This window comes from Myxine glutinosa, chromosome 4 (genome assembly GCF_964187855.1).
Source record: "Myxine glutinosa chromosome 4, kmMyxGlut1.1, whole genome shotgun sequence".
In the NCBI taxonomy this organism is placed as follows: Eukaryota; Metazoa; Chordata; class Myxini; order Myxiniformes; family Myxinidae; genus Myxine; species Myxine glutinosa.
This window is the reverse complement of record NC_136264.1, coordinates 55,877,254-56,013,020: the sequence shown is the minus strand read 5'-3', so window position 1 is coordinate 56,013,020 and position 135,767 is coordinate 55,877,254. Positions and strand designations below refer to the sequence as shown.

The following is a 135,767-nucleotide window of genomic DNA, read 5'->3' as shown; positions in this document are numbered from 1 at the left end:
CGGCTGTTGGCGAGCCATGGCCGGCTCTCTGAACAAATTCCTTCCTTAACTATCGCTCGGAAAGCAATGGCAAACCACCCAGTTCAACCCTTGCACCAAAAATCTCCCTTGGCAGCACTGACTCTGCAAGAGTCGCGAGTATATTGTGAATCGGAATCAGAAAATATCAAATGATGCCCCGAATGTTTGAAATAAAATGATCATATTTATTATTGTCACATGACGCACGTCATGTGGAGATTAAATGTTTTTGTATCTTCAGTCAAGACATACATGTTGTTTAAACAGACCACAGAGATAAAGATAATTATTTCAGGTTCAATGGGAAAGAAAATGTTGAAAAGTTATTTAAAAAAAGAAAAAAAGCCATTTCCCACAGTATACACCGATCCATCACGTGGGATCAGCCGAATGGGATCACGCGCAGATGGGAAAAGTCAGCACATGGGGAAAGCGATTGTAGTGGGTTGTTTTTATTAATCTCCGTGTCTGATTCAATAACATAAGGGGTGCATAAACTGCTTATGAATATAAATACATGGGGGTCATTAATTACCACGGACGAGATGCGTCGCGTTTTATTATATAGTATCAGTATCAGATATGTAGTAGTATCAGATATACAGCATCAATATCAGATATATAGCATCAATATCAGATATATAGCATCAATATCAGATATATAGCATCAATTTCAGATATAGAGCATCAATATCAGATTTATAGCATCAATTTCAGATATATAGCATCAATATCAGATATATAGCATCAATTTCAGATATATAGCATCAATATCAGATATATAGCATCAATGTCAGATATATAGTATCAATATCAGATATATAGTATCAGTGTGAGACATATCTATCTATAATTCCACTAATCTCTGTGTGTATGTTTGTTTGTATGTTTGTATGTTTGTCTGTGACCGCTGTTTCTCGACAACTACCGGTCCGATATACTTGAAACTTGCCAGGTATATTGCTGGGGACCCGAGGATGTGCCTTTTCAAGGTTTTAAATTAATCGCAGAAGTAGTTACCGAGCTATGTCCAAAAAACGATTCAACCAATCAGAGAGCAGCGAGCTATCACGTGTGCCGAACGTGGCGAACAGACTCTGCCTCGGATGGCACATTTGAGAGCGTATTCATTTATTTCCCGTCGGCAAACTATGTTGCCGTTAAACTATGTTTTAAAACTAATAAAAACTAATTTGCGATTCATCGTATTCATCGCTTCACATTTGCGACAGTGAAGACTTCACTTCCGGCAGCCAATCACAGAACGCGTTGTTGCGAGCCCGAGAGCCTGCGCCATTACGGTTCGTAATTCGATTTCTTCCGGAGAAAATAATAATTTCTCGATTTCTTATGCGCATTATTTCTCCCAATTCAGTCAGAGCGAAGGGCGGAAGCGAAGAGCGTTGTTTTTTTTGTTTACGGGCGTACGGGCGGGGTAGAGCGTACGGGTAGCGTTTTTTTTTTTTTTTGGCAAGGAACGGGCACCCACGTACGGGCATGCCCTAGTACAATCAATATCAGATATATAGCATCAATATCAGATATATAGCATCAATATCAGATATATAGCATCAATATCAGATATATAGCATCAATATCAGATATATAGCATCAATATCAGATATATAGCATCAATATCAGATATATAGCATCAATATCAGATATATATATAGCATCAATATCAGATATATATCATCAATATCAGATATATAGCATCAATATCGTATATATAGCATCAATATCAGATATATCGCATCAATATCACATATATAGCATCAATATCACATATATAGCATCAATATCACATTTATAGCAACAATATCAGAAATATAGCAGCAATATCAGATATTAGTAAGGGAAACATATGAAAATCTGTTAACTAAATTGTTACCAAAAAATTTCTTCACCAATATGTTTGGAAAGGTGTGTAATAACATGTGTTAAAATGTTGAAGGTCAACTCCCGTGGGAAACCCAGAAAAAAAGCTGTTGAATTCGGGTACCGAAAAATTATTTTCGAGAATTTTTATTTTTTTTAATCGGCCCTTAAGTAACTTATGAGGGGTCAAATAAGGGTTTTTCATGATTCTGAGTTGATTGTTAACATTTATATTTCACCACAGACACTCCTTTGTGGAAAAATAATTTCTAAATATATCTCATTTTCTACTTTGCAGGACATGGAGTCTTGCAATATGGATGAAGACGTTATGGACGAATATGGCTCACCGAGCGGCTTACCAAGCGGCTTGCTGAGCAGTTCCGTCCCGGCGAAGTTAGTCTGTACGCTTCCGGCAGCGGACGAGTTTACCCGCCTCCTCGCCAGTTTCCCGGCGCTCACGCCGTCCACCTTTTCAGCGGTGGCCGTCAAACACGGGGTGGAGCACCATATCCCTACCGTCGGACCACCGGTCTATGCCCGGGCGCGCCGCCTCAACCCCACGAAGCTCGCCGTGGCAAAAGCGGAGTTCGCCACGCTGGAGCGGCTGGGCATCGTACGGCGCTCCAACAGCGCATGGGCCTCTCCTCTGCACATTGTGCCCAAGCCCGGCGGCGGATGGCGGCCGTGTGCGGTGACTACCGCCGGCTCAACGATGCCACCACCCCCGACCGCTACCCGGTCCCGCATATTCAGGACTTTTCCCCCCCCGGTTGGCGAAAACGACCATTTTCTCCAAGGTGGACCTCATCCGGGGCTACCACCAGGTCCCCGTACAACCGGACGATGTACCAAAGACGGCCGTCATCACACCTTTCGGCCTCTTTGAGTTGTTGCGGATGCCCTTTGGGTTGAAAAATGCGGCCCAGGCGTTCCAGCGGCTCATGGACAGTGTCTTGCGCGACTTGTCCTTCATCTTCGTCTACCTGGACGACATCCTAGTCACGAGCACGTCCTGGGAGGAGCACCTGCTCCACCTCCGCACGCTCTTCGAATGCCTGGGCCAGCATGGCCTGATAATCAACCCCGCGAAGTGCCGTTTCGGCGTCACCGCCATCGACTTTTGGGGCACCGCATCACGAGGCACAGGGCCATCCCTTTACCGGCCAAGGTGGAGGCGGTCAGGAGTTTCCCGCGCCCCTGCACGATCAAGGGGCTCCAGGAATTCCTGGGCATGGTGAATTTTTATCACCGTTTCGTACCCCGCGTCGCCCAGCTCCTGCGCCCCCAGCACGAGGCCCTCAGGGGGAAGCCGGGCAAAGGTGACATCGCCTGGACGGAGCAAATGGCCGCGGCGTTTGCGGGCGCAAAGCTGGCCTTGGCCAATGCCACCATGCTGGTGCACCCGGCGCCCGATGCACCAATCGCCCTCACCACCGACGCATCGGACTACACGGTGGGCACGGTGCACGAGCAGTGGGTGAGTGGTGCTTGGCAGCCGCTGGCGTTTTTTAGCCGGCAGCTCCGCCCACACGAACGCCGGTACAGCACCTTCGACCGCGAGCTGCTCGGGCTCCACCTGGCGGTCTGACACTTCCGCCATCTGCTCGAGGGCCGCCCGTTCACGGCCTTCGTCGATCACAAGCCCCTTGTTTTCGCGATGGCCAAGGTCGCCGAGCCATGGTCGGCCCGGCAGCAACGTCACCTCTCTGCCGTGTCCGAGTACACGATGGACATCTGTCACGTCGCGGGTAAGGACAACCCGGTGGCGAATTGCCTTTCCCGGTCCGTCGCACACGCGGTCCACCTTGGGATCGACTAAGCCCGGATGGCGGCGGACCAGACCACCGACCCCGACGTCCAGGCCTTGCGGACCGCCATCACGGGCCTCCGTGTCACCGAGGTGCCGTTCGACGTCGCGGGCACTGCCCTCTTGTGCGACGTCTCCCTCGGCCGGCCTCGCCCCATCGTGCCCGCTGGCACGCACGGTTTTTGACGCCATCCACGGCCTGTCCCACCCGGGCACGAAGGCCTCCCAGAAGCTCGTCGCGGCGAAGTTCGTCTGGCATGGCCTCAGGAAGAATGTCCGTGACTGGGCCAGGACGTGCCTCGCGTACCAGCGCGCGAAAGTCCACCGCCACACCCAAGCCCCGTTGGCCCCGTTTACGGTGCCCGAACGTCGGTTCGACCACGTCCACATCGACTTGGTGGGACCTCTGCCCCCCTCGCGGGGTTTCACCCACCTCCTCACCATGGTGGACCGCATCACCCGGTGGCCGGAGGCCGTGCCATTGGCAGCGACGGCTGCGGCTGACGTCGCGCAAGCCTTCATCGCCACATGGGTTGCTCGGTTCGGCACCCCCTCGGACATCTCGTCCGACCGCGGCCCCCAGTTCACCTTGGAGCTCTGGGGAGCAGTGGCGCAAGGGCTCGGCGTCAAGCTGCACCGCACCACGGCTTACCACCCCCAGGCCAACGGCCTGTTCGAGCACTTCCATCGCTCAATGAAGGCCGCGCTCCGGGCCAGCCTCCACGACGGCAGCTGGGCCGACAGGTTCCCCTGGGTCCTGCTGGGCCTCAGGACGGCGCCCAAGGACGACCTGCGCACGTCCTCGGCGGAGCTGGTTTTCGGGCAACCACTGCGGGTACCGGGCGAATTTATCCCCGACTCCACGGCCCCTTGGTCCGTGGCGCAACAGCGCTCCACCCTTCAGGAGACCGCCAGGAGGTTGGCCCCGGTGCCGACGGCACACCACGGTTGCCCGTCCTCCCACGTCGCCCCGGAGCTTTGCACCGCGGAGTAAGTTTTTGTCAGGCACGACGCCCCCCGGGCGCCGCTGCGGCCCCCGTACAACGGGCCCTTCCGCGTGCTGGAGACCGGGGACAAGCATTTCACCGTGGACATCGGCGGTACTCCGGATCGTATCTCCGTGGACCGCCTCAAGCCGGCCCACCTCGATCTGGACCACCCCCCGCAAGCAGCTCTGCCTCCGCGTCGAGGCCGCCCCCCGGCGGTCAGACCCCCGGCACCCCCCAGCCACGCCGTCCCGCTACCCCCCAGCTCTGCACGCATCGCCAAGGGGCGTTTCGGCCGGGTCATCCGGCTTCCCCGCAAGCTCACCCTTCAGGTGCGCGGGAATTCTGGGGGGGGGGCGCGTGTGGCGGACACAGTGTCAGTGGGCAATAATTCCGCGCACCAGTGGGTGGCGCGAGTGTCCGGGCGTGGAAGCGCAGCTCGGGCCACGCCCGGAGCAAAGGCGTCACGAGGCACAGGGTGGAACTGAGATACACGCCCCGCCTTTCGGCCGACCGGCCATTCCAGGGGGCAAGGCGTGGCCTCGGGATATATATGCGGGCTCGAAAGTCGAGCCCGCCCAGTGCTTACGTGCGAGCTGTTATTAAAGTGTTTCAGTTTGTACAAAGTGTTGTGGCCTACCTTCTTGGCAAACGAATTGTGTGTGCACAGCACCACAATATAGACATAGACACAACATAGACACATATAGACATATAGACATGGACACAACAACGAGGTGATGTTTTAACGTTTTGCTCACGTCGTACAAAGTTAAAAATATATAAAATAATCAGTTTACATTTACATTTTGATAATCAAATTCAGAGGTCTTCCTGCTTTAGGTACGACAGTACTTCACTATGTGTGTGTGTTTGTGTGTGTGTGTGTGACAGTGTGTGTGTGACAGTGTGTGTGTTTGTTGTTGTTCACAGTTCACCATCAGGTTTTAATTGTTTTGATGTTGGCGCATTATTATTTTTTAAATTTATGTGTGAGTATTAAAAGTTTGACATTTGGTTACAAGATGGAAGCTCATTGAAGAGTGAGGTGACAGGGTAGAAATGCAACGTTACTGACTGACAGTGGAGTTGTAAGGCCATAGGTGGACATAACAGGCATGAATAGGAGAGAGAAAGATTTCGGGAAAGGTACCCTGTAAGAGAGTTGGGTTAGACAGGGTTAATGAGGGTAGAAAAGATTTCAGGTAGTGATGGGAGATGACATGAGACGGTAACGCTATGCCTGCTTGAAGCCCGGAAGGGAAGAGTGGAATTGACCACCTCTGGAAGGCAGTTCTACAACTCGGAGAAAAGAGGAATAAAAGAGTTGATGTGTGAGCACAGACTGCACTTTAGGAGTTTTACCAGGAGGAGGTTTGATTATTACATTATTTCAGAAATTAAGTTTGACAGTGACGTGCAGGGCCAGGTTGCGCTGCAGTCAAACACACTACGTTTAAATACATAGCCATATGTAATCCCATAGTAAGGGAAACATATGAAAATCTGTTAACTAAATTGTTACCAAAAAATTTCTTCACCAATATGTTTGTAAAGGTGTGTAATAACATGTGTTAAAATGTTGAAGGTCAACTCCCGTGGGAAACCCAGAAAAAAAGCTGTTGAATTCGGGTACCGAAAAATTATTTTCGAGAATTTTTATTTTTTTTAATCGGCCCTTAAGTAACTTATGAGGGGTCAAATAAGGGTTTTTCATGATTCTGAGTTGATTGTTAACATTTATATTTCACCACAGACACTCCTTTGTGGAAAAATAATTTCTAAATATATCTCATTTTCTACTTTGCAGGACATGGAGTCTAGCAATATGGATGAAGACGTTACTCCACCTGTGCTCAATTGCTTCATCTGTGCACGCTCGAATACACCAGCTGAAAGGCTCATACAGGCAACACCAAAGGGATACTCAACTTTATTGAAACAAGCAGAAACTGTCGAAAATGTTACTGTTGTGGAACGTATGAAGGAGGCTCAAAAGGAAGGAAAACTGAGGTACCACCAGAAGTGTAAAAATGATCTGTACAACAACTTTGTTGCAACCACCAATAAGTCAGCTCAAGCATCAAAGGCAGAGAAAGAGTCATCAAAGTTGAAGAGAAGACGCACTACTTGTGAGTTCAGTTCATCAACTGGCTGCAGTTATAGAAGATCACAGTCAGTTGACCTCCTGTATAAGGATGTATGCATTCTTTGCAACCAACCAGCCCAGCTCTACAAAAATAATCCAGCACAAGCTAGAAAGAAATACAGAGTGCCAGATAATTTCACTGCAGATACACTGAAGGCAAGCTTGCTGAAGACAGCACGGAGTCGCGGGGATGACTGGGGCACTGAAGTCACTGGACGCCTGGAAGGGATCAACGACTTGGTAGCAGAAGAAACACTGTACCATTTGCGATGCAAACTTATGTTTGCGAGAGGTGACAGTTTGTCCAAGACTGATGAGGAAGGAAAAAGGAAGAGAGGACAGAGGAGTATTGATGAGGAGCGAGAGGCAGTTTTTATTGAATTCTGCGAATGGTTAGACTCAGAATTAGAGCATGGGGTAATGAACATGGACCAAGTCCATGAAAAGCTGCAGGAGTTTGATCAGTCACCAGAGAAGAGCCTTTCTTATTCAAAGCATTGGCTAAAGATAAAACTTCTAGAGAAATACGAAGACACCTTGTATTTCACAACACAGGAAAGAAGGGCAGATGTACTCTGTCTCAAAGATGGCACCGACAATATTCTGCGAGTGCATCATGCTAATCTTGACCATGGAGATGAGAAGACTCAGATCATAAAGACGGCACTCAAGTTCATATCCAATGATATTGCCTTGATTGATTTAGGTCCAAAGTCATACCCCACCACACACAGTATGACTGACATCGATAGTCAGCTGACACTTGTTCCTGCAAGCCTTCAGATGTTCTTGAGACCGATTGTCAAGACAGACGAAAGAGTTGCCGTTTGGGGGCAGAATTTTATTAAGGCCTGTCGACCTCGGTCTGGAGTATTGCCACACCAAATGGGGCTTGCCATACAACTTGATCATAGATTTGGGTCAAAATGGATGCTCAACAAGTTCCACCGGCTGGGATACACTGAGTCTTACACGGAGACACAAAACTACAAATACTGCTTCCTTAATAGTAGGAGTGGAGATGATGTTCCAGATACTTCTGGCACTCTTGACACCATTGTGGAGGAAACCGATGTACAGATCAATGATGAGGTTGCGGTTGATGCTGCGCTTGAGGATCAATCAGTGATGACAGCCAAAGTGCCAGCCAGTGAAAGTGAATTGTCAAGTAATGATCAGGTGGTCTTTATGGAGGTTGGGGAAACAAACAATGCAGTCACTCAGTTTGTTGGAGACAATATAGATTTAAACATTGTCTCTATTCACGGAAACACTCCCTTTCACTCAATGGGTTGGATCGAAGTCACCTCTCCGGCACCACCTTTGCCAGATCCACAGACAACAGCAGCTTTCCCCCGGGTGAAGTTGAAGGCACTCGACAAAGCTAAGATCCTGAGAGGAACTGAAGTAAAGATTATTCCATTTACGAACAGGAAACAGATAGGAACGAACGCGATCATGTTTCTCCCCCTCGCTGAGCTTTCCTCCTCCCTGGCTCATGATCAGCCACTCCTCACTCCAGGTGACACACTCTGGGCAGCGGGGTGGGTGATCAAAGCCAACGATCCTGAGTTCCCACACTCCAACTGGAATGGCTGGATGAAGAGAATCCATGCTAATGATGCAAAGCAGAGCACACAGATCGAGTTCCTCCCAGTTATTGAAGGAGACCCTAATGACCTCAACACCATCTTCATCACTCTGAAAGAGTGCATACGGCGTGCTGGGGTCGCTATAGTGACCTTTGATCTTCCGATTTGGCTGAAGGCTGTGAATATAATAAAGCAAGCAAATCTACCCATCATTCCAAGGTTGGGTGGTTTTCACCTGCTGAAGTCTTATCTTGGATCAATGGGTAACATCATGGAAGATTCTGGACTACTAGATGTGATCCAGTTGATCTATCCTGGAAGTACGACAGCCAACCACATCATGGATGGAGGATGTTTTGACAAGGCAATCCGTGTTCACCTCCTCATCGATGCAGCCATCTATCAACACATCATGAAACTTGCCTTCACTGAGGAGGAGCGTGGTGACATGAAGACCTTCATGGAGAAGGTGGCTGATGGGAAGATGGGAGCCAGACACTCAGACCCAGTAGTGCCAGTGTTTGAGCAAAGGTTTGAAGAAACCTTCAAACGACTCGCAAAAGGAGGAAGAACACCTGCACTCTGGGTGGAGTACCACCACATGGTAGATGTGATCAAGGTCTTTATCAGAACCGAGCGACTTGCAGACCACAATGGGCATCTGTCCTGCATTGTAAGCAAGATGCTTCACATCTTTGCCGCTGCAGGCCATCATCAGTATGCCAAGGGCGCACGGCTGTACTGTCAACTCATGAAGGAACTAGAAACTTTGCCTGCTTACAAAGACACCTTAGAACGTCTCACTGCCCACGGGAACCACGTTGTCCGTTACTCAAGTCATGAGTGGTCCGGCACATGGTGTGACGTTTGCATTGAGCAGACATTAATAAAGGCAGCCAAGTCACAAGGTGGACTGAGCAGAGGAAGAATGAGAAACAGTTTTTCTGGCCACAAATGCTGGGTGCTCACCCTCAGTCACCTGTCTGATGTCAACCGGCGGATGGAGGAGGACGTCAGTAAACATGTTCCAGTCCACAGAGCCCCAGTGACTATGGATGGACAATAGTCGTGCATGGGTATGAGCCAGTTCCAACACTGGACCCCACGGCTCCTGAGGAGCTATTGCAGTTCACGAGCTGTAATTGTCATGGAGATTGCAGCAACCGGCGATGCAGCTGCAAGAAGAATGGGGTCATGTGCATCTCGGCCTGTGGAGTCTGTAATGGCATTACATGCAGAAACTGCAGCCATGATGTTGTTGAGTCTGAAGAAGACATAGACAATGACTGTTGAAACTTCTGACATTGTGAATGCGAAATAACTCTTGAGTATTATATATGTATGTGAAATAAAAGCTACTTTGTGTGTAAATGTAAAAGTGAAAATATAAATGTTAACAATCAACTCAGAATCATGAAAAACCCTTATTTGACCCCTCATAAGTGACTTAAGGGCCGATTAAAAAAAATAAAAATTCTCGAAAATAATTTTTCGCTACCCGAATTCAACAGCTTTTTTTCTGGGTTTCCCACGGGAGTTGAACTTCAACATTTTAACACATGTTATTACACACCTTTACAAACATATTGGTGAAGAAATTTTTTGGTAACAATTTAGTTAACAGATTTGTGAAATATCTCATAAAATGCCCTTACTATATATGGCATCAATACCAGATATATAGCATCAATATCAGATATATCGTATCAGTGTGAGATATATAGCATCAATATCAGATATATGGCATCAATATCAGATATACAGCATCAATATCAGATATACAGTATCAGTGTGAGATATATAGCATCAATATCAGATATACAGCATCAATATCAGATATATAGCATCAAATTCAGATATATAGCATCAATATCAGATATATAGCATCAATGTCAGATATATAGCATCAATATCAGATATATAGTATCAGTGTGAGACATACAGAATCAATATCAGATATATAGCATCAATATCAGATATATAGCATCAATATCAGATATATAGCACCAATATCAGATATATAGCATCAATATCAGATATATAGCATCAATATCAGATATATAGCATCAATATCAGATATATAGCATCAATATCAGATATATATAGCATCAATATCAGATATATAGCATCAATATCAGATATATAGCATCAATATCAGATATATAGCATCAATATCAGATATATCGCATCAATATCACATATATAGCATCAATATCACATTTATAGCAACAATATCACATATACCATCAATATCACATATGTAGCATCAATATCAGAAATATAGCAGCAATATCAGATATATAGCATCAATACCAGATATATAGCATCAATATCAGATATATAGCATCAATATCAGATATATATCATCAATATCAGACATATAGCATCAATATCAGATATATAGCATCAATATCAGATATATAGCATCAATATCAGATATACAGCATCAATATCAGATATACAGTATCAGTGTAAGATATATAGCATCAATATCAGGTATATCGCTTCAATATCAGAACTATAGCATCAATATCAGATATATCGTATCAGTGTGAGATATATAGCATCAATATCAGATATATGGCATCAATATCAGATATATAGCATCAATATCAGATGTACAGCATCAATATCAGACATACAGTATCAGTGTGAGATATATAGCATCAATATCAGATATATAGCATCAATATCAGATATATAGCATCAAAATCAGATATATAGCATCAATTTCAGATATATAGCATCAATATCAGATATATAGCATCAATGACAGATATATAGCATCAATATCAGATATATATAGTATCAGTGTGAGACATATAGAATCAATATCAGATATATAGCATCAATATCAGATATATAGCATCAATATCAGATATATAGCATCAATATCAGATATATGGCATCAATATCAGATATATAGCATCAATATCAGATATATAGCATCAATATCAGATATATATAGCATCAATATCAGATATATATCATCAATATAAGATATATAGCATCAATATCAGATATATAGCATCAATATCAGATATATAGCATCAATATCAGATATATAATATCAATATCAGATATATCGCATCAATATCACATATATAGCATCAATATCACATTTATAGCAACAATATCAGAAATATAGCAGCAATATCAGATATATAGCATCAATACCAGATATATAGCATCAATATCAGATATATCGTATCAGTGTGAGATATATAGCATCAATATCAGATATATGGCATAAATATCAGATATACAGCATCAATATCAGATATACAGTATCAGTGTGAGATATATAGCATCAATATCAGATATATAGCATCAATATCAGATATATAGCATCAAAATCAGATATATAGCATCAATTTCAGATATATAGCATCAATATCAGATATATAGCATCAATATCAGATATATATCATCAATATCAGACATATAGCATCAATATCAGATATATAGCATCAATATCAGATATATAGCATCAATATCAGATATATAGCATCAATATCAGATATATAGCATCAATATCAGATATACGTATAGTATCGGTGTGAGACATATAGCATCAATATCAGATACTTAGCATTACTATCAGATATATAGCATCAATATCAGATATATCGCATCAATATCACATATATAGCATCAATTTCACATTTATAGCAACAATATCACATACATAGCATCAATATCACATATATAGCATCAATATCAGATATATAGCAGCAATATCAGTATATAGCATCAATATCAGATATATAGCATCAATATCAGATATATAGCATCAATATCAGATATATAGCATCAATATTAGTTATATAGCATCAATATCAGATATATCGTATCAGTGTGAGATATATAGCATCAATATCAGATATATGGCATAAATATCAGATATACAGCATCAATATCAGATATACAGTATCAGTGTGAGATATATCGCATCTATATCAGATATATAGCATCAATATCAGATATATAGCATCAAAATCAGATATATAGCATCAATTTCAGATATATAGCATCAATATCAGATATATAGCATCAATATCAGATATATATCATCAATATCAGACATATAGCATCAATATCAGATATATAGCATCAATATCAGATATATAGCATCAATATCAGATATATATAGCATCAATATCAGATATACAGCATCAATATCAGATATACAGTATCAGTTTGAGATATATAGCATCAATATCAGGTATATAGCTTCAATATCAGAACTATAGCATCAATATCAGATATACAGTGTCAGTGTGAGATATATAGCATCAATATCAGATATATAGGATCAATATCAGATATATAGCATCAATATCAGATATATAGCATCAATTTCAGATATATAGCATCAATATCAGATATATAGCATCAATATCAGATATAGCATCAATATCAGATATATAACATCAATATCAGATATATAGCATCAATATCAGATATATAGCATCAACATCAGATATAGCATCAATATCAGATATATAACATCAATATCAGATATATAGCATCAATTTCAGATATATAGCATCAATATCAGATATATAGCATTGCATCAATATCAGATATTTGGCATCGCATCAATATCAGATATATAGCATCAATATCAGATATATAGCATCAATATCAGATATATAGCATCAATATCAGATATATAGCATCACATCAATATCAGATATATAGCATCAATATCAGACATATAGCATCAATATCAGATATATAGCATCAATATCAGATATATAGCATTAATATCAGATATATAGCATCAATATCAGATATATAGCATCAATATCAGATATATAGCATCAATATCAGATATATAGCATCAATATCAGATATATAGCATCAATATCAGATATATAGCATCAATATCAGATATATAGCATTAATATCAGATATATAGCATCAATATGAGATATATAGCATCAATATCAGATATATAGCATCAATATCAGATATACGTATAGTATCGGTGTGAGACATATAGCATCAATATCAGATACTTAGCATTACTATTAGTGGGGCGGCTTAGCCCAAATATTCAAAAGAATTGTGCATTTTGTGAAACAAGCACCAAATTTGGCACAAATGTACATTAATATGTTGCGAACATTTTCAGATATTGGGCCACTTGAAATTCCGTAATTTTTTTTTTCAAATTTTTTCAAATTTCGTAATTTCAAATTTTTCGGGTGACACCGTCACAATTTCGGTCTTCGAGGCCGGCCGATAGGCAAAGTGTGACCGGAAGGGACGAGGTTCTCCTGACCACGTGGCCCTCGATCTGGGAAGCGAGAGGCGTTCCATTAGTGGACGCGCCCCTCACGCCCGACTTTTGGGCGGCCCCGGCAGGCCGTTTGTTTTGACGTTCCGTGACAGGCCCCGCACCCCCACCTCCGGGCCGACCGGAAGCTTGTGCTGAGTACATCATACCTGAACAACTCAGTGAGGCAGAACACAGCAGTGCACACCAGGGTGACCCCTTCAGTGCATAAACCAATTAACCTGTCCACTGCAGGGCATATAGAAATGAAGTTATTTTCTGCATATAATAATAATATAAGTTCAGTTCTATATAACAATTTCTGTTATCACCACTACCACTACAACTACCACTACTACAAGCTTTGTCTGGAATTTTGTGGACTAACAGACAAACAGACATACAGACAAGCTGGGATCAAAACATTACCTCCTTCCACCATTGAGTGTAGAGGTAAACATCATGGAAATTATATCATGCCCTAGATTTAATTCATGCTTACCCGTGTATTTGCTTCACTGGTTCACAAGGTCTTTTGCATACATGTAATTCAGACTCTCGTCTTCATTGCTGACCACACAATGTTCGCAACATATTAATGTACATTTGTGCCAAATTTGGTGCTTGTATCACAAAATGCACAATTCTTTTGAATATTTGGGCTAAGCCGCCCCACTATATCGGCCGGCCTCGAAGACCGAAATTGTGACGGTGTCACCCGAAAAATTTGAAATTACGAAATTTGAAAAAATTTGAAAAAAAAAATTACGGAATTTCAAGTGGCCCAATATCTGAAAATGTTCGCAACATATTAATGTACATTTGTGCCAAATTTGGTGCTTGTATCACAAAATGCACAACAGGTTTGCTATGCTGCTACACTATATCAGATATATAGCATCAATATCAGATATATCGCATCAATATCACATATATAGCATCAATTTCACATTTATAGCAACAATATCACATACATAGCATCAATATCACATATATAGCATCAATATCAGATATATAGCAGCAATATCAGTATATAGCATCAATATCAGATATATAGCATCAATATCAGATATATAGCATCAATATCAGATATATAGCATCAATATCAGATATATAGCATCAATATTAGTTATATAGCATCAATATCAGATATATCGTATCAGTGTGAGATATATAGCATCAATATCAGATATATGGCATAAATATCAGATATACAGCATCAATATCAGATATACAGTATCAGTGTGAGATATATAGCATCTATATCAGATATATAGCATCAATATCAGATATATAGCATCAAAATCAGATATATAGCATCAATTTCAGATATATAGCATCGATATCAGATATATAGCATCAATATCAGATATATATCATCAATATCAGACATATAGCATCAATATCAGATATATAGCATCAATATCAGATATATAGCATCAATATCAGATATATAGCATCAATATCAGATATACAGCATCAATATCAGATATACAGTATCAGTTTGAGATATATAGCATCAATATCAGGTATATAGCTTCAATATCAGAACTATAGCATCAATATCAGATATACAGTGTCAGTGTGAGATATATAGCATCAATATCAGATATATAGGATCAATATCAGATATATAGGATCAATATCAGATATATAGGATCAATATCAGATATATAGCATCAATATCAGATATATAGCATCAATATCAGATATATAGCATCAATATCAGATATAGCATCAATATCAGATATAGCATCAATATCAGATATATAACATCAATATCAGATATATAGCATCAATATCAGATATATAGCATCAACATCAGATATAGCATCAATATCAGATATATAACATCAATATCAGATATATAGCATCAATATCAGATATATAGCATCAATATCAGATATACGTATAGTATCGGTGTGAGACATATAGCATCAATATCAGATACTTAGCATTACTATCAGATATATAGCATCAATATCAGATATATCGCATCAATATCACATATATACCATCAATTTCACATTTATAGCAACAATATCACATACATAGCATCAATATCACATATATAGCATTAATATCAGATATATAGCATCAATATCAGATATATAGCATCAATATCAGATATATAGCATCAATATCAGATATATAGCATCAATATCAGATATATAGCATCAATATCAGATATATAGCATTAATATCAGATATATAGCATCAATATGAGATATATAGCATCAATATGAGATATATAGCATCAATATCAGATATATAGCATCAATATCAGATATATAGCATCAATATCAGATATATAGCATCAATATCAGATATACGTATAGTATCGGTGTGAGATATATAGCATCAATATCAGATACTTAGCATTACTATCAGATATATAGCATCAATATCAGATATATCGCATCAATATCACATATATAGCATCAATTTCACATTTATAGCAACAATATCACATACATAGCATCAATATCACATATATAGCATCAATATCAGATATATAGCAGCAATATCAGTATATAGCATCAATATCAGATATATAGCATCAATATCAGATATATAGCATCAATATCAGATATATAGCATCAATATTAGTTATATAGCATCAAAATCAGATATATAGTATCAGTATGAGATATATAGTAGTATCAGATATGTATCATCAATATCAGATATATAGCATCAATATCAGACCTATAGCATCCATATCAGATATATAGCATCAAAATCATATATATCACATAAATATCAGATATACAACATCAATATCAGATATATAGCATCAATATCAGATATATCACATCAATATCAGGTATATAGCTTCAATATCAGATATATAGCATCAATATCAGATATATGGCATCAATATCAGATATATAGCATCAATAGCAGATATATAGCATCAATATCAGATATATAGCATCAATATCAGATATATAGCATCAATATCAGATATATAGCATCAATATCAGACATATAGCATCAATATCAGATATATAGCATCAATATCAGATATATAGCATCAATATCAGATATACAACATCAATATCAGATATATAGCATCAATATCAGATATATCACATCAATATCAGGTATATAGCTTCAATATCAGATATATAGCATCAATATCAGATATATGGCATCAATATCAGATATATAGCATCAATATCAGATATATAGCATCAATAGCAGATATATAGCATCAATATCAGATATAGCATCAATATCAGATATATAACATCAATATCAGATATATAGCATCAATATCAGATATATAGCATCAACATCAGATATAGCATCAATATCAGATATATAACATCAATATCAGATAGATAGCATCAATATCAGATATATAGCATCAATATCAGATATATAGCATCAATATCAGATATAGCATCAATTTCAGATATATAGCATCAATATCAGATATATAGCATCAATATCAGATATATAGTATCAACATCAATGTAGCATCAATATCAGGTATATAACATCAATATCAGATATATAGCATCAATATCAGATATATAACATCAATATCAGATATATAGAATCGCATCAATATCAGATATATAGCATCAATATCACATTTATAGCAACAATATCACATATATATCATCAATATCACATATATAGCATCAATATCAGATATATAGCAGCAATATCAGATGTATAGCATCAATATCAGATATTTCGCATCAATATCAGATCTATAGCATCAATATCAGATATATAGCATCAATATCAGATATATAGCATCAATATCAGATATATAGCATCAATATCAGATATATTATCAGTATGAGATATGTAGTAGTATCAGATATATGGTTTCAGATATATTCAGTGCATTCAGAAAGGGTTCAGACCCCTTCACTTTTTTCACATTTTGTTATGTTGCAGCCTTGTGCTAAAATCGTTTAAATTCATTTTTTCCCTCATCAATCTACACGCAATACCCATAATGACAAAGAGAGAACAGGATTTTAGAAAGTTTTGCAAATTTATTAAAAAGAAAAAAACTGAAATATCACATTGACATAAGTATTCAGACTCTTAACTCAGTACTTAGTTGAAGCATCTTTGGCAGCGATTACAGCCTCGAGTCTTCTTGGGTATGACACGACAAACTTTGCACACCTGGATTTGGGGATTTTCTGCCATTCTTCTCTGCAGATCCTCTCAAGCTCTGCCAGGTTGGATGGGGACCGTTGGTGGACAGCCATTTTCACGTCTCTCCAGAGATCTTCGATTGGGTTCAAGTCAAGGCTCTGGCTGGGCCACTCAAGGACCTTCACAGAGTTGTCCCAAAGCTACTGCTGCGTTGTCTTGGCTGTGTGCTTCGGTCATTGTCCTGTTGGAAGGTGAACTTTCGGCCCAGTCTGAGGTCCTGAGTGCTCTGTTTCAGGTTTTCATTGAGGATATCTCTGTACTTTGCTCCATTCATTGTTGCCTCAACCCTGACCAGTTCCCCAGTCCCTGCTGCTGAAAAACACTCCCACAGCATGATTCTGCCACCACCATGCTTCACCGTTGGGATGGTATTGGGCAGGTAATGAGCGGTGCCTGGTTTCCTCCAGAAATGACGCTTCGAATTGAGGCCAAACAGTTCAATCTTGGTTTCATCAGACCACAGAATCTTGTTTCTCGCAGTCTGAGAGTCCTTTAGGTGTTTTTTTGCAAACTCCAAGCAGGCTCTCATGTGTCTTTCACTGAGGAGAAGCTTCCGTCTGGCCACTCTGCCATAAATCCCAGATCGGTTGAGTGTTGCAGTGATGGTTGTCCTTCTGAAAGTTTCTCCCATCTCCACACAGGATCTCTGGAGCTCAGCCAGAGTGACCATCGGGTTCTTGGTCACCTCTCTTACCAAGGCCCATCTCCCCCAATTGCTCAGTTTGGCCAGATGGCCAGCTCGAGGAAGATTCCTGGTTGTTCCAAACTTCTTCCATTTAAAAATTATGGAGGCCACTGTGCTCTTGGGAATCTTCAATGCAGCAGAGATTTTTAGCCGCGTCGCAGACGCTGCTCATAGAGTGCCCTCTGCTGTTGTTCTAGTTCTTGTTCTTGTTCTTGTTGTTCTTGCAGAGAAGACAAAACCTCAAAGCTCCACCCATTCTGGGAACCATAGCTCCACCCATTCTGGGAGAGGCTTCATATAAACAAATATCCACCATTTTATTAACTCGCATAGCTTTGAGGCCTGTTTTGTAGGCCCGTGGTGTCTTGCTCTCTCACACAGTTTTATTTCAAATCAAATTCGATATATCATTTCATTTTTCACAGTCGCTAACATAGTTTTAGACTCGGTTGAAAAAAAACGGGAAGAAAATCTGATGAAAGTTGCCCTTTATAGAACGAAATGAATTCTCAAAGGCCTGTAACTTCAAGTCCATTGAGATATATTTTTTTAAAATCGCGGCATGGTCAGTCATACACCGCCCGAAATAACAGATGGGAAAATGCCGAGATATATATATTTTGTTTAAATCGCGGCATGGTCAGTCATACACCGCCTGAAATAACAGACGGGAAAATGCCGAGATATATTAAAAATTCGTCCATTTGATGACAATCGTCACGATGAAATATTTAATTTATACGTCGTCACAATAATGTGGAGAGAGGAGCATAGCTTCGTTCACGTGTCGCTACACACGGGAAATTGCCGAGATATATATTTTTTATATCGCGGCATGGTCAGTCATACACCGCCTGAAATAACAGATGGGAAAAGGGGGTTCGCACGCCCCTGCGCCACCCCCCTAAATCCACCACTGCAGACAGACAGATAGACAGATTGATAAATGGAGTGGGATGAGAATGGGGAGGGAGGTGTGGCAACCATGACTTTGTGGCCACTGTCACGACTGTGTGCACATGATCGCGTAGAAATAGGTCACAATGAGTGACAGGCAGGCAGTTTGACTATTTTTTTTTTAGATACGCGTAGCTACGTCAATTAGGCCACCTATGATTGCTCTCATCTGTACTATGTTACAGATCTGTGTTTCTTTCTTCAATATGATGCTCCGTTATAGTAACAGTTTTGCTCCATTTTTTCTGTTACCTTTCTTAAATTATACTTCTATGCATATATATTATCTTCTTACATTTTCATAAAAAAATATTGATTATATAAAAAGTTATTCTTCATAAACCTCAATTTTACTATCAGTTATGCTCAAAAATTCCACTCTAACTCCAATTTCACTTTGTTGTGAACTTAATGCGATTATGATGTCATAGAGTTATTTTGTGGGACATGACGTGATTTACACATGCCTTCACATCATTTATAATGTACTGGATGGAGGCTTATCTAAATCACGTCACTTTGCACAAAAATAACATCAAGTAATCGAATCAATAGGAATGTCCTGTGCCTATAACATCGACGTTATAGGCACAGCTGCATCTAGGCATTGTGTAACATCGACGCGGCTTTTGTTTTAATTAAAACTTGTTTTTCTCTGCTTCTCCAGATCTGTGCCTCGACACAATCCTGTCTCTGAGCTCTGCAGGCAGTTCCTTCGTCCTCATGGCTTGGTTTTTGCTCTGATTTGCATTGTCAACTGTGAGACCTTATACCAACTGAGACAGGTGTGTACCTTTCCAAATCATGTCCAATCAATTTATTGAATTTACCACAGGTGGACTCCCATCAAGGTGTAGAAACATCTCAAAGATGAGCAAGAGAAATGGGAGGCACCTGAGCTAAATTTCAAGTGTCATAGCAAAGGGTATGAATACTTATGTAAATGTGATATTTCAGTTTTTTCTTTTTAATAAATTTGCAAAACTTTCTAAAATCCTGTTTTCTCTTTGTCATTATGGGGTATTGAGTGCAGATTGATGAGGGAAAAAATGAATTTCAGCATAAGGCTGCAACATAACAAAATGTGAAAAAAGTGAAGGGGTCTGAATACTTTCTGAATGCACTGTAGCATCATTATCAGATATATAGTATCAGTATGAGATATATCGTATCACTATCAGATATGTGTTATCAGATATACAGAGTCAGATATATGGTATCAGATATATAGTATGAGATATATGGTATCAGATATATAGTATCAGATATATGGTATCAGATATATAGTATCAGATATATGGTATCAGATATACAGTATCAGATATATGGTATCAGATATATAGTATCAGATATATGGTATCAGATATATGGTATCAGATATATAGTATCAGATATATGGTGTCAGATATATGATATCAGATATATGGTATCAGATATATGGTGTCAGATATATGGTATCAGATATATGGTATCAGATATATGGTATCAGATATATAGTATCAGATATATGGTGTCAGATATATGGTATCAGATATATGGTATCAGATATATGGTATCAGATATACAGTATCAGATATATGGTATCAGATATATATATTATCAGATATATGGTATCAGATATATGGTATCAGATATATGGTATCAGATATATGGTATCAGATATATGGTATCAGATATATGGTATCAGATATATGGTATCAGATATATGGTATCAGATATATGGTATCAGATATACAGTATCAGATATATGGTATCAGATATATATATAATCAGATATATGGTATCAGATATATGGTATCAGATAAATGGTATCAGATATATGGTATCAGATATATATATTATCAGATATATGGTATCAGATATATGGTATCAGATATATGGTATCAAAAATAGTAAGTCAGTTTTTCTTCTATCAATAGAAAAGTTCGTTGTGCTTCCTCAATCAATCAATGAGGAGGCTTTGCCAAATTGAAATGTATTTATTTACATAACTGAACAATCGCCCTTTAATAATGTTCCACTTCCACATTAGGCTAAAGACTTTTTGTTCAACCCTGATGGAATGGCCTGCTATTACGACTATTACTACTACTACTACTACAACAACTAGTACTACTACTATCAGTGGTTGTAGGTCTACTACTATACTTACTTCTAGGACTGTAGTATTCTGCCAGCCCTTACTAATACAACTATTACTACTACTACTACTACTACTACTACTACTACTACTACTACTACTACTACTACTACTGAGACTTGTAGGGATGAGGAAGTCGAGCGACATTAAACAGGAAACTTGTGTTTGCCTTAGCTTTCCTGAACTTTGAGCGCAAATCTCTAAAGTCTTTCCAACAATAGCACTACTACTACTACTACTACTACTACTACCACTACTACCACTACTACTACTACTTCTACTACTACTACTACTACTCCTAATTTAACTGTTCAAATTATTCCCAACTGCTTGTTGTGTTACGGGCAACGTTTTTTGGATCCATCTTCACGAATTGGCTGGCCAGGCCTCGCGTTCGGCTGAAGGTGAAGGGGATTGGAATTTGGCCAGGGTGCCAGCGACAACCCAACTACTCCTCATAAATCGATGGACCCATCGTGGGATATTGAACATCCAGCACCTAATACTAGCAGGTGGGACGCCCAGCTTATAACGTATTTTCGTCCGTCCTTCCATGCATTGCCTAGCCCTGCCTGAGAAACACCAGGGTGGCAGTTTAGAGCTGGGTCGGAATTCAAACCTAGGTTAGACATCTCAGGCGCAAGTGGGCATACGTCTAGGCCTCTTGGGTATACCGCCAGCCCTCAACCCTGCTGGAATGTCACAATAAATAAACCATACTGATATACACAGCATCAATAGAGCTGATGTGAAAAGGTATCAGAATGTAAAAAGTTTGCAAAAATGTAAAAGCTTCTGAATTAAACAGTAACCAAGACATGAAATTGTAAATTGTGATATTTTTATACATAAAAGCCACTCATTAAAAAAACTTTAAATTCAGCAAAGTATCAGCTGTTTATCAAATGCGGTTTAATATTTTCCGAGTAAGCGGTGGAGATTGAGACAAGTTCACCAAGAGTGATCTTAAACCACTTGGAAGCACATGTGACATCTATCGCCGAGGACGTGACCAGGAAACGAGGGGAGATTACACTGGACGTTTGTAAAAATACACATTCAGTTCCTGCGCGCGTTGTTCTGTTTTCACTTTTCATTGCACAAAATATTTGCCACCCTCTAACTTTTAGCCGCACCAAGTCATAACGTTCACCTTGTTGACATTAACCTCCTCTCTGCCTCCCACACTCACCAACTACCCCCCACAGGGAAACCCCACCTCCGAGTATGGTGCTGTGAGTCTTGGTGGAAACTCCATTATAACAAGTCCAGCAGGCACAGCGAGGGCAGAACGTCTGTGGCTTGGACAACGAACTTACTCCGCAACGAAATAAAAGTGCATCACTCTATTGGATGCTCTGCTTCACAGTTTGTCTGCTCCTGGCGAACAAGTTTTCTGCTGCATCTCATCTCAACTTCGTACCTATTTCCATCTTCGCACCTAATACTGCATCGAGACGTCCGCATCCAAAATGCTGTTTACATCGTCTTTCTGGATTGTTGTGGTCATTTGCACAACGCTTACCTCCACGACAGTTCACAGCTACTCCATCAACACTCTGAACCATGGTAAGATGTTCGGGCAAATGGCTTTTCATTTGCGCCAATGCAGATGCAGACTCATTCGAACACATTTGGTCTTGTTTGTCTGTTCATTATTCATTTTATCCCGTTAAATGCAATGTTTATTGTTATCTGTCTTAATACGAGCTTACAATCATGAAATAACAGTCGGTTCCATGAATCAACTTTTTATTTTCAAAAATTTCGAATTTTGTTTGTTTAAAACACGACCCAGCACTCACTGATTAACCTCTTAAAATTTGATGAAGATCCGTTCAGCCATCTGAGAAAAATTGCGACACACACACACACACAGAGACACACACACACACACACACACACACACACACACACACACACACACACACACACACACACACACACACACACACACACACACACACACACACACACACACACACACACAGACATACAGACAACGGCCCATATATATGTATAATTATATTATATATTATATATATTTATATATTATTTATATATTATTTTTATTTATATATTATTTATATATTATTATTTATTATAATGATATTTAATTTAGAATAATAATTTATATATTTATATTATTAATATAAATATAATATATTTATAATCTATCTATATAAAGCAGTAAAGTATGTTTGTTTGTTTGTTTGTTTTTGTCCTCTTATAACTCGAGAACTACTCATCGAGAACTACTCATATAACTCGAGAACTCGAGAACTACTCATCTGACCTATGAGCAAAACCAAAGGCATATTCGGAATCAGTTCGTCTCAGAGCAACTACAGCACACCTTAAAATTAAAAAAACTTCGCGTTTTAAAATTATGACGTCATCAGCGTTTTTCGGAACGTTAATTTTTCAACTTCATATTCGGAATCAGTACGTCCCAGAGAAACTACAGCACACCTTAAATGTTTAAAAAACCTTCGGGTTTTAAAATTATGACCTCATCAGCGTATTTCGGAACGTTAATTTTTCAACTTCATCCGATTGACATGGGACCAACGGCATGTGACAGAGAGTGAAACATACACTTCCGACTTCCGGGTTCGGAATGCGGGACCAATGCCATTTGACAGGGAATAAAAAATAAATGCGACATTCAATTGACGACAATGACTTCCGACTTGACTCCCCCCTCCCCCTCCCCTCCCCTCTCCTCCCCCCTCCACCCTACCCCTTCCCCTTCTCCCCTCCCCCTCCCCCTCCCCCCTCCCCTCCCTTTTCCCCCTCCCCCTTCCCCCTTCTCCCTCCCCCTCCCCCTCCCCTCACCCTCCCCCTTCCCCTTCCCCCCTCCCCCCTCCCCCCTCCGCCCTCCCCCTCCCCCCTCTCCCCTCTCCCCTCCCCCCACCCCCCCTTCCTCCCCCCTCACCCCTCCCCCATCCCCTCCTCCCCTCCCCCCCCTCCTCCCCTCCCCCCCTCCCCCTCCTCCCCCCCTCCCCCCCTACATATATATATATATGTATAATTCCATTCTCTGACCTATGATGAACGCCGTGATAACAGACAAATGCATTTTCATCAAGACTTACACCTGCTTATTGCAAGAGGAGAGGACAGGTAGTCTCTCAGTGTCACATGTTGGCTTTGTCAATCCCCCTCTTCGGGTGGTTCACCTGAAGTTTGAGTTGGTGTCAGAACCTGTTACTGTAGGCTTATAGTGTACTCTTCCCATAAGAGTTTATATTATTTTCAGAAATGACTTAGCAGGTTTTAGAGTCTCGATTAACCCTCAGTTAGTTGAAAATCTAAATGCTGAGTGAAGAGCAGTTCAGTTAGTGCAGGAGATTCCTGATATTTTTTCCGTCATGTGTCGTGACTCGTTCCTTGTCTAGGAAGTGCGCTGAAGCGAGTAGAGTGAAAAAGGATTTTGACTTCAAACTCATTGACACCTTAGTTTAGAGAATACCTTCATGGGTCAGGTCAGTGAACTAGCAATAGTCTTATTCTTGGACCAGAAGACAAATCTTGTAGCCAATCTGAAAAGTCTGGGAAATAGTTAAAATGGCCTGATCTCACACGAGCGAGACCTATAGAGGAGCAATTGGAAGATGCCAAGCTCAAAGCTCCGGCTAATGGAGTCATCACGGAGGATGATGTTACCAAAGTTCCAGTTTATTACCTTAAGATAGTGTCTTAATGAGGAAATGGAGACCACCTGATGTACCATTTGATGATGAATGGAAAGTATATCATCAAATTGTGGTTCCGCAACTGCAACGTAATGACATCTTGAGTATGGCACACAAGACACCATTGGCAGGTCATCTTTGGGTGAACAAAACATGTGACCAATTTTTGACACACTTTCTTTGGCCAGATTTGTTTTGTAATCCTGTCACTTGTACCAGATGGTAAGGAAACCCAATCAAAAGATTCCTTCAGCGCCGTTAAAAGCCATTCCGGCTTTTCATGAACCCTTCAGTGGGGGTATCATTGATTGTGTAGGTCCCTTACCCAAGACTAAGGCAGGTAATCAATGCATCTTGATTATTATGTGTGCTTCCACAAGGTTCCCATGGGCGATACCTCTCAGAAAAATTGCGGCCCCAAACATTGCTAATGCTTTAGTTAAGTTTTTCGCCCTTGTTGGTCTACCTAAGGTCATACAGTCTGATCAGGGATCAAATTTCATGTCAAAACTTTTTCAACCAGTTCTGCACCAGTGCAGTGTCATGAGCTGACTTATCCAATCCTTCGGATTGATGACTGCATGGACAGGATTGGTCAAGGGAAGTTCGTGAGCAAGTTTGAATTTTATTGAAGGGGTTGGTACTGGTAGATTCCTCTTACTGAACGAGCAAAGAAAATCTCGGCCTTTGTGACACTGAATGGATTTTACCAGTTTTAAGTTCTTCCTTTCAGCCTCAAGAATGACCCGCTACATTTCAACGTCTCATAAATGATCTTACGATGGATATTGAGGGGGTAGAGGCGTACGTTGACGATGTCATCATCCTTTCAAAGACTTGGGACGATCATCTGAAGATAATACGTGATTTATTTTACCTGACTTACTGATGCCAAACTGACCGTAAATCTGGTAAAATTTGAATTTCCTAAAGCACAGGTTGTGTGTTCTTAGGTCCTGTTGTGGGTCAAAGTCAAGTACTGCCAGTAAAAGCGAAAGTGGAAGCAATTGATAGCTTGACAGCACCTAACGGTGAATAGGAGCTCATGAGATTCCTGGATATGGCTGGATTGTATCACAGACTTTGCAAAAATGTATATGATGCTGTTGTACCTTTGACTAATCTGCTCAAGAAAAAGATGAAATTTGTATGGGATGTCAAATGTCAGGCAGCATTCAACAAAGTAAAAGCCATACTTAAGAGTTCTCCAGTTTTTGTGACACCAAATTTTCAGAAAAACTTCAAATTAGCAGTAGATGCTAGCGATGAGGGAGCTGGACTGTGTTGTTGCAGGAAGATTTTGCAGGCATAAATAACCCTGTATGCTATTATTGAAAGAAATTTGACAAACACCAAAATTACTATTTGACAATAGAAAAAAGAGACTGTTGCCCTTCTGCTAGCTTTGCAACAGTTTGAGGTATAGTTAGGTACAACTACCTTTCCAGTTGTAGTTTTCACAGATCACAATACTTTAACTTTCATTCATAAAATAAAAAAAGAAAGATCAGAGATTGATGAGATGGAGCTTGTCTTTACAGGAATTCAGTCTGGAAATTACTCTCATTAAAGGGAAAGACAATATAATTGCAGATGCTATCAAGATCTGAGCAACTTGGGGATTACTCCTGTAGTCTGTTGGGAAGTATTACCTAAGATCGTCTGTTTTTTGTTTTATGACTTAAAACAGACTAGCATAGTCTGTTTTTTATTTTGTATTTCCAGATGTTGCTCCTAGCTGTGAAAATGTTTTCTTTGTTGTGTGTGTTTTATGTGAAAGGTAAGAAAGTTCTGCCTCTGTTCAAACTTTCTTAGCTGTGAAAGTTCTGCTGCTCTTAGCTGTGAAAATGTTTTCTTTGTTGTGTGTGTTTTATGTAAAAGGTACGAAAGTTCTGCCTCTGTTCAAACTTTCTTCCTTGAAGGGGGAGAGTGTTACGAACTAGTATATTCATTTTGTGAATGTTATGTTTCTGAATAAAGGGAGTGACAACAACAACAACAACAACAACAACAACAGCAGCAACATGGTTAAGGGGGAGGGAGGAAAGGGAGGGGAGGGAGAAGAACAAGTTGGAGGAAGGCCAATGGCAAAGGCCGATTGAGAAAACAGACTTCTCTTGAGCTGCCATGCTCTGTTTAGAGGGGTGCATATCATTTTAAAACTGACATACACAGTGATGCATGAATCGGCGTCTTCTGTATGCGAACCTATGAATGTTTAGTGACTAATCCATTCCCCAGCCACGGTGGCTCAACTTTAACTCACTGTACAGATTTGTGGAGGCGATTCAGCTTATCTTTGTACATCAACCCTTAGAGGTATTCATCTCTACTGAACTCCCTCGACTGTTCGTTAGGACATTGCACTTCACTTCTTTTCGCCATTTTGGGTGATTGACGGGCCATTTTGGGAAGGCATTTGGCATGTTGACCGGTGCATGCCCTCAAAGCTCTTCCAACCTCTCCTATCCATCAACCACATCATCCTTTTCAGCTTTGAGTTCCCATCTTCATTATCTGTGGTGCAGCCTTAATGGTTAACCCGGGTTCTTCTCCATGCTTCAGTGATTCACCTTCTGAGAACTTGTTTAATGTGATGTGCTGACTGCCTGTGTCAGCTTCACCATTTATACGCAGCCTCCATATGTTGAACATCCCAACTAGGCTCACCGCCACCTTTCATCCATTTATCACCACCACTTGAAAACTTGCTGGTGTTTAATGTGTGAACTTCTTGATTAAGCGGAGTTGCCACGTTGAGAGTCATGAGTTAACGTCTAGCTGTGTTTCTGTATGCAACGTTTGTACTTATTTAATTTGTGCATTATTGGTAATTAAGTCATTGATTCTTACATGTAATTAATATTATTGTGCTTCAGGTAGACATTTGGGATTCATAAATATTTATTATAGCCGGCGAAGCCGGTGTTGTGAATGAACGCGTACGTATTATGTTGAAAAGCCAGATTTTGCTGGATCCCTTGAGAATTTCGAAGCTTTGACGCACCAAATCGCTCAATGGAGGCTGCCATCTTGCGGATGTGGAAGTATGCATAAAAAATTGAAAAACGTTCAATAGGACTTTGTTTCACCCGTCTTTTTTGATTCACAATCTTATGCACCTCTAATTTGTAATTAAAATACTTTAAGACCAACCTCGGCCCGCACGGGCCTGGTTATCTTCAACGAAAATCGTCACCAAACACCGGAACCAATGAGATTCGAGCATTTGAAAAAATATTTCAAAAACCAAATCACTCAATGGAGGCCGCCATCTTCCGGATGTGGAAGTATGCATACAAAAATTGCAAAAACGTTCAATAGGAGTTTGTTTCACCCGTCTTTGTTTGATTCACAATCTTATACACCTCTAATTTGTAATTAAAATACTTTAAGACCAACCTCGTTCCCCGGGCCCACACGGACCCTGGTTATCTTCAACGAAAATCGTCACCAAACACCGCAACCAATGAGATTCGAGCATTCGAAAAAATATTTCAAAAAAGCTTTTTACCATGTTTCGGACGCTGAAAACGGCGTCAAATATTCTAAAACTGACGAAGAATTATTTTTTAGAAATCCCGTGGCCGTAGGGATTAGTTTTTCACGGCCGGAAATATCCGAAGTTGAGACGGAATTCACCGAATTAATAAAGAAGGAAATTTTATAAATTTTAATCTCATCCAGAATGCAAATGGTGTCATTTTGAACTAGGTACAGTACCTACTACACCTACCTACTACCAACTACCTAACCTACTGATGCCATAGTGATGGGTAAAATAGTGGCAAGAGGCTTTGGCTTCGCCGGCTCATTGCGGCTTTGCAGTCGGGTACTAGTAACATAGACAGATCAACAGAGGTGAAAACATAAATTTCAACAACCGTCGGAGGGGGAGGTAATTATTGCAAACATGATACTCGGATAATTGTTTCTCCTGAAGGCTTGTGTACTTAAAATTGCACTTGTTTATTGCAAAGTTCCCCACAGCATCCCGCCAGAGTGTCAGTTTTATAAGGACTAGTACACCCGCTCACTAAAGGAGCGACAGGAAGGGTCATTCCTCTTTGGGTTATATAGATTACAGTCGATCTATGGTCGGATCTCAAGAACATTGGGTGTGTGTTCATTTACCAAGTTTCTTGTGGAGAGATCGCCAAGTGGTTTAAGCATTCGAGTAAGCACTCCATTCAAAACCGTTAAGGAACGGCTGGCTTGGCAAGCACTAGCTATATGCTTGGCAAATGAGCACAACCCGGTCTTCCTCCCTTTCAGTTTCATGTTAAACAGCAGGAGCGAGTTTCAAAAGGCCGCCACAAAAAAAGCCTCGGTAGCGGCAGGAAGGGTCATGTTATTAACCCAACCTTTGTGGGTTATAGAGAGTACAGGAGATCTTTGCTCAGTTCTGGAAGTAAAACTTACCTCACGGATGTTGGGATTCCTCCAAATTTCTTTGTTTAGTGTTTTAAACAGCATTAGCGACTTTAAAAAGCTAATCATACGTGTTTGTGGTTTATAATATTTTTACTTCTGGTGGAGGCCATTGGGCCGTTGCTCCCACAAAAACGCCATGATGAGCTATTTATAAATTTTGACTCGACGTTTGTTCAAGGAAGAAAAACCTATTGGGGAGGTGGGATATTATTGGTATTAATATTGTTTTGTAATAACATTAATATTGTGAAAACCCTGGTGTTGGCTTAGTGGTTAGGATGCTGGCTTGGGATCCTAGGGTCCTGGGTTCGAATGCCGGTCAATCACTGAATTCACGCCAGGGGGGTTAGACTCAGCCTGTTCATCCTTCTGAGGTTGGCAAATTGAGTACCAGCTTGCTGGGATGAATGATCCCGGTGTGTACCCTGGTTTAGAATAGGTACACTGTATCCCTGCACATCGTAAGATGTGACGAAGGGTTGGTGTCAGGAAGGGCATCTGGCCATAAAAATCAGGAAGGGCATCTGGCCATAAAAACATTGCCTCAAACAGGGAACCAGGATTGTCATGGGGCCTGCAAGGCTAACCCCTGCTCTAGTGGGGAAAAATGGCCTTGAAACGATCATTCATTCATTCAATAACATTAATATTGTGCTATTATCGTTAGTTTTGTTATTAGATGCGGCCTTGGAAAAACGCCGTGATAAAGCTAATTTAACATGGATATACATCTCAACATGCAACCCATTGATGGCAATTGTGGGGAAAACCCGCTTGGGGGAGAAAATCCCCTTGGGGAGGGGGGGCAAATGAATGTGCTACACCCTTCATTGTGTAACTCTTGGTCATCCTGTCAAGTTTGGTTGAGATTGGATAAGTAAGGAAGGAATGGTCAAAAAGTCATCAGACAGACAGACAAACAGACAGAAGCCAAATTGTGTATTTTAGTATGATGATGGAGCTTAAAAATACCCAAGTTTACTTTCATCTTACTATAATTCACCAAATGTCCGTCTGTCTGTCCATTCCCAGGTACCGCAGAAACGGCTGAACCGATCACAACGATATTTTGGGTGGATAATCCTGGGACCCCCTGGAGTAAAATAGGCTATATTGTTTTCCCAATTTTCCAATTTTTCCAATTTCCAATTTCCCAGTTCCTCCAAACACGATGGAATAATATTTACCGATATGAACAGTGATGCGTCTTTTATTGAAATTCTACAAATACTGTTTAGATTTTGTTGATTAGCATGTGATATGATTTAACGGATGTTTATATAAATCGTTTAAAATAAAAAAGCCTTCAATTTCTGATATTTTGCCTTTTCATTCGGGCCTCACAATTGAAGCCCCGCCCATAGGGTGGGTACCGTTGCTAGTGTTATTAATACGAGTTCCCTTGCAGTGAACTTCGATGCAGGAGGAGGCAATTAGGGTGATCAAAGTCTGTGCAATAGTTGCCAACTTATGGTTGTCTGTGTTGCCAACCAAAAAACCCATCTCCCTCTGAAAATGAAAACTTGAAGATGCCCTTGTCGATCCAAGAGTGGAGTTGAGTCTGTTAAGGTTTTAGAAGAGGTGGAGAAGCATTAGTTGGAAAAAAGCAACAACTTGGCATTGAGTTTGAATGATCCAAGTCCCTCGTCGTTTATGTGCCAAGCAATTTCTAGCATCTTCGGTATGACTGGCGGTTTCTGAACTGCCAACCTCCCAAACTCAAAGCTACACCACCGAGTCTGGAATATTATGTTCTCAATAAATAATCAGTTGTGCAGAGTATCAATTCACTTTGAACTCAATTCTTACAACGGTGTTTCAATTGGTATCGCTGGTTGCGAAAGGGTTCTTTGGAAATGCAAGGGCAAAATTCCTGTGTGACATAGGAGGGAAGAACAGTCACAACCTCAGTCGCAAAACTTTCAGGGCGAGTTCACCGGTCATGAACTCTGTGTGCTGGAACGAACTCTGGGGCTCCAATCTCCCCATGGAGTCAAGATTATTACAGCCATGGTTTTGTCCCTGTTACCTCCTTGTACAAGTGATACTTCATTGAACAAAAGGGTTTCACCTCCTCCTGTAACACAAGGCCTAAAGTTACTGGCCTCATGTGTCTTAAAACGTCCAGAAACATTTCCCTTCAGTTCTGGCCCATAATCCTTTGATGTGAAAAGTCCAAAGAGCAAAGCCTTCTTTGTGGCCTTAGACACTACAGTGTGTAGGTTCAGGTCATAATCTTTAAAGAAAGGGCTTTGAATGTTGATTTGCTTGAACCCGAACAAGGGAAAAAACTGTTCCAATGGTTGCAGAAAAGGGGCACCAGTTTGCAACATCTGGAGTAGATATCGGTTTGAAAATCAAAGGTGGCGCTAAACAGCTCAAGGCAGCTGCACATTTATCCACAATAAGAATCTATGGCATTACAGGCAAATGCCCTCGGCCTTTTACAGGCCTTTTCCATATCCCAGGCGTCTCGCCTGAGTCTGAGAACGCAATGTTGACGTGCCATTGGCCATGTTTGAGATTTGCTTTATAATTCATTTCACTTGTGGCGTGTTCCTGGATATTATAGAGCCATGTGCGCATTTTTTTGGTCGCATAGCAATGTGGAATATGAGGGCGAATGTGGGCAGGAGGCTGAAACCGTCCCAAAGCGGCTTACAAGAAAATCCACATGCACATGGGGAACATGAACCAACATAAGGAAGAATGGCCATTTTGAAAAAGTCACAAATTGCCTCGCCTTTTGCTTTGAACACATACAATCTTTGATGCATAAAGAACCATAATGCAAGAATTTGGTGCCGGGAATGTAGAGAGAAACAAATGTGCACAAAATGCGACGGAATGCAGCTCCCATTGATGTCTTGTTTGCTTGACGTGTGAGATGCGTGATATTTACCTCCGCCACCAAAGGTGGAGGGAGCTTGTTTGCACCCATGTCCCTTTGTCTGTCTGTTTGTCTGTGAGCAGGATACCTCAAAGTTGTGGACGGATTTGGCGAAACTTGATGGACACTTTGGGTGTGTGACATGGACTAATTGATTTCATTTTGATGAAGATAAGGATTCAGATGCGGATCTGAGAATTTTTGAAATGATTCTTCACCATTGAGAGATGTTGTCAGAAAGGAAATCTCAAAAAACAAGATATGGACGGATTCGGACAAAACCTGGTAGACAGGTTGGGTGTGTGACAAGGCCAAATTGATTCGCTTTTGGTGAAGATCTGGAACCGGATATGAGATTTTAAAATAGATTTGAGTGCCTTTTGACCATTGAGAGGAGGGTCAAAAACTATACATAGCATGATATCTCAAAGAATTGTGGACGAGTTAAGACAAAACTTGTTGGTTGAGCTGGTTATGTGACGAGAACAAGCGGATTCTATTTTGGTTCAGGTCCGAATTCATATCTGGCCTATCAGTGAGATAAAACGCAAACTGTTCAGCCAGGCAGATGTCTAAATATACATAGACAGACAAACAGACAGACAGGCAAATATGGGCGAAAGAATAACCTCCGTCCACCTTTGGTGGCAGAGCTAAAAAAAAACAAAAAAAAAACGAAAAAAACAAAGAAGAGTTCACAAACAAATAAAATAAACTCTGGAATGTATCAGACTCAGCATAGATGACATATGACTATATAACATCTATATAATAATAGCGTAAGGACTCGACTTTGTTATCCCTTTTACGCCGCACCCAGTCACCCGATGCCCACGGCACTAATGGATTTACGATCTACGAACCGCGCTCTTTGTTTATCACGTACAGCCATACTCGAAAAATCTGAATTAGCCGACGTTGGGGCCCAAAAGCATCCGATTAACTGCCGATACTACGCCATCTTACGACGCCATCGTATTGGCGTCTGCTGGGCGAAGGCAAGCAAGCCGTCCGCTGATTGGACAATCCAGAGCATGCATTTGTGCCGGTGTCGGCGATCGTTGTTCATATATGCACTCTTCATTCTCATCTTTCTTCCTAACTCTTACTCGGACAAGCAAATCCCCTATGCCATCCATAATGGTACACTCTATCCATACACCACATCCTCCCTTCCGTGGATGTTCCACGGGTTTCGGCTGGTCTCCAATATTACAGCTTTTCTCCAAACGGATATCCCAACAGCCTTTACGACAGAGACAATATTCTTTCTCATCCCATGAGGATGAAGTTAAACATTCCAATTTACGTGACGTCAAAGTCATTGCTGACGGCTGCAACATTCTGCGAATGATTATCCAGCCTAAACAGTCTGAAAACTGTCATCTTTTCCCCTGAAGGCTACTTAGTGCTGGGTGTTGCTTATGTGACATAAGTGGGCTGCAGGCAGGCACAATGAGTTACCATGTGGACAACAAATTATATTTCCTGAAGTCTCCTCAAGCTCTCCATATTCTAAGGGATGTACCTGCATCAGTAACTGTAAAATGCTCGAACTTTACCATGGTCATAGCATGTAGTACTTTACTGTACATTTTTCATCCTTGTGTAACACTGCATTAGCAACTAGAACGGCACTCAATGGAGAGCATACATACCTCCACCTGGTGAACAGTTTACGTTTTGTATCCCACTGATAGGCCGGATCTGGATTCGGACCTGAACCATAATCTCATCGGCTTTTTATTGTCACCAAACCAACTCGTCCACCAAGTTTGTTCATAACTCGTCCATAACTTTTTTAAATGTCACGTGATATATCGCTTCTCACCCGATCTCTCAAGGTGAAGAATCACGTAGAAATTAAATACTTATTGTAGCCGTATCCATATACACATCTTCACCAAAATAGAATCGATTAGTCCTTGTAACACACCCAACCGGTCCACCAAATTTCGTCCAAATCTGTCCTTAACTTTTTGAAATATCCTGCTATATATCATTTTTGGCCATATCACTCAATAGTGAAGAATCACTTAACAAATTATACTACCTGGATCCGGATCCGGATCTTTACCAAAATCGAATCGATTAGTCCTTGTCACACACACAACCTGTCCAACAAGTTTCGTCCAAATCCATCGAAAACTTTTGAGTTATCCTGCTGTGTATCGTTTTTGGGCCGATCTCCCAATGGTGAAGAATCACTTAAACATTTAAATAATTCTCATATCAGAATCCATATTCAGATCTACACTAAAATTGAATCTGTTTGTCCTCGTCAGACACCCAACCGGTTCACCAAGTTTCGTCCAGATCCGTCCACAACTTTTTGAGATATCTTGCTATGTATCGTTTTTGGCCCGATCTCCCAATGGTGAAAAATCACTTTTAAAATTATAGTAGCCGGATCCGAATTCGGATCTTCACCAAAATCGAATCATTTCATCCTTGTCACACATGCGACATCTTTGCCAAATTTCGTCCGAATCCGTCTACAATTTTTGGAAATATCTTGTTCACAAACGGACAGACAGACAGCGGTGAAAACCTAACCTGCATCCACAAAAAGTATTTAAGTTTTCATTTAGGTTAAATTCAAATCCAAACCAAAATACCCAAACTCCCTTGTGTTGGCCATTATTACGTTAAAAAAAAACCCCAATATTAAAGCCATCTGACGGAATTTGACAATGGTGGAATTATAAGGAATAATTTGGGCAAATTACTGACCCAAAAGTCGAGTTTTGATAATGAGGGGAAAAAAAAAACTTTTTAGTTCAATAACTTCATCCTGAAAGAACATCTGTTTAATTCATCCGCTGCGCAGCACCATCGACTCGACATTCACGTTAATAATAATAATAATATGAGTTCTCTTACAAGGAACTTCAATGCAGGAGGCAGGAGGAGACCATTAGACCCATCAAAGCCTATGCTATGATTGCCAACATATTGTCAGTACCCTGTCCTGTTTAAATGCTGACTCCAAGCAAGGGAAGCAACATTGTAAAAGTTGTTGATATGACTTGTCCGGGATTTGAACCACCGACCTCCCAGACTCAGAACGGACCCTCCAAGTATTTCTCCACCAAGTCTGGTAGAACATGGAGCTCCTTTTTGCTTCACAGGATAATGTGTTTTTTAATTAATAAATGGTGCATGATGGAACGCTGTAATTATTTGTGCTTTGGACAATGTGGGCTGCTTCATTCGGCCCGTGGCTTGGAGAGGGTTTACAAAGAACATGGGGGAAATCACTCAAACTGTGTCATTTCTGACCAATCAGTTGGTTGCTGTTCACCTCTTGGCATCGGATTGACCATCCTGACCAAGAAACTCTTTTGTCTCAATCCAAGCTCAGTCATCTTGCTTTCGGGTGAGAGAATCTGATAGTTCCAAAGTAGTTGAACTCAAAACATAAGGAACTTGGTCATTCAAACTCAATGCCAAGTTGTTGTTGTTTTTTTCCAACTAATGCTTTTCCACCTCTTCAAAAACTTCCTTTACAGACTCAACTCCACTCTTGGCTCTTGGATAGACAAGAGGCATCTCCAATTAAGTTTTCATTTTCAGAGGCAGATAGGTTTTTTGGTAAACTTCTTTACAAACAGTTTTGCCAGAATGAGTGAATTGATAGGACTGAATTCTGCATCAATGTATTGAAGTTGAAAAGTTTCAATATTTGATTCACATCGATGAAAAATTCGAGTGCAATGTTTTTCTGTTGTAGATGATAATTAAAAAGGTAAATGTATACATCTTACTATAATTCACCAAATGTCCGTCCGTCTGTCCATCCGTTCGAAGGTACCGCAATAACGGCTGAACCGATCACAACAATATTTTGGGTGGGTAATCCTGGGATCTCCTGGAGTAAAATAGGCCATATTGTTTTTCCAATTTCAGCTTTGGCCTCCAGCATTTTCAGTTTGGACTCCCGCATAACGTTATTTTCCCGGGTTCCGCACAAACGGCTGCATCGATCGCTGCACAGCTGCACAGCTGCACCGATCAGCTGCACCGATCGGACTCGGTGACCTCGGAGAAAGACCTTTTATAAGGACATGGGGTGAATCCCTGCTTGAGAGAATGCCAACCCTCCTCCCCGCCATCACGGTCGTCTCTCCAACTCACAATCCCACGAGATATGCGGAAAGGATGACCCAAAACCAATTATCTTCTTTTTGATTCGTATATAAACATCATTAAAAGTGAATAATGACCTCGGCCAAAGTTCAAACGACGTGGGTTTAATCGCTACATGAGAGAATTCCACATAGCTATTTGATAGGTGTATAAGCCAACAGATCGCTGTCTCCATCGATCTTGCCAAGGCCGTAACACCTGTCGGCTCAAAATCCTTTTAACTGTTGACTTGGTAGTTTTTACAACAAAGGAAACATTAACAATGTTGTTAAAAGTTTATTTTGTGATTAATTTGTGATTGGAGTTATGTTGTTTGGAATGAAAAAAGAGATATCGAGTTCAAGTAAATGACGACATGCCGTGATGGTTCCTACTTTCATACCGCAGTGCAGCTCATAGAGGCTGCATTGGGAGGGAGAGGTGTACACTAATTGATTCATTAATTGTATAATTACAATCAACAAAAGATTATCACAAAATATTTTTTTAATCAATTGGCTAATAGCATAACTAAACCACAAGTGCTTCATCCGAAGATGTATCTTTTAGAAATTTAATTAAATAACTCATTAATAAATAATTAAATAATTAATTGATTAATCAATAAATAATTAATCCGTCCACAACTTTTTGAGATATCCTGCTATGTATCGTTTTTGGCCCGTTCTCCCAAAGGTGAAGAATCACTTTTAAAATTCTAGTATCCGGATCCGGATCCGGATCTTCAACAAAATCTAATAACGTTTCCCTTGTCACATACATTACATCTCTGCCAAATTTCGTCCAAATCCGTGCACAATTTTTTGAGATCTTATTGTTCACAAACAAATGGACAGACAAACAGACAGGGGTGAAAACATAACCTCCATCCACCTTTGGTGGCGGAGGTACAAATTATTAGCCCCCGTTGAACTTAGTCCGAAACTGGGGCTTATGGATGGGGCATGTCGTCCATGCGTGTGTGCGTGCGTCCGCAGCCATATCTCGGAGATGTATGGACCGATTTTGTTCATACTTGGCAAAAAGACAATACATGACGGTATACATATGCACATCATTTTGTTTCATGATGCAATCAAAGATAGCCGACTGGCGGCCATTTAGTTGTAAAAACCCGATGTTGAATGCGTTCTCAACCATTTCTCGGACATGCATTTACTGATCTTGTTAAAACTTGGAAAACAGATAATGAACGAACGCTTACATACGCACGTCTTTTTTTGAGATCAGATCCAACATGGCAGACTGGCGGCCATTTTGTAGCTTAAACGTGTCCCCAATCATTTCCTGAACATGCGTGGTCCGATTTTGTTCATACTAGGCACAAAGACAAAACATGGAAGGATACATATGCGGAAGATTTTGTTTTGTAATCCGAAGAAGATGGCCCACTGGCGGTCTTTAACTCCGTACAGCAAAATTACTAAAACCACCACGGCTACGGGTCCATGGCATTTTATGTCTTTTTCTCCTTTTGAGAACTATGTTGTCGTCGTCGTTTCGTGTGCAGTTTGTAGCTGCTGGTTGCATCATTTCTGGAAGTGCGACTGTGCCGCTGATGCAGTGCCCCGTTTTCATTAAGCTGCTATTGAAGGAGCTGCGCTCCAACGCGAGTCGAAAGAATTGACGCGACCGAAGACGGAATTCGTCCGAGTTGCTTTATTGAAACAAAACAGCTCAGGTATTCTGACAAGCCCGTTTATCGGGCAGCAATATATATACACATTTATGCCGGGGCGTTTGCCCGGGAAAACCGAGACCGGGTGTCAAGGGCGAGTCCTGGAAAGGTGAGTCTGGACATGCCCGGGCGTCCTGGACGCGGCCTGGCAAGTCGAGGCTGGGTGTGCCCGGGCGCTCTGGGCGAGCCCTGGAAAGGCGAGAGCGGGCATGCCCGGGAAAGACGACACCGGGCGTGCCCGGGAGGTTCGGGCGTGCCCGGGAACAGTGAGTCCGGGCATGCCCAGGAGAGGCGCGTCTGGGCCCGTCCGGACGAGCCCGGCATGGTGATCGCGCCCTGGCCGCGTCCTGGCAGGTGCAAGGCGATTGTGTACATTCAGCGGGAACCGCTACACACGCCCCTCCAGAATCGACCTGCACCGGCAGGGTCAACTTAAGGGGGGTCCGGATGACCCGGTCGAAGCGACCCCTGGAGGGTCGTGGGGGGGGGGGGTCCGATCCGGTGGTGGGTGGTCGAGCGGGGGGAACTGTGGACGGGGGGCGGCCTCGCCGCGGAGGAAGGGCCAACCGTGGTGGTCGGTCGACGTCCACGTGCGCCGGTTTGAGGCGGTCCACAGAGATCCGGTCCGACCGGCCGCCGACGTCGATGACGAAGGACTTGTCGCCACGTCGCAGGACCCGGAAGGGCCCGTCGTACGGCGGCCGGAGTGGCCCCCGGTGCGCGTCATGACGCACAAAGACGTACTCCGCTGTGCGAAGCGCCGGGGGGGACGTAGGACTGGGGGCCACCGTGGCGAGACGTTGGCACAGGGGCAAATCGACGGGTGGCCTCCTGGAGGTCCGAGCGCTGGTGTGCAGCGGACCAGGGACTGGTAGCGTCGGGCACGAACTCGCCCGGGACGCGGAGCGGCTGGCCGTAGACGAGCTCGGCGGCGGACGCCCGGAGGTCCTCCTTGGGGGCCGTGCGGAGGCCCAAAAGGACCCACGGCAGCCGATCAGTCCAACCGTCGTCCTGAAGGCCGGCCATGAGTGCGGCCTTCATGGAGCGGTGAAACCGCTCGCACAACCCGTTGGCTTGGGGGTGGTAGGCCGTGGTGCGGTGCAGCGTGACCCCCAACGAGCGGGCGACCGCGCCCCAAAGTTCGGACGTGAACTGTGGGCCGCGGTCGGACGAGATGTCCGCCGGTGTGCCGAAGCGCGTGACCCAGGTGGCGATGAACGCCTGCGCCATGTCGGCGGTGGAGGTGAGGGGCACGGCCTCCGGCCACCTGGTGGTCCTGTCCACCATGGTGAGCAGGTGGGTGAACCCCCGCGATGGGGGCAGGGGACCCACCAGGTCCACGTGGACGTGGTCGAAACACCGTGCAGGCACGGTGAAAGGTGCTAGCGGGGCCTGGGTGTGGCGGTGGACCTTGGCCCGCTGGCAGGCCGTGCAGGCGTTGGCCCAGTCGCGGACGTTCCGTCGAAGACCGTGCCAGACGAAACGCGCCGACACCAGCTTCTGAGAAGCTTTCCGGCCCGGGTGAGAAAGGCCGTGGATGGAGGCGAAGATGCGGCGCTGCCAGGAAACGGGCACGATGGGGCGAGGCTGGCCCTGGGAGACGTCGCAGAGCAGGACGGTGCCCGCGAAGGGGATGTCGGCCAGGCGGAGGCCCGTGTCCGCCGCCCGGAGGGCCTGCACCGAGGTGTCGGTGGTCTGGTCGGCCGCCATGAGCGCGAAGTCCATGCCGAGGTGGACCGCGTTTGCGCTGGCCCGAGAAAGACAGTCGGCCACGGCGTTGTCTTTGCCGGCAACGTGCCGGATGTCCGTGGTGAATTCCGACACGGCGGAGAGGTGGCGCTGCTGGCGGGCCGACCACGGCTCCGTGACTTTGGCCATTGCGTAGACCAACGGCTTGTGGTCGACGAAAGCCGTGAACGGGCGGCCCTCCAGGAGGTGTCGGAAATGGCGAACGGCCAGGAATAGACCGAGCAGCTCGCGGTCGAACGTGCTGTATTTTAACTCGTTCGGCCGGAGCTACCGGCTGAAAAGAGTGAGTGGCTGCCAAACCCCGGCCACCCATTGTTCATGGACGGTGCCCACCGCGTAGTTGGAGGCGTCCGTAGTGAGGGCGATGGGCGCGTTGAGCACCGGGTGAGCCAGCAGCGTTGCATCGGCGAGGGCCCGTTTTGCGCTCGCGAAGGCCGCGTCCATGGCCGCGGACCAAACGATGTCATGCTTGGCCGGCTTGCCCCGGAGGGCCTCGTAAAGGGGCCGCATGAGCTGAGCAGCGCGGGGCACGAATCGGTGATAAAAATTCACCATGCCGAGGAACTCTTGTAGGGCCTTGATGGAACGGGGACGCGGGAACGTGGTGATGGCCTCGACCTTGGTCGGCAGCGGCACGGCCCCGGTCTTGGTGTTGCGGTGGCCCAAAAAGTCAACGGTCGTTGTGCCAAAGTGGCATTTGGCCGGGTTGACAATTAAGCCGTGCTCTCTGAGGCGAGGAGGTGCTCGGCGCGGGACGTGCTGGCGACGAGGATGTCGTCCAGATAGACGAAAAGAAATGGCAGGTCACGCAGCATGCCATCCATTAAGCGCTGGAACGCCTGGGCCGCGTTCTTGAGGCCAAACGGCATCCTCAAAAATTCGAACAGGCCGAACGGCGTGATGACGGCCGTCTTCGGGATGTCGGCCGCCCGGACAGGTACCTGGTGGTATCCCCGTATCAGTTCAATTTTGGAGAATATGACCCGTCCCGCCAAACGGGCGGAAAAGTCCTGGATGTGCGGGATCGGGTACCTGTCGGGGGTGGTAGCGTCGTTGAGGCGGCGGTAGTCGCCACACGGGTGCCATCCGCCCCCCGGCTTTGGCACGATGTGCAGTGGTGAGGCCCACGCGCTATTGGAGCGCCGCACAATGCCGAGGTGCTCCAACGCGTCGAACTCGGCCTTTGCCACGGCGAGCTTGGCCAGGTCGAGGCGGCGGGCCCTGGCGTAGACCGGCGGGCCCGTAGTGGGTATGTGGTGCTCAATCCCATGCCGCACTGCGACGGCCGAAAATGTCGGCCGTGTGAGGGCCGGGAATTCCGCGAGCAGGCGAGCGAACTCGTTCGCCGTCAGGAGGGCGCACGCCAGTTCGGTCGGCGCGGAGCTGCTCATCGTGCACGCCAGGGAGCTGAAGGTCTCGGTGTTGACAAGGCGACGACGTTTGACGTCGACCAGCAGCCTGTGCGCGCAGAGGAAGTCGGCGCCCAGCAAAGCCATGGGGACGCAGGCGGTCACAAAGGTCCACTGAAAGCGCTGGCTGCCGAAGCAGAGGGTGACGTTGCGCGGGCCGAAAGTGCGTTTGGCCGAGCCATTAGCAGCGACCAAAGAGGGGCCGCAAACGGCATCCCGCCTGTCCTGCTCGGAGGCCGGTATGACGCTCAGTTGGGCGCCGGTGTCACAAAGGAAACGCCGCCCGGACGCTTTGTCCCGAATAAAAAGCAAGTTGCCCGAGTGGCCGGCGCTCATGTCTGGGAATGAACGCCGGCCCGGCCATTTCCCGACTTGCCGAAAGTGCACGGGGGTCGGCACGTCCGAGCCTTGTGTCTGAACCTGGCGTGGTAATAACACCACGCCTGGTCAGGTGGAGGCCCCGGCCATCGTGTCGGAAGCGGTCGGCGTGGCGTGGCGGCCGCCAGTTGCACCGGCAGTTCGGCCTCCAACCGCGCAGGGCGCTCGGGCGTTGTGGGCGTCGCCTCGGACGGCGGCAGGCTCCAGGTAGCCGCGCCGATGTGTTGGCTCGCCGAGGAGATCTTATCGGCTTCCCTGGCGAGGGCGCGGGGATCGGTGATCGACGTGCCAGCCAGGGTGAGGCGTACCGGGTGAGGCAGCTGGCGAAGGAACAGCTCGTGGAACAGAAAATCCGGAGAGTGCTCACCGAGCAACGAGAGCATATAGTCCATGCGCTCGGACGGGCGCGTGTCGCCGAGCTCGGGCAGGTCGAGCAGGCGCCGTGCGCGTGCCGCCGGTGAGAGGGCGAAAGGGTCGAGGAGTAGCGTCTTCAGCGCGTCATACTTGTCGGCAGCCGGGGGGTGCTCAAGGAGGCTCAGGGCGCGGGCCGCTGTGGCGGAACCGAGCGCTGCCACGACGTGGTGGAAGCGGGTGTCGTCCGCGGTGATGCCTCGCAGGGCGAAGTGGGAGTCCGCCTGGGCCAGCCAAATAGCCGCGTGAGCTTCCCAGAAGGTAGGCAGTTTAAGAGTCACTGCCGTGTCCATGTCGGTAGGTCACCAGTGAAGGAGCTGCGCTCCAACGCGAGTCGAAAGAATTGACGCGACCAAAGACGGAATTCGTCCGAGTTGCTTTATTGAAACAAAACAGCTCAGGTATTCTGACAAGCCCGTTTATCGGGCAGCAATATATATACACATTTATGCCGGGGCGTTTGCCCGGGAAAACCGAGACCGGGCATGCCCGGGTGTCAAGGGCGAGTGCTGGAAAGGCGAGTCTGGACATGCCCGGGCGTCCTGGACGCGGCCTGGCAAGTCGAGGCTGGGCGAGCCCTGGAAAGGCGAGAGCGGGCATGCCCGGACGCTCTGGGCGAGCCCTGGAAAGGCGAGTCTGGACATGCCCGGGCGTCCTGGACACGGCCTGGCAAGTCGAGGCTGGGCGTGCCCGTGCGCTCTGGGCGAGCCCTGGAAAGGCGAGAGTGGGCATGCCCGGGAAAGACGAGACCGGGCGTGCCCGGGAGGTTCGGGCGTGCCCGGGAACAGCGAGTCAGGGCATGCCCAGGAGAGGCGCGTCTGGGCCCGTCCGGACGAGCCCGGCATGGCGATCGCGCCCTGGCAGGTGCAAGGCGATTGTGTACATTCAGCGGGAACCGCTACACTATACTCATTTTGCCAACCTCGGAAGGATGACACGCTGAGTCAACCCACCAAGTGTTAATTCAACGACATGACAGTAGCTCAAACTGAAGACCCTAAGACCTCAAACCAACCAGGCTTTTTCCGGAACTCTTAAGACAGATCGACGCATGGAAATTTCTCATTACCCTTATTGTTCCTCTTCTCCTCACTCCTAATTTTTGTCCTGCAGAAGAGGTGGGTTGACCTGGTTGGGTAGCTGATAGTTGCAGGTATGCACGCTAGCCTTTGAGCTATCAATCTGGGTTTGAATCCCAGCCCATGACACACTGAGCGAATCCCAAATTTCCAGCCATGACGGAACCACATTAATGCTGGGAAGGCAACGGCAAACCACCCAGCTTAATCCTTCGCATGACTCACTCTGTAAAGATGGTACATTGATGAAGATAAGGAGGAGAAGGCACAAAATATGTATACTGAACGACAATGAGAATTGATACAATTCTTAAGTAAATGCTTTCAAATGTCATCTTCAATGAATTTGCTAAATAGGGACCAAGTTCATCATAATTGTTACAAATTGCTCCTCATGAAACTGCAACTTGTCAACCGCTTATTAAGTTTTACACATAAATGGGGACCGAGTTTATCCTGATTGCATCCTGTTTAATATTATATGTTAAATGTGGGCTGGCAGGATGGCCTAGAGGTACGCACACTCACCTGTCACCTGTAAGCTTTCTAGCCTGGGTTTGAATCCCGACCCAGCTATAAAGTGCCATCCTGGTGTCCTACAGGCTGGGTGATTCATCAATGTGTGTGCCGTCCTTTGGATGGACGTTAAACCTGGAGAACATCTGACAGTTTTAGTTAGTGGACATTATAGATCCCTCGTTGTCTTTGTGCAGAGCAAGCGACCGATCCCCGGCACCATGAACAAATTATCAATTGCTGCCCTGTTCTACAGGGGGCACTGTATCAGTAGCCCAGGTGCACCCTCAGCCAATTATGCTAACCCACAGCTTTGTGCTACAACGAAGAAGAAATGTTCAATGTATTTTGGTTTATTTTGTAAATTATTTATTTGGAAGTCTGATCTATTTTACTCATAAGTGTGAATAACTTGGTTATTCTTTTCAGCATTACTAGAGGGCCCGTTGGTCCATTGGACCAAATTTTCATTGGTCTTCACCACCTTGTGACATACCTGCCAGACTTGGGGGTCTTTTCATGTATCCTCCGTCTTTTGAGTGCTCGGGGACTTTTAGATCTTTAGAGTCTTTGGGTCCTCTGGGTATTTTGGGTCTTCGAAGACTTTTGGGTCTTCTCGGTCTTTTAGGTCTTCTGGGTCTTTTTAGGTCAAAGGGGACTTTTGGGTCCTCTGGGTCTTAAGGATCTTAGGGGTCTTCAAAGGTCCAAGGGGTCTCAGCAGTCTAAAGAGTTAAATGGTACAATTCAATAGTTCGTAATTAATTACGAGACGTACGTAATTAATAGACAATTGCACAACTCATCCATTTTTGTCGATGTAGGAATCATGATTTAACTTTTAAATAATTGCTTCAAAATAATTAAAGCTTTGACAAAATATACATACACAATACGGAAGTGGTTTCACATCATGGTATTCATTGTTTAACACTTGTACGGAATGATGTCTCATGACCTGCTCTCATGTCTCATGACGACGCTTCTATCACTGGTCCATGCAGGTCGAAACTGTCGATGTAACCGGCCGTTGTACGCCACCTCACGGCAAGTCTCGGACCTGCAGCTCCAAGGCTCCGCATTACGTTGGGACAAGATGTTCATCATGATGGAAAAAGCACATCAGCGACAAGCCAGGATGCTGTACGCACTCCAAGAACTCGCTCCGAGCATCAGAGATATTGGTGAAACCATCAAGATCAGCTTCCAGCAACTCTCTCTCCAGATCGATGCTCGTTTTACGGTGAGAGATCCGTGAACTTTGTTCTGTCCCGTTTCAACCAAATCCATTCGGTTGTAAAACGTAAAAAAAAGCTCGACAAAAAAACTCAACGACACTCGTAGAGCACAAAGTAAGCAAAAATACAATCGTTAGCTGTACGTGCTTCTTATGGTTCATATACTTGTATCATCCATGCACTTTATTACGTCACATACATTGCCATTATCCATAGCATTATTGATTACGAGCAGGAATAGCAGGCGTTGCCAGGGGGGAGAGGGTGAGGAAGGGAGTGGGTGGAGTGGAGGGGCAGGGGAGGGGAGAGGGAAGGGAAAGATATACCACATATACATCATTTTGGGGGGGGGGGGGTGCTTTGACAGGCCCCTCCATTTTGGGGGGGTGTGGGGAATGGAAGGGGGAAATAATTTCCCGTGCAAAGAGTGCATCATAACCTCAGTATTGCACAGGTAAAAAAGGAAATTGTAATACCATCTGGCATCATCACCAGGTGGTGCTACACGGTACACGGTACACATTTACATAGAGAATTTACCCACCTCTCCCAATCCCCCAAACTCCCAAATGAGGCAGCGGCCACATAGCCTATGTTACTCCCCAGACAAAGTTGTATTTGTATTTGTACCCCGAGTAAAGTATAAAAGTGTTTATAGCTGGAGTACCTGGCGTTGCTCAAGCAAAAAATAAACATTAACATATTTGAAATGAGGGCAAATATAATGGAAAAGCAATTACATCCAAATCAGAATCCATCACAAATGTCAAATCATCCTTTTACCTTTTCGTTGAATATATGCTGCTAAATGTGCCATTGGTCACGTTTCTGAGTCAAGAATAATGACGTTCAGGAAGAAGAAGAAGCCTTAACACCACTTCGACTGCTTCTGGGATTATTTTATTTTTTGTGTTCAAATGTCTGGTGATTGTTTTGTATTTATTTATGTGAATGTGTACTTTTATACAGTCACGTGCAAAAGTAAGTACACCCCATGTAAAGTTTTGACTTTTTCAACATATTTCAACATGCAGCTATTTGATCTTCATTTCAACAATATTGATAGATAAAGGTGATATAATATAACAAATATCATAAAACATTTACATTTTGTAGTCCATTGTATCTATCTATAATTCCAGTAATCTCTGTGTGTGTGTGTGTGTGTGTCTGTGTGTGTGTGTGTCTGTGTGTGTGTGTGTGTGTTTGTCTGTGACCGCTGTTTCTCGACAACTACCGGTCCGATATACTTGAAACTTGCCAGGTATATTGCTGGGGACCCGAGGATGTGCCTTTTCAAGGTTTTAAATTAATCGCAGAAGTAGTTACCGAGCTATGTCCAAAAAACGATTCAACCAATCAGAGAGCAGCGAGCTATCACGTGTGCCGAACGTGGCGAACAGACTCTGCCTCGGATGGCACATTTGAGAGCGTATTCATTTATTTCCCGTCGGCAAACTATGTTGCCGTTAAACTATGTTTTAAAACTAATTAAAACTAATTTGCGATTCATCGTAACTGCGATTTGCGACCTTCCGGACAGTGAGGACTGCACTTCCGGCAGCCAATCACAGAACGCGTTATTGCGTAGGCGTGGCCGATGTGAGAGCGAGCTGAGCCCAGCACGTGCGCCATTACGGTACGTAATTCGATTTCTTCCGGAGAAAATAATAATTTCTCGATTTCTTATGCGCATTATTTCTCCCAATTCAGTCAGAGCGAAGGGCGGAAGCGAAGAGCGTTGTTTTTTTTGTTTACGGGCGTACGGGCGGGGTAGAGCGTACGGGTAGCGTTTTTTTTTTTTTTGGCACATTTGAGAGCGTATTCATTTATTTCACGTTGGCAAACTATGTTGCCGCTATGTTGGCGTTAAACTATGTTTTAAAACTAATTAAAACTAATTTGCGATTCTTTCGCTTTCCTGCGCATTTGTGCACGCTATGGCGATTTCTTTACCAAACTCCGCAAGCCGTTAGCTTTGGACCAAACCATTTCATGTAAATAGAGGGGGGGGGGGATTGTCACCGTACTCGCAAGCCGTTAGCTTTGGACCAAACCATTGCATGTAAATAGAGGGGGGGGGGGATATACTTTTAGATATATATATAGTACGGGCATGCCCTAGTAATTTAAATAAACATAAATGCAAATTTCGCATGTGGAAAAAGTAAGTACACCCTTGGCTCTAATAGGTGGTACTGCCCCCTTTGGCAGAAACAACCTCAAGTAGGCGTTTCTTATAACTGTCTACCAGTCTCTGATATCGACTGGGAGAAATTTTTGCCCACTCCCCCATGCAGAATTCTTTCAGCGGTGCGATGTTTGAGGGGTTTCTTGCATGCACAGCTCGTTTCAAATCCCCCCACAACATCTCGACGGGATTTAGATCCGGGCTTTGACTTGGCCATTCCAGAACCCTCCATTTCTTTCTTTTCAGCCATTCCTTGGTGGATTTACTGGTATGTTTAGGATCATTGTCATGTTGCAAGGTCCACCTTTGGTTGAGCTTCAACTCTCTGACAGATGGCCTCACATTATCCTCAAGCACCCTCTGGTACAATGAAGAATTCATAGTGGATTCTATGATGGTGAGCTGCCCAGGCCCTGATGCAGCAAAGTTGCCCCAAACCATAATATTTCCACCACCATGCTTTGCAGTTGGTATCAGGTTCTTGTGGTCAAATGCTGTCATTCGTTTTCGCCAAACATGTCTTCTGGTACTGTGGCCAAATAGCTCTACCTTTGACTCATCTGTCCAGAGCACATTGTTCCAGAAGTGCTGGTCTTTGCCTCGGTGTTCATTGGCAAACTTTAGTCTTGCCTTAATGTTCTTTCTGGACAGCAAAGGTTTCCTCCTGGCACACCTCCCATGTAGATCAAATTCGTGCAGCCTCTTTCTAATGGTAGACTCGTGCACTTTGACATCAACAGTGGCAAGAGCTACCTGTAGGTCCGGTGATGATATTCTGGGGGTTCTTAGAGACTTCTTTTAGCATCTTGCAGTCTGCTCTTGGGCTGAACTTGCTGGGGCGGCCTGGCCTGAACATGTTGGCAGTTGTTTGGAATCTTCTCCACTTGTAGATGATCTTCTGGACAGTCGAATGATTGATTTCAAATAATTGTTTGGAGATCTTTTTAAATCCCTTCCCAGACTCGTAGGCATATATAACCTTCTTTCTGAAGACCCTCAGAGAGCTCTTTTGATCTAGGCATGGTGACGCCACACACTTCAACAACAAAGAGCAAACCAAACTAAATGTCTGAGGTTTAAATAAGACAGGTTCCTCCAAGATCCTCTCTAATGATGTTCTAATCATTTGCACCTGAGCTGGTGCACCTGATTCTAATTTTAGGAATTTGAAGTAGTGATAAATGTCGGGGTGTACTTACTTTTTCCACATGCGAAATTTGCATTTATGTTTATTTAAATTATACAATGGACTACAAAATGTAAATGTTTCATGATATTTGTTGTATTATATCACCTTGATCTGTCAATATTGTTGAAATGAAGATCAAATAGCTCTATGTTGAAATATGTTGAAAAAGTCAAAACTTTACATGGGGTGTACTTACTTTTTCATGTGACTGTATATCTGTCATTAATCAAAAAGGTTTAGGTACTACAGAGCGATTTTATTTAAATCCAAAAAAACGATCTTTTTTTTACCAAAACTTTTATTTTTTTGCCTAAAACACTCCCAAGCACTCACTGATGAACCTCTGAAGGTTTGACGAAGATTCGTTCAACCATTTCTGAGAAAAATGGCGACACATACACAGACACCCAAAACAACGGCACTACTATATAGTAGATTAGGATATTTAACATACACTTTTGTGCACATTGAGGCTAAATTGTGTCAATAAATACCCCATGTATAGTCCACCACCATGTCTAGCCAATCATATGTATGAAGTTTCACATCAATCTGTTAATCGGTTTGCAGAGGATATTTACCTCCGCTACCAAAGGTGGATGGTATATGTGATAAGGAAGTCATGATTTATACATAAGTAAGTCATGTTTTTACCCCTGTCTGTCTGTCTGTTTGTTTGTCTGTCCGTTTGTGAACAAAATATCTCAAAGTTGTGGACGGATTCGGACGAAATTTGGCAGAGATGTAGCGTATGTGACAAGGACGAAATTATTAGATTTTGCTGAAGATGCGGATTCTGATCCGGCTACTAGAATTTTAAAAGTGATTTTTCACCATTGGGAGATGTGGTCAAAAACGATACAAAGCAGGATATCTCAAAAAGTTGTGGACGGATTTGGACGAAACTTGGTTGACCAATTGGGTGTCTGACAAGGACGATTCGATTCGATTTTGGTGAAGATCCGGATCCGGATCCAGCCAGAAACATATTTTAAGTGATTCTTCACCATTGAGTGATATGGCCAACCAGGCGGAAGTCTGCCCTCTACTGAGTGTCGTTCTAGTTTTAAACGTTTTTATCTTCAATCCAATATGGCCACCAGACCACATGACCAATGACATCATAAATTTAATTTTTCACTCACATCGTGTCATAGATCAGATATAGGAGGTTTCATATTTTTCGGATAAGTATTTCGATTCAACCAATTATGGCTGGAATACCACTTCACCGATGACGTCATCGTTATCACCCTAATACCCCGTGGGGACTTGACGTATGCCTAGTTTCAATTTTTACATTGAGTCGTTTCAGAGAAAAAGATGTCCATTTTTTTCCCTTTAATCCAATATGGCTGCCATACCATGTGACCTATGACATCAGAGTAATCAATAAAATATTATCTCTGGGAAGTCCGTCTTCTGTTTAAGGTTTTGCATCGATCAGACAAACGATTGCACATAAAACCGTTTTTAAAGCGACAATATAAAGACACACACACAAACATTCAGACCACTCCATAAGAGGATATACCAAGCTGGAGGTGCAGGAATTTGGAATTTGTTCAGGATGCCGGTGATAACCCACCTACTCTTTGCGAAACTCACCCTGGGGTCGTTAAGATGCACAAACGACAAGAGTGCTATCAGACCGCTCATCTTGCTTAACATCATCCTGATGTGCAGCATTTACAACTCAAAGGTGAGTGTTGATACATCCAAGGCCGAAGCATGACTGCCAGTCTCGTAATTTTAAACGGCTAAATTTCTCCTCCTTAGCTGAGCCAAGTCTGTCATGTGACAGACGAACAGAAATACCGAATCAAGGGACAGCTAGCAATACATGAAAAGTTTAATGTCTTTTGTGGATATCAAGACGTTTCTTTACGTCTCTAATAACCATCTTCATACCCATTCCCTTTCTATCTCCCGCCAGCAAATCGAAACCATTGCCAAGCATCAAAAGATTCCACCCTGCTTGGACCAAGCAAGGATAGAGCGTAACAGCAGCGAGAACAGCACAACACCCAGCCATTTATAAAGCATATCCTGCCTACCATCACCAGTACCATGGTTAATGCCATAAAGAATCTCATACATACCCAGTACCATTGTTAATGCCATAAAGAATCTCATACATACCCAGTACCATGGTTAATGCCATAAAGAATCTCATACATACCCAGTACCATGGTTCATGCCATAAAGAATCTCATACATACCCAGTACCATGGTTCATGCCATAAATAATCTCATACATACCCAGTACCATGGTTAATGCCATAAAGAATCTCATACATACCCAGTACCATGGTTAATGCCATAAAGAATCTCATACATACCCAGTACCATGGTTAATGCCATAAAGAATCTCATACATACCCAGTACCATGGTTAATGCCATAAAGAATCTCATACATACCCAATACCATGGTTCATGCCATAAAGAATCTCATACATACCCAGTACCATGGTTAATGCCATAAAGAATCTCATACATACCCAGTACCATGGTTCATGCCATGAAGAATCTCATACATCACCAGTACCATGGTTAATGCCATAAAGAATCGCATACATACCCAGTACCATGGTTAATGCCATAAATAATCTCATACATACCCAGTACCATGGTTAATGCCATAAAGAATCTCATACATCACCAGTACCATGGTTAATGCCATAAAGAATCTCATACATACCCAGTACCATGGTTAATGCCATAAATAATCTCATACATCACCAGTACCATGGTTAATGCCATAAAGAATCTCATACATACCCAGTACCATGGTTAATGCCATAAATAATCTCATACATCACCAGTACCATGGTTAATGCCATAAAGAATCTCATACATACCCAGTACCATGGTTAATGCCATAAAGAATCTCATACATACCCAGTACCATGGTTCATGCCATAAAGAATCTCATACATCACCAGTACCATGGTTAATGCCATACAGAATCTCATACATACCCAGTACCATGGTTAATGCCATAAAGAATCTCATACATCACCAGTACCATGGTTAATGCCATAAAGAATCTCATACATCACCAGTACCATGGTTAATGCCATACAGAATCTCATACATACCCAGTACCATGGTTCATGCCATAAAGAATCTCATACATCACCAGTACCATGGTTAATGCCATACAGAATCTCATACATCACCAGTACCATGGTTAATGCCATAAAGAATCTCATACATACCCAGTACCATGGTTAATGCCATACAGAATCTCATACATCACCAGTACCATGGTTAATGCCATACAGAATCTCATACATACCCAGTACCATGGTTCATGCCATAAAGAATCTCATACATACCCAGTACCATGGTTAATGCCATACAGAATCTCATACATCACCAGTACCATGGTTCATGCCATAAAGAATCTCATACATACCCAGTACCATGGTTAATGCCATACAGAATCTCATACATCACCAGTACCATGGTTAATGCCATAAAGAATCTCATACATCACCAGTACCATGGTTCATGCCATAAAGAATCTCATACATATCATTTTGAATACAATTACTGCTACAATTTCATTTTAAATTAAACTGTATGGAAAAGGCCGATAAAATTAATATCGATAGAGAACAAACTCGAACCTGGTGTGGACAAACACGTTTGGTTGTTTTTACATTGTCTGAGTTATCAAATAATCTAAAATAACATGATAAGAGAAACTTTTAAAATGCTTATTTCGCAAAGTTGCAGAGTTATTGGAGCCATGTATTTATTACCGATGTAAAAAGCTGAATTTTTGACCTTTTCTAATTACAAAGTATGTACATGCATTGCATTCCTTTTGCATCCTCTCTGTTACTCCCTCTTATTCTTCCTCCACTCCCTTAAACTTCACTGTCACTCCTTTCTCTCCATAATCATCCTCCATCATCTGATTTTTCTTAATTTTCATTTTACAACAAATAGATGGCCCCGCTTATCGCTTCGCTTCATTGTACACAACGCTGACATCCACCATCCATACGACTTTTCTAAAATCCTTAAATCATCTAACTTTGTGAAAGAATAATAAATCTTACCTGAGATGGAGAACAGCATGTAATTTACAAATCTGCACATTATTGTGTCCGAGGTCATTGAAGTCAGACACACGTCACTGTCAACTACGTAGTCATACCAGTGTGCCCCTCGTTGCATGTAAGCCTTTTGCAGTCCATTGGCAACAAAACAAATGTTGCTCATTATTAAATCAGATCACGTGAAATGTCTGAAAATAAACCTGCACACGAAACAAGAAGGTGCAGTGAGAAGAGAGTACGGAGAGGCAGAATAGTTTGGAATTTGATTGGATAGAGGCAGAAACTCAGTTGGCAGAAAGTAAGGAGGACTTGATGAACATTCTGCAGATCGCGAAGAAGGAAAGTGAAAAAGCTGGTCTTTATTTAAACCTAGAAAAGACAAAATTCTTGTAAACTGAGAAGATCGACGAGTTCAGATTGGGAGAATATCAGGTGGAAATCGTGGAAAGTTTCATTTTCTTGGGTTCTAAGTTTGAAGTGAGTGAAGAATATGGAGGAGAAATTACTAGATGATCATCATTGGGGAGAACAGCAATGTTAGGATCGACAAAGATCTGGAAAGACAAAAATGTGACAAAGCAAACCAAGAGGAGGCCGATGAATGATCTGGTATTTCCAGTTGCAATAAATGGATCTGAGTCAAGGATAGTGTGCATAATTAAGGAAGTCAGAAAATTGCCAGTTTGGAATTTGATGTTGGAGACTTGTTAAAAATTCCAGGAACTGCAAGAAGAACAAACAAATCAATGTTTGAAAAAAATGACACCACCATGTACATGAGAAGTGATGATGCTAAAACTGAAACTGTCATTCTTTGGATGCATCATGCGTACAGAAAACGACAGCCTGGAGAAATCAACCATTCTGTATATGATTGAGGGAATAAGGAAGAAGCAGACCTTGTGTGTGCTTGATGGATGGGGTAAAGGATTCAACAAGCTGTCTGCCAGAACTTCAGGAAGCAGTGCAAGATAGGGATGTTTGGAGAAATCTGATCATAAATGTCATCAGAAGTCGGATATATGGGCTGGCAGGATGGCCTGGAGGTACATCCTGTAGAATTGGATGGTTGGGTATCCAAACTAGATATTGAGGGTATGGTGTGCTGGTCGGATGAAAGGGAGTCAAAATGCATTGCCCTTTCTGGATCAAAATTCTTCTGTCGTAAAGGTCATTTGGATAAGAGCCCACTAAGAGGAGTGGATAGGAAGAGGAGTTTTACTTTAATCCTATATGCTTTTTACTTTTACAGGTAAAGGAACCAGGTACGGGAGTAATGCGTTTAGCCGTGTCCGTCCGTGTGTGTGTGTGCGTATGTGTGTTCGTATGTTCATGTGTTTGTGTATTTGTGAACAAGATATCTGGAAAAGTTCTGAACGGATTTGGATGAAAGTTGGTGGGATGATTGCCCTTGGGATAAGGAAGAATTGATTCGTTTTTGGTGAAGCTCAGGATATTATTCCAGATCCAGGAATTTGTTGAAGGATTTTTTTACCATTGGAAGATAGGGCTCAGCAGCGGCCACCCACGGCGGGAGTATGCACTCTACCGAGTGCCGTTCTAGTTAGCTATTTATTAGGCTTGCCCACCAATCGCTTCGCTGGCGGATTTAATCTAAATAGAGCATGTTACATCTCACAAACATATTTCATATTTATCTGTGAGTCTCCAAAGAGGATGTAAAATAAAGTGGCCATTGGCCAATGATGAGTACCAATTACCAATGTGCCAACAATGATAATGCCAAGTGATATATGATAATGCCAATGATAATATGATAATGATAAGTGCCAACAATAATAAGTGGCCAATCAGTGGCCAAACAGGATGTCCTGTGGACGAATCTATTAAGACAGAGCGTCCAAGGATGGCAATCAAGCTTAATGAGGCGTTTCCAATTGATGGCGGACGATACGCGAGCAGGGGGGTTTGGCAGAGAATGCCGCTTACCTTCACGGCCCCGCACGCAGTCTTCACCCTGTGGAAAGTAACTCACGAATGAAAACGGAATTTATGGTACAAAAATAAATGATTTATTATTCGGAACCCGAGAACAATGGACGCGAACAATGGACGCGGGGGGTCCAGACGGAAGAACTAAACCCCTCTGATGGAGCGCTCTCACTCTGACTTCGACTACACAAGACAAATGGAAGGATAATAAAATAAACGTTTCGTTGTGTTCTGTGGTGCGTCCTATCTGTCTGGATGTCGGGTCCATTCAGCCATCTGGGTTCCGATGTTCGCGCTCCGTCAGGCCTCACTGAACACCTCACTCGCGCCGGTCTCGCCCGCTCAGTGGCAAGCCTCGCTCGTCCGTGAACGCCAGGGAGGAGAATTGACGGCGCTCCAACGTTTCCCCAACGTCTGTTGTAGCGCAAGCAATTTGCGGGTCGCAAAGGAAACTCGGGGCAGGCAGGAGGTCCAAGAACGAGAAGATGGGTCTCACCAAAGGAAAGGCAAAGGCAGAAGGGGGGTCCAGGTAGGAAGGAAGCTAAAACGAGAAGAGTGAAAATGTCCGCTCGCCCGTCGTTTTGTCAATCGCCTCTGACGTCAACTCTCTCTCTCTCTGCCAATCAGTGCGTCGCTTGCTCGTAGTTTTTCACACCTTTCTCACGTCCTTGCGCTTCTCCCCCAATGAGCGCGTCACTTGTTACTCTCGCCAGGGAGTAATGCGTTTAGCCGTGTCCGTCGGTGTGTGCGTGTGCGTATGTGTGTTCGTATCTTCATGTGTTTGTGTGTTTGTGAACAAGATATCTGGAAAAGTTCTGAACGGATTTGGATGAAAGTTGGTGGAATGATTGCCCTTGGGATAAGGAAGAATTGATTAGTTTTTGGTGAAGCTCAGGATATTATTCCAGATCCAGGAATTTTTTGAAGGATTTTTTACCATTGGAAGATAGGGCTCAGCAGCGGCCACCCATGGCGGGAGTATGCGCTCTACCGAGTGCCATTCTAGTTACACATAATATGGCACAATGTTAACCCCTCTCCCCACTATGCAGTGTATACTCCATAAATGCCTCTTTCACCATCTCAAAATTTGGTTCCAATTCCTTCCCCACATCTCCCCTTTAGGCTACCCTCCTTTCTCTCTGCTATCTTCCTTCTCTCTCAATTTATTTGATGTTATTTGTTTTTAATTGGATCCTTCACCATACATAATACATTGTTGGCCCCAAATACAAAGTACAGTAAGAACCAATTTTTCCATCCGGACTGAACCACTCAACCCAACTCAACAGAACAGCCACAGATGACCACAGCCACACCTTTACAAACCCCAACATATACTGTCCGAACGAGTGTGTAAAGGTAAAGAAAACAAGAAACAAGAGGGAGAACGTTTTTGACCCCAAATCGTTCAGAACTAGCTGGCGCCAGGCCTGACTTTCAACTGAAGATTTCACAGGAATTGGTCATTTGTTCAGAGGATGGACGTTCATTCACCTACTGCTAAAAACACAGTGGCATCCTTCAACATCGACCAACAACCATTGTTGGCAGATAAGGTGTATTGCTTAGCATCCTTTCACTGGATTGGCACCCACACTGAATTATCACATCTGCATGCGAAACACCAGGTGTCATCACGCACATGATACTTTCTGAATGGAGACCCTCAAGGCTCAATCCTCTCCCACACACTCTTTAATCTGTTTATGCGCGACATTCCACAACCACCCGAGAACATACAATTAGCCTCATGTGCCAATGACATAACTATCACCTCTACTCATAGCAACATCGACACTGCCACAGCACAACATCAACCCTTCCTCAGCACCCTACTAACCTGGCTCACCATCAACAAGATAAAAGCAGCCCCTTCAAAATCAACAGTCACTCTTCTAACAAATTACACCAATGAACATAGCGCTGCACCACACATCACACTGAACAACACCCCTATTCCCCACACACACCAAACAAAAATACTCGGCATCACTTTTAATACATCTATGTCATTCTCAGAACACATCAAAAACATCAAAAAGAACATGCACCCACAAAGACACAGCAGTGACCTCCTTCGTAACATTCTCCCAATAAACGACAGAAACTACAAAAAACATATCCAAACCCACATCACCATAAACGCAATAAACAACCTCGGCCCAAACAGTATCTTAGGCACTAAACCCCAACCCATTGATGGCACAGAGAAACTAGTCCCCAGGTTTGATCATGCTCACCTTTCACATCATCGCTGTAGATACCACCAACGACTTTTACACTACAAACATAGACTCGACGATACCACTGACGACACCTGCAACCACTGCCAGGCTGCTTCACACACAATAAAATATACCATGGAAGACTGTGGGGCCCTGACTGCACATAGGCAAGAACACAACATCTTGGATGTGAAGAATCTCTGGTTCGCTCCTGTGAGATCGATCGGCCCTGTGCCACTGGTCTGTTCAACCAGAACTGACTGGGGCAACAAAACAACAACAATGTGATGGTTAATACCTGAGTAGGGATTCAAACCCAGGCTGGACAGCTCAAAGGAAATTAGCATATGTATACCTTCAGGCTATCCTGCCAGCTCGACATTTCGGATCCTTGTATCATCATGATATGATATCCTAAGATCCTAAGACATGATCGAATCTTTATTTGGAACAATGCTGGATCTGATTTGACAAGTTCCATATAGTTACACGTGTGAATATCATGAGTCCTGTAATAACGTGGCAGCAAGAGGCAAGAATATCAATTATTAAATGTTAAAACAATATGAATCTTTGCAAGCTGCTGGGAATTTGTGAACTGAAATAATTTGTTTTTTTTATTGTGAAAGGATTCCATCTATGTAAAATGTATCCATATCTTGATAATTTATGTTTCTTTTATAATGACTTGTTTAGGATGTCATGAACAAAACGATGTCGTGAACAAGAATCACTGTGACGTGTGTTGTTGAATTTATTTGAAAACAATAGAGTTCCATTTATTTATCGAACAATATAACTATTTTAATTACTTTCATGACAATGTAATGACGTTTTTAATTTACATAGAGGAATATATATATATATATATATATATATATATACAGTCACGTGAAAAAGTAAGTGAACCCCAAAGTTTTGACTTTTTCAACACATTTCAACATACAGCTATTTGATCTTCATTTCAACAATATTGACAGTTAAAGGTGTTATAATATAACAAATATCATGAAACATTTACATTTTGTAGTCCATTGTATAATTTAAATTCTACTACATTCAAATGTAGCTACATTCAAATGTAAGGTGTGCACAGAGGGAGCTGCAGATGGAGGAAATGTTGAGTTGGATCTTGGAGACGGCGTGAAGCTGGAAGGTGTGAAAACATTTTGCTACCTCGGAGACATGCTGAATGGAGAAGGTGGATCAGATTCGGCAACGGTTGCTCGAGTGAGATATGCATGGAAGAAGTTTCGGGAACTGAGTGGCGTGCTGATGAGGAGGAGAGTGTCGCTGAAGCTGAAGGGAAAGGTGTATGCTGCATGTGTGAGAAGTGTTATGATTTATGGGAGCGAGACATGGGTAATGAACGTAGAGCAGCAACGAAGGCTGAAAAGGGTGGAAATGCGAATGGTTCGATGGATGTGCGGAGTATCGTTGAGAGAGAGGAAGACAAATGATGAATTGCGAAAGATGATGGGAATATTGCCTGTGATTGATGCTGTGAAGAGGAACAGGCTGAGATGGTTTAGTCATCTGTTGAGGAAGGATGAAAGTGACTGGTTGAGAAGAGTGATGGAAATTGATGTAGAAGGAAGTAGAGGACGGGGAAGACCGAGAAAGACTTGGCTAAAGGTGGTGGAAGAAGAAATGCGGGCAAGGGGGTTAACAAGGAGAGATGCAGAAAATAGGGCAAAATGGAGAAGATTGTCATGGGGACCGCAAGGCTAACCCCCGCTCTTGCAGGGAAAATGTCCTTAAAATGCATGTTGTTGTTGTATTGTATAACTTAAATGAACATAAATGCAAATATCGCATGTGGAAAAAGTAAGTACACCCCTACATTTATTACTACTTCAAATACCTAAAATAAGAATCAGGTGCACCAGCTCAGGTGCAAATGATTAGAACATCGTGAGAGAGGATCTTGGAGGAACGTGTCTTATTTAAACCTCAGACATTTGTTTTGGTTTGCTCTTTGTTGTTGAAGTGTGCGGTGTCACCATGCCTAGATCAAAAGAGCTCTCTGAGGCCTTCAGAAAGAAGGTTATAGATGCCTACGAGTCTGGGAAGGGATTTAAACAGATCTCCAAACATTTTGAAATCAATTATTCGACTGTCCGGAAGATCATCTACAAGTGGAGAAGATTCCAAACAACTGCCAACTTGTTCAGGCCAGGCCGCCCCAGCAAGTTCAGCCCGAGAGCAGACCGCAAGATGCTGAAAGAAGTCTCGAAGAACCCCAGAATGTCATCACGGGACCAACAGGTAGCTCTTGCCACTGTTGATGTCAAAGTGCACGAGTCTACCATGAGAAAGAGGCTGCACAAATTTGATCTACATGGGAGGTGTGCCAGGAGGAAACCTTTGCTGTCCAGAAAGAACATCAGGGCAAGACTAAAGTTTGCCAATGAACACCTCAGCAAAGACCAGCACTTCTGGAACAATGTGCTCTGGACAGATGAGTCAAAGGTAGAGCTATTTGGCCACAGCACCAGAAGACATGTTTGGCGAAAACCAAAGACAGCATTTGACCACAAGAACCTGATACCAACTGTAAAGCATGGTGGTGGAAATATTATGGTTTGGGGCAGCTTTGCTGCATCAGGGCCTGGGCAGCTCACCATCATATAATCCACTATGAATTCTTCATTGCACCAGAGGGTGCTTGAGGATAATGTGAGGCCATCTGTCGGAAGGTTGAAGCTCAACCGAAGGTGGACCTTGCAACATGACAATAACCCTAAACATACCAGTAAATCCACCAAGGAATTGCTGAAATGAAAGAAACGGAGGGTTCTGGAATGGCCAAGTCAAAGCCCGGATCTAAATCCCATCGAGATGTTGTGGGGGGATTTGAAACGAGCTGTGCATAAAATAAACCCCTCAAACTTCGCACAGCTGAAAGAATTCTGCATGGAGGAGTGGACATAAATTCATACCAGTCGATGTTAGAGACTGGTAGACAGTTATAAGAAACGCCTACTTGAGGTTGTTTCTGCCAAAGGGGGCAATACCACCTATTAGAGCCAAGGGTGTACTTACTTTTTCCACATGCAAAATTTGCATTTATGTTTATTTAAATTATACAATGGACTACAAAATGTAAATGTTTCATGATATTTGTTATATTATATCACCTTTATCTATCAATATTGTTGAAATGAAGATCAAATAGCTGTATGTTGAAATATGTTGAAAAAGTCAAAACTTTACATGGGGTGTACTTACTATTTCATGTGACTGTATATATAAGTTCAAAACACACCTGGTCACATGTGTGCCGCACTGACCGGGTCCTCATGGAGGTCCTCAGCAATATAAATAAATAAATCATGACATTATTCAGTGTAAATTTGTGTTCACTGAAAGGTGAAAAACAATGTTGTTTTTCCCCAATAAATTCTCAAAAAGGTGTGCAATGATTCATTCCAAATGCCATTTTATTTTAAAGGCCATCATTAAATATACCTGGCATGTACACAAGTCTGTAAGTAACCATAGTAACTCATGAGGGTGAACCTTTGGCCCATTTTTCAGCTGAGTTCCTCACTATTGTTATTCATCACATCCATGAATTCATCAATCAGAAGTCTTCACTTAGCGCCGACCACCTCTGAAAAAGGTGCTGTGAAGAGTTTGAAGAGAGCAAGCATGTCCACGATCTATAAAAATAGGACCGCAGGTTCTGAAGCTCACTTTGATCAGCACCAGCAGTCACTCAAGCCCCCCACAAACCACCTCGACGCTGGTTTTTCAATACTGTGAACAAACTTTGGTACATCACGGGAGATGAAGGTTGTAGTCACGTTACATTGAAATTGTGTGTGTGTAGATTTGGAGAAAAGATCAGATACCTATTTTGGGGGGACGGCGGTGGGGGGACGACAGGTCAAAACCGCCCCCCCCCCCCCCCGTATATCCCCACAATGAGCACAGATTTTGATGTGGTGAATACACCTTCGTTAGGCATCAGATATGCAGCTTGTGGCCAAGTTTCATCAAACCTCCCCCCCTTCCCATGCCTGCTCCCCCCAAGCCCTCTCCCACTCCCCCCCCCCCTTCTCTTGCCCTCTCCCTCCCACAGATCTCCCGATATCCATGTTCTCAAATGTTGTACTTGTGTGCTTCCATCTCTCTCCCCATCTTGTCTCCGGCTCCATTCCTTACATGTTTTATGTGTCAGTTTGTTTTTTGGTGATTAATGTTAACTCTTATACGAGCCTCAATCTTGCATACAACCCCCCACACCCCCCCCCCCCCCCAAAAAAAAACCGTGCATTTTGGTTCAAGCGATGATGTCTGAAGTATTTACAGACTCACTCACTCACCTACTATGTTAGCACTCACCAACTAGGTACACTATGTTAACAAATATAATTTCATTCAAAATTTCACGGAAGCCTCTCCTCAGTAAAAGACACATGAAAACCCGCTTGGAGTTTGCAAAAAAGCACCGAAAGGACACTCAGAGTGAGAAACAAGATTCTGTGGTCTGATGAAACCAAGATTGAACTGTTTGGCTTCCGTCTGGCCACTCTGCCATAAAGCCCAGATCGGTGGAGTGTTGCAGTGATGGTTGTCCTTCTGGAAGTTTCTCCCATCTCCACACAGGATCTCTGGAGCTCAGCCAGAGTGACCATCGGGTTCTTGGTCACCTCTCTTACCAAGGCCCTGCTCCACCGATTGCTCAGTTTGGCCACGCGGCCAGCTCTAGGGAGAGTCCTGGTTGTTCCAAACTTCTTCCATTTAAGAATTATGGAGGCCACTGTGCTCTTGGGAACCTTCAATGCAGCAGAATTATTATTTTTTGTCGGCTTCCCCAGATCTGTGCCTCGACACAATCCTGTCTCTGAGCTCTGCAGACAGTTCCTTCGACCTCATGGCTTGGTTTTTGCTCTGACATGCATTGTCAGCTGTGAGACCTTATATAGACAGGTGTGTGCCTTTCAAAATCATGTCCAATCAATTGAATTTACCACAGGTGGACTCCAATCAAGGTGTAGAAACATCTCAAAGATGATCAAGAGAAATGGGAGGCACCTGAGCTAAATTTCAAGTGTCATAACAAAGGGTCTGAATACTTATGTAAATGTGATATTTCAGTTTATTCTTTTTAATAAATTTGCAAAACATTCTAAAATCCTGTTTTCTCTTTGTCATTATGGGGTATTGGGTGCAGATTGATGAGGGAAAAAATGAATTTAAACGATTTCAGCATGAGGCTGCAACATAACAAAATGTGAAAAAGTGAAGGGGTCTGAATACTTTCTAAATACACTGTATGCACGTGTTCTGTTTGTTGATTCTAGCTCTGCTTTGAACTGTATTCTGCCTTCTAGGTTGTTTGACTGCCTCCACAACCTAGATGTTAATCAATCTCTGGCCCTTTGGGTCCTTGACTTCTTACAGAATAGAACTCAGGTGGTTAAAATCAATAACAGATACTCGAAACCCCTAAGTATTAGCACAGGAGCACCTCAAGGATATGCGCTGTCTCCTCTCCTGTACTATATGTATACAAATGATTGCATCTCCCATCAGGACTCCGTCAGAATGTTCAAGTTTGCAGATGACACGACAGTTGTGGGCCTCATCTCCTCTGGTGATGAATCAGCCTGCAGTGCCGAAATCTCCCTCATGGTCACCTGGTGTCACAACAACAATCTACAGCTGTATATCACAAAAACCAAAGAGATGGTTGTAGACTTCAGGAGGGACGGGATAAAGCTTTCGCCTCTGGTCATCAACGGCCAGGGGGTGGAGTCGGTGTGCAACTTTAGGTTTCTCGGCACCACCATCTCCTCCTCCCTGAAGTGGGAGGATAACACCATCGCTATCATAAAAATGGCCCACCAGAGACTACTCTTTTTTTTCTTTTTTTTCTTTTTTGTATACAAGATCGAGGCTCGAGAAAGAGCGAACATTAATCACACAGAAAGACAAACCGACACATAAAACATATAACATCGGGAGCGGTAGACAAGATGGGGAGAGAGGGGGAAGGACACAAACACAACATTTGAGAGCAGGGACCGAGAGACATGGAGACATCGAGAGATCTGTGAGAGGGAGAGGGCTTTGGGGGCGGGGCATGGGAAGGGGGGAGGGTGGGTGGGAGAGGTATAAAACATATGGACACTGCCAGGACTTCCAGGAAAGAAGTTGGAATTTCAAACAAGGTGGATCTGGGGTGAATTAGCGGGGGTAGAAAAGATCAAGGTTTTGGATGGGGGAAGATAAGAGATGGTGGTGAACAGCTGTTTTAAAGACCTGGAGGGACGAGTGGGATTGAAGAGGGTGAGGGAGTTTGGTCCGGAGGCGGGAGGAAAGAGTGAAGGTGAGCAGAGAGCCGAGATTTCGGCAGTTTAACCATCAGAGGGTTGCTGGCAGATCTTGTGCGACCTGTAGGAATATTTGGGGGACAGAGCACAGAGAGAGCTGGGGGTGCAAGGCCGGAGAGGAGTCGGTAGAAGACAGAAAGACCACCTACCTGCCTGCAGTGAGTGAGTGAAAGGCCCTCAGAGTTAGCTTCATCGCAGGAGATTCCAATAATTCTGAAAGCTTTGGTTTCAACAGCGTGAAGCCGAGCCAGGTGTGAGGCAGGAGCACCAGCCCAGAGGGGGGAACAGTATTCCATTGAGCTGTGGATGAAAGCCTTGTATGTGGTGAGGAGCTCAGGCGTGCCGAGGAAGGACTTCGCACGACGGAGGATGCCCAGTCGGCGACTGGCTTTGGAGGCCAGCTTGGAAATGTGGTTTTCCCAAGAAAGATCATGGCAGATAGTGAGACCCAAAAGCTTGAGCGACAGAACGTCTTGGAGAGGATTGTTGAGGCAACCTCTTTCTGAGGCAACTCAGGAAGTTCAGGGTGTCAAGGGAGGGCATGCTCCAGTTTTATCGCGCTGTCATTGAATCCACACTTACCTTTTCAATAACTGTTTGGTTCAGCAATATCACGGCCCAGTAAAAAAAAGGAGCTGGACAAAGTCAAACGTACAGCCTCCAAAATCATTGGAACTGACCTGCCCTCTCTCTCTCTCCTATATCCACGAGATCCGAATACAGAGGGTTGGCGTGAATATCCTTAAGGACGCTTCTCATCCAGCCAACCCCCTGTTCGAACTCATACCTTCAAGGAAAAGCCTCAGAGCCCTCAAGGTCAGAACCTCTCGGTTCAGGAATGGCACCTATGCTACTGCCATCCGCATTATGAATGCACAGTACCACTCCTATAACTATTAACTACTCATGAGCTTATAATGCACTTGGCATTTCAGCTACAGGCCATTTTAAATGCTTTTATACGAACCTTATAATGTATACTATGACCACTGAATGTTTGGATGTTTACCATGCGCCATTAATGTATGTCTTTTGTTTGTTTTTTTGTCTTTAAAAGCACACTACCTCAAATTCCTAACAACTGTCAAGTTGATGTGGTAATAAAGTATTGAATCTTGAATCTTCTTCTTCCACCAACTTTAGCCAAGTCTTTCTCAGTCTTCCCCATCCTCTACTTCCTTCTACATTCATTTCCATCACTCTTCTCAACTAGTCACTTTCATCCTTCCTCAACATATGACCAAACCATCTCAACCTGTTTCTCTTCACAGCATCCATCACAGGCTCTATTCCCATCATCTTTCGCAATTCATCATTCGTCTTCCTCTCTCTCAACGATACTCCACACATCCACCGAACCATTCGCATTTCCACCCTTCGTTGCTGCTCTACGTTCATTACCCATGTCTCACTCCCATAAATCATAACACTTCCCACACATGCAGCATACACCTTTACATTCAGCTTCAACAACGCTCCCCTCCTCGTCAACACGCCACTCAGTTCCCAAAACCACATCCATGCACATCTTACTCTTGCAACCGTTGCTGAGTCTGATCCACCTTCTCCATTCAGCATGTCTACTAGGTAGCAAAATGTTTTCACACCTTCCAGCTTCACACCGTCTCCAAGATCCATCTCAACATTTCCTCCATCTACAGCTCCCTCTGTGCACACCTTACACTTGAAAAATGTTTTCACACCTTCCAGCTTCACACCGTCTCCAAGATCCATCTCAACATTTCCTCCATCTGCAGCTCCCTCTGTGCACACCTTACACTTGAATGTAGCTGCCACACTGGTTAATGACCCTCTCAGACGACATTTTTGATGAACCCACGCTGCGCACATTGTACATTGAATGGAGTTCAGTCCGACACCCTTCCTGCACACAGCACATGGCCACTTCCCAGTTCTTTCCACCTCACCACATGCTTTACCACTTTCCATCACCTTCGTCTTTCCGATATTCACCTTCAGACCTTTTGACTCCATACATTCCGTCCACTTGTTCATCTTCTCCTTCAATCCATCCATACTCTCTCTCCAATCAACACCAGATCATCTGCATATAACTCCCACGGCAAACCCTCCTTTACGTTCCAAGCTAGCACCTCCACCACAGCTACAAATAGTAGTGGACTTAGTACCGACCCCTGATGCACTCCCACCTTCAGCTCAAACTCACCACTGTTCCCGTCCTTCGTCCTAACAGCTGTGCACGCTCTCTCGTACATTGCCATCACTACTCTGATCAACTATTCCTCCACTCCTAACGTCCTCAATGCCCACGTCACTACTTTGCATGGAACCCTATCGAATGCTTTCTCCAGATCAAGAAACCCAATAAACAACTTCTTCCTCTTCTCCATGTTTCTGGAATGAAGCAACAGATGAAAGTTTTCAAAATATATAGAATCCAACAACTATTTTATCAGCGAGTGGGTGCAGGAAGTTACTGTGAAGCTTTAGAAGGTGAATTGTTTTTACTAATGGGTACCAAGCGGACGTTATCTTCATCATCTTGAAGTTCTTATAATTGTTTGAAGTTCCTATTGTTGTTGTTCCTCACTGAATTGTGACTCCCAGCCCCTTCCAATGTATAATTGTGACTGTTCTGCGAACCGGCCCCCGGGTGAACAAATGTCCACTCCAAAGTACTTATATCGTCAGTATATGTATTTACATAAATAGCCCCATCCATGGTTTAGGGGACACGGGAAATATGCGTTGCGAGGTCTACAGAGAGATCTTCCTCTTCCTTCCTACTGATGCCCTTCCTTTTCCCTGCTCGAAGTTCTTATTCCTTCCCGTTCCAGTCCATCACCCATCCGTTCACAGCACTGTTGGTTACCATTGCACGTTAGACACAGTATCAATTCGGGTTGTCTCTCTTTTATCAGACACATTTTAGACACAGCATTTAATTTGGTTTATCTCTCCCCAAACACATTGTAGACATTAGGAAACACTGTATCAAATTCAATCCACCATTATGACTGTCTCTGCTTTACCTTTCTTTCATACACCTTTATTGATCACCACACCTCACACAAACCATATCACCACAAAGACAAAGAGCAAGAACGTTGCAGCGTTTGAACTCGCTTGGCGTGAACAGCGACAGACAGTCCAAGCAGGCAACAGTCCCCTGTGTGGGGCAAGAGCTCCAAGCTGAGACGCACGACTTTCTCTTACTCTGCCAAAATACCTCTCATACCTCTCAATTTTCTATCGAAGACTCACAAAAGGTAACACACCAGGGCCATCCCTGCTAACATTTTTTGCGTTGCCACAACGTTTCACTTTCGTTGTTGCCACGTTTTGCTCTAACGTCTTAAGAACATTGAAATGTTGAGTTTTGTTTATATTTCCACAATGTTTATCATGACGTTATGCTTTTCGTTATTATAACTTTGCAGCAACGTTTTTATAACGTTATTGCACGTACGTTTGCACAACAATGACAGTAACATTTTCACAACGTTGCTGGAACGTTCAAACGTTGAGTTTTGCTGACGATTCCACAACGTTTTATCATAACGTTGCGTTAACGTTATTATAACTTTGCAGCAACCTTAACTTTACAGAAATTTTTTTACAGGAAGAAAGAGTGTAGGTTGGTCATGGGTACTGTTAGCTAGAGTGATGGTTGATGGTATGTTTTTTGTTTTTTTTTGGAAAATTGGGATGCCTCAAAGCCCAAGGCCACCTAAGTTGAACAGAGAGATGGTGTGAGGTGTTCATGAGTATTGCTAGCTATGGTGATGGTTGATAGGGGATTGTGAGAGGATGGTGGAGGAGAGGAAAGAGTGTTGTGGGGTTGTCGTGAGTATTGTTAGCTGGAGTGACGGTTGAAGGGGGATTTTGAAGGGAGGGTGGGGGGGGGGGGGGGAGGTGTGGGGTTGTCATGGGTATTGTTAGCTCGGGTGACGGTTGAAGAGGGATTTTGAGCCGAAATTTATTTGAATGTTTTGATCGCGCATAAAAAAAGCATTATTTTTTATTATCAAAAAAAAATTTAATTAAAAAATTGGGGAAATTATATAATTGGAAATGCCTACCTACCCCAGTCCCATAATTAGAAATTATATAATTGAAAAAATTGAAAATTGGAAATTCAATAATAAAATATTTTTTTTTGGAAAAATTGGAAATTAAATAATAAAATGAAAATTTTTTGGAAAATTTGGAAAATTGATTATTTTAGTAAAATTTAGAAAATTGAAAAATGAACCATGGTGAACTATGTTGAACCACATTGAACCATGTTGAACCATCGTTGGGGCGCTGTGAGTCAGAAACAACAAAATCATACTACTCTAAGGGATCTCAGCAGTCTAAAGGGTTAAAGGCACATTTGAATAGTACGTAATTAATTAATAGACGTGAAAAAGTAGGACACACACACACACACACACACACACTGACACACACACACACACACACACACACACAACACACACAGCCACCTCCATTTATCGTAGATTAAATTCCCGTGGATTCCTTGTTCAGGCTGTTTATCCGATGCCATCATGATGTGCCGACATAACGAATCTGGAACCGAGAAACCGTGACTCGAGAAGGTTTATTGATTACGTGGTTTGCTTTTACCTTGACCCGAGACTAGAGGGATCGTGATCACGTGTCCCGTGTGCAGTGTATGGCACCGGTACCTCGCTATTATTTTATTTTCATAAATGTAACAATGACAAACAAGGCATTTCCCAAGACATGATATTTCTGCTGATATTATTTGATACCACATAACATTATCACGCATAACGCCGACACTGAGGCAAATGTGTCTAGCGACTCCGCCCCCATCAAGCTGATTGACAGTCATAGCCACGCCTACCACAGTCCCATTCTTTCACATAGGAATGTCGTTTTCCGTATATTTCGAGGAATCCTTTCAAGCTACGATAATTATAATATCAAAGGATGTTGCTGGAAGTAAAACTCTATTGAATGGTAGCAGAATCATTGCCATTGATAGAGGCAGCTCGGAAATATGCCTTCTGCAGAAGATTATCATTATTATGAACAAGAAGATTAATTCACGGGTTTGAGCGATCTCGTTATTTTGCTTTTGCCTTGGTCTGGAGAACTGAAAAGTGATCCCTACCTCGACAATCAGCTGAACAGCCCAGGTAGGCTCTCATATGTAGCCTAAGCGACTTTTTAAAGAAGATAATCCAACTTTAGTTTTGCATGTAGCAGATGGGACCGACGTTTTTTTCCGCGCCATCCCTAGAGAGTACTGGCGTATTCTCTAATACTTCTGGCCACTTTGAGTACGCGTCGATCAATTTTGGTGAAGATCCGAATGTGGGTCCAGATGCAAAAAAATTTAAGTGATTCTTCACCAATAAGTGATAGGGCTAAAACAATATACAACAGGATATCTCAAAAAGTTAGGATAGATTCGGACCAAACTTGGTATTGGGTGTATGAAAAAGACGAACTGATTCAATTTTGGTGAAGCTCCGAATATGGACCCGGATAAGAGAATTTTTTAATTTCTTTTGTCAGTCCTCACCATTGAAATATGGGGCCAAAATGATATATAGCTTGATATTTCAAAAAACTGTGGCCGAGTTATGACAAAAACTGGTGGATGAGTTGGTTAGGCGACAAGAACAAGCGATTAGATTTTGATTCAGGTCCAAATCTAGACCTGACCTGTTAGTGGGATACAAAGTGTTCAACCTGGTGGAGGTATACTCTCCAGTCATAGCCGACATTATGCATAATACATGTAACATTATCACGAAAGATATAAGCGACTAAGCAACACTTAGCATGTTGTTTTCATTTCGTGAAGAGTACCGTTCTAGTTACATGTTTTTTTCCCATCTCATTCTTGTTTTCCTCCAGCTCCATTCTTGATAAAAATACCAGGGGCATAGAAAAGGCCCCATTATATGGTATGTACCATGTGGCACACTATAGAAAAGAAGGGACATTCCATAACTTGAAGGAAATGCCAAACAATACAAAAGCGACATTCAAATAATATGAAGGGGCGCCAAATTGATTCATACAGCTGCATGAAGAAGTAAATGTATTTTATTTGCCAGATGTAGGGTGCCCCTTTATATGACCATTTCTAGAGCATTACTCAGTTCCTCCTAAGAACACAAGGGTAGTCCAGCATGCACACGATATTTTTTTGAATGTCCCTTATTTTCTATAGTGTGCCACATGACAATACCATAAAAAAGGGCTTTTCTCTGTCCTTGGCATTTTCCCCATTAATTACTACTGGAATCGACATTTTTCTATGTCCAACTTTTTGGGGATCGCCTCTATGAGCAAAGTAAAATTAGGACCGCAGGTCCTGAAGTTCACCTAAATCAAGAGCAACAGTCATTCAAACCATCCCCACAGACCACCTCCGATCCTGATATTTTTAATGCCGTGAACAAACTTTGGTACATCATGGGCGATGAAGGTTGTGATCAAGTTTCATTGAAATTGTGTGAGTAGTTTTGGAGAAGAGAGCAAATACCTCTTCTCGGGGGTCAAATCCTCCATCCCCCGTAAACGCTACAATGAACGCAGATTTTGATGCGGTCAATACACTTTCGTTAGGCATCAGATATGAAGCTTATGGCCAAGTTTCATCAAAATCGTGTTTGCAGTTTCGGAGAAGAGAGCAAATACCTATTTTGGGTGGGGTCAAACCCCCCCCCCCCCCCCCCCGCAGACCATTTTAGACCTTGATTTTTATGCCGTGGACAAACATTGGTACATCACGGGTGATGAAGGTTGTGGGCAAGTTTCATCAAAATCCTGTGTGTAGTTTCGGAGAAGAAAGCAAATATCTATTTTGGGGTGTTAAACAACACCAACCCCCTCCCCATAAAACCCTTCATGAACGCATATTTTGAGGCGGTCAATACACCTTCGTTTGGAATCAGATATGCAGCTTGTGACCACCAAGTTTCATCAACATCTTGTCTGTAGTTTCAGAGAAGAGAGCAAATACATATTTTGGGTGGTCAACCCACTCCCACCTCTCCCCCCCCCCCCCTCACCCCATAGACTCCCTTAATGAGGGCAGATTTTGATGCGTGCGGTCTAGTGTGCTTCTGTTCCCCATGAATAAGCTTGAGGAAAGTCTTTTTGGATCTGCTTGTATGGTTAGCACAGCCATGCTCACTATGCTGAAAGTATTTCAGCTCAAGGCCGACTGTTGTGGTATGAAACAGCTGTTGGATTGATGAAAATGAAAACACCTCAAATTCCATTTTTGCTTTTTGAAATCCAACAAGGGTCCTGGTGACCTCCTCAAGATTACTTGTCATCCACTTTGTTTAAACCTGAAGAGCATTGTTTTATTGTAGTTAAAACTACAACTCTCTTATGTTTATCACAAAACTTTGCGAATGTATTTACTCATTCAGGCCACAAGACCTCATGCACAGCACAAATGACTTGCAGTTTTGGAGAGTATCAGATCTATAAAGTGATGATAAATGCTTGAAATAAGAATAGAGAAATAATAACATGGGGCTGGCAGGATGGACGCTAAACTGGGCGTCCTGTCTGCCGGGAATTAGTTGGTGAATGCTAAAATATCCTTCGCGAAGAGTAGGCGAGTTATCGTTGGTACCCTGAACAAATTCCAAATTTCTGTCCCAACTACTGCTGGTAAGGCAATATTCCAGTCAAAATGTGAATGGACCCGCCACTAATTGAAAGAGAAACGAAGTAATACTTTTCTGAGACCTTGATGTCTACTAAATATCTGCCCAAAATTATACTTAAATACATTGAGTGGAACATGGTTTTTCAGGTCCTTTCCGATTTGGGAACTTTTCGGACTACCGCAATGTTTGGAAATTAATTATATGACAATATCACTCTTAATAATACACCAAATCAACTCTAAATTATTTATTTAACCATGTTTGAATACACTACCACAACTATTTGTACCCAATGTCCTTCTGTCCGTTCACAATATTTAACACGTCACTTCGTCTCTTCCATGGTCACTATCATCAGCATCCTCGAAAACGTCCACTGATTCGTCTGCATTTGCACAAATACCTCTGCACTCCCTACATACAAATGTGCAAGGCAGCCCAAGTTTCCGACAACCACAACGTTCATCACTGCAACCACCCTTGCAAGAACACCTAACCAGCTTTAGGAGATAGTCTGGTGCTGCAGCGAGGTCAGAATGCATAGGGATCATCCTGGTGTCCATGATCCTCCATCCCCAGTCAAGCGGGTTGAGTTTGTGTCCTTTCCACTCCTGAACCTGTTGGAATACCCATAGGCTGTGATATTTGGAAGCTGAGCTCGTGGGCGGAAGTACCCGTGGGTGCAACGATGTTTTGTTTGTTGTCACATTAGCATGAAATTTTGCTACCCTCAATTCGTTCAAATTGTCTGATGGTTTGCCTCCGTACACACAAACCATTGCTCTGTCTCCTGCAGCAATGACCTCATCCTGTGTTGCCTCTTTATTGCCGAAAATTAGGGCCTCTTGCTGGAACATTTCATTGTCCTTGAACAGTTTGAGTCCAGTGCCTTTGCCGATCCCAAAGACCCTTGATGTCGTGTCGCATCTCAGGTACGCATGGATGAAGAGAATGTTTTCACAGACAGTATCACCCAGAGCCTCTCTGACTTTGCCAATGTCCAAGTATTGTCTTGGATTCAATTAACCCTTTTTCGGCTCCGACATTAAGTAGAGAGTGTGCGCAGTATTCTTGCGAAAATAGTAGCACAGTAGTATCAACAAGTCAGTGTCTTCACCAACAAGAACAGTGTTGGATTTTGAAGAGCTACAAACTGCAGTTGTTGCTATGAGTAGGTCCGCATCCCCACTCGCATGAAGCACTTCACAATGAGATTCTTCCAGTTTCTTACCAAGAATGTCTATGAATTGTTGCTTGTTCTTGTTCCGAAGAAACTCTTCCTTCTTGACAGAAAGCGTCATGGTTTGAGAAAAAGATACCTTCACTGATGGTCGCTCACCCCTTTTCTGATGGGCACAGTCTTTCGTTGAGGGACCTTCACGATAGCCATCAAACACGACGATAGCATGCCCGTAATGCCTACTAACATATTTCAGGTAGCGGTCAAGAATATCCTTGTACTGTTCACCTGACTGCCACGGTATGCGCTGCAATAGGGCACTGCCATCGAGTACATATTGTATATCGGACGGTTGTGCAGTATCGGCAGGTGCCAAGGATTTGATTGCTGAGGCTAACGCTGGCTTATTGGCGGACAGCAAGGCATATTTGGTCTCGAACAAAGATTGAGGATATGTGCATAACTCACAAAGGAGTGCTTTGGATAAGTCTCCCACTTCAGTGCCAGCGATCACAAGTCTCTGGAAGAGTAACTGAGGGTCGATATTGATGTCTCCGTCTGGTGTCTTCATTGCAGACACTGAGTCCATAGTTATGGCTTGACCCTTCTTCTTGAAGCTGTATTCAAGCACACGTTTACCACTCATCTGGCCCAAGAGCCTTTCTCCCACAGTTTTCGCCTCATCAACATTCACCGTTGTCTGGGCAACTATACCAGTGAAAATGTTGTGAAGAGTATCGTCGTCTTGAAAGGGATCCCTCTCATGAAGAAACTCAAGCATTTTCTGGGTATCAGCTACATCATTCTTCTGTCTAGACTTTGATAGATCCTTGTGCTGTTCACTTGTCACATACATCACATCAGTGAGGTGTTGGAGGGCGTTGTTCACCTCTGCAAAGAAAGGACTAGCCATGACCCAGACTGAGCGTTGTGTCTCTGTCATCCCTCGTCCCCTGGTCAGACCACCTGATGTCTTCAGACTTCTCATAAGTACTTGTTCGATGACTAAATCTGTAGACAGACCAGCCCAGTATCTGTCGCTCCGTCGGACAACTTGGAATCCTTGGAGAAATTTCTGATGTACTTCTGGATGGTCCTTTGGTAACTCGGTCATCAGTTGCAGATATATGTGCAGGCACTTTGTGTAGTGTCTGTGTCCGGAAGCTGCAAGATATGGAAGCATGGCGCGCAGGATATGTAAGTGAAGCATCCAATCCCCTGTTCTTTCAGATTTCAGAAAAAACGGATAATGTCCACCATTTCCATGTATTGTAACCACAGTCTCGCTGTCCGTTGATGCCTTATTGTATCAATCACCTGATTGATTTTGTCTCCAATGACCTCCATCACCTTCGATGACTCGATGTCTGACACTGCTTGGTCACCCGACATCAGACCGTCAAACAAGTCGCCTGCATCATTGAGCTCTGCTGGAACTGTACGCTCGCTGTCTCCATCACTTGGGAGGTTCATCTGAAATACCTTCGAAGCAAGTTTTTCATTGAGTGCTGCATCAACGAGTAGATGTCCACGTATAGCTCTAGACACGGCTTTGCCACTCATCATGTGGGTTGTAGTGTTGCTGGCATATGCAACTTCCAGAAGCTCTTTGAGTCCAGTACCAGACATCAGGTGGCCAATACACCCAAGAAAACTCATGAGTGTATGGAATCCTCCTAGTCTTAGAACAATCGAGTGAAGTTTGCTGTCCGCTGGCTCGCTCTTGACTATGGTGAGAGCTTTCCACCAAAGTGGCTGATCAAATGTCAGCATTGGGGTTACACCATATCTCTGCGCATGTTCACAAACGAAATGCAGTGTGGAGTTGATGCAGTCCAAGTCACTTGGACTGAGATCAATCATGGGCAGAAACATTATTGATGCCTCACCCGGATGTTCTCCCTTGTGTACCATCTGCATCATTCCTGTCCAAGAGGGCCGAGGTGATCGAACAGTAAGCGAAACCTTCCAGAGGAGGTCAACATTTGAGCTGATTTGTCTCAAGTCGGTACAGGCTGGAAGCTTCTCGCAGAGAAAGGACTGCATTCCTCCACGTGCTGATGTGAAAGGTCATATATTGATTCGCCCCACTTGTGCGATGTCCTCTGCCGAGACAGCTCTACGGGCAATCTGAAGTGTCCGGACTGTTTTCGGGGTCACACTCGCAATAATGCCCATACCATGGAATGTGTTTCTCCCATTTAATGTGCAGATGTCATGGTCAACATTGTCCGCCACATATTGGATGAAATGTCCAGGGGTAAAACCAGGGATGTCTGTTCCACACGTGACTGCTGTGCTCATACGTTTGCACCTCCGTGTATGAACAACTATACCCATGTGCAATGAGCGTGTCTATGAGAAATCGAGAACCAAAATGGAAGTGCATTTGGATTCCAAGACCCACCAACAGTGGAGCTTGAAGGATCCTAGGCCTCGCGGCTTGCATGATCGCCTGTCCCAGTGAGCAGATTTTTAAGTCTTTTCCTTTCCCCACAAACAGCATTTCAAGCAAGAGCTTTAGTGACTCAGGTAGGAACTTGGTTGCAGCATTGACAGTGGACATATCGAGAGTAGTCGGGTAAATGTCCTTATTTTGAGATACCTCTTTTATGTCACTTCTAATGAGATCAGCAGCTGTCTTGATCAGGCGCAACTTTTCTGTTTCAGGGTCCCTTTCCTTTTGCTGACGATAGAAGTCATGAAGAATCGATGATGCCACACCCCTAAATGTCACAACATTTGATTTTCCATTAATGTCTGCAATTATGATCTTATCACCAAAGTGATTGAAAAGGTTATCCTTCATGTATGAAAAACCATATGCATCACAGCCAGTGTCTACTAGGAAGTCCTCCATTTTCCCAATTAAATCACTAATTGTGGTTAGTTCCTCATCATTTTCCTCAAGGTACTTTGCCACCTTCAGGAACGCTTCATGTCTGATCTGGTCCTTGGGTCGACCAAGCTTCTGCTTTTTTGATGAAGACGCCTCTTCCGATTGGAATTTGAGTGGTATCTGTTTCTTTGTATGAAAGTTAACACTGCACACCTTATGGTATACCGCATCTGCTGCGTGTAGATCGCCAACAAATGCCATTCTGCTCCTCACAGTACCCGACCAGTTGTCAGATCGATTTTCACAGTCAGCAGACACATGATTTTGGAAGTCGAATGTCTTAACCTGGATCAACATATGGTCCTTTTTCCTCCCCTGGTACTTGTCAGGATTACCACAGAAAAGACACTGAGTTCTGTAGTCAAACGCTGAATCCATTGAACGAAGGCACCTCCCTTTGTCTGCTTCAGACGAAACACGTTTTCGCTTCAGAGAAAGTTCAATGTCTCTCACATTGCAGAACACCCTACGACAATCTGTATGAACTGCCTGTCCTGGATGGACTTGGACTTCTTCACCACGCTCACGTCCAGCTTCTTCGATCCTCGTACAACCTTTATCCGTCAGTGTACTGGTTGGATCACTGGAGAGGGGTTTCTTACAGAAGACACAGTCCATATCACCCATGTTGCTGAAAAGAGAGGGAACTTAGGATTACATTTTATTCCCTGTGTTGTCCTACTATAAATGTATAGGTTCATAAAAATACAAAATTTGAACATGTTTATTATAAAATTAAATGTTAAAAAACTGCTTTTAAAAATAAAAATAAAACCTTAAACAATCATAAATTAAATATAATACGACTTAATTCACAATGACCACAGCGTTTAACTGTCCTCAGCACACTGATCAAATCTCTCACTGTAAGCGTCACTCCACCTCTCGTTCACGGCTCTCGTTCAATCTGAAAATAAAGTATGATCCACTCATTATAATTGAGTATAATTTTATGTATTTGTTCAGAGGATCGACAGGTTTCAGAAAAATATCATTTTTTTTCTCTTGCAATTAGTGGTGGGTTAGGGGTAAAAGTTCGCTAGAATGACTGGACTACAATGGTAAGCCACCCGGTACAATCCTTGCCAGGAAACTGCTTCAGCAGCACCGACGCTCTGCAACAGAGTATGGTACATCAGAATCAGAAGAATAATAACAAAAGTTGTTGGCATGACTATGTCTATTTTTAGGGGAAGGGGATGCATGGAACTTTGATGTAGGAGGAGGCCATTTGGCCCACCACGCCTGTGCTATATCATTCCCACATTATTTCTATCCAACAGTTTATATCGACTTAATTTCTCGGGGGAGGGTGGAGAAGGGAAGTGGTGGGGGAAACAGCAGAAGAGCACAGTGGGAAGGCACAGGGACATGTGCAGATTGGGAAAATGATAGACATAATCGGGCAAATAAGCAATACACAGAAGCATTAAACATTTATTTTATAGTTCAGACAAATTGTGCATCATGGGTAATATAGAACCAATTCCTCCCCATAATTCCCCTGGAAAGTGTACAAACCTGGATTGTCGGTATTCATTATTTCCAGCCATTCAATCTCATCCATCTGATGAATCTTGCAATCTTTGATTTTGTAGCAAATCGGTGATTTGGCAAAAATGATCTTGCCACTGCGGTTAGGAACATGAATGGCGATGACACATCTATTTTGATTATCTGGTGTCTGTTCGACATTGATGAAGTTGATTCTAATCCCCAGATTTCGCCATTTATTATCAACATGTGGCTTAATCGATCTGAGCTTGGAAGTTTCATTGTCCAGACAGCCAACGACCTTCTTTTCTTTGTCACCGACACCTATGAAAATGTACCCTCCACCTGAATTTGCAAAAGACGACACATATCGAGGTAGCATCTGTTTTGTTTTCTTAAATACCTGGTCAAATTGTTTGAACTCAACTGTTTGGCTCTCACCGAGTCCACCAAAATGTTCATCAAAGGTAACGGACTTTTTGTTGAACATGGTTTCTGCAGCTTCGTTCTGATGAGCTTTTTTCCTCTGCAAGAAATTAACAACATTGGTGTTTTCCACTTGCTTTGTCTCCGTTTCATTTCGTTCAAACATACCGAGATCGATAGTGCAGAGACGTGGATAACTGTTGTCACCAATACCACAATTCCATGCTGTCACAAAGATCAGCATCCTCGAACCATCTTCTTTAAAATCAAAAAAATCCTTCAACGTCCTGCCAGAGATGAGTTTTATCAACTCTCTATCAATGTCTAATCCATGGCCATCACGAGAGTTATAGTCTTCCATGTTGAGGATCTTTGCCACGATTACCCCTCCATGTGAATTGAGGAGTGCACATGCTGCCTTGACAATCGCCTCACATTGTTTCTTCTTCTTTTTCTTGCCCATCATTGCATCTCGTACATTCTCACCAAAAGTTACACTTTCAACAATCTCAATTGTGTCTTCAGGAAAAAAATTTAATCTCATATCTTCTGCTGTGGAACTGGGGATTATAGGGGTGGCGGAGGTGGAGAAGAGGGGGTGCGACAGGAGAGAATAAGATGATCAAATCACAACAATTAACTAATCAGTTATTTTTTCCTTCTGGCTGGATCTCTAAAATCATCCCCTCATTGTACCTTGCATAAGTACTATGAAACAGATACCCTGATAATGTCCATTTATTCTCAATGAATCACTTTCGTGTTAAACTATAGCCAACTCGATGAAAATCAAAATATTTAATTATTATTATTATTAATTTTTTTTAAACTACAAGATTGAGGCTCGTGTAAGAGCTAACATTAATCACAAAAAGACAAACTGACACATAAAACATAAGATAAAGGGAGCGGGAGACAAGATGGGGAGAGAGAGGGAAGCACGCAAGTACAACATTTGAGAGCAGGGACATCATGAGATCTGTGAGAGGGAGAGGGCTTGGGGGGAGGAGGCAAGAAAAGGGGTGAGAGGGGGTGGGAGAGGTATAAAACACACGGACACTGCTAGGACTTCCAGGAAACAAGTCGGAATTTCAAAAAAGTGGATCTGTGGTGAATTAACAGGGATTAACAGGGAAAAGATCAAGGTTTTGGATGGGGGAAGACAAAAGATGGAGGTGAACAGCTGTTTTAAAGACCTGGAGGGAGGAGTGGGATTGAATAGAGTGAGGGAGTTTGTTCTAGAGGCGGGAGAAAAGAGGAATGAAAGAGTGAAGGTGAATAGAGAGTCTTGATTTTGGCAGTTTAACCATAAGAGGGTTGCAGGCAGATTTTGTGTCACCTGTCAGAATATTTGGTGGACAGAGCACAGACAGAGCTGGGGGAGCTGGGCCGGAGAGGAATCGTTGGAAGACAGAAAGACCACCAACCTGCCTGCGGTGAGTGAGTGAAAGGTCCTCGGAGTTAGCTTCATTGCGGGAGATTCCAATGATTCTGAAAGCTTTGGTTTCAACAGCGTGAAGCCGAGCTAGGTGTGAGGAAGGAGCACCAGCCCAGAGGGGAGAACAGTATTCCATTGAGTTGCGGAAGAAAGCCTTGTATGTGGTGAGGAGCTCAGGTGTGCCAAGGAAGGACTTTGCATGACAGAGGATGCCCAGTCGGCGACTGGCTTTGGAGGCCAGCTTGGAAATGTGGTTTTCCCAGGAAAGATCATGGCAGATAGTGAGATCCAAAAGCTTGAGTGACAGAACTTCTTGGAGAGGATTGTTCAGAAAGTAGATGGGAGGGTTTTCCAGACGATCTTTTCAGAGAAACCTCGTGAGAGTGTGAGATTTGTCAGGATTGAAAGACATGTTCGACTTGGTTGATCAGTCTATGATTTTGTCCAGGTCTGCAGAGAGTAAAAAGGCTACTACCTGCAGCTCTGAGGTTTGAGATTATGGAGCGGCAGAGAGTGGAGTCATCAGCAAAGAGATAGAGAGGATTTTCCATAGAGTCGGAGAGATCATTGATGAAGACCAGAAAAAGCACAGGGCCCAGAACACTACCTTGAGGAACTCCAGCCTGAACAGGAAGGGGAGATGAGAGAAATCCATTCAGGGCCACAAGTTGACTCTGACCAGAGAGGAAGTCCGCAAGCCATCCGTGGAGATTTCCATGGATACCAAAGGAGAAGAGTTTGGAGAGCAGAGCGGGGTGCCAGACCATATCGAAGGCACGTGATATGTCAAGGGAGAGAGCTCTGATTTCCTGTTTGGCATTAAGGACCTCCATCCATTGTTGAGACAGCAGAAGCAGTAGAAGCAGTAGAATGTCCAGAGTAGAATGACCTGGTCTGAATCCAAATTGATGATCTGAGATGAAGCCATTGGAGAAGAGGAAGGATTTGATGTCAGAAGCGATGATTGATTCCTTGACCTTGCTGATTATTGGGAGTAGGCTGATTGGTCTGTAGTTGCAAGGATATGTTTTTGCACCTTTTTGTGTAAAGCGGTAACGTAGGCCGATTTCCAAGCTGATGGCAGATGACCTTGAGCAAATGAGAGGGTGAAGAGAACATAGAGAGAGTGAGATAGAGCGGCAGAGCAGGATTTTACGACCTGTGGGCTGCTGTCGTCTGGTCCAGTTGCAGAATCAGAGTCGAGGTTTGACAGAAACTTCTCCACCTTATCAGGAGAGAAGGACACAGAGTCCTGGAGCAGCTGGGTTCGACTGGGAAAGGTGGGTACAGAGAGAGATGGGTTCGGGACACAAGATTTTGAGGCAAACACTGAATTGAGGCATTCGGCTTTTTCACGTGCGGTGTCAGCTGTGTAGCCGTTTGAGGTAAGGGAGGGGATGGAGGGGAACAAACACCAGAAACAGATTTGACCAGACAACATCAAGATTTGGAGGAGGGAGACAGGTTTGAGAGTTCAGTCTTGAGAGTGGAGAGATATTGTTTCCTCGCTCTCCTGAGGGTAGACACACACTTGTTCCGAGCTTTGTGAAAGGAACTGAGATTTCCTTCAGTTGGATTAGCCCTCCATGAGGTGTAGGCAAGTTGCTTCATGGCAACTGCCTCACCACAAGCTTCAGTGTACCATGGACGGGAGGAAGGGTATGACAACTGAAGACGAGATGGGATAAAACTGTGCATGAGGGAGAGAGAGAGAGAGAGAGAGAGAGAGAGAGAGAGAGAGAGAGAGAGAGAGAGAGCAGTTTACTTTGGAAGAATTCCCAGGAAGAGTTGATGTCAGAGGCAGTAGAGATGGGAGTCCAGACCAGATGATTGATGGCTGCTTGAAGACCATGCCAGTCGGCTTGAGTGAAATGCCTGACTCAGCGACGCTGAGGAGGCTCTCTGAGAATGGCCAGAGAGATATCCACTTCAACAAGGAAATGATCAGTAGAACCGATTGGAGCAGAAGAAGAGCAGCAGACATTTGCAGGGAAGTTAGTTGGAACCAAGTCTAGAAGAGAAGATACTCCATTGACTGAGATCCGGGTCAGGAAATTGACAGATTGTGTCAGTCCCAGTGAGTCGCAGAAGTCCTTTGCTGCGGTGCCATGGCTGGTGTGAGAGGAACCCACACCCAGCCAACTGGCATGATGACAGTTGAAGTCGCCACATATGAGGAAGAGAGAGTTGGGATGAGTGGATAGAAGTTGGTCCATGTTGACAGACAGTGAAATGTAAATGGGGTCATCACTGTTTGGAGGACGGTACAGAACACATCTGAACAAAAGGTGTGAACGGAGAGGAAGCCGTAGCCAGAGGTACTCCTGGGGGTGGGGTGGAGAGAGGGCAGTGCAAGGAGAGTGAGGAAGAGAGTTTTTTTTAAAATAAAGATAGCAACCCCACCACCAGGACGAGGCTCAGGTCTATCATACCGGAGGAGGGAGTAACCAGGAAAAGATATTAAAGAATCAGAGACATCTTGAAGGAGGAAAATTTCTGTTAAGCAGATTACATCTGGTTTGTCAGAAGCAACCTGGATGGAGAGATCAGTCAGGTTTGAGCGAAGGCCCCGGATGTTTGAGGTCCATACCGTTAAGGAAGAGGGAGGGGGAGCATCAGGTACATGCAGGGGAGGGTAGGGGTAGGGTAAGATGAGGGGTGAGAGGGGGAGGTAGAGAGAGCTGTTGATTGTGTAAGGGAGAGCTGTTGATGTGATAACTTTATTTCACATAAAAAATATACATCATGATAATAATTGCAACCAAGATAGTGTCAGATGCCCCATCAACGACACTCTCATTACTCTGACAAGATTAAACATCCAAGAAATAACAAGCATTTGTGGAAATGTTGATAATTATGAATGGCCATCAATAGTGCATTAGGTATGTGCAATGTATGAAACACACCTAGTGAGAGTGTGAGAGGGTGAGAGTGTGATGAGACCTAGTGAGACCTAGTGAGAGTGTGATGTCATCATGATCAGAGATAGAACAGAAAGAGTTCAAACAGGGCATTTTGTAGCCAGATAGTAGTTAGGATGCAAAATAGTTTGTCTTGAAGGGAAGTGGATGCAAGTACAATTGACCATTTCAAAAGAGAACCAGATGTACTGGCGGGCACTCCCATTGGTAGGGCTGGAGTACCCTTCTCAGATCACATTCAGGGGGAAATGTGCTGCGGCACTGTCTTGGAAATACAATTTTTTAATTTTTGTCATTTAAAAAAATTAATTTTATGATCACAACATGTCACATTCCATATCAAAAGATAAAGGAAGATGATTTGTAATACTGGCTTAGTACCAACAAAGGTGGCGCTATTTCCGCCACATGCCAATCTTGAAGTCCCTGTGACATCCACATTTGCTCCATTATAGTAAGAGACTTACAGGCACCCCTGCCCTCCAAGCAGGTGTATCCTTCTCAGTTTGCCAGAGCTCGGGCCGGAGTACGTGCACCGGAGTAAGGCTAAAGTATCTGCTCGTCTGTTAGCCTTGGGTGGTCACCTAAGGCCAGTGTTGGGATTGGAACCAGAGGTATAACCATGTTTGGAACTTGTACAAAGGCCCAACAACTGTTAAATATCAAATTTGGAGTTTCAGTGACATTGATGTTTGCACCGTTGTAGTAACATACTGTTACGTTTGTGGGGGTAGATGATGGAATACCATAATGGAGGTAGGATCGTATAAATATAGCATGGACCGTGGATGAGTAGGAGCCATCTCGATGTATTAAGTGGGGAAACTGGAGCATAAGTTGTTTACGTGTCTTCACACGAGGGGTGAAGCTATGGTAATTACACTGCGCTCGCAAAGCAAAAAGCAGGGTTAAGCATTCAGTTACGTATGTACGTGTGCCGTGTGCCGTATGTGTCTGCATTTTAAAAATTCATTTTATCGGCAACTGTTGGTCCGATTGACATGAAATTTTCACCATAGGAGGGCCTCCGCCTATAGAATATTTTATTGATTATTATGACGTCATAGGTCACGTGGTGCAGGTGCCATCTTGGAAAACCTTCGCACCTCTATATCTCTGAAACCACTCCATGGAAAAAATTGAGATCTGGCTCATTCTCAAGTACTCCCCATGGGGAATAAGATATGTTAATGATGTCATCGATGCCTTCGTTATGACGTCATAATTCGACAAGTACAACACTTATCCGATCATTATCTTATTTTTTTCAGCAACTGTTGGTCTGCTGGACACTAAATTTTCACCATAGGAGCACCTCCTCCTTTCAAATATTTTAATGATAATCATGATGTCATAGGTCATGTAGTACAGGCGCCATCTTGGAAGAAAAAAATGTTGCACCTCGATATCTCCAAAACCGCTGCATGGAAAAAATTGAAACATGGCTCATTGTAAAGAACTCCATAAGGGGAATAGGTGCTGTTAACGATGACTTTATTGGTGCCATAATTATGACGTCATAATTCGACAGGGACAACGCTTAGTCTGATCAGTTTGAAATTTATTAAGCGTGATCTATGCAACAATTATATTAGAGAATATCAATTTATGATGTCATCGCTCACGTGGTCTGGCAGCCATATTGGATCAAAGAAAAAAATGTTCAAAACCAGAAGAGTTGTCGCAATAAGTTGACTGCGCAGGGTAAGTATTCTATGAATACCATCTAGTTTATTTTATCTTTTCCCCTGTGTGTGTGTTGTGAATCTGAGTGGAGGATCCTCAAAGTAAGAAATATAAAATTTTCCTCACCTTTCATTTTTATTCCTTGCTTTCTTTTTATGAAATCATTATTGTGGCATTCTTCATTTGTTGTGTTGTTTATTCATTATGGGTTTCGGGAATTAACCGGTGTGGCTTCATCCAGGTAAGCACTCCGTTTCCTTCATTCCCACGTGCGCCAAAAACAACCGCCATTTTTCAGGCAGTCACCTCGGAATTAAAAACCGTCGGGCTATTCATCCAAGGTTGGTGTTCATCGGCCTATGGACAGGACAATAAAATTAACTGCTGAGGTTGCCAAATTTAATGAACTAGGACGTACCCGTACGTGGGTGCCCGTTCCTTGCCAAAAAAAAAAAAAAAAATGTCTTCGCCCATGCATGCATGGGCGTGCCCATGGGCCCATGGGCGTGCCCGTAAGTGCGTGATGTGACCGTACAATTAAATGAATGTATCGTCCCGACGCCGCAGCTCGGATGGCGCTGCAGTTAATCGGGCCTGTATCGGCAGAGTTATTATAAACGTGTACTACAATCGATCGTACCTTACAGCGTCTGCTCGCCACGTTCAGCATCAGTACGTCGTCACTATGACTATCCGTAAGTCCGGAAGTGACGTCCTCATTTGACTGTCCGGAAGGTCGCATATCGCAGTTACGATGAATCGCAAATTAGTTTTAATTAGTTTTAAAACATAGTTTAACGCCAACATAGCGCCAACATAGTTTGCCAACGTGAAATAAATGAATACGCTCTCAAATGTGCCGTCCGAGGCAGAGTCTGTTCGCCACGTTCGGCACACGTGATAGCTCGCTGCTCTCTGATTGGTTGAATCGTTTTTTGGACATAGCTCGGTAACTACTTGTCCGATTAATTTCAAACCTTGAAAAGGCACATCCTCGGGTCCCCAGCAATATACCTGGCAAGTTTCAAGTATATCGGACCCGTGGTTGTCGAGAAACAGCGGTCACAGACAAACAAACAAACACACAGACACACACACACACAGAGATTACTGGAATTATAGATAGATGAAAATGGCTGAGGGAAACAGGTAGGTAAAAGTGTGCATGGAGGGGAGCCAGATTGTTATAAACCTGTGTGATTGCATATTGCTTATATGCCGATTTGAGTTTCTTAGAAAATAATGTAGATTGCATTACACAATTTGCCTTCGTGAAACAGTGTATTACTCATGTGGAGACATCAGGTAGGCTAGATGGGCAGAGCTTCCTTTTTCTGAATCTTCTTTCATTGTACATCCTTGTATAACATCTCTCAAGGGGAATTGATTAAATTTAAGAGAAAAGGTAAACAATAATAAAACAGCATGTGCCAAAAATTACATAATCTCATTTAAACTTTAATCCTAGACCTAGACAAAAACATTAACTTAAGAAAACATTAAGAAAATGCAGCTTACATTTCTTCGACCTCAATTGGTTCAGATGTATCCATATCCTCAGGTTCATTGAAAGGAAGTGGGAAGAAAGAGCCATGATATCCTCCAGCACACCCCCGCTCTAGCAGGGAAAATGGCCTTAAAATGCCTGTTGCAAATCCTCCAGCACTGAGCACAGAAAAAAACAACAATTTAATATGTCAAGGCAAAGTTTTTATTAAAATATACTTTCCTAAACTTTCCCTGTGTCTTGCAGGCACGACGAGGCAACAATGTGTGTGCCATCCCTCAGATGTACGATAAACTGACCATCCATTCTTCCAGCATTCGGCGGTGGATGTTAAAGATCCCACAGTGTCCTTTGCGAAGAGAAGGCGATCTTTTGCCAGCACCCTGGACAAATTCCAAATTCCTGCTTTAACCTTGAGGTGAACGTTACATCAGCCGCATAGCCACACGTTAACTTATTTTTACCTCCGCCACCAAAGGTGGATGGAGGTTATGTTTTCACCTCTGTCTGTCTGTCTGTTTGTTTGTGAACAAAATATCTCAAAAAGTTGTGGATGGATTCGGACAAATTTGGCAGTGATGTAGCGTTTGTCACAAAGACGAAATGATTAGATTTTGGTGAAGATCCGGATTCGGATCCGGCTACTAGAATTTCATTCAGTGATTCTTCACCATTGGGAGATAGGGCAAAAACTATACATTGTGGGATATCTCAAAACGTTATGGATGGATTTGGACGAAACTTGTTGGACCGGTTGTGTGTGTGACACGGAAGAATCGATTCGATTTTGGTGAAGATCTGAATATGGATTCTGATTTGAGATTTATTAAATTTGACGAGAAGAGGAAGAAGTTCAAGGAGTGGCAGAAGGCGAAGGGTATGGGCGCAGAAAAGGCAGAGCATGAAAGTTATAAGGCAGCCAAGAAGGCTGCAAGGAAAGAGGTAGCAAAGGCGCAGGAGGCATGTAGGAAAATGTTCAGAGAACGCTTGGATTCGGAAGTGGGTCAGAGAGCGGTATTCAGGATTGCAGAGCAGATAGCGAAAGAGAGGTGCGATGTGATGGGGGTGAGTTGCTTGAAGGATGAAGTGGGACAAATCATTGTGGACCCAGATGAAATTAAAGGCAGATGGAAGAGATATATGGAAATGTCGTTGAATGCAGAGAATGAATGGGACGGCAACATCGAGAGTAACCCAGTTTTAGGACCGGCAGAGAAAATAACTGAGAATGAAGTTGAGGAAGTGATAAAAGCAATGAAGAGTAGAAATGCAGGAGGGCCGACGGGAGTTGTGGGAGATATGTTGAAGGCAGCAGGAAGTTGGGGAGTGAAGAGAATGACAGAGATCTGTAATCTGGTGGTGAAAGAAGGCTGCATTCCAGTGGATTGGGAGATGAGTACCCTCGTCCCTCTATGCTAGGGGAAAGGTGACCCTCTGGACTGTGGCTCGTATCGAGCGATGAAGTTATTGGACCATGGAATGAAGGTATTGGAAATGGTGTTGGAGAGGAGGATAAGGAAGAAAGGGAAGATCGACGAAATGCAGTTTGGATTTATGCCAGGAAGAGGAACGACAGACGTGCTTTTTATTGTAAGGAAGTTGCAGGAGAAGTTGCAGGAGAAGTACATGGAGAAGAGGAAGAAGTTGTTTCTTGGGTTTGTTGATCTGGAGAAAGCATTCGATAGGGTTCCACGCAAAGTATTGACATGGGCATCGAGGAAGTTAGGAGTGGAGGAATGGTTTATCAGAGTAGTGATGGCAATGTACGAGAGAGAGCGCACAGCTGTAAGGCCGAAGGACAGGAACAGTGGTGAGTTTGAGGTGAAGGTGGGAGTGAATCAAGGGTCGGTACTAAGTCCACTACTATTTGTAGCTGTGATGGAGGTGCTGGCTCGGAACGTAAAGGAGGTTTTACCGTGGGAGTTGTTGTATGCAGATGATCTGGTGTTGATTGCAGAAAGTATGGATGGACTGAAGGAGAAGATGAACAAATGGAAGGAACGTATGGAAGCAAAAGGTCTGAAGGTGAATATTGGAAAGACGAAGGTGATGGCAAGTGGCAAAGCATGTGGTGAGATGGAAAGAACTGGGAAGTGGCCGTGTGCTGTGTGCAGGAAGGGTGTTGGTGTGAACTCCATTCAATGTACAATGTGAGCTGAGTGGGTTCATCAAAAATGTCATTGTCTGAGAAGGTCATTAACCAGTGTGGCAGCTACATTCAAGTGTAAGGTGTGCATAGAGGGAGCTGCAGATGGAGGAAATGTTGAGTTGGATCTTGGAGATGGCGTGAAGCTGGAAGGTGTGAAAACATTTTGCTACCTCGGAGACATGCTGAATGGAGAAGGTGGATCAGACTCGACAACGGTTGCTGGAGTGAGATGTGCATGAGGAAGACGTTTCGGGAACTGAGTGGCATGCTGATGAGGAGGGGAGTGTCATTGAAGCTGAAGGGAAAGGTGTATGCTGCATGTGTGAGAAGTGTTATGATTTATGGGGGCGAGACATGGGTAATTAATTTAGAGCTGAAGGCTGGAAAGGGTGGAAATGCGAATGGTTCGGTGGATGTGTGGAGTATCGTTGAGAGAGAGGAAGACAAATGATGAATTGCGAAAGATGATGAGAATAGAGCCTGTGATGGATGCTGTGAAGAGAAACAGGTTGAGATTGTTTGGTCATGTGTTGAGGAAGGATGAAAGTTACTGGTTGAGAAGAGTGATAGAAATGAATGTCGAAGGAAGTAGAGGATGGGGAAGCCCGAAAAAGACTTGGCTAAAGGTGGTGGAAGAAGAAATGCGGGCAAGGGGGTTAACAAGGGGAGATGCAGAAAATAGGGCAAAATGGAGAAGATTGTCATGGGGACAGCAAGACTAACCCCCGCTCTTGCAGGGAAAATGGCCTTAAAATGCCTGTTGTTGTTGTTGTTGTTGTTGTATATGAGAGTTATTTGATTTTTTTAGTGATTCTTCACCATTGAGTGATATGGCCAACCAGGCAGAGGTATGCTCTCTCCTGAGTGCCGTTCTAGTTTACCTGTGCTCGCGGAGCAAAATACAGAGTTAGGCATTCGGTTGCGTACGTGTGGCGTGCGCAGGTGCATGTTTGCATTTTTTTTTTCATTTTTCTCGGCAACCGTTGGTCCGATTGACACAAAATTTTACCATAGGAGCACCTCTGCCTGTATAATTTTTTTACTCATAATTATATGGTTATAGGTCACTTGGTATGGATGCCATTTTGGAAAAACGTTCCACCTCCATAATCTCCGAAACAGCTCAATGGAAAGAATTGAAACAAGGGTCATTGCGAAGTACTCCCCATGGGGAATAAGATATGTTAATGATGATGTCATTAAGCCCTGGTGTTGGGCTAGCGGCTAGGGTGCCAGCTTAGGATTACCTAGGATCCTGGGTTCGAATCCCGGTCGATCGCTGAATTAACGCCAGGGGGGTTGACTCAGCCTGTCATCCTTCCGAGGTCGGCTAATTGAGTACCAGTTTACTGGTAATTCCCTGTTTGTCGTTAAAGGCGGCAAAAAGGGTTGGCGTCAGGAAGGGCATCCGGCCGTAAAACATTGCTTCAAAAAGGGGACCGAAAAACAACAACAACCACGGTTCCCGAAAAAGGCCAACCCATGCTTTGCGGGGAAAAATGGCCTCTAAAGGTGGTTATTTTTTATATTTTTAATGATGATGTCATTGGTGCCTTCATTATGACATCATAATTCCACAAGTACAAAACTTGATCTGATCAGTATGATTTTTTTTCTCTGCAACTGTTGGTCTGATGAACACTAAATTTTCACCGTAGGAGCGCCGCCTCCTCCTGTAGAATATTTTAATGGTAATTATGATGTCATAGGTCACGTGGTAAAGGCACCATCTTGGAAAAACTGAAAAACCTTGTACCTCTATATCTCCAAAACCGCTCAATGGAGAAAATTTAAACATGGCTCATTGTAAAGAACTCTGCATTGGGAATAAGTGTTGTTAATGATGACGTAATTGGTGCCTTAATTATGACGCCATAATTCGACAGGGACAACACTTAGTCTAATCAGTTTGAAATTTCTTGAGCCTAATCTATGAAACAATTATATTAGAGTATATCAATTTATGATGTCATCGCTCACATAGTCTGACAGACATATGGGATCAAAGAAAAAAACCCTTCAAAAACAGAGGAGTTGGCTCGCACCAAGTTGACTGTGCAGGGTAAGTATTCTATGATTACCATCTCGTTTTGTATACTCAGTCGAGGCTCGTGTAAAAGCTAACATACAATATAGTACAGCGGATAAGCTCTCATATTTTAACAAATTGTGCATTTTTTGAGAAAAGCATGAAATTTCTAGCATAGTTAGTATATACCATAAAGTTTATTTTCAGATGTGGAGGGAAGTCAGATTTGACCTCTGAGGAGCGTGAGAGGTCAAATACAAGATGGCCGCCAGTTCCCCAGGGGTAATGTTCAAACGCGCTTAATTTTGGAACCAAACAGCGTAGAAAAACATTTAAGGTATCATTTCCAACTAAATTGGGAATGGCCATTCATTTGGTGATACTTTTGAGATCGCCAGAATTGAAGGAAATGCATTTAGGTCAAGGTCAAGGTCAAAACTGACCAAAAATAAGGTCAAGAATGAAGTATCCCAAGTATGCAGATATCTTAAAATAAACCTAATGGTATGCACTAACTATGTTATAAATGTCCTGCTTTTCGCATAAGATGCACAATTGTTGTGGTTATCCACCTCACTTAAGTAAATACCCTCGATGTAAAATGGGGTATGGTGGTTGGTGTTAACATTGTGTTTTTTGTGTTTCAGAATCCCCTCTCCTGCCGTGGTGATTTTGTCGCAACCATGCCAAAGCGTCACATCCTGATGGGCCCTACCCAGCCCTCTACATCCAAGCAATCCAAGCCAGCCCCAAGCACTAACTGGGACATTTGCGTCCTCTGCCAAGTAGTAACAGACGAATCTTTACAATGTCCACTCAGATCAACGAAACAGCCCGTAGGTAGTGGCTATGCATCCTTGGCAGAAGACCTTCTCCGGTTCCAGACCCTTCAGCACATGCCAATGGACATCAACCTGGAGATATTGGATAACGGAGATGGCATATAATACACTCTGAAGGCACACAGGGCTGAGTGGCACAATAAATGTCTGCTAAAATTTAACAAAAAGGCGTTTTACGAGCAACGTCGGGGAGAATTAACTACAGGACAACAACGAAGTACCTCTACTGTGCACACGCGATCTGCTCACAGCCATCCACAGTCGACAGAGCCGACTTGTTTCTTCTGCAATAAGCCTGCTGGTTCTGCAGGCTTACATAAAGCATCAACCTACAACATTGACACAAATGTGCGGAGGTGTGCCCTTGAAGTTGAGGACACTGCTCTGCTGGCCAAGCTTGCAGCAGGAGACATGATTGCCATTGAGGCCAAGTACCATCACGACTGTCTGCGTTCACTGTACAACAGAACCAGGCAGGCTGCACCCAAAGGCAATGATGGAGATGATTCTTGCCTGCATGGCATAGCCTTTGCTGAGCTAGTGGCATTCTTGGAAGACATGAATAGTAATGAAGACAGTGCTCCTGTCTTCAAACTGATAGACATCGCTCAGCTGTACAAGGTCAGACTGGAGCAGCTTGGTCTGACTGTAGGGAAACGGATTCACACTACCAGACTGAAAAGCAGGCTGCTTTCTGCGCTTCCTGATCTGAGGGCATATTCACAGGGAAGAGACACACTTCTAAGTTTTGAGAAGGACATTGGACCAGCCCTCAAGATGGCCTGTTATCATGACAGTGATGCCATGCACTTAATGCGAGCAGCACAGGTGGTGCGCAAAGAGATCTTTGACTCAAGTTTCTCCTTTGATGGGTCGTTCCAGGCAAACTGCCAACAGGAGGCTGTGCCACCATCCCTCTTAGCTCTAGTCAACATGATACTCGATGGGGCAAACATCAAGCATCAGACACAGCTGGTCCACACAACCACCACAAAACCTGCCCTAGCAATCTCCCAATTGATGGTGTTCAACAGCGTGAAGCATGCACGAAACGTGGATTCATCAAGATCAGCACGTCGCAGCCACAGCCGAGAAACTCCACTCCCACTCTATCTGGCCCTCAAGATCCATGCAGTTACACGAAGTAGAGAGCTGGTTGACACACTGTTCAATCTGGGATTGTGTGTCTCCTATGACAGACTGTTGCAACTCACATCAGACATTGCCAATGGTGTCTGCCAGAGCTTTCGTGTAGAAGATGTAGTTTGCCCACCAAAGTTGCGTTATGGACTGTTCACAACAGGAGCTGTGGACAACATCGACTACAATCCAAGTTCTGCAACAGCCAAAGATTCCTTCCACGGCACCGGAATCTCGCTTATGCAGCATCCGTCACACACACATGGCGGAACTGATCGTGGTGTAACATTGATTAGTCAGGGTGGCTCTTCCACCAAGTCAGTGACACCTCTGCCATCAGCCTACACAATTGTACCACCAGCTGCCTTCAAGACAAAGGACTTCAGTGCACCGGCTGTACAAGGTCCCGTGAGAGCTTCCAACCTCCTGGCTGCTGCAGCTGCCACAGAAGATGAGTATGCATGGCTCAGCAGAGTCAAGACAGCTCTTGAAATGTCTACAATGGATGGCTGGATATCGGGGTCTGCCTACCACGCTGACGCACACCAAGCTGTCACCCCACCTGCAGCAATCAACGCACTATTTCCTCTGTTTCTTGACAACGCACACTCAGTGGCAATGATACAGCACTCCATGGACATCGTCAAGGCAGCAGTTCAGCACTTGAACCCTGGTCAGATGCCTGTCCTTGCTGCTGACCAACCACTGTATGCCCTTGCTAAAGAGATCCAGTGGACCTGGCCAGCCACTCACGGAGAGGATCACTTTGTGATCATGTTCGGTGGTCTACACATCGAGATGGCCACGTTTAAGTTGCTGGGAGACTGGTTGGAAGACAGTGGCTGGACAAACGCCCTGGTACAGGCTGACATTGCAAGCTCCGGAACAGCAAATTCCTTCATACATGCCAGCCATGTCACCAACACCTGCCATGCACATCAAGTCACAGCTGCAAGCCTTTATACACTCCTCCAACAAACTTACAGTGAAGACTGCACATCCGATGATACTGATGCCATGCAACCAGATAGTCCGCCTTTTGAGGAGTGGTGCATAAAGCGGGCAAAGACCAGTGTCCACTTTGACTACTGGCTTAAGACCCCGTCATTGGAGGCTGTACATCTCCTGTCAAACACGAGATGGAGACATTGACAATTTCTTCTCCCATGAAAACCAGGCAGCCCCGCCAGCTCTTTCAACTGGAGGAAAAATGCGGATTGGTGTGAAAGCAGATCTACTTCGCTGCCTGGAATCAGATCTGCTCGAAAACAACAGTACGCCTGTGACTGATGCAACAATTCTCGATGATGCAGCTGTGGTTCAAATCCTAAATCCTGGAACATCAAGAACATTTCAAGAGTATGGAGAAAGAGTGTTTGCACCATACATCTCTGCTCAACTTGAGAAAAGCAGCCGCATTGACCTTGTCTGGGATGTATACCTACCTGCCAGCCTAAAAGCCTCAACAAGACAGAAGAGGGGAAAGGGCACCAGGAAAAGGGTGACTCCTTCTACTGTGATGCCAAAGAACTGGAAGGACTTCCTTCGAGCCGATGAGAACAAAACCGAATTGTTTGCTTTCCTTTCACGCGAAGCTGTTCATCTTCCTCTAGCAGAGGGCAAGGAACTGTATGCAACAGATGGAAGTGGAGTTCTCCGCTCTCCTGCTGAGTCATACTTGGCCCGCCTTGCCCCATGTTCGCAAGAGGAGGCCGACACTCGTCTACTTCTGCATGTGGCAGATGCTGTGCAAAAGGGGTGTAAGAAGGTGACCATACGTACCGTTGATACTGTTGGGGATTAAATATTCATATTGACAATATTGCTAGAATATATATCAATGTAATCTTGTTTAAAGTGGAATTATGTTTTACTTTACGAATGAGCAAAAGAGCATAGAACTAGAATTAACATGTGGTCAGGAGAGTTAATTTCAGACAAGAATGTGTAACGCTCTTGGACCGCCACCTGTCGATCATTAATAGCCTATGTTCAGGGCACTGTGCACACGCTGCAAATTCTCCTTCAGCAGGTCAGAGTATTTGACCTCTTGAAACAGAAATAAGTGTTTGCTGGCCAAGAGAGCCAAATAAGGTTTTGGATAAGGAACACCCTGCATGCTCTGCAACATCAAAGGAGTTTGGGGCTTTAAAACCAGGAGAAAGTTGCGAGCAGAGAAGAGAGTGGACTGGGAGAGTGAAGGAAGAGGAGTGGAAACTGAAGACCAGTTGAACTGATCAACCAACTGGAGATTGTCAACACCTGAACGAGCTTCAAAAGAACAACTGAACGAGCTTCAAAAGACCTACAGACCGAGCTTCACCCAAGACCGACCAAACAAGCTTCAACAAACTCTGGAACAAACTCATTAAAGATCTCGGCTTAGTATACAACAAATTCTCTAAAGTGAATAAACCATTGATTTTGCTAAACCGAGTCTCTTGAAGTTTTACTAACATAACACCAGTAATTGTTAATAATTCTCCAAGAATTGGTGGCCCGTACCGACTCAACTGCCCAGGTAAACAAGGTAAGCTTTTGTTTGTTATCTGTGTAGTCTGATGTTAATCTGTGAAAATAGCTCAGTGTTTGAGTTTTGTGTGTTTGTTGATAAGTGGAAGGAAAGGGAAAAAAAAACTCACGAGGCCTTTTAACAGGTTTCAGAAATCATGACGATTTTTTCCTCTCTTTTTCTTCCAAAATTTATGTATACGCATTTTTGAGGGATGGTGCCATGAACTGTCACAAATATCCACTAAAGCCTTTAGTCTTTAGAAAAGGTGCTGTGCTTTCATGAAGAACCACTGATATGGTATAAAAAAAAAATTTTCAGAAGTCATGACGATAAAAAAATTTTTTTAAAAATTAATAATCAATTGTTTTTTGTTTTTTTCTGTAATTTGAATTTTTTTTCGGTACATTTTAAAGAGACGATTGCAAAGAGCCACTAACGAACCCCGGGCGTTAGCCAACAGGTGCTGCATTCATCTTGTCATGCACAACTGAAATATGGATTTTGTATATTTCTTGTTCATTTCCATGAACGTCATGAATTCATGAAATAGAACGTCTATTTTGTAAATATCTTTAAAATGATTTCCAGTTTAATAGTCTGCATTAAATATCTGCTCGTTTTCGTGATCAAACGACTTATAAGTGTGTCGATTTTCCCGTTAAAATAATGGTTGAGATCCTGCTTGTTTGTGACCACAGACACGAGCAGATTGCAGAATGGACACTATTTGATTTATAATCATATTCGCGGTTTTTGTAAAAAGCGATTTTATACAGCATCTGTACAGTAAGCCAAATAATGGTAAAATCGACTGGTTCGATTTTAAGTCATAAAAAATTCCATTGTGGCACAAATATGGGTTTTTGTACCTTCATAAGAGTTAATTCGAAGCGGTTTGGACGCACGTCTGCATTTTTATGCACATTTATGTGTGTGATTGGCCAAATGTGCTCTTACGAACACAAGAAATTGTAATCTTATGAATTATGATGTTCTGACAGGGATGACTTGATGAAGTGCACCATCAATTCATTTTTCCCATGTAGGACAGTAATGTAATTTTTAATTTCTACTGTAATGTAATGTAATGTACTGTTTGTAATGCAATGTAAGTTTAAAAAAAAAAAAAGTTTTGCATGTCATCTCCAAGTAAGATTGGCACACACTGATGCCAGTAATTGTATCCTGCCACTGGAATGCGTGCAGGCAGGTTGCCCGTGGCAACCGTTTGGTGTTGTGGTAGCCCACACTTCTTCCATATGGCATCCGAAGCGATTTTTTTAAATGTAACCTCTTTCACTTTTTCTTGCCCTACACCCCCCAACCTTCCCCCGCCCTTTCCCCCTCCCTCCTTCCGTTCCCCCCCTCCATCCTAACTCCTTACCCTTACCCCATCTCCAAACCCCCCCATTTACCTTTTACCTTTACCCTTTTACCTTTTCCCCTTCCCTTTTTCTCTCCAAATTTACTTTTATCTGTATATTTACATCCTGATTAGAAAAATATATATATATTTTTAGGATTTTTTTATGGCGGCGGCCATCTTGGACCACAGCTAAAAATCCTTCAATCAAGATGAAATTTAATGAGAGCCAATCCCAGGCTACTGTGATCCGTAATCTCTAAAAATAGAACCATCGAAGGTACCTTTGATCATTTTATATTTCATCTGTCTTTTAAGATTTAAAAAAAGGGTAATTTCAATGTGACATTAGGGGTTTTCTAAAAATAAACTTTTTGTCTATTTGTGTATTAGCGTTTCTAACATTAAAGGATAAATTTTACGAAATTGAAATGAAAATTGACACCCATCTTGATCTGTTAATGATGGTTCAAATGCAAACAAATATACATAATGCTTGGGTTTGTGTATGTTTGTGTGTCAATGTTTTGTTTTGTGTGTCAATCTTACAAGAATATCCAGAAAATTCGTAAAATAAAATAGGAATATAATTTGATTATGAACATTATCTCTGTTGTCAAGGGCGATGGAATATACAGATTTGATGTGCTGGGTTATGAGCAGCCATTAATTAATAGTAAAATTGTGAGTAATTTTGGGATTCCATTTTTGATAGAATTTATATGAGAATAACAGCTATTTATGGATATGAGCTTCATAAAAAATGAGGGAGTACAAAATTAGCTAAATTTGGAAGTGGTCTTACACTGACTTTCCAGAGTACTCTGCTCATGGATTTTTACATATATAAACTTGACCTTTATCAGCATATAAAATTGTGCTGTATGTATGGATGTGTCTTAGGCATAGACGATATGGGCAGATAGTAAAGACAATTTTGTTGAATTGAACTATTGTGAGTTTTATAACGAAATGCATTGTGAATCTTAAAACCAAGGGGCAGACGTGAACGTGCTGTTATGTTTTTTACACTCAGATGTTTTTTTTTTGTTTTATATATTTTTTTACACTCAGAACACGATGTTACGTGTACCTGCAACATATTTTGTTAATCTGCCACACCTATATTGGCATACTGGTGTCAGTAGTCTTCATTAAGTTGCATAGAAAATGGAGGAACAACTTTTAAGGGAGTATACAACCACGTATTTGGATATTTTCTACAAAAGTAGGGGTTTCAATAAGTGGTAGCTGTACACATGGGATTTATCAAATTAAGTTATGCAGTTTAAACAAAGTTACTGGTAAACAGAAGGGAAATGGATAGTAAATAAATTCTTCAATGCTGGGTACAGTTAATGAGATATTACAAAGACTTATAAGAGCTACTGTTCTTCCTTATAGCAGTGGGAGAAGAGAGAATTCGAACCAAATGAATTTATAAATGAATGTGATAGGGATAATATCCTCAATTTGTGTTACTTATTTGATTGTGGGTAAATAAATTATTTTATCGTAATGGATTGATAACAGCAGCCTGCAATGTCCTGAGAGTGTGCATCCATGTAATTAGAAATCCCAGATTTGTTTTTACAAACAACATTTGGTAGAGGTCTTATGTCGATGAGCACTTACTTGGTAGATAAAAAAGGTACTGCATGTTGGCAGCCACTTTTGCGGCCATTTAGGCCAAACACATTGAGAGAAAAATTGTCGTTCAATACGTAATTTACACATGGCTATTTGTAAAAGGGAAGTTGTTGCGATGGGCAACATTTCTGAAGGTTTATTAAAATGTTATAATATGACATGTGTCAAGGCAAACTATTGGATGGGAAAATTAGATCTGGTTATACAATGAATTTGCTGACCCTTTGAAGTTAATTCTTTGAAATTGATTGTTTTACTAGTATTTTGAGTTCACATTGGAAATAGTTTGGTAGAGCTTTGTTAAAACCTATGTTGTGGTATTTTGGAACGAATTCACAGATCATAGGAAGTTGGTAACAATAGAAATAATTATGGACCCCGGGAGATAGGGGCATCTGGATAAGGCAAATAATCAGATTTATGTTACATATTAAGGGATTTTTCTTTAGTCACATTTTAAGAAGTTTGTTAGTTTGGTATATAATGTTGAATGTCATTGACATAAATGAGGGCATAACAACTTGTTGTGCACTATGTCCGTTTTACACGATCGATGAACTCGTATCACCACAAGTAACACTGTTAAAGAAAAAAAAAAAAAAAAGCGGGGAGGACTATGCTAATAACACATTAGGCATAGTTTGCTTGTTTGCAAGAATTGTTGGGAATTAGATATTCCTGTTTGTGATTTAAATCATATAATCATTATTAATGCATTTATTTTCTTTGAGTTGAGTTACAACACCTGCATGTGTTTAATTTTTTGAATTATATGAACCTGAAAGTAATTGTGGATGCTATTCTTAGTTTTAGTAGTGTAAAACACATGTCTGATTTGAATATTATTCGTGTGAAGTTGTTATAAAATATAGTGATTTCATGTTACAATGTACCCCATCTGATTCAATCTGTGCGGAGAGCAGATATAAATGTGGCTAAGTAAAGGAAAGACAAGACCACATCCCAAATGGAGTGATAACGACATCTGGGAAGAAGTTTGAAAAAGGAAAATTTGTGAAAATGAAGTTAATCTTGGCATACACCCTCTTTCTCAAAGAATGATGAAGAAATGCTCCTTTGGAAGATGGATGTTTACCTTCACCAAGGGAAAATTATGTGACCATTTGTCTGGGTCACACTGCAACATATGGAAAAGGGCGATCACTTACTTGTGTTCAAATACCTCGAACAGTCATCACATCAGCAATTGCAGGACGACGATATTTTACCTGCAACGTTTACGGGATACGGTGACGTGTGTCATTACTTCACCAACTTCCGAGGAGCCAGCATGGAGCTGCAAGCGAACGACTGCCTTTTCCTTCACAACAGCTGTGCACGATTCTGCTGTGTGCTCCTGGTATGGACCATGGACAACTGAGTACCATGGTCCCAACATCATCATTGCGGATGCATCCGGCATCCCTGCTCCACATCTTGTTGACAAATCAACATCACATCAATACTTGCTCCATGCTCACGATTAGTGAGGAGGCAAGTCAACTACAACTGGATGGAGGCCTTGTTCAAATCTACTATGGCTCACAGCAAGAGTGGCAAGGATGCTGCATGGAGAGCAGGGTCAGTCTTTGACTCTGCCCAGCTATCACAACAGCAGAAAATCCTATGCAAATAGTGAAGGTGTGATGAAGACAACAGGAGAAAATGTTTTATGCTGAAATTCCAAACACAAGTGATCCGCCCCTTTTTTCAAACAAAGAAAGTCAATATTTGATTAAAGGCAAATATTTTGCCAAATGTTGCAGATGCTTTATTATTTTGATGAACTGAAATTATTGCGTTTTGGTGAAGGTGAAATGTTTTGTGATCTTTATGCAAATGAGTTGAATTGAATTATCAACATAGAAAGAGTCAATGAACAAGGAAATGTATTGTGATCAAAATTCTTCCAGAATGACGGTGTATGCCTTAGGAAATTGAATTACCAGATTAGTGGTATGAATATTTAATGTGGTAATGTTTAGATTAAATGGTTAATATAAACATAAAAGAAAAACTGGGGATTGTTGGGGATTAAATATTCATATTGACAATATTGCTAGAATATATATCAATGTAATCTTGTTTAAAGTGGAATTATGTTTTACTTTACGAATGAGCAAAAGAGCATAGAACTAGAATTAACATGTGGTCAGGAGAGTTAATTTCAGACAAGAATGTGTAACGCTCTTGGACCGCCACCTGTCGATCATTAATAGCCTATGTTCAGGGCACTGTGCACATGCTGCAAATTCTCCTTCAGCAGGTCAGAGTATTTGACCTCTTGAAACAGAAATAAGTGTTTGCTGGCCAAGAGAGCCAAATAAGGTTTTGGATAAGGAACACCCTGCATGCTCTGCAACATCAAAGGAGTTTGGGGCTTTAAAACCAGGAGAAAGTTGCGAGCAGAGAAGAGAGTGGACTGGGAGAGTGAAGGAAGAGGAGTGGAAACTGAAGACCAGTTGAACTGATCAACCAACTTGAGATTGTCAACACCTGAACGAGCTTCAAAAGAACAACTGAACGAGCTTCAAAAGACCTACAGACCGAGCTTCACCCAAGACCGACCAAACAAGCTTCAACAAACTCTGGAACAAACTCATTAAAGCTCTCGGCTTAGTATACAACAAATTCTCTAAAGTGAATAAACCATTGATTTTGCTAAACCGAGTCTCTTGAAGTTTTACTAACATAACACCAGTAATTGTTAATAATTCTCCAAGAATACTGATGTGGTGGTACTGGCTGTGGCTTCATTCAGCAAGACAGCTCCTGATGAGCTGTGGGTTGCCTTTGGTGTCGGGTCAAGCTTTCGGTACATAGCTGTTCACGAAATGGTTGCCACAATGAATCCAACACAGTGTCTGACTCTCCCAGTCCTTCACGCTTTCACCGGGTGTGACACTATCTGTATTTGCTGGCAGAGGAAAGAAGACTGCCTGGGAAACTTGGAAGTCTTTCCCAGAGGTGAATGATGCTTTCAATGAACTCCTATGCATGCCAAGTGAGGTCAGTGAAGGATCAATGTTACTGCTAGAGCGATTTGTGGTGCTGATGTATGACCGAACCAGTGAGAGCAAGGAAGTGAATGATGCCAGGAAGCAGCTCTTCACACAGAAGTCTAGAAGTCTAGAGAACATTCCTCCAACCCAGGCAGCACTGAAGCAGCACATCAAGCGCACTTGCTACCAGGCCAACTGTTGGAACCAGGCATTGGTCATGGATCCAGAGATGCCAGAGCCATCTGACTGGGGCTGGATAAAGGAAACAACTGGGTGGCAGCCTCTTTGGACCACTCTCCCTGAAGCATCAAAGTCGTGCCATGAATTGATCCACTGTCGCTGCAAGAAAGGATGCACTGGACGCTGCAAGTGTGCCAAAGCTACACTCAAGTGCACTGCACTGTGCTTCTGTTCTGGAGACTGTTAGATTTTGATCATTACCAATTTTCATCATTGCACTTGATTTAATGTAAGCTTTTCTGGACATACTTGGTTAACTACAGTTATTTTTTCAGAGGTTATTGCATCATTCCTTGCAGTGTAAACACTTTTTTTCATCATTTCTGGTCTTTGGGTGTTCTGTACCTATCCCTGTACCTGAAAAAATAAAGTTTTAAAAGTTCAAATGAACTTTTTCCAATAGCAGTTCCAACTGCAGTATCATAAAAATAGATATTTAACGTAATTTGACTTTGACCTTGACCTAAATGCATGTCCTCGAGTTCTGGCGATCTCAAAAGTATCACCAAATGAATGGGCATCCCCAATTTAGTTGGAAATGACACCTAAAATGTTTTTCTACACTGTTTGATTCCAAAATTAAGCGCGTTTGAACATTAGACCCGGTGGACTGGTGGCCATATTGTATTTGACCTCTCACGGTCCTCAGAGGTCAAATCTGACTTCCCTCCACATCTGAAAATAAACCTTATGGTAAGCACTAACTATGTTAAAGATTTCATGCTTTTCTCATAAAATGCACAATTTTTGTGTTTATCTGCTGCACTAATAAAGGGAGCGGGAGACAAGAGGGAGAGAGAGGGATGTACATCCCCAGAAGATAACAGGGACATTGGAAGATCTGTGGAAGGGAGAGGGTTGGGGTGGGGTACACAGGATAAACAAGATGGATACTACAAGGAATTTCAAAAACTTTCAAACAAAACATGTTTGTGTTCATGCTAATTATAGTTATTCCATAAGACAGCGTAAGGTGGTGTCATGTAGATGCATGGTGTATCGTCCATATCTGTCCAAAGATTCCTAAATAATGACATAAATATTATTACCTCCACCACCAAAGGTGGATGGAGGTTATGTTTTCACCCCTGTCTCTCCGTTTGTCCGTTTGTTTGTTTGTGAAAAAAATATCTCAATAGGTTGTGGACGGATTCAGACGAAATTTGGAGAGAGGTAGCAAGTGTGACAAGGACGAAATTATTCGATTTTGGTGAAGATCCGGAATCGGATCCGGCTACTAGAATTTTTTAAGTGATTCTTCACCATTGGAAGAATGGGCCAAAAACGATACATAGCAGGATATCTCAAAAAGTTGTGGACGGATTTGTACGAAACTTGGTGGACCGATTGGGGGTATGACAAGGACGATTCGATTTTGGTAAAGATGTGAATATGGATTCGAATATGAGAATTATTTAATTTTTAAGTGATTCTTCACCATTGGGAGATCGGGCCAAAAACGACAAACAGCAGGATATCTCAAAAAGTGATAGACGGATTTGGACAAAACTTGTTGGACAGGTTGTGTGTGTGACAATTACTAGTCGATTCAATTTTGGTGAAGATCCGGTTCCGGATCCAGCTAGTACAATTTTTGAGCGATTCTTCACCATTGAGTGATATGGCCAACCAGGCAGAGGTATGCTCTCTCCTGATAGTCCGGGAGCCCACCAATTTTCATGGATATAGCAATGGTCCATGTGCATGTCCATGTAAGGAAATGGACGTCTGCCGGGCACATTCTTGTGGGTGTGGTCAGAAGGGGCATTCGAAAGGGACCCTAAAATTGAGCTAGATCAGCTCTGTGAGTTAACCCGGTGAAACCTACTGGAAAGTGTTCGGCGTAGTCCCGGGTATCATGAATGACCACTGCCAGACATTTTCAGTGGTGGATTGTGCCTGCCAGCACAATGGGCGAGAAGAGGAAGAAGTTCAAGGAGTGGCAGAAGGCGAAGGGTACGGGAGCAGAAAAAGCAGAGCATGAAAGTTATAAGGCAGCCAAGAAGGCTGCAAAGAAAGAGGTAGCAAAGGCACAGGAGGCATGTAGGAAAATGTTCGGAGAACGCTTGGATTCAGAAGAGGGTCAGAGAGCGGTATTCTGCAAAGCAGATAGCGAAAGAGAGGTGTGATGTGATGGGGGTGAATTGCTCGAAGGATGAAGTGGGACAAATCGTTGTGGACCCAGATGGAATTAAAGGAAACATGGAAGAGATATATGGAAATGCTGTTGAATACAGAGAATGAATGGGATGGCAACATAGAGAGTAACCCAGTTTTAGGACCGGCAGAGAAGATAACTGAGAAGGAAGTTGAGGAAGCGATAAAAGCAATGAAGAGTAGAAAAGCGGGAGGGCCGACGGGAGTTCTGGGAGATATGTTGAATGCAGCAGGAAGTTGGGGTGTGAAGAGAATGACAGAGATCTGTAATCTGGTGGTGAAAGAAGGCCGCATTCCAGTGGCTTGGGAACTGAGTACCCTCGTCCCTCTATACAAGGGGAAGGTGACCCTCTGGAGTGTGGCTCGTACCGAGCGATAAAGTTATTGGAGCATGGAATGAAGGTATTGGAAAGGGTGTTGGAGAGGAGGATAAGGAAGAAGGTGAAGATAGACGAAATGCAGTTTGGATTTATGCCAGGAAGAGGAATGACAGACGTGCTCTTTATTGTGAGGCAGTTGCAGGAAAGGTACATGGAGAAGAGGAAGAAGTTGTTTCTTGGGTTTGTTGATCTGGAGAAAGCATTCGATAGGGTTCCACGCGAAGTATTGACATGGGCATTGAGGAAGTTAGAAGTGGAGGAATGGTTGATCAGAGTAGTGATGGTAATGCACAAAAGAGCGTGCACAGCTGTAAGGATGAAGGACGGGAACAGTGGTGAGTTTGAGGTCAAGGTGGAAGTGCATCAGAGGGTCGGTACTAAGTCCACTACTATTTGTAGCTGTGATGGAGGTCTGGCGCAGAACATAAAGGAGGGTTTACCATGGGAGTTGTTGTATGCAGATGATCTGGTGTTGATTGCGGAAAGTATGGATGGACTGAAGGAAAAGATGAACAAGTGGAAGGAATGTATGGAGACAAAAGGTCTGAAGGTGAATATAGGAAAGACGAAGGTGATGGCAAGTGGTAAAGCATGTGGTGAGGTGGAAAGAACTGGGAAGTGGCCATGTGCTGTGTGCAGGAAGGGTGTCGGAGTGAACTCCATTCAATGTACAATGTGCGCTGAGTGGGTTCATCAAAAATGTAGCGGTCTGAGAGGGTCATTAACCAGTGTGGCAGCTACATTCAAATGTAAGGTGTGCACAGAGGGAGCTGCAGATGGAGGAAATGTTGAGTTGGATCTTGGAGACGGCGTGAAGCTAGAAGGTGTGAAAACATTTTTCTACCTCGGAGACATGCTGAATGGAGAAGGTGGATCAGATTCGGCAACGGTTGCTAGAGTGAGATGTGCATGGAAGAAGTTTCGGGAACTGAGTGGCATGCTGATGAGGAGGGGAGTGTCGTTGAAGCTGAAGGGAAAGGTGTATGCTGCATGTGTGAGAAGTGTTATGATTTATGGGAGCGAGACATGGGTCATGAATGTAGAGCAGCAACGAAGGCTGGAAAGGGTGGAAATGCGAATGGTTCAGTGGATGTGTGGAGTATCGTTGAGAGAGAGGAAGACAAATGATGAATTGCAAAAGATGATGGGAATAGAGCCTGTGATTGATGCTGTGAAGAGGAACAGGTTGAGATGGTTTGGTCATGTGTTGAGGAAGGATGAAAGTGACTGGTTGAGAAGAGTGATGGAAATGAATGTAGAAGGATGTAGAGGACGGGGAAGACCGAGAAAGACTTGGCTAAAATGGTGGAAGAAGAAATGCGGGCAAGGGGGTTAACAAGGAGAGATGCAGAAAATAGGGCAAAATGGAGAAGATTGTCATGGGGACCGCAAGGCCAACCCATGCTCTAGCAGGGAAAATGGCCTTAAAATGCATGTTGCTGTTGTTGTTGATTGTGCCTGCCAGACTTACATAACCGGTACTCGAAAATTGAGCTAGATCAGCTTGTGAGTTAACCCTGTGAAACCTACTGGAAAATGTTCGGCATAGTCCCAGATGTCATGAATGACCACTGCCAGACAAGTTTCAGTTGTGGGGTGTGCCTGCCAGACTTACATAACCGGACTCGAAAATTGAGCTAGATCAGTTCGTGAGTTAACCCTGTGAAACCTACTGGAAAATGTTCGGCATAGTCCCAGATATCATGAATGACCACTGCCAGACAAGTTTCAGTAGTGGGGTGTGCCTGCCAGACTTACATAACCGGTACTCGAAAATTGAACGAGATCAGCTTGTGAGTTAACCCTGTGAAACCTACTGGAAAATGTTCGGCATAGTCCCAGATGTCATGAATGACCACTGCCAGACATTTTCAGTGGTGGATTGTGCCTGCCAGACCTACATCACCAGTACTCGAAAATTGAGCCAGATCAGTTCGTGAGTTAACCCTGTGAAACCTACTGGAAAATGTTCGGCATTGTCCCAGATGTCATGAATGACCACTGCCAGACATTTTCAGTGGTGGATTGTGCCTGCCAGACTTACATAACCCGTACTCGAAAATTGAGCTAGATCAGTTCGTGAGTTAACCCTGTGAAACCTACTGGAAAATGTTCGGCATAGTCCCAGATGTCATGAATGACCACTGCCAGACAAGTTTCAGTAGTGGGGTGTGCCTGCCAGACTTACATAACCGGTACTCGAAAATTGAGCTCGATCAGTTCGTGAGTTAACCCTGTGAAACCTACTGGAAAATGTTCGGCATAGTCCCAGATATCATGAATGACCACTGCCAGACAAGTTTCAGTAGTGGGGTGTGCCTGCCAGACTTACATAACCGGTACTCGAAAATTGAGCGAGATCAGCTTGTGAGTTAACCCTGTGAAACCTACTGGAAAATGTTCGGCATAGCCCCAGATGTCATGAATGACCACTGCCAGACATTTTCAGTGGTGGATTGTGCCTGCCAGACCTACATCACCAGTACTCGAAAATTGAGCTAGATCAGTTCGTGAGTTAACCCTGTGAAACCTACTGGAAAATGTTCGGCATTGTCCCAATGTCATGAATGACCACTGCCAGACATTTTCAGTGGTGGATTGTGCCTGCCAGACTTACATAACCGGTACGCGAAAATTGAGCTCGATCAGTTCGTGAGTTAACCCTGTGAAACCTACTGGAAAATGTTCGGCATAGTCCCAGATGTCATGAATGACCACTGCCAGACAAGTTTCAGTAGTGGGGTGTGCCTGCCAGACTTACATAACCCGTACTCGAAAATTGAGCTAGATCAGTTCGTGAGTTAACCCTGTGAAACCTACTGGAAAATGTTCGGCATAGTCCCAGATATCATGAATGACCACTGCCAGACAAGTTTCAATAGTGGGGTGTGCCCGCCAGACACCCACGAATGCCACCATCCCAAAATTGAGCTAGATCAGCTTGCGAGTTAACCTGATGAGAATAAAATTGAGAATAAAATACTACGGAATAACAGCAACATAACTTTTGAAAATCAAATGTTTTATTTAAAGTCATGGGAAAAGCAGGGATTTATAAGGTACAACACGTCATTTGTCGTGCGTATTCTAAAGACGCTGACGTTATCTGTTAAATGTAATAGTTGCCGAAACGATTATTTCCCTTTAAGTTCGTAAAATTAAAGAAAGGGTTTCTGATATTATGGTTGGATAAATTGCATACTGCTGAAACAGGTATGGATTAATCAGGGGAACAACTTATATAAATGTCAACTGAAGATGCTATCAATGTTTTAAACATGAAAAGAAAACACTTCTACTCATTGATTGTAGAGAAAAAACAAAAACAAAAAAAAGATAGAACCTGATGTATTTAATCTTTGGCAACAACGATGAGATGTGGTACTAAAACACAACGATGAGCTGTGGTACTTAAACACAACGATGTGCTGTGGTACTAAAACACAACGATGAGCTGTGGTACTTAAACACAACGATGAGCTGTGGTACTTAAACACAACGATGAGCTGTGGTACTAAAACACAACGATGTGCTGTGGTACTTAAACACAACGATGAGCTGTGGTACTAAAACACAACGATGAGCTGTGGTACTTAAACACAACGATGAGCTGTGGTACTTAAACACAACGATGAGCTGTGGTACTAAAACACAACGATGTGCTGTGGTACTTAAACACAACGATGAGCTGTGGTACTAAAACACAACGATGAGCTGTGGTACTTAAACGCAACGATGAGCTGTGGTACTTAAACACAACGATGAGCTGTGGTACTTAAACACAACGATGAGCTGTGGTACTAAAACATAACGAGGAGCTGTGGTACTAAAACACAACGATGTGCTGTGGTACTTAAACATAACGAGGAGCTTGGGTACTAAAACATAACGAGGAGCTTGGGTACTTAAACGCATGCCAGAGATCTTTTGCACGAGTTGAAATCTGAACTGATATTTTACTTGAACAGGAAACCAAACGAAAGAAATGACAAAAGCCAGGTGGAAAGATTGTTTGACATGCTACGATACAGAGTTTGATTTAGTTTGTCCGTACATTTATGTTTTGTAATGTGATTATTATATGATGAAACAATAAAAAAGTCCCTCGAATGAGGCAAATAAAAAAAACAATGAATGGCCATCGGACATTTTCTGTGGTGGAGTATGCCTACCAAACACCCAGAACCCCCCTCCCCAACTCCAACATACAGAACTAGATCTGAGCTCATGAGTTACCAATCCCGAAGAAAGTGACTGAAAAATGTTCAGCATAATATGGTACTGTGTAGCCCATATGAATGACCACAAGCAGATGTCAGCCATTCATTCAAACAAATTTCAAATTCTCTGGAGTGGACTCCTATCAGTAAATCCCAGTCTTCCTTCTCTGATTCAGAGTCTTCACTCCATGCTTCGCCATCTGAATCTCTCAATAATCCATCAATACTTTCTACTTCCAACTCCGACTCGCTGTCACCTATGACCTCCATGTCCTCTGCGTTGTTTCTGCCATTCACAATCAAAGTGCCTGGTATGGCTGGCCCTTCAAACCAGGTTGGCTTCAGGATGTTGTCATTCACAGACCATCCATAATCGGTTGGTGACAAACCGTCCCCAGGAGATGCTGTCACGGCATGTGTCCACAATGCTGTTACATACTGCATTAATCGAATCTTCATATCAAGGGTCCGACATGGTCCTTCATGTCAAGGGAATATACTGACGAGAAGGTGGCAGCAATGCACAGTCGATCCGTTCGATGTTTGGCAGTGGATTCTCCTGAAAGTCAATGAAAGGCATGATTAGAGCTGCTGTAAGGTATTCTGATTTTATAATGATGATCATATTCTCAGTTTCTCGTGCCTTAATTACCTGATCAACTTTGCCAGTCATTGGCATCAGTTTGTTGTATCGTGCTTCGTTGCCATCTCTAGTCTTGCTTTGTCCGTACATGCGCCAGACAAACTCTGATGCGACATCCGGATCAACACTATCATCCACCCAGTGGTGTACCTAAGGTATGGCAGGTATGGCACGTGCCCTAGGCGCCACTTTAAGGGGGGCGCCACTGAGCAGTTTCTATTAAAGTCAGACAAGGCATCCTCGGATAGTGAAAAAAAGAATTTTCTTCAGATGTATGATCTGTCTTTGATTATCATGGGTGAGAAGCACTGGGATGGCTAGATTGTTAAACCACTTATATAAATTATTAGGTAAAAATACAGTGCTGGGAGCTACATGACCACATACCTCACAATAAACACTGCTCAGTGCCAACTGGCAGTAAGACCATTCTCCTGCGCAAACTAGGGAGGTAGTCTAGAATTTTCTGCAAAATCTGTGAAATGCAATGTTCTTGTTAAAAGTGCCATTGCCTTATTTCAGAGCATTGTGTAAGAAGACCATGAAACGTTTCTTCACGAAGAAGAAGGAAAGTGGAGCTGAAGGATGGAAGAGACGAAAGTTGGAGATGGAGGAAGCCAAGAAGTCGAGCAAGTTCTTCATGCCCTTCTTTGAAAAGCCCGGAACAAGTTGTTCGACACGTTCCATGGGGTCGCCTGCACCATGCACTTGCTACAAGTTTGTTAGAATCCGAAGGTGGATCAAGTACAAATGCGTCGCAAGCCGAGGAGGAAGTCGAGTCAGATAAATCCGAGTATGACGAGATTAAACGTGAGGCTGCCAGAGAGAACGTGGACATGACAGGAGGGGAAGACGATGGTGGTGGTGGTGATGTTGAGTTTATTGACGAGATTTTACCTGACGAGATTGAACCTGACGACACTGAACCTAGTGAACTGGATGGTGTCGAAGAGCCTCGAACTGTCATACCAGAAGTGATTGAACAGCATGACATTGGACTTCTGAGGTTCGACAAGGATACTGGAAAAGCAATTCTGCCTGGCGCATTGAGAACAGAAATAATAAAGCTGGGTTCAAAGTATTCCCAGAACAGTGAGGGGCCTTTCCTACCAACAAATAACCGCTCAATGAACAAAACTTGGTTCAAGAGGAAATTGGGAGATGGTCGTGGTTTGGAAGTGACTCGCTCATGGCTGGTCTATTCCTCTTCTAAAAAGTCTGCATTTTGTATCTGTTGTCTTCTCTATTCCCGTTCCTGGTCAGACCATCAATCCTCATTGGAGCAGGAAAGTAGATTCAACCAGTGGAAAGCACCTGGAAGGATTAGTGTTCATGAAAATGCGAAGACTCATCGGGAGTGCTTCACACAGTGGAAAGAAATGGAAAGAAATTTAGCTGAAAACAGAGGAGTTATTGACGCGGAACTTCAATCACAGATTGAGAAGGAAAATCAGAAGTGTCGTGATGTCTTGACGAGAATCCTTCACTGCATAAAATTCCTTGCGACTCAGAACCTGGCTTTGCGAGGACACAGGGAGTCACTTCAGCTGGACGATGACTCCAATGTGGGAAATTTCTTTGGCTGACTGAAACTACTGGCCATCTTTGACCCTGTCATGAAAGAGCACCTCACTCATGTGGAAAGTCATCCTGGATCCACGTCTTATCTTTCACCGGGTGTCCAGAACGAATTCATCCACATGATGGCATCCACTGTTCGCCAGAGTTTACTGAGAAGCATTCGTAAAGCCAAGTACTATAGTCTCATGTTCGACTCGACTCCTGATCAGGCACACCGTGAGCAGATGTCAGAAGTAGTGAGGTACGTGGAAGTTGATTTTGAGAGGAAAACAGTCCGTGTTAGAGAGTCCTTCCTTGGTTTTATCCAGATAAGCCAGAAGGATGCTGAGAGCTTGGTTGAAGACATCTTGAAACAGCTAGAGAAGGACGAAATGGAGCTACAAGATTGTCGGTCACAGTGCTATGACAACGCTGCTGTGATGGCTGAACACAGAAATGGTGTTCATCAAAGAATAAGTGAGAAAAACAACCTGGCTGTGTTTGTGAATTGCGACAATCACTCACTCAACTTGGTGGGTGTACATGCAGCCAAGCAGGATACAATGATGGTCACGTTTTTTGGAACCATCGAAGCTCTCTCTCGACGTGTTCTTCTCTCGTTGAACACAGCGCTGGGAAAAACTCAAAAACGCCGTGCCTATGGTTGTTAAGTCAGAGTCCAAAACCAGGTGGAGTGCAAGGACAGAAGCAGTGAAGTCCGTCAACAAGTACCTTGAGGAGATACTTCAAGTTCTCCAGGACATGATAGACAATGAAAACGAGACCAGTGAAACAAGAAGTGACGCAAGGCAGCTGTATAACCGCATGTTGTTACGATTTTCTGACTTTGCTAGGATTTTGGAACAAAGTACTCATTCACATTGACCGTATTCAAAAGAGGCTGCAGAATCCTAGCATGAACTTCCACGATGCTGCCCTGGATTTGAAAGCCCTCCGAGATCATTTTGATGATGAAAGAGAAGTGTTGGTCAGTGAGTCACTCAAAGAAGGACACGGTCTCTGTCAAGAATGGAATATTGAAGTTGAAAGACGTCAGACGAAAGAAACGAATGGCTGATGAGAACTCGAGAGACACTGGGTTAACAGCCAAGGAGAAAATGGAAAGAGTCATGAAGGGAACACTCGACCGTCTTCACAGAGAAATGGATGAAAGGTTCGCTCGTTTGCACGACAATGACGCCAAGTTTGGGTTCCTTCTCGATGTCGAGGGACTGTGTTACAGCGCCGACAGTAACGACCTAAAGAAGAAGTGCGAAAATTTGGGCGAATTGTACAGCTCTGATGTTGATGGACAGCAGCTATATGAATAAATTTTGGATTGCAGAATGTTGCTATCAAGTCGGGCCAACATGAAAATATCAAGACCTGAAGAGCTTCTCAAATGAATTGTTCAGTATGGAGATGAGAGCGTCTTCCCCAATCTTCACATTGCTATTCAGATAATGCTAACCATCGCAGTTTCCATCGCCAGCTGTCAGAGATCATTCAGCAAGTTAAATCTAATACTTTCGTATTTGAGAGCCTCCATGGGTCAAGGCAGACTCTGTGATCTTGCTCTGCTGAGTGTAGAAAGAGAAGAAACTGAAAAAACGGACTTTGAACACATCATAGACCAATTTGCATCAGTGAAAGCAAGGAAGGTGCAGTTGTAATTTTCATGTCGTGCCATAATTTGTTCATTAAAAGATTAACGAGCTTGACTTGTATTTTTGAGCTGATTTTATGGTTATCTAAAGTTATCTAAAAGATGGGTGTCATGTTTGGAAAGGGGCGCAATTTCAGTGCTTGCCAGAGGCGCTATTTTCCGTAGATACGCCCCTGCATCCACCTCACCCACACTGACGAAGACGTTGATGTAGCAGCCAGTTTTGTCCTTCTCTACGAGATCGAGGGGTTTACTTTTGCCTTACCTGAAAAATCAAGTACAAATTCCAAATGTAACCATTCAACCACTGCTCCAATGATTTTACTTTAATAGAGACATTTTATTGAAACGCAAATATCTTGTGCCTACCTGTAAAAGGCCGAGATGAAGTCTCATCCAGTGAAGGCATGGTATCCGGGCAGTGCTCTGGGAAGTCCAGGTTTGCGCACTTCAAGGACGTCAGCAATGTTGGTCACGTTGATATACCTCCTGCTGTTTCCCATCCCGCAAGTCCATGATGATGTTGGCCATCGACCGGACTTCTCTGCGTTGCTGTCCAAGGGCACCCAATCAGAATCACTAAGACATCGGTGTCGGATGCCCTCACCATGACATTCCCTGCTTTAATATTTGCGATATGGAAAGCAATCAGCGTATCGGTCTCTTCATGGTCGCCTTGGAGGTGTGCTGGGCTGGTTACAGTAATATGTTGGTGCTCCTTGGGGACGTACTGGAAGCATTCGCCACCATAAGAAGCAAGCAAGGTCTTTCCACCAAAGATATTCCATTAATGATCTTTACCCCACTCTTTCAAGAGAAACTTGGCGAGTTCATTCTTGAATACTCTATTGGTGTGAAGTTTTTGCCTGCTCTGTCTGATTGTCTGATCTGGCCCGGTTATTATATATACTGAGTCAACTGCACCCCGCCACTTTCTCTCACTGTCCTTTATGGAGTTCTCCACGTACTTGTCGAGACAAACATGTGTTTCACTAGCCCTCCCTGAACATACCACTGACAGCATGGTCCGAGCAATTGATGCATATGATGCTCCCATGTTTTGTTGGGAGAGGACGGAATGGAGAAGAATTCCTCCGTCATAGACCTGCACATAACTCCTTGGTAACTCGGATTCTGTGATTGTTTCCATCTGGAGGGACTCAAGCTTTTTCAGCAATGCTGATTTTTTTGGTTTTCACATGCGCCCCATCACAGTGTGCGAGTGACAGTGGGTACATGGTAAGTCTCTGTAAGAGAGAACCTTCCGAAGGTCAAATATTGTCTTCTCTGCAACGACTACGATCATATGTACAAACATATCCCTCAGGCTCTCAGCATTTGCCTTGGCTTTCTGTGAGGCAGGTAGCATAGTTTTGTTCTTCACGTTCTGAGCAGCGAAGTTCTGCACACGCCTGCATTTCACAGGTTCAAGAAATCGACTGCTGTTGCTGTCCCATTCATCTTGAAATTTCTCTCTTTCATCCTGACCCCTTTTCAGCGTATTGACTAGACTAGCAACGGTACCCGCCCTATGGGCGGGGCTTCAATTGGAAGGACCAAATGAAAAGGCAAAATATCAGAAATTGAAGGCTTTTTTATTTTAAACGATTCATATAAACATCCGTTGAATCATACCATACGCAAATCATCAAAATCTAAACAGTACATGGCGCCCATTTTGAAAAAAGATTGAATTCTGCAAAACGGAAGCGGCCACAACACGTCTTTCTCAGTCGCACGTTTATGTGTGAAGTGTGCGCGCCGAATCTGTAACACGGAAGCGGCCGCGACACCGGTTTCTCAGTCGCTTTGCACACGCTGCCATGTTACTTCGGAGCCGCATGTTTATATAGGAAGAGTGTGTCAGGAGTCAATCTACCCTCTCCTGGTACGTAGAATAAACAATATTTGTAGAATTTCAACAAAAGCCACATCACTGTTCGTATCGGTAAATATTATTCCATCGTGTTTGGAAAAACTGGAAAATTGTAAAACTTGGAAAACTTGGAAAAACAATATAGCTTAGTTTACTCCCAGGGGCCCCAGGAATACCCACCCCAAATTTTGTTGCGATCGGTTGAGCCGTTTTTGCGGTTCCTTCGAACGGATGGACGGACATTTGGTGAATTATAGTAAGATATTGTTACTGATCGCGGTTTAGATGTTACTTTGCCGAGTGAAGGCTCCGCGACCGAACAGTTGTTCCCCGACTCACCCGATTCACCCAGAACTTTGGCCGTATCGCACCGCAGCTGCCCAATCTGGAAAACTCTAAAACGACGAAATGCAAAGAGGAAAAGGAATAAAACGAGAAGACGGACAGAAGAGTAATTGGATTTATTGTACACACAAGCAAAAAGAAAGCAGTCACGTTTATTTACAACACATAAGACGCAGGTGACACAGTGCAAATACTAGTTTATACAGACTTAATTAACCCAGGGACAGAACAAACAAAACAAACTCACGTACACAAGAAGGGTGGAAAGGCAGGAGGTGGATGGCTGGAGGGAGAGGAAGGTCCAAGGGGGTCCTGCAGCATGATCGGCGCGTTTAGCAGCCGCCGTTCCTTCACGGCCTTACTCAAAACCGCCGTCCAGGCCCCAAGTGGCTGTTGGGTGTTGTTGCTGCTGTGGCCTCCGCTGCTTTCCCAGGACTTGTCTGACTCGTCTGGTCCAAACCCTCAACTCTTTCTTGGTCCACTCACTCCTCACCACCGACTCCTCACCGCAACCAACGCAACCACTGACCACCGACTCCTCACCACCGACTCCTCAACGCAACCAACGCAACCACTGACCACCTGCCCAACCGCTTCTTGCGCGCGTGCCTTTATAGCGCCTCCGGCGATCAAGCCGCCGGCCTTCAGGACACGCCCATCGGTGTGCTCACCTCGGCCCTGGTTGGTCCCGCGACCCTCTCGCTCCGCCCTTGATGACGACGGGCGGGCACGCCCCTCTTCCCCGACCCGAGCACATGTTCAATGGTGGTTTTGGAGGGGAGGTAATTGGCAATCGAGGCTTGGCAATGACAAAAGGGGATGTGAAAGGAAATGGAGATTTTGGGGATGGGAATGAAAGGAATCTATCTCTTTCACTGGTGCAATGGAGTACTTCAATTAATGGGAGACACAGCCTTACCCTAAAACACAGAATAAGATATAACTATCAAACAGGGGTATTCTATTATTTGGCTGACGTGTATGCTTGTGGACTAATTATGGGATGCCCTTTCACCTTTACACAGCTCCGGAGGCAGGGGGCGCAGAATAAACAATAATAATAATAATAAAGCACACAATCAAAAAAATACAGTCCTCATATCCGCAACACTGCACCCTCCTCCTCTTAGGCACGTCCCAGGCCTACAACTTTTATTTAGTGTGACACTTAGGTGTAGTTCCCTCTACTTTTAACCTGACCCTGAGTGCGACAGTTTTAAAACATAAATAAATGTGTCCCGCTGCTCCATTGCACCCTGCCTAACAGACTTACGCCCAAGGTTAACCGAATTGCGGAATGGTCTTCAAACTACACACTTACGGTGGGAAGCATTATTTACAATGACGCTATTTTTATTTACAAAACTAACCCAGGACCTGTGATTGTTCTTTCTGGGGGGGGGGGGGGGGGGGGGAGACAGTCTGCTCTGCATCGACGCACCATTAAAGCACCCAAAAATGCACCAATACAAGCACCCTCAAGCACCAATCGGTGCAGTCACCATAGTTCATCAGTGTTCAATGCATGTTCAATAAAAATAAAATCAACAACCCATAACCCTGCAGGTGATCTCTTGCTCTTCGGCTCCCTCTGCTGGCTATTATTATTTGATCTTCCAGATGTTGTCATTCTTTCATTTTCTTACTGGCGGCCTATTTGCAATAAAGTGTGCCCAATGTGTCCTTTTTATTTTCTTTTATTTATGGCCCACAGGGCCGACTACGTGTGCTTCACCTGTGTGGCATCGGTGCCCTGTGGCCAAGGTCCGCCAGCAAGATTTCGGGCCCTCATGGCCGGTTCCAGCAGAGGGGCCATGCCCCAACCCATGGGGTCCATAGGTGGTGCTCGGCCACAGACATGTGGTCCATAATGTGGTGCATCGATGCAGACAGCTGGTTCTGAGAGTTCCGGGCGCACAATGGAGGACTCACGCACGCTCCCCTCGGCACCCAATGGCGCACAGGTCATGTGGGAGACAAAAGAGACAATTGAGCGAGGGCTAAGGTCACAAGGGTACACATCAATAAGGCAATGCAAGGCGAAATGCGTACGGAGGGCGAAGTGAGAAAGCTCGTCCCTACCGTATGTCACCCCCCTGTCACCTACACTACCCTTGCCCTTACCCCATATTTACAAAATCTACCCATTTACAAATTCGTCACTACTGTCACGTCTTCCCCATATTTCTCCTATACCAAATTCGTCTCCACAATCCCTCTACTTCAAAATTTGCCATCACCAAATTCATCATCAATCCTCATAAGGAGGAAGAGATGGAACATCAAAGCACAATGTCACACCCACGTCATGATGCGTCTCACAATCCAAACATTTGCATCATAAAAAATAATCAAAACATGGCATGGTGTGGAGTACCTGTCACCTCAGGTGAGTGGATGCAGATGGTGCGAGGAGATCCTTCATCCTAACTATCCTCTAAATGATTTTAACACACTTTACACTACCCGTGGTCTCTCCCTGCCAATCCATTGGCCAACTTACACTATGGGTTCTAAAAACCAATTCCCATTGACCAAACTGTGGTGCTTCTCAATTTGGGGTCTCACTCCCCCGATTCATCTCCCGGTGCCCTCGCACAATTTCTGGGCTGTGACGTGTAGCTCTCCCAGCAGGTCTACCCACCTGCACACCTCCACCACTGTAGTTGCCACCCGAGCTTACCTAGCTCCTCACCCTAACCTAACTAACTGGGGAAAGCCCCTCCTGGCTCTGTCACCCCACTCGGTGCCCTCTGGCACTGGGCTACCCGGGTCCGTCCTCCGGATCCTCGGGCCCCATCCACAACAACTACCGGCTCCCAGAGCCCACCTGCGGCCTCACCTGGCCGACATCCTCACAGTGGTGGAGTGCCCAAACCAACTACACACACTAACAGGCTACACGCCCAGCCATTTCCACAATACTAATGCACCCATCCAAAGACCATTCTTTCACCCGCACCACAGATGCCAATATCCAACCACAATTTACCTGTACCCTCTACCTAACACTTACACTACCCGCCCCGGGTATCCATGATGGGGATCCACTCTTCCCCCATTCACACCTTCACACCATCCACTCCACTCCACAATTTCCACCATACTCACTCCACGACCATCCATTCCAATACTCCAGATATTCCACACTACCATTTATTCCACACAGCCACATACACCTGTTGCTGCACACCTGTGCAATCACCTGGTGCCACCTGCACCCTCCTCCTCTTCCTGGACCATTTGGTCAACACAACACGCAATCACCACTACTCCCTCATACACTGCTCCACACACCTGTTCAGTTGCACACCTGTGCAATCACACCTGTTCAATCCTCACACACACGGCATCATCTCATCTAACTACTCCCCTCTGAAACTTGCGCTTCCCAGTCGCCCCTTTAAACTATTGCGCTCCCTCGTCATTATCAAACACTAAGCTACTACGTCCCCACTACAGGTATCAGTCACTATCTAAACCTTAACGTTACCTAATGTCATCTTCTAGGGCCCTACACACAATATCCTAACCCACCCGGGCTAGTTTTCACTGCCATCAACCCCATAAACCTAGTGCTCCTTTGCCCCCCGTCTGTGAGGGATGGTGGATTTGCCATCCCACCACATCGGGGGTCTCTCACTATAAATTTTGTTCGTTCAAATCCAACCAATCCAACATTTGCCAATTACTGCCAATTCTCCGTACCAATCATCAAATTTTGCTTTTTTCTAATTTCGGGGCCAAAACACTATCCTCATCACCCGTCTACTTATTAGCCATTAGAATTGGAGAATACAGTAGCAGTGGGGACTATCAAAGGTGAAATGATGAGGCCGGAGTATAAATAAACAAGCAAAGGACTGCACCGGTGGCAGGTGCGTCTCCAAGAGAGGTTTTTTGCAGTTCGACAAATTAAAGGAAGGCAATGCAAAAGCCACCTCGGCTCAACCTTCCTGCCATTAACAAGTAAACTATGAGGGGTATCACAGGGAACATGTGTTACCTGATGGGCACCTTTTCAACACAAGGTAGGAAATGACGGTCGGCACGATAGATATTCTCCACATTGTCATCGTGGCAATTTGCAAATACGGAACACGGTTTGGACGAAGAGCCGTTTTTAACAACTGGGCCTGCTTTTTCTTCTTAAAGGAAAGACTGGCCTCACACGAGACCACCTTGCCCTGAAGACCAAAGTGGCTGAAAAATAGGGATAGAAACCCTCCCCGCAACCCCCTCCCCCCAAAAAAACCCCTCAAAACAACAACAATAATGACAACACAACAACAGACTGTTAGCAGTTATCATTTTCTTCATTTGTACTTGGCTCCGTGCGGGATCTGTTGTTCTGTATTAACCGCCCTTTAGAAGGGCTTTTTAAACTGCCATTGTTAGTGGCTCGAGCTGCGCAACTCAAACTTGCCAATGCTCCCGAATCGTAAAAACGAAAATACCCCAAAAACTGGAAAATGGGATAAATGTAATAAACGGGGAGACTAAAGGAGCAGGCAGCTTGTAGTCTCGACTGAAGAACATCTTCATTGTGCAACACCCTGCAAAAGCCATTCATGGACACATGGAAGAACGTGTTTATCGACCTTTCTGAGGGATTCGCATGACGATACTTTTGCTGTGACACTTCTCACTCCCTGGACTGGTAAAAGAGGATGTAGCCAGACTCAGAGTTCTTTGAGACATCCGTTGTCAGGCCATAGAACTCTTCAATAGCTTGAGGGTCTATTTTCTCAACAATGTCATCGTCAAACAGGAGCCAAAACCCATGGCTTTTCACTATTGTGATGTAATGCCCTCTGTTGGGACCCAGTCCCACTCCTGACATCAATTGTTACTGATCGCGGTTTAGATGTTATGATGGGCCGAGCGGATGGTCCAACCGCGACTGTTACAGGATCCCCCGACTCAAGTCGCTTTTACAACCGCTGGCAGTCAACAAATCCAACCCTATTAAGCATGGGTCGCACACCTCCGCCACCCAAACCTCTATCTCTTGCTTTACCGATCCCAACTTGAGGGTCACAAAACCACGCCCTATGATCGGAGCCGTTGCCCCGGTAGCCAACTGCAAACTATGATTTTCCAGACGCTGGATTTTACCCCAGCCGTCTGCACTCGAATCAAGGACCACGGGGCTGATGATCGTGGCGCTGGCTCCCGTGTCCACCACGGCGTCTACCCCCACGCCGGCAATTTTGCACCGAATTGTCAAACTACCCGTCCCAATTCGGCCACAATGAATGACCTGTCGCGTCAACGAGGGCTTCTCCCCATCCCCTACTGCCGAACACCGCCCTGCATGCCCGGCACGTTCTAGTTTCCCGGGCCCTGGCGGGGGGGTGTCTGAGGTCGGCTAGGCCGATCTATACGGGGCGGAGTTGAGGGCATCGGTTGGCGGGAAACGTCCCGGCGCGGAGCTCGACACTCCCATGCACGGTGACCCATCCGAGCACAATTATAGCACCTTACCTGGTAAGGTGCTTGCCTCCGGTATTCCAAATTCCCCCCCCTGTATGTCCGAATTGGGGTACTCTGTCGGGGACTACCGGGTGCCACCGCTGGGGCCGCCTGCCATGGTCCAGGTGCCGCCAGGCGCCGATCCACTAACCTCCGGACCATGCTCTCCAGGTCAGGGCCCCCGTCGGGGGCGGGCCCCCTTGGGGGGCCGCCCCCCATCACGGGCCCTATCTGACGCACCGCCACTGCGTGGCGCTCGCCTCCCCGGGCCAGGGGCCTCGCTGCTTCCCAACGGGCTGCAGCGTCGGCCGCCTGACTCATGGTTTGCGGGCGCCACATGGCGAGCTGTTGCCGGAGCTCCAGATCCGGAAGGGCCTGAATAAAGTGATCCAGCGCCAGGCTTTCCTGGGAACTCGCTGCCATGTCCGCGTGTGCAATCCCGACCGCGCGGCGAATATCGTGAGCAAGTTCCCCGATGGTCTCCTGGGGCTTGTGTTTTCGCTGCGCAAGTTGGGCTTTAACAAGCTCGCTTTGCTGTTCAATGCCGAACCGATTAATTAATGCCGCACGGAGAGCTGGCATGGTGAGAGCACCCGGTGGTAAAGCCGTCAGCACCTCTGCCGCCGCACCGCGCAGTGCCCCCACCAGGTGTACTCCACCTTCGTCCGGATTCCAACCGTTGCCTTTACACACGTACTCAAACTGCGCCAGGTACGCCCTCAAATCACTCTTGCCGTCATACGGCGCGAGTGGGACCTTGTGGGCGCCCGAAGGTCGGACCCCGCGCGTCACTCCTTGCGGGATCAACGCGGGACCAACCTGTTCGGGCTCCCACAGTACGCTATTCCCGGGGGGCTCCCACGTGTCCCCCGTCCCTCCAAACACTACCCCTCCTGGTGTCGATGCCTGGGTCGCCCCTCCGCAACCCGCTACCTACGCCATACCCCCACATCCTTGCTCACCAGCACCCCCCTCACTCCCCATAGCCAAACCTCCTTGCACACCTCCCCTGTCCATCCACTCCGGACCAGTCATACATCTTACCATTGGCCCTCACGAACACCCGGGTCTACACCACCCCCCAAGCCGACTGACTCTCCCCTCACATCATATACATTGCCACTCACCTCCGTACCTCGTCGTCGCACCTCCTCTGCCACCTGCAAACTTTTTATTTGGTTAGTGAGAACCTCATCATGATTTTAACACAGACCTTGTACATATTCCATGACTTCCTCCTTTATCTCCCTCTTAGTTTCCCTCCGTCTCTTCTTAATTTCACTCACCCCCTCTTCCACCTCCTCTAATTTTTCCTTTACCTCCTTCATCTCCCGGTACGCCCCCTCTATCTCTTCCTCTAACGCCACCTTAACCGTTTCTATGTGCGTCCTCACCTCTCGGTCCTTCGTCTCCATTACTTCTGTCACCTCCTCCAACTTCTTCGTCAACCCCTCATGTACCATCTGACATTCCTTTTGTGTTGCTATTAATTCGTTTTTAATGTCCTTTTGTGTCGCTTTTAAACCCCCGATGATTGCAGTGTTATTTTCCACTTGGTCCGCTAGTTCCCTTTGTCCGACTGTCAGCTGTTCTACTCCCTTCGTCAGACCCTCTATTCCCCCCTGTAACCTAGCCGTATTATTTCTCACCTCTTTCTCCATACGCTTCTCACCTCGCTTTACCTCCTCGCGTAGCCCCGAGACCTCCTCACTCACACCTCGTCGTATCTCCTCTTTCATCTCCTCCATCTCCCTTGTAGATGCCACCCTCATCTGTCCAAATTCATCCCTCTGAGCATCCAATTTGGTTTCTACCCCGATTTTTACCTCCTCTATCTGCTCTCCCATTTGTTTAATTTATCGGGCGGATTGCTCCCCTATCTCCCGCAATTTGCCTTCCATCCTATTTTCTAGCCCCATTAACCCATTCTTTACCTCTTTTATCCCGTTGTCTAACCCCTCAAATTTGCTGTCTATCTTCCCTATTTGGGCACTGGTACCCCTCACTTCGACCCTCATTACCCCCATTTGCTCACTCTGAGCCTCCATACTGTTTTTCAAACCTCCAATTTGGTCTCCCATTTGTCCCATAAGGGCCCTCATTTGCAGGAAAAAAAGGTTCGAATCCACCAGCGGCGCTGCTACGGTCGCGGGCGTCGTGGCAATGTGCGAGGCGCCATTTTGCGCGCCTGATACCCCCTCAACCACATTGCCAATGTTCTCCTCCTCTCTTTCATCCACATACATTTCCCCGAGGTCCTGGGTCGATTCTACCCCGTCTATCTCTAGCTCACCCACCGGCATCCGATTGCCTTGACCAGCCATGGCGCGATTTCAAAATTCGGGTTTTGTAAAACAAAAGCAATTTCGGTATTTTGTAATTTTGAGCGCGTTAAGCGCGCTTCGGGTCCAATCCCACTTCCCGACACCAATTGTTACTGATCGCGGTTTAGATGTTACTTTGCCGAGCGAAGGCTCTGCGACCGAACAGTTGTTCCCCGACTCACCCGATTCACCCAGAACTTTGGCCGTATCGCACCGCAGCTGCCCAATCTGGAAAACTCTAAAACGACGAAATGCAAAGAGGAAAAGGAATAAAACGAGAAGACGGACAGAAGAGTAATTTGATTTATTGTACACACAAGCAAAAAGAAAGCAGTCACGTTTATTTACAACACATAAGACGCAGGTGACACAGTGCAAATACTAGCTTATACAGACTTAATTAACCCAGGGACAGAACAAACAAAACAAACTCACGTACACAAGAAGGGTGGAAAGGCAGGAGGTGGATGGCTGGAGGGAGAGGAAGGTCCAAGGGGGTCCTGCAGCATGATCGGCGCGTTTAGCAGCCGCCGTTCCTTCACGGCCTTGCTCAAAACCGCCGTCCAGGCCCCAAGTGGCTGTTGGGTGTTGTTGCTGCTGTGGCCTCCGCTGCTTTCCCAGGACTTGTCTGACTCGTCTGGTCCAAACCCTCAACTCTTTCTTGGTCCACTCACTCCTCACCACCGACTCCTCACCGCAACCAACGCAACCACTGACCACCGACTCCTCACCACCGACTCCTCACCACCGACTCCTCACCACAACCAACGCAACCACTGACCACCTACTCCTCACCACCGACTCCTCACCACCGACTCCTCAACGCAACCAACGCAACCACTGACCACCTGCCCACCCGCTTCTTGCGCGCGCGCCTTTATAGCGCCTCCGGCGATCAAGCCGCCGGCCTTCAGGACACGCCCATCGGTGTGCTCACCTCGGCCCTGGTTGGTCCCGCGACCCTCTCGCTCCGCCGTTGATGACGACGGGCGGGCACGCCCCTCTTCCCCGACCCGAGCACATGTTCAATGGTGGTTTAGGAGGGGAGGTAATTGGCAATCGAGGCTTGGCAATGACGAAAGGGGATGTGAAAGGAAATGGAGATTTTGGGGATGGGAATGAAAGGAATCTATCTCTTTCACTGGTGCAATGGAGTACTTCAATTAATGGGAGACACAGCCTTACCCTAAAACACAGAATAAGATATAACTATCAAACAGGGGTATTCTATTATTTGGCTGACGTGTATGCTTGTGGACTAATTATGGGATGCCCTTTCACCTTTACACAGCTCCGGAGGCAGGGGCGCAGAATAAACAATAATAATAATCTATCTATAATTCCAGTAATCTCTGTGTGTATGTGTGTGTGTCTGTGTGTGTGTGTGTGTGTGTGTTTGTCTGTGACCGCTGTTTCTCGACAACCACGGGTCCGATATACTTGAAACTTGCCAGGTATATTGCTGGGGACCCGAGGATGTGCCTTTTCAAGGTTTGAAATTAATCGGACAAGTGGTTCCCAAGGTATGGTCACCGTACTCGCAAGCCGTTCGCTTTGGCTTTGCGAATGGACCAAACCATTTCATGTAAATAGAGGGGGGGGGGGGGGGTTCTACCGTACTCGCAAGCCGTTCGCTTTGGCTTTGCGAATGGACCAAACCATTTTTTTTTTTTTTTTTTTTTTTTTTTTTTTTGTATACAAGATCGAGGCTCGTGAAAGAGCGAACATTAATCACACAGAAAGACAAACCGACACAAAAAACATATAACATCGGGAGCGGTAGACAAGTTCGTGAGAGAGGGGGAAGGACACAAACACAACATTTGAGAGCAGGGACCGAGAGACATGGAGACATCGAGAGATCTGAGAGAGGGCGAGGGCTTTGGTGGGGGGGGGGGGGGGGGGGCATGGGAAGGGGGCGGTGGGAGAGGTATAAAACATATGGACACTGCCAGGACTTCCAGGAAAGAAGTTGGAATTTCAAACAAGGTGGATCTGGGGTGAATTAGCGGGGGTAGAAAAGATCAAGGTTTTGGATGGGGGAAGATAAGAGATGGTGGTGAACAGCTGTTTTAAAGACCTGGAGGGAGGAGTGGGATTGAAGGGAGTGAGGGAGTTTGTTCCAGAGGCGGGAGAAAAGAGGAATGAAAGAGTGAAGGTGAGCAGAGAGCCGAGATTTCGGCAGTTTAACCATCAGAGGGTTGCTGGCAGATCTTGTGCGACCTGTAGGAATATTTGGGGGACAGAGCACAGAGAGAGCTGGGGGTGCAAGGCCGGAGAGGAGTCGGTAGAAGACAGAAAGACCACCTACCTGCCTGCGGTGAGTGAGTGAAAGGCCCTCAGAGATAGCTTCATCGTGGGAGATTCCAATAATTCTGAAAGCTTTGGTTTCAACAGCGTGAAGCCGAGCTAGGTGTGAGGCAGGAGCACCGGCCCATAGGGGAGAACAGTATTCCATTGAGCTGCGGATGAAAGCCTTGTATGTGGTGAGGAGCTCAGGTGTGCCGAGGAAGGACTTCGCACGACGGAGGATGCCCAGTCGGCGACTGGCTTTGGAGGCCAGCTTGGAAATGTGGTTTTCCCAAGAAAGATCATGGCAGATAGTGAGACCCAAAATCTTGAGCGACAGAACTTCTTGTAGAGGATTGTTGAGAAAGTAGATGGGAGGGTTGTCCAGTCGATCTTTTCGGAGAGACATAGTAAGAGTGTGAGATTTGTCAGGATTGAAAGACATGTTCCACTTGTTTGACCAGTCTGTGATTTTGTCCAGGTCTTCAGAGAGTGAGGAGGCAGCAGACTGCCGATCTGAGGGAAGAGGAATGGAGCGGCAGAGAGTGGAGTCATCAGCAAAGAGATAGAGAGGATTTTCGAGAGAGTCAGAGAGATCATTGATGAAGACCAGAAAAAGCACGGGGCCCAGAACACTGCCTTGGGGAACTCCAGCCTGAACCAGGAAGAGGAGATGAGAGAAACCCATTCAGGGCCACACGTTGACGACGACTAGAGAGGAAGTCCGCCAGCCATGCGTGGAGATTTCCATGGATACCAAAGGAGGAGAGTTTGGTGAGCAGAGCGGGGTGCCAGACCGTGTCGAAGGCACGTGATATGTCGAGGGAGACAGCTCTAATTTCCTGTTTGGCATTGAGGACCTCCATCCATTGTTGAGACAGCAGAAGCAGCATGTCCAGAGTAGAGTGACCTGGTCTGAAACCAAATTGATGATCAGAGATCAAGCCATTGGAGAAGAGGAAAGATTTCATATCCGAAGCAATGATGGATTCCATGACTTTGCTGATAATTGGGAGAAGGCTGATTGGTCTGTAGTTGCTAGGATCTGTTTTTGCACCTTTTTTGTGCAAAGCGGTGATGTTGGCTGATTTCCAAGCAGATGGCAGTTGACCTTGAGCAAAAGAGAGGGTGAAGAGAACAGAGAGAGGGTGAGATAGAGCAGCAGAGCAGGATTTTAGGACCCGTGGGCTGATGCCGTCGGGTCCAGTTGCAGAATCAGAGTCGAGGGTTGACAGAAACTTTTCCACCTTGTCAGGAGGAAAGGACACGGAGTCCAGGAGCAGCAGGGTACGACTGGGTATGGTGGGTACAGAGAGGGCTGGGTTTGGGACACAAGATTTAGAGGCAAACACAGAGTTGAGGCATTCAGCTTTTTCACGTGCGGAGTCAGCTGTGTAGCCGTTTGAGGTAAGGGAGGGGATGGAGGGGGAACAAACACCAGAAACGGATTTGACCAGACGCCACCAGGATTTGGAAGAGGGAGACAGATAAGAGAGTTCGGTCTTGAGAATGGAGAGATATTGTTTCCTGGCTCTCCTGAGGGTGGACACACACTTGTTTCGGGCTTTGTGAAAGGAAATGAGATTTCCTTCCGTTGGATTTGCTTTCCAGGAGACGAAGGCAAGTTGTTTCTGGGCAACAGCCTCACCACAAGATTCCGTGTACCATGGACGGGAGGAAGGGTATGACAACTGAAGACGAGATGGGATAAATCTGTGCATGAGTTTCATGGGATAAATCTGTGCATTTCATGTAAATAGGGGGGGGGGGGGGGGTTCTGTGGTCGTTACTGCCACGTGGTTTCAAAGTTTTTTTTTGTTGTTGTTGTTTGCACGCATGTTTTTTTGCACCCATGTACGGGCACGCCCTAGTAATAATAAAGCACACAATCAAAAAAATACAGTCCTCATATCCGCAACAATATGCTTCGGTAGCCTTAGATGCTGCTTGACCGGTTGCAACATTCACCAAGGAAGTTGGAGCATCATCTGTGAACGGATTGCAGAATTCATCAATTTTTGCACTCAGTGCAGCCATCGGAGTATTGTCCCTTTTCATTCTTGAGGGACGGCATTGAGCTGTTGCATTTTCCCCCAGTTTAAGCCCAGCGAATGTTCTTAGCTCGGTGACTGCCATAGCCAGCTGGGTCATAGTCATAGACCAACGACACATTGCTTTCTCAGAATTCCGTCTAGCTCAATGGTGGGGGGGGGGGGGGGGGCATTCGGGGTTGTCTGGTGGGCACACCCCAACCCTGAAAATGTCTGGCAGTGGCCATTCATGATACCTTGGACTATGCCAAACTATTTCCTGTAGGTTTCACACTTCACAGGGTTAACTCATGCGCTGATCTAGCTCAATTTTGGAGGTGGGGGCATTCGGGGGCATCTGGTGGGCACAACCCACCACTGAAAATATCTGGCAGTGGTCATTCATGATATCTGGTACTATGCCGAACATTTTCCAGTAGGTTTCACATGGTTAACTCACGAGCTGATCCAGCTCAATTTTGGGGTCCCTTTCTAATGGCCCTTCTGACCACACCCACAAGAATGTGCCCGGCAGACGTCCATTTCCTTACATGGACATGCTCATGGACCATTGCTATATACATGAAAATTGGTTAACTTTCCAGCTCGGCTAACCCCCCTGGGCTTCCGGTCCATGAGTGCCGTTCTAGTTAAATGATTAATGGCAAAGAGAAAGAAACAACTTAAGAAAAAAGTGGATAAGAATGCAACTTACTTTTCAACAACCTCCATGGGTTCCATATCCTCCATATCTGAATGCCCATGAAAAAAAACCTGCCTCTTGAGGCGCTGAGCACACAAACGGAAACAAAGTTGTCATATATGATGTAAACCATTTCCCTTCTAAACTTTCCTCAATAAGATCGAGGCTCAATGAAGGCCTACCTGAGGTATACATACCTCAGATAGGCCTCAAGCACGCACTGCGACGGAACGGTTGATAAGGAACGGTTGGCTTGGCGAGCGATAGCAAGCTGATTGGTGACAGAACACACCTGATCAGCTTGCTATATCGCTTGCCAAGCCAGCCGTTCCTTATCAACCGCTTTGCAAGCCGCTTACCAAGAGAAGGAAGCTACCAGCGGAGCTCAGTGATGGGGAACATTCTGATCAGCACACGTGATAACGAGAACGGGGAATTCTCCGCAAGCCTTGCGAGATCGCATCAGTCTGAGCCGGAAAGTAGCGATAGATACTCGGAAAATTGTGCGAGAGCGTGGGAAAATACCATTTGATTAACCTGCAACCAAATATTTAAAATTAACGTTTAACCGCCTATTTCTGCCTCATTCATTCGGGCTTGATCGGTACGGTAGCAAAATGGCCGTCATAATAGTCGGATCCAAACCGATTTGTGGGTATTTCTTCAATACTACTCCAAGCACAATAGTTACTTATTATTATCTGATAATAAATCTCGACAAACTAGGGGGTTATTTGAATTTCCGGATTTTTCTTTGCGTCACTTCCGTTGATGGATTTTGGCACGGAGGGGACACGGAAGTGTGGCCTTGGTGGTGCTTTGACTCTCGACGTGAGCTGCGCCCGCTGGGTTGCTCATTACGTTGTCCGGTTCTGCATTGAGGAATATATTGGCTTTGAAATAATCCCATCTCCTGGACCTTTTTGTATGCGGCAAAGGGACAGTAAGTAGTTTATTTCCCATTCTCATTGTGGACTTTCAGTGCAAGTTACAGCAAAAATATTACTCAAATGGCTGACGAAGAACAATGAGCCGCAGCACAGGCCGTGAGAGCGGACGCAGTCCAGTCAATATGTGGTTCAAGCTGGAACTATTTGCAAAATAAACAATTTGTGTTGTAACTTAATCTCTAATCCATACCGAACACCATCTACTGTAAATGGATGAGGGGTGTGTGTGTGTGTGTGTGTGTGTGTGTGTGTGTGTGTGTGTGTGTGTGTGTGTGTGTGTGTGTGTGTGTGTGTGTGTGTGTGTGTGTGTGAGAGAGAGAGTGTGTACCTGCCAACCTTTTTTGAAAGAAAACGGTAGGCTGCGTCGCACGCGTCCCTAAGGGGGTCCGGGAGCATGCCCCCTGGAATTTTTCAAAAAAATGAAGCAAAATGGTGCAATCTCCTGCATTTTGAGACCACAGTTACCTGAAATATATCAACATATTGTTACGGACACGGCTAGGATGTTGTTTGCCGAGCGGATGGCCGCCGCGCCCGAACAGTTACCCCGACTAACCCGATTCCTGAACGTTGGCCAAATCGTGCCACAGATATTCAATAGGGAAAAGACAAAGGCGACACGGATGTGAAGAAGAAGAAGAAGAAGACAAAAAGGTTTGAAATACGATTATTATTTATTACTATTTACAGGATTGAAAGAAACCAAGGAAGAAGGAAAGATAAGAAAATAAAGCAGAAAGAGGGACGGACTAGAAAGACACAGTGAAAATACTAGCTTATCTAACAGGCTTAACTTATTCCCTGGACAGAACAAACAAAGACGGACTCACACGGGGAATTGCAGAGTGGATTGGCTAGAAGGAGGTGGGTGGCTGGAGGGGGAGGAAGGCACAGAGCTGGCTGGAGCTTGATCCCGCACGGGACGTCGGGCTGGACCTCGACTGCCGCCGATGCCACCGATCCTGTCGTGTGCGCGGGATCACGGGTCGGAGCTGCTTGGTGGAGCCGACGCGCTGGTGGGGGGTCTGGCGTGACGGGTTCTCTCCTCTCTCTTTCTTAGTCCAACCCAGTCCAACAACTTCCTCTCTTGCTTAGTCCAACAACAACTTCCAAGCTTTTCGGTGTTCTGATCTCCTCCCTCCTCGACTCTCTCTGGGGGCCTCTGCCTCGGGTTATATAAGCCCCACCCTTGACCCTTTTGCGAACCTCCCCCAAAACGTTCTCTCTCCGCCCTCTAAAGCCAACCCCTCGTTCTGGGTTGGTCGGCAAGGGCTGGTTCACTCCTCCCCTCTATGACGAGGTGGAGACACGCCTTTCTTCCCCGACCTTGCCTCGTGGCCAATGGTGGTTTTGGGGGCGATTCGAGCTAGCCCCAGCCAAAGGGCAGCAATTGCAATGAAGAAAACCGCCCAAAATACAGTTGGCAATTACAGCAAAGTGGACAGCACATGAAATGCAGCAAAGTGGCTAAACCTGGCACTTGGAAGATGCCATGTCGGAGGGATCTACTTTATTTAATGCAGTGCAATGGAGTGTCAAATTAATGGAAGACAAATCCTTAGCCTAATACACATAATAAGGATATAACTACTGAACTGAACATGGATATATGGTGTCCTTCGTGTACGCTTTATGGAATTAACTACGGGAACGCCCTTTGACCTTTATACAACACTGGAGTAAGGAGGGCGATATTTTTACAACTATTTACACAACAACAACAAAAAAAAAAACCATTCTCATATCCACAACAATATTTTTAGAGTGAAAAAGAGAAAACTTAACATGGTTGATCTACTCACCAATCTTTATTTTTCTAAGACATCATGATCATCAGTCACGTTTCCATAAATTACTCACTGTCCAAGCTCTACATGTATGTGCCCATACATATACACAAGAGTTTACATAAACTCACTGATACATCTTTATGAATGAAATGACTGGCCACTCTGATTTCATAACATATTTACAGTTTTCAGGTTTGAACAGTTAAGATGCACATTTAGTTATTCAGAGCCTGGTAGGTGGCAGATTTGGCCTTCTTAAGAAATAAATGTATAATAATGTTTAATGATTCAAACTCTCAAATATTAAGAACATACCTACATTTGAGACAATTATGTTACCCTTTTTGTATTTTAAATAATTGTGTCAAAATTCAAATAACCGACTTAGCTTTCACTGATTGAAATATAGAACTTATCACAGGCATACAGACATCCGACTTCCTGAAAGTATTATCTATATAATAATAGCGTAAGGACTCGACTTTGTTATCCCTTTTACACCACACCCAGTGACCCGATGCCCACGGCACTAATGGATTTACGATATACGAACTGCGCTCTTTGTTTATCACCTACAGCCATACTCGAAAAATCTGAATTAGCCGACGTTGGGGCCCAAAAGCATCCGATTAACTGCCGATACGACGCCATCTTACGACACCATCGTATTGGCGTCTGCTGGGCGAAGGCGAAGCAAGCCGTCCGCTGATTGGACAGGCGAAGGCGACAGCAAGCCGTCCACTGAGTGGACAATCCAGAGCATGCATTTGTGCCAGTGTCGGCGATCGTTGTTCATATACGCACTCTTCATTCTCATCTTGCTTCCTAACTCTTACTCGGACAAGCAAATCCCCTATGCCATCCATAATGGTACACTCTATCCATACACCACATCCTCCCTTCCGTGGATGTTCCACGGGTTTAGGCTAGTTTCAAGTAATATTAAACTAGCATTTATTCTTTAGGTCGTCATGTACATGTTTTATATATACCTTTTCCGCTTCTGCGGTTCCTTCCCTCGTAGAGGTGCATCATCATAGTCATCATCATCGGCGTCAAAGTGTGTCAATAAGTAAGACCGCAGGCCATCCCAGAGATTCAGGCTTCTTTCCAGGCACTTGTGGAGACCCAGCCACCGAGTTGAGACGTGTTTTAGCACTTTCCGCACGGTCACATCACAGAATACTAGCATGTCTCGGAGCAGATGTTTCCTTTTAGCACTGAAAAACAGACAAATTCATTCGATACTGAGCACACATTATAACATGTAACAAACAAAAACAAATTTATAATTTCATTTATTCACAACAAAGTTTAATCATCAATTTTATATTTTCATTACCTGAAAAACAATATAAAACAATATACTACGAGTAATCATTTATTACGTTAGTTATAATCGTAATTATAATATATGTATATATATATATGATTATCGTAATGTCAATACATACCTCTTGTCAAAGTGGTAGTACAAATCTATGACAAAGTCCTCAGGATCAAAACCCTTCAGAGCCTTGCCACCTGCCTTGGCTGCCAGGGCGCTTAAGTGACACGGACAGCCCATCAGGATCAGGTAGATGTCTGTGTTTGTGTCTTTTTGGAGGTACCCCATGACGCCACGATGTCGACCAGTCATTACTGAGGCATTGTCCGACGAGAAAGCAATGCATTGTTTCAGGCTTAAGTCACACTTTCGTAGAGAGTCCTTTAATGCCGTGGCAATATTCTCACCAGTCGCGGAATTGACTACTGGCATGTCGAGAAATGATGTTGTGATTAGGCCCGTTATCCGATCTTCATGGGTGATCAAGACTGGGAAAAACTTGTCCTCATCATCACTGCTTCCATCCGTTGCTCGGGTAAACATCAGATCGTTCCGGCCGACATTTTGCTTGATGCGATCAACTGACTGACCCGGGATGGTGCACGTAATATGAGTCGCCTTGGTACGACCACATGCGTACTGACGCGCGATCTCGCTGTCGGGGAACATCCGCGGGACCAGCTTGGAGAAATGGCCATTTAGGGCCAGAGGCAAATTGTGCTCCATCAACAGTCCTTGAAATAAAACCTCGGCGTTGATTGACGTCGGCATCTGTCGCACTGGCTGGAAGGCTATTTTTGATGTGGTTGCCACCGCGCGGGAGTTGCTCATGTGTTTCCCCGTGCTGATGTGGCGACTCAAGTCGTTGTATCCCCCATGACTGATGGAGAAGTCTGATCGACACATATCACAGAAGGCATGTCCGTCTCCCTTACGCGAAGCCTTGATACACTTGCTTGTTTTCTTGTGACGTCATCGGAGCACGCGCGCAGGGCACCCTGGGACACCTCGGCCATTTTGATACCCTCTCGAACAACGTCGTCAGCGGATTCACATTAAATAGTTTTTGTTCACGACCAGTCATGCCAATTTGCGGCATATTTCGTTGTTCAAACAGGCCAGGCGTTAGGCCAGGAGTTAAGTTTTACAAAACGCCCAAACTTCTACTGAATCAGGGTGAGGAAACAAGAAATTTAAGTGAAGAGAGGCGGCGTTTGTGGAAGGCTGCCATCAATCGCAGTGACATCCAAACAGAATCACAGTGGGATCGCACACCTGTCTGCTCCGAGCATTTTGTTAACAGTAAGTAAGAACATGTTTCATGGAATGCGAAACCTGGAACATAAAAGTATTGAATTTGAAACTGTCCAATAAACTTTCTAAAGTTATGTACTCTTATCAACTTGGTCAAAATGAATCTCGATTTTATCATGTGAAGAATGTGCTATGTATTTGTTGCTTACATGATAAATATAGGTGATGACTTATGGCCATACGCACAAAGCACACATGGCGGCACTCACTTCGCACTGTGCGTCACATGTCTGCAAAGTATGCACACATGCATGCACAGCTTAAAACTGCAGTGGTTTTTGAACAAATGGAGGGCACTTAATCAATCAGGTCCATAACATTAACACAAGCAGCTTTAAAAAATACATGTTTGTTTAATATATTAATACCTTGGATCGAATCAAGTGGACGTCATTCAGTTCTTTGTGTAGGATTTGTCGCACCCATCCATCTTGGTACAACCTGTATGCCTCGAGGGATTTATACTTCTTCAACTCATCTTTGGTATAGGCCGATTTGCTGAACAACAGGTAGTTGATCACGTCGATGTGGGTCACCTGAGGCCACTTGCTCACATTCTTCTCAAATTGATCATTTGATAGACCATAAGGGTCACACCCAATGACAGAAATCTTCTCTTTGTAACGAACAAGAACGTCCGGGGGGAGCGTCTCTTGGTAGCCAAGGTTGGCACTCGCACTGCTAGCCATACTCAAGCCTGGATCTACCGTATCCTTACGTACACTCCAAGTCTGTTCTACAGGTAGTTGGTTGCAGGTTGACCCACTGCCCAGGTGTTCACCAGTTCACTGGTCCACGGCAAACTTAAACCGAATGTTCTGTGTTTATTGGGCAACAATACGTAATATAAACTAGATGGCACCACACTCCACATGAACGTGACAAAACAAACAAAATTACTTTATAAAACAGACTTTTTGCGATCCGCATTCAACATAAACCAACGCAACAAATCAATATCAGCGCACACGGACAGATTAGCTTGGGTATCAAAATGGCCGCCGCACAATGCGAGATGGGTAACTGTGACGTCAGTGAAAACAAAGGCTTGAACTCTGTTGTCCAACTTGGCTTAAACTTGTTGACCCAGCGTGGGGGTGGTTTTCTCTTTTCTGGTGTTTGCATTGTTGTCGTGCACTGAAGCGATGAGTACTCTCTGTTAACTGCAGTCTTTGATCATGAATGGAAAATGGCGCGTTGTCTTGAAATGAATGGCCGCTGTTTCCTGTCGTCCCATTGGTCATGCTTAGTTTGGAAGCAATAACCAATCGCTGATGAGATAAGAAATCAAGGTCAGGCACGAGTTTTGTAGAATGTAGAAGCAGCCGCGTGTAATACGATCTTGGCAGTGAGAAACGAACACAAAACTGAAAAAACACAACTATTAATTTTTTTCCAATAACAATTTCCAAATGCGGTATGTCTGACTAATAAAATCGGTAGGCTACCGCACGAAACGGGAGGGTTGGTAGGTGTGTGTGTGTGTGTGTGTGTGTGTGTGTGTGTGTGTGTGTGTGTGCGTGTGCGTGCCACAGGCATGTTTTTTGTGGTTCTACTGGAGCTTTGTGATTTGAAATTTGATATACAAAAATGATAGTCACTATCTCCTAAATTGATTATGCCAATTAACTACAAATAATCCAGAAGAATTCCCATGTTTCTAAACACATGCCATGTTGAGGTGTACAAAGTAGTTAAATAGGTACTTCCAAGGCGTGCCATAATAATTACAAAATGAACGAGAAAGAACAATCAGAGATTGCAGACCCTTGCCAGGACATGCTCTCAGTGGTTTTTAAGGTTTTTGTGTTAAAACAAATATGGCAGCCGAACCACGTGACCTATGACGTCATCTTGATCGGATGAAGTTTTGTACTTGTCGAATTATGACATCATAATGGAGGCACCTATGAAATCATCATTAACATATGTTATTCCACAAGGAGAGTTCTTTACAATGAGCCATGTGTCAATTTTCTCTATGCAGTGCTTTCGGAGATATAGAGGTGCAAAGTTTTTGTTTTTTCCAAGATGGAGCCCATACCACGTGACCTATGACATCATCAAACAAACAACAACAGGCATTTTAAGGCCATTTTCCCTGCTAGAGCGTGGGTTGGCCTTGCGGTCCCCATCACAATCTTCTCCATTTTGCCCTATTTTCTGCATCTCTCCTTGCTAACCCCCTTGCCCGCATTTCTTCTTCCACCATCTTTAGCCAAGTCATGTCACCTATGACATCATCGTTATCATTAAAAAATTCTGCAGGTGGAATTGCACCTATGGTGAAAATTTATTGTCAATCGGACTGACCGTTGCAGAGAAAATCATTTATTCCATGCGGACAAACAGACAAACGGACAAACAAACAGACTCAAATTCAATACCCTCTCCTCAGGCGAAGGTAATATAATCAGGTGGCTTCATGAAATTACCGTTACCGGGCGGATAAACGCACAATATTTGGCATGAGGTTCTTTTAGTGCCCATTAATTAATGTTAGCCTAGGAGCCCTCCGGAGTTTAAAAAAAATTCATGTAAAACACCAAAATTCAAGATGGCCGACATCGATGACAAAATATAGCTTTTCTCGAATCCTGGTAGTCATAAGAAACCCAGGGTGGTTGACAAATTTGGGATTTTTAGGTAGTTGAATGTTCTTGTGGACATTATAATAGTACCAATACATTGTAAAATATCATAAAGACCTTTATTATTCCAATAAATGGCAAATTTCAAATACACATCCACCCTCTTCTGGAAGGGAAATATTATCACCCAATAAAGTGAATAATAGTGAATCGTGTATTTCAGTAACTGGCCTTGTGCTCGTCAAGACGATATTAAAAAGTCCAAGGCATTTATTAGAATAACTACAGTAATTTGAATTGTACAGACAAAACTCAATTTTCAAGCAATTAACATCACTATGCTTTATTCGTAGGTCTCCAAGTAGTTCTCTCAATTTGAGTCAATACTTCATAGAAGCGCCTATGGCTGCGATTACAGCTTCTTCTGTATGTCTGTACCAGCTTTGCACATGTGGATTTTGGGAGTTTCTCCCATTCTTCATTACCGATTTGCTCAAACTCAGTCAAGTTGAATGGGGGAGCGTTGGTGAACAGCAATCTTTCAAGTCTTTCCACAGATTTGCAATAGGATTCAAGTTTGGGCTTTGGCTGGGGCACTCAAGGACATTCATGGTCTTGTTCTGAACCACTTCCATTGTTGCTTTGGCTGTATGCTTGGGGGTCATTGTCCTGTTGAAATGTAAATCTTCGCCGCAATCTAAGGTCTTTTGCACTCTGAAGCAGATTCTCCTCAAGGATTTGCCTGTATTTGGCTCCATTAATTGTTCCCTCTATCCTCACAAGTCTCCTAATCCCTGCCACTGAAAAGCATTCCCATAGCATGATGCTGCCACCACCATGTTTCACGATAGGTATGGTGTTAGATGTGTGATGAGCTGTGCTCGGTTTCTGCCAGAAGTAGCACTTTGTGTTCATGCCAAAGAGTTCAATTTTCATCTCATCAGACCACATAAACTTTTGCCTCATTCTCTCAGTCTTTCACCTGCCTTTTTGCAAACTCCGTGTGTGCTGTCTTGTGCCTTTTTCTCATGAATAGCTTCCGTCTGGCCACTTTCCGATAAAGCCTAGATTTGTGAAGTGCTGCAGAAACTGTTATCCTTCTGGCAGGTGTTCCAAATCTCAGGCAAGGAACTCTGTAGTTCTGTCAGAGTGGTCATTTGGTTCTTGGTCATCTCCCTGATCAGGGTTCTTCATGCCCAGTTGCTCACTTTGGTCGGACGGCCAGCGCTAGATAGTTCTGGGTAGTTCCAAAATCGGAGTAGTTCCATATTCTTTCCATTTTCTTATGATGGAGCTCACTGTGCAACTTGGGAACTTTAAACTCTCCAGAAATTGTTTTATACCCTTCCCCAGATCTATCCCTCCTCAAAATTATATCTCGGAGTTCTACTGACAGTTCCTAGGATTTTATGGTAGATTTCCTGCTCTGACATGCATTGTCAACTGTGAGACCTTAAATATAGAAAGGTGTGAAATTGGATGCACCTGAGCTCAATTTGGAGTATCATAGCAAAGGGTTTGAATACTTTTAATACTTATTGATTCAAGACATTCAAGACATTTCTTTTCATTTTCTAATTATTTTGTAAAAATTTCAAAAAATAATATTTCACTTTGACAATTTTGTGTATTTATGTATAGATCAGTGGCAAAAAAAATCTCCATTTAATCCATTTTAAATTCAGGCTATAACACAACAAAATGTGAAAAGATCAAGGGGTGTGAATACTTTTTGAAGGGACTGTACGTTCAAGAAAAAGGAACTTGTCATGATGGCCAAAAAGGTTTCTGCTAAAATCGATGGTGAACCCACCTTCATGGATCCACAGTTAATCTTTCAGCATTTGGTAACAGCTGCTACTGAAGTCATCGGCAATGGAGCAGATACACTACATGACCAAAAGTATGTGGATACCTGAACATCACACATCTCATTCCAAAATCATGGGAAATAATATGGAGTTTGTCCCCACTTTGCAGCGATAACAGCCTCCACTCTTCTGGGAAGGCTTTCCACCAGATATTGGAATATTGCTGTGGGGAATTGCTTCCATTCAGCCACAAGAGCATTAGTAAGGTCGGGCACTGATGTTGGGCGATTAGGCCTGGCTCGCAGTCGGCATTCCAATTCATCCCAAAGGTGTTTGATGGGGTTGAGGTCAGGGCTCTGTGCAGGCCAGTCAAGTTCTTCCACACCGATCTCGACAAACCATTTCTGTATGTATCCTGCTTTGTGCATGGGGGCATTGTCATGCTGAAACAGGAAAGGGCCTTCCCCAAACTGTTGCCACAAAGATTGAAGCACACAATCATCTAGAATGTCATTGTATGCTGTAGCGTTAAGATTTCCCTTCAATGGAACCAAGGGGCCTAGCCCGAACAATGAAAAACAGCCTCAGACCATTATTCCTCCTCCACCACACTTTACAGTTGACACTGTGCATTCGGGCAGTTAGCGTTCTCCTGGCATCCGCCAAACCCAGATTAGTCCGTTGGACTGCCAGATGGTGAAGCATGACCAGATGGTTCATCACTCCAGAGAACGCGTTTCCACTGCTCCAGGGTCAAATGGCGGCGAGCTTTACACCACTCTAGCCGATGCTTGGCATTGTGCATGGTGATCTTAGGCTTGTGTGCGGCTGCTCGGCCATGGGAACCCATTTCATGAAGCTCCCGATGACAGTTGTTGT

At 44.0% G+C, this 135,767-nt stretch overlaps 2 protein-coding genes across 2 annotated transcripts; one reads left to right on the top strand and one right to left on the bottom strand.

Annotated features, from left to right (window-relative positions):
• Positions 1-22,944: 22,944 nt before the first annotated feature.
• Positions 22,945-52,788, top strand: LOC137426097 (uncharacterized). Its single transcript, XM_078775721.1, has 3 exons — positions 22,945-23,259; positions 45,083-45,321; positions 50,633-52,788. Exons 1-3 carry the CDS (start codon positions 23,163-23,165, stop codon positions 50,735-50,737), a joined length of 441 nt encoding a protein of 146 aa, XP_078631847.1. The 5' UTR covers positions 22,945-23,162; the 3' UTR covers positions 50,738-52,788.
• Positions 52,789-76,497: 23,709 nt separating this feature from the next.
• On the bottom strand, positions 76,498-77,415 carry LOC144891599 (ribonuclease SLFN12-like). Its single transcript, XM_078775222.1, has one exon. It carries the CDS (start codon positions 77,413-77,415, stop codon positions 76,498-76,500), a length of 918 nt encoding a protein of 305 aa, XP_078631348.1.
• Between the last annotated feature and the right edge of the window lie 58,352 nt (positions 77,416-135,767).

Bases quoted from the DNA above. Each gene is read 5' to 3' on its own strand.
- LOC137426097 (XM_078775721.1), top strand. From the start codon at position 23,163: ATGCTGTTTACATCGTCTTTCTGGATTGTTGTGGTCATTTGCACAACG. The intron at 23,260-45,082 runs GTAAGATGTTCG...TGGTCCATGCAG, and splicing joins CATCAACACTCTGAACCATG to GTCGAAACTGTCGATGTAAC. The intron at 45,322-50,632 runs GTGAGAGATCCG...ATCTCCCGCCAG, and splicing joins AGATCGATGCTCGTTTTACG to CAAATCGAAACCATTGCCAA.
- LOC144891599 (XM_078775222.1), bottom strand. From the start codon at position 77,415: ATGGGCAAGAAAAAGAAGAAGAAACAATGTGAGGCGATTGTCAAGGCA.